We start from the raw sequence: 144,179 nt of genomic DNA on the forward strand, positions 1-144,179 counted from the left end.
GCACCTCATGTCCCAGTGCTATCTTCCCCTTTTCCTCTCCTTGTCTTCTTAACCTATGCATTTCACCTCCATGCTCAACCAAGCCCCCAGGAAGGCCAGCAACTGCGGTTTGAAAGCTAGCACCAAACCGAGGTGGGTTTTTTTGTGTGGTATATTTAGGAATATTTGAACGCTTGTTTCCTTAGATTCCATTTTTTTCTTTTTCAGTAGATAATATATTCCAGCGGTTCAGAATTCGAAAGGTGCAAAATGGTATTCAGTGAAATGTCTCTCCTTCCCACAGGTCAGTTCTCTTTCCTGAACATTCCCAATGTTATTAATTTCTTCTTTATCCTTCCAGAGGATATATTTTATGCATATACAAATATATGCACATATATCTTAGATTTGATTTTAATGACTAAAATTTGTCTACCTTTTTTTTTTTTTTTTTTTTTTTTTTTTTGCGGTACGCGGACCTCTCACTGTTGTGGCCTCTCCCGTTGTGGAGCACAGGCTCCAGACACGCAGGCTCAGCAGCCATGGCTCACGGGCCCAGCCGCTCCGCGGCATGTGGGATCCTCCCGGACTGGGGCACGAACCCGTGTCCCCTGCATCGGCAGGCGGACTCTCAACCACTGCGCCACCAGGGAGGCCCTAAAATTTCTCTACTTTTGATTTATCTGTAAATGATCCTGAGGCCCCAGAAATATGGAAATTCCTTTCTTGAACTCTAGCATGTGATGGGGCTAAAAACAGTTGTAGGCTTATCTTGAAGCATGTTGTGGATTTGTTGCCTGTTGGAAGACATTATCAACCCTTGACTTTAATTGTATTTTTCCGTGTCTCAGTGTTTTGTTATAAAGCTCGACTTGCAGTGACAGGAACCCCCTTGGCTCTGAGGGGGGCTTATGAATTTCAGTGAGATGGACTTTAGAAAAGTTTTCATCAAAGAAAGAATGTCAAAGGAGTCAAACGTTCATATTGGATTCCTTTTATTTGCAATGTACAAAGCTGACATCATGCTTATTACTGAGGAGGTGAAGTTAACAATAGTTCAGATTATACTGATTATGCTTTGTCTGTGTTGGCACAGTTTACATAATATTTAAGGAAACAGAATCACCTGGAAGGAATTGCCTCATGTCAACATAGCTAAGTGTTCTGGGAAACTGATAATTAAAGGAAATGGTTAAAACAAATCCCCCTAAACAGAATATACTTTACAGTCTACTCAGGCTTGCTTTGGGTCTGCTAACTGCTAAAGAGAGGACTGTGCTAGATTTTTATGAGGCTTTAAAAACATATCAAAATGGTTTAACAGGCTACCTGCGAAAGAACAATTGGATGGACTTTTTAATGGAAAGTCTCTCACAGCCTCAAAATGCAAAGGAACCAACACTGCAGTGTCGAGTTGCCACACTGCACACATCTGAATGGCATTTGGAATAAACAGGGGCTTCTGAGAAATTGGGACAAGGGATTTTCCTTTTTGTTCCTGGAGTCAAAAGCAAAATTCACACCTCCTTACCCATCCTCCCCTCTCCCCCCGGCCCGGGAGAAAGGGCTGCGGTTCTTATTTCCCTTTATGGGTCTGACCGCATTTGGTGCATCCTCTGCTCTACTCTGAACCAGGCCAAGTCTGCTGCCTGTGGCTGGGGAGGGAGTCGGCAAGGAGGAAGTGATTTGTCTAGGACCATGTGAAGTTCCTGAGCACCTCTCGCCTGCTGGTCTTCCAGCGTCCCTAAGTAGTCTGGGGCCCAGTCGTGCTCACTCTCGAAGGGGTCAGAGCTCACCCCGGGACACTGGCTGGCACCTCATTCCAGCTCTGCTGCCTGCCTAGACACAGTGGGTCTCTGGGAAGAGGTGAGAGCTTGCCCTGTGCAGGCTTGAGCCATCCATAATGTTGAGCCAGAGAAATTTTTTCATGTGAAAACACTGGGTTCTAGTTTAAGCCAAATGATGTGCGGTGACCTCTGGACATAATGAAATGACTCCTTTCGCTATCACGAAGAGCTTTCTGATCAAGAGAGTGAGGAAAGCTAGCATTCTAAGGAAGTGGTGGCCCAGCAGGTCTTTCTGAGGTAGCCACGAAGAGTCACACAAACCGTAGCACCGAAATGGGACAGCAGATCTCAGCAGGGTGGGCTCACCCATGGGGCCTGAGGGTGGAGGTGACCAGTGTCCAGTAGTCCAGCCCAAACGAGACTCCAATGTACAACTTGACAGATGGGCAAAAGGGCTTGGCCTTCCTTCTTCAGACCGTTCAGGTTTGTGAGGTGACCGTTGTGCGGGGCAGGGGAGGGCAAGGGGCAGAGTGGCAGGTGCCACCCTACACGCTTTTCATACACACCTGGCAGCGGCTGACCCGGGTGTGGAGCTGCCCGGCTTTCAGCGTCTCAGATACAGGCTCCTCCCCAAACTGCTCCCTCTCTTCCACCGTCGTCAGCCAGAAACTGTACTTGTTGGCAAAGTAGTGGCAGGTGCCCCGGGCACCACTGCACTCGATGAAAGGAGTGGCTCGGAAATCCTCTAGGCAGGAGCCAGGGGAGACCAGGGACTGGCCCCCGCCCTCAGCGCCGGCGGCCGTGTGCTGAAACAGATGGGCGGTGGCTGTGAACTGGTCACCTTGGGAGGTGATGGACTCCGCTGCTCCGTCTCTCAGCTCTGGTCTCTTGGCTCAGCCCCCCTGTCTGGCCAGCGGACCAATAGCTATGTTTTAGGACCGGGGGCGCTCATCCTCCCTTGCCTCAGCCTCAGCGCCAGGAGCGCCTCCTCCAAGCTCTCTAGGGCCCTCCTAACCCATGGCTCCTGGGCTGCGGCTGCATCCCAGCCAGTATTTCCCAAGCTGCTGCCGTCCCGCCGAGTCCAAGACGTGTTAGGTGCCCCCCGAACATTTCCACTGACAAATCTGAGAAAGGCTGAATTAAGGAAACCGCCAACAGGGCTCAGGATGCAGTTCTTCTCAGAGCCCTCCGTCTGCCCCAAGCCCTTGGCGGTGGGCTCCAGAGAAGGGAGAGAGCACGGAATAGTCCACAGGTCGTTAGACCATGGGCCCTTCCCCACAGCGGACCTATGAATAGCTCTGGCTCTGAAGTCACCTTCATTGGAACTTTTACTGCAACCTGTACCATACCCTTTAGGGTGCCATTTAGTGTTTGTTACCTGCCGAGAACAAGCAGGCCTCGTATTTGGCCTAACGTCCCGGCCCTCGAGTCACAGGGCTCCCTCAGCACTCGATTTCAGAAGTTCCCTCCCAGCGCTCCCTGCCCTCGGCCTTCATCCTGGTGGAGAGGGCGGTGCGGGACCTTACCATGAGGAAGGAGTACCCAATCCAGAGGCTGCGCCAGCCCATGGGGCACTGCGGGATGGTGATGTCCTGGCTGTGCACAGCGATGGCTTGTGAGGGCGCCTCACACACAGAGCAGCGGCTGATGTACGGGGGAATCTGCGTCTGGCCGACGGGCATCATGGGGATGGGCGCGGTGGTGGAGAGCCAGTAGGATTTATCGTTGCGCCGGGCATAGTGGCACACTTCGTTGATGTTGCAGTAGATGAAGGGCATGGTGCTGAAGCGGGGCAGGCAGGAGCCAGCAAACCCTGCAAGGAGAGAAGGTGGGCAGGGGCAGGTAAGTTCTGGCTGAGGGGCAGGGCTGCGATTGTCCCTGGAGCCACTACAGCTGGACTAGATGGTGGTTTGGGTTCATATCCAACTGCTTGTAGCAGAGCAGGGACGCCTTTCCTTCCTATCCCGGACCACTGTACACACACTGAAGTCTATTTTCTATGCACCAGGGAAGTTTGATAATGAAAAGAATCTTTTTAGAAACTGAATGATGACTCCCTAATTAGTCTGCTTTGTCAAATCAGCATTTAACAGAGTGAGCCTGCGTTTCTCTGAAACACACACCTAAGCATTTTACATGGGTGATTCCTGTAATCCTTAGCCTACCCTATGGGACAAGTACTAGAATTACGCTTGTTCCACTGAGAAGGAGGCGGAAGCTTAGACAGGCTGAATAACGTGTCCAGAGTGAGCGGCAGAGCTGGGGTTTGAACCCAGATCTGCCTGACTCCAGAGCTGGTGCTTGTACCCCACTACCCAACATGGGCCCACCAAGGGTTGGGAGGAGCGAGGAGTGTGGCTCCTGGTCCTTGTGGGGACAGAGGGCCAGGGCTGGATGTGCGAGCCGGTACCTACCCAGGTCCTGGTTGTGGGCTTTCTCCTGCCCCTCCACGAACAGCAGGCTATAACCGACCCACAGCTGGCTCATCCCGACGGGGCACAGGGGCACCTGTTCTGACTGGCTGTGCTTCACCAAGGTGTAGCCCACCCTCACGCTCTGCCCAGGCATTCCAGCCCTCCCGAAGGGCCCCGGCTTCCCTGGAGCTCCTGAGATGGAGAGAGCAGAGATAACCAAGGACCCGCTGAATCAGAGGCAGTGAAAAAGCAGAGCTGGGGTTAGCGAGGCAAAAATCACACCCTCCTCTCCTGCCCGTGACAGACGTGGCTAACAATCGCGGCACTTTCCCAGCGAGCTTCAGGACTGTTCTCTACTCAGGACAACTGATTTGCCATCTCTGATATAAAATGGAAGGTAAGTAGCAGAGCAGCCGTATCTTATCTCAGATTCTCTTCTCCCTTGAACCACCCCCCTTCCATCCACGTCAGAATCCCTGGGTAGAAGAGGGGGTGTGCAGGGCAGGGGACCACGCTATAGTATAGAGTTATAGCTCTTAAGAGCTGGAAGAGAACCCAGAGAGCTACGTGGAACAGTCCTTTGCCTTCTGGAATGTAGGGCTCTAATCCTTCACAGGCTCAGAATGGAGTGAACAGATTCGAGCCCAGTTTTCCAGCCTGCTAGTAGTATCAGGCTTTACTGCCCAGTTTCCTAATTATACGATTCGAGATTTTGACTCACTCTCAAGTCTCAAACCCTTACAGAAGCCCTCTGCCCCCTAGTGCCGACATTGCCAGACCTTCAAATCCTGGAGGGCCTTGCAGTCCAGGGAGACCAGGATCACCAAGAGCCCCAGGTGGGCCAGGGAGTCCATTGGGGCCGTCTTTGCCGGGGATGCCAGGTAAACCTTTGAAGCCTGCCAGGAGAGAAGGCCCACAGCGGGGTACTCAATGTGCAGTGTCTGGAGGAGCCTTCCTTGGAGAAAGGGGACTCGTGTGTCATGCCCAGGACTCACCAGGAGAGGGCGAACTGGCCATCACCCTGGAGTGCACGCTGAGCTCGGGACTGAGCCTCCTGGGCTAGTCCTTAGTTCACGTCCAGGCAGCTCAGCCCTGGGACCTCACTCTGAACTTAGCCCTTCTGAGCTCCTTCACACCCATGTCCCCGTCCCTTCCTCTCATCTTCCCAGCAATGCTAGGGAGGATGCAGGGCAACTGCTGGGGTCCCATGTCAGAAATGAGGACACCGAGGTCCAGAGAGACTGCTAGCTTACTCCGGCTGGGGCAAAACGGGGATTGGAAGCGGGGTTTTCCGTCCCCCAGCCCTGGGCTTTCTCCGTTGCTCTCTGTCCCCCCACCACGCTCCCTCCTTCCCGCAGCAGCACATTAGCGAGGGACGAGCTGTCTGGATTAGCTGCTGTGCTCTGCCCACAGAGAGCACTTCGTTCCGTGTGCTTCATTCTCTGAAGCCAAGTACAACTGCTGGTCCTGCTGGTCCCCTCCTTCCTGGTGAGAAGCTTGGAAGCTTTGTGAAGGAGCCGAGGAAACGCTCCATGAAGGTGCCCCCTTGGAGCCGGGGTTCCCAGCCAGTTGCTTCAGCCTCCCAGCCAAAGCCGTCTCAGCTCCCCGCGAAGTCCCCTTTCTCTGGCGCCCTCCTCACCTTGTAGGCCTCCAGGGCCTTGGGCCCCAGGGTCCCCCATGAGGCCAGGGATGCCATCGATGCCTGTTAGACCCATGGGTCCAGGAGGAGCCTCGATGGCTTCTGCAATTGGTGTTTGTCCAGGAGCGCCTCGGGGGCCGGATAAGCCTGTGGGCACGTGAGAGAAACGGAAATGTCAAGCGGAGGCAGAGGAGGTGGCCAGGGTGGGCTCCCGGAGGTTCAGCTGGCATCACAGCTGAGACCCCAAACCCAGCCAGCTGGCCTACTAATAGAAGCCAAACAAGCCAATTTGCTTATGAATTCATTGAAAAAGTGTTTGAGTGCCTACTACGTGCCAGAGCCTGGTAGATCAGGGGATAGAGCAGTGAGTAAGACCTTTATGAGACGATGGTCTGGTGATAAAGATGAAAAATGCATAACCTGACAAAAACCATTAATCTTACTGCAAATTGTAAGAAGTGCTATAAAGGAAATGGACAGTGCACGGACAGTGGGAGGGAGCGGAGAGGGCTATGGGGTGGAGAACCTCCTTTAGAGAGAGTTATAAGTGGCCTCTTACAAGCAGTGACACTTAAGCTGAGACCATTAAAGCATTAGAACAAGCTGGGGGGTGGGGGAGAGTGTTCCAGAAGTAGAACTAGCATGTGCAAAGGCCCTGTGGCCAGCCAAGGTGTGGTGTTTTTTGGATAACTGAAAGAGGCTAGTGTGACAAAAGCACAGTGAACAGCAAAGGGGAAGGGCTGGTAATGAGGATGGAGAGGGAGGCATCACAGAGGGCTTCATGGCCATAGTTAATTCTTATGCCATGGGACGCCCATGAATGATTTCTGTTTTTACAAGACCTCTCTGACCACTGTATAGAGAAATGATTGTTGGGGGAGGTGAATAATGGAAGCAGGGAGACCAGTTAGCAGTCACCGCAGTGATCCACGTGAGAAATGTTGGTGCCTTGGACCTCAGTGGTAGAGATGGAGGTGATGAGAGGGGGGCAGATGCAAGGCACGTTTATAGGAGACACAGCCCTCAGGGCTTGCTAATGGATTGGATGTGTGTGTGAGGGGAGTGGTGATAAAGGACAGAAAGGATGGTTCTTCATTTCTAGATTCAGCAAATGGGTGAGTGGTGATCTGAGTGCAAACGCAGTGACGGCAAATGCAGAAACAACGCAGAGAGGGGAGGTCAGTGGCAAGATCCGTGGTGGCAAAGCGGCAATGGCCTTCAGTCCTGGGAGCTGATGGAGGCAGAGGTTATCTCCAAGGTGGAGAAACTCCCTCCCTGGAGGAGCTTGATCCAGCTGCTTCAGCCATTCAGGCTTTCTTGGCGTGCTTAGCAGTGACTCCTGAAGGAATGATACGCCCCAACCCCTCCCCTGAGCTCAGGATCAGCCTGGTACATGCTCTCAACTCACCTCTTGGCCCTGCCTTCCCCTTCATCCCCGGAAGTCCTGGGTCTCCAGGTGGCCCAACTTTGCCTGGAGTCCCCATGAAGCCAGGCTCACCTCTCATGCCTGGCAAAGTCCAAAGGAAAGCAAGTCAGGGCCTGGCACGGTGGTGCTGGTGGTGGTGGGGTTGAGACGAAGCAGAGGCGAGGGCAGGAAAAGCATCATCAGCTGGTCTGTCTTCACAGGGCTGCAGGAAGGGGCCATATCTGACAGTGGAGTGGGAAAGGACCCAGTAGGCAGCCACGCAGTCATACCTTTCAGTCCTAGCTCTCCAGGGAGGCCAGAGAAACCTGGAATTCCTTGGTCTCCCTTGGGCCCTTGAGGGCCAGGAATTCCAGGGAAGCCAGGGTCTCCCGGGTCGCCTTGATCCGAGGATGGCCCAGGGGGTCCTGGGAGCCCCGGGGGGCCTGGGCGGCCTAGGGATAAGATCGGAAGAGGGATGAGGGCAGAGGGAAGAGGAAGCGGCCATTGCTGAAAGCCTTGGGACTGATAGGAAGCCAAAGGCTATTCCCAGGGCAGATAATGTTCCCTTGCCTTCTGTGGGGCCCCAGTGCCCAGACCTTCCCAAACCCTTTTAGCAAAATGCAGCCCATTCCAACCCCCTGTGCCCCTGCGGGAGGAGGGACGTGGGGCCTCACAGGCCCGTGCACGTCCAGCAGTGGGGATGGGGCTGGACTGTAGACAGGCCCTCCCCAAACTCCAGACAAAAGGTGATGGCCAGCCCTCTTTGGGCTTCCTGACTTTACCTTGTTCTCCATCTAGGCCTGGTCGCCCGGGGTCACCAGGTTGTCCTGCTATGACTGAGGGCAAGGAGAGACCTGGGGCACCAGGGAGACCAGCGGGGCCCTGGAGACCTGGGAAACCTGCAAAGAATAAATAAAAGGGGCTGCAGGGGCTTTGTGTGGCTAAGAGAGGGCCAGGCTCTCTCAGAGAAAATTCAAGCTCACACAAGAAAATGGAAGCCCTTAGGGTAGGAGCCAGACCAGCTGAGGCCAGCAGAGGGCCCTTCTCCCTTTCTCCTCCGTTGGCAGCCATCGGCCCAGTGCAGCTGGCAGGGGCTCAGAGACTCCTCGCTCACAGCAGGCGCTGCATTGAATTGGGACGGACAGAGCTTTGGAAAGTTCTAGCTCCCCAACCTCGCTGGTAATGGAAATACTTTAGATTTTCCCTCAATCAGGAAGAAAAGAAAGTATGACTGCAGCACCTGGAATCGAAGTTTCCTACAGTGTTTTTAAACCTACTGTCCCTGTTGCACAACATTTCATCAAGTTAGCCAGTCCTGTCTGCTGCTACTCTGAGGAGGTCACAGATCGAGCTAGGGCACAGGCCCCAGCCAGTCAGAACAAACACCCACTCGCCCGCTCGAGCAGAATGGAGGTGGCAAGGGCGCTATGACCCCCGGTGTCTTCTACAGCTAACTACTGGGTCTTCCAGGCAACCTGGAAAACAGTTTTATAGGTAATTCATGATATTAGCTGAATGCTTGCTGAACTGCCTGAATCCCTTCTCCCTGTTTGGCCAAAGAGAATAGCCATTTACTGGAGTACATACATAATACTCGTTTGCTCAAAGTTTAATACTGCTTTACATGTTTTCTGTTTGTGGAATGATTTCTATTATAATATGTTCAAAACCAAAGATTTCAACCGATTATAGTAGATTTATACAATATGCATACATTGAAAACATAGATGGTAGTCTTGCTGGGGAAACACATCAAAGCCACGTATACAAATGTAGAAATCTATTTTATTCTTGTAACATGGAAGAAATGTATTTATTACTTTGGTATATTCTAAAAGATAGTCAAATGAAGGGGAATAGATTTGGTTGACAAACTTTTGGTGGTTGAGATTCTTGTTTGTGACAAGAAAATCCCAAAATATGATGTTGAATTTTATTTTTCTGACAAGAGAAGCTGAAAACATTAATGTTGAATTTCTCATATTTCGCTAAGAAATAGTATATCCATGATAATTTGTAAAGAAAGATGGCAGATTGGTTAACTTGGGTGTCTTTAGCAGCTCATTGATTAATTGAATACTGAGGAAATATAAAGGAGGAAAAAATAAATTTAAAGAAAAGTTTCCACTTATTAGAAGTCTGGAAAAGAAACAAAGGAAAAACAAAAAGCAAAACTAGTTACAAAACCACTTGGTGCTACTTTTAGCATTGTCAGTTAGGTCTTGATGAACCGTTGAAGTATTTTTCTTTTTCACAAAGGTAAAAATCTGAAATGAAAGACATTGTATTTTTGTCCTGAAAATATAACTTCATATATCTATACATATACATGTGCTGAAATTATGCAAAACCAATAAACAAGACACCAAATATAGTAGAGTAAGTGTGGACAGCACATGGATTGTAAAAATGTCTGTTTCCATGGCAATATTTGGAGCCTCCTTCTCTTTTCACCTGTTTCTTGATTTTATAATTACACCAATATATCATTAAACCTGCAATAAAGGTACTACCGACCCCAAGTAGTAAAAAAAAAAAAACAAAAGCTCAAGTATTTCTTCAAGAATGAGACATTCTTTTAAATTCTGGAATTTTATTTTATTTTTTTATACAGCAGATTCTTATTAGTCATCAATTTTATACACATCAGTGTATACATGTCAATCTCAACCTCCCAATTCATCACACACCCCCCACCCCCCTGCCGCTTTCCCCCCTTGGTGTCCATACGTTTCTTCTCTGCATCTCTGTCTCAATTTCTGCCCTGCAAACCGGTTCATCTGTACCATTTTTCTAGATTCCACATGTATGCGTTAATATACGATATGTGTTTTTCTCTTTCTGACTTACTTCACTCTGTATGACAGTCTCTAGATCCATCCATGTCTCAACAAATGACCCAATATCGTTTCTTTTTATGGCTGAGTAATATTCCATTGTATGTAGGTACCACATCTTCTTTATCCATTCGTCTGTTGATGGGCATTTAGGTTGCTTCCATGACCTGGCTATCATAAATAGTACTGCAATGAACGTTGGCGTGCATGTGTCTTTTTGAATTATGGTTTTCTCTGGGTATATGCCCAGTAGTGGGACTGCTGGATCATATGCTAATTCTATTTGTAGTTTCTGAAGGAACCTCCATACTGTTCTCCACAGTGGCTGTATCAATTTACATTCCCACCAACAGTGCAAGAGGGTGCCCTTTTCTCCACACCCTCTCCAGCATTTGTTAGTGGTAGATTTTCTGATGATGCCCATTCTAACTGGTGTGAGGGGATACCTCATTGTAGTTTTGATTTGCATTTCTCTAATAATTAGTGATGTTGAGTAGCTTTTCATGTGCTTCATGGCCATCTGTATGTCTTCTTTGGAGAAGTGTCTATTTAGGTGATCTGCCCATTTTTGGATTGGCTTGCTTGCTTTTTTAATATTGAGCTGCATGAGCTGTTTATAATTTTGCTGCATGAGCTGTTATAATTTTGGAGATTAATCCTTTGTCCATTGATTCGTTTGCAAATATTTTCTCCCATTCTGAGGACTGTCTTTTCGTCTTGTTTATGGTTTCCTTCGCAGTGCAAAAGCTTTGAAGTTTCATTAGGTCCCATTTGTTTATTTTTGTTTTTATTTCCATTACTCTAGGAGTTGGATCAAAAAAGATCTTGCTGTGACTTATGTCAAAGAGTGTTCTTCCTATGTTTTCCTCTAAGAGTTTTATAGTGTCTGGTCTTAAATTTAGGTCTCAAATCCATTTTGAGTTTATTTTTGTGTGTGGTGTTAGGGAGTGTTCCAATTTCAGTCTTTTATATGTAGCTGTCCAGTTTTCCCAGCACCACTTATTGAAGAGACTGTCTTTTCTCCATTGTATATCCTTGCCTCCTTTATCATAGATCAGCTGACCAGAGGTGCGTGGGTTTATCTCTGGGCTTTCTATCTTGTTCCACTGATCTATGTTTCTGTTTTAGTGCCAGTACCATATTGTCTTGATTACTGTAGCTCTGTAGTATAGACTGAAGTCAGGGAGTCTGATTCCTCCAGCTCTGTTTTTTTCCCTCAAGACTGCTTTGGCTATTCGGGGTCTTTTGTGTCTCCATACAAATTTTAAGTTTTGTTCTAGTTCCATAAAAAATGCCATTGATAATTTGATAGGGATTGCATTGAATCTGTAGATTGCTTCGGGTAGTATAGTCATTTTCACAATCTTGATTCTTCCAATCCAAGAACATGGTATATCTCTCCATCTGTTGGTATCATCTTTAATTTCTTTCATCAGTGTCTTATAATTCTCTGAATACAGGTCTTTTGTCTCCCTAGGTAGGTTTATTCCCAGGTATTTTATTCTTTTTGTTGCAATGGTAGATGGGAGTGTTTCCTCAATTTCTCTTTCAGATTTTTCATCATTAGTGTATAGGAATGCAAGAGATTTCTGTGCATTAATTTTGTATCCTGAAACTTTACCAAATTCATTGATTAGCTCTAGTAGTTTTCTGGTGGCATCTTTAGGATTCTCTATGTATAGTATCATGTCATCTGCAAACAGTGACAGTTTTACTTCTTCTTTTCCAATTTGTATTCCTTTTATTTCTTTTTCTTCTCTGATTGCGGTTGTTAGGACTTCCAAAACTATGTCGAATAATAGTGGTGAGAGTGGACATCCTTGTCTTGTTGCTGATCTTAAAGGAAATGCTTTCAGTTTTTCACCATTGAGAATGATGTTTGCTCTGGGTTTGTCATATATGGCCTTTATTATGCTGAGGTAGGTTCCCTCTATGCACACTTTCTGGAGAGTTTTTATCGTAAGTGGGTGTTGAATTTTTTTTTTTTTTTCTGTACGCGGGCCTCTCACTGTTGTGGCCTCTCCCATTGCAGAGCACAGGCTCCGGATGCGCAGGCTCAGTGGCCATGGCTCACGAGCCTAGCCACTCCACAGCATGTGGGATCTTCCTGGACCGGGGCATGAACCCGTGTCCCCTGCATCAGCAAGCGGACTCTCAACCACTGCGCCACCAGGGAAGCCTGGGTGTTGAATTTTGTCAAAAGCCTTTTCTGCATCTATTGAGATGATCATACGGTTTTTATTCTTCAATTTGTTAATATGGTGTATCACATGGATTGATTTGCATATATTGAAGTATCCTTGCATCCCTGGGATAAATCCCACTTGATCATGGTGTATGATCCTTTTAATGTGTTGTTGGATTCTGTTTGCTTGTATTTTATTGAGGATTTTTGCATTTATATTCATCAATGATATTGGTCTGTAATTTTCTTTTTGTGTAGTATCTTTGTCTGATTTTGGTATCAGGGTGATGGTGGCCTCATAGAATGAGTTTGGGAGTGTTCCTTCCTCTGCAATTTTTTGAAAGAGTTTGAGAAGGATGGGTGTTAGCTCTTCTCTAAATGTTTGATAGAATTCACCTGTGAAGCCATCTTGTCCTGGACTTTTGTTTGTTGGAAGATTTTTAGTCACAGTTTCAATTTCATTACTTGTGATTGGTCTGCTCATAGATTCTCTTTCTTCCTGGTTCAGTCTTGGAAGGTTATACCTTTCTAAGAATTTGTCCATTTCTTCCAGGTTGTCCATTTTATTGGCATACAGTTGCTGGTAGTAGTCTCTCAGGACGCTTTGCATTTCTGCGGTGTCTGTTGTAACTTCTCCTTTTCCCTTTCTAATTTTATTGATTTGAGTCTTCTCCCTCTTTTTCTTGATGAGTCTAGCTAATGGTTTATCAATTTTGTTTATCTTCTCAAAGAACCAGCTTTTAGTTTTATTGATCTTTGCTATTGTTTTCTTTGTTTCTATTTCATTTATTTCTGCTCTGATCTTTATGATTTCTTTCCTTCTGCTAACTTTGGGTTTTGTTTGTTCTTCTTTCTCTAGCTCTTTCAGGTGTAAGGTTAGATTGTTTATTTGAGATTTTTCTTGTTTCTTGAGGTAGGATTGTATTGCTATAAACTTCCCTCTTAGAACTGCTTTTGTGTCATCCCGTAGGTTTTGGATCATCATGTTTTCATTGTGATTTGTCTCTAGGTATTTCTTTTTTTTTTTTCTCTAGGTATTTCTTGATTTCCTCTTCGATTTCTTCAGTGATCTCTTGGTTATTTAGTAACGTATTGTTTAGCCTCCATGTGTTTGTGTTTTTTACGTTTTTTTCCCTGTAATTGATTTCTAATCTCATAGCGTTGTGGTCAGAAAAGATGCTTGATATGATTTCAATTTTCTTAAATTTACTGAGGCTTGCTTTGTGACCCAAGATGTGACCTATCCTGGAGAATGTTCCATGCGCACTTGAGAAGAAAGTGTAATGTGCTGTTTTTGGATGGAATGTCCTATAAATATCAATTAAATCTATCTGGTCTATTGTGTCATTTAAAGCTTTTGTTTCCTTATTTATTTTCATTTTGGACGATCTGTCCATTGGTGTAAATGAGGTGTTAAAGTCCCCCACTATTATTGTGTTACAGTCGATTTCCTGTTTTATAGCTGTTAGTAGTTGCCTTATGTATTGAGGTGCTCCTATGTTGGGTGCATCTATATTTATAATTGTTATATCTTCTTCTTGGATTGATCCCTTGATCATTATGTAGTGTCCTTCCTTGTCTCTTGTAACATTCTCTATTTTAAAGTCTATTTTATCTGATATGAGTGTTGCTACTCCAGCTTTCTTTTGATTTCCATTTGCATGGAATATCTTTTTCCATCCCCTCACTTTCAGTGTGTATGTGTCCCTAGGTCTGAAGTGGGTCTCTTGTAGACAGCATATATATGGGTCTTGTTTTTGTATCCATTCAGCAAGGCTGTGTCTTTTGGTTGGTGCATTTAATCCATTCACATTTAAGGCTATTATCGATATGTAAGTTCCTATGACCATTTTCTTCATTGTTTTGGGTTTGTTTTTGTAGGTCCTTTTCTTCTCTTGTGTTTCCCACTTAGAGAAGTTCCTTTAGCATTTGTTGTAGAGCTGGTTTGGTGGTGCCGAATTCTCTTAGCTTTTGCTTGTCTGTAAAGCTTTTGATTTCTCCATCAAATCTGAATGAGATTCTTGCTGGGTAGAGTTATTTTAGTTGTAGGTTCTTCCCTTCCATCAGTTTAAGTATATCATGCCACTCCCTTCTGGCTTGTAGAGTTTCTGCTGAGAAATCAGCTGTTAACCTCATGGGAGTTCCCTTGTATGTTATTTGTCGCTTTTCCCTCGCTGCTTTCAATAGTTTTTCTTTGTCTTTAATTTTTCCCAATTTGATTACTCTGTGTCTCGGCATGTTTCTCCTTGGGTTTATCCTGTATGGGACTCTCTGCGCTTCCTGGACTTGGGTGGCTATTTCCTTTCCCATGTTAGGGAAGTTTTCGATTATAATCTCTTCAAGTATTTTCTCTGGTCCTTTCTCTCTCTCTTCTCCTTCTGGGACCCCTATAATGTGAATGTTGTTGCATTTAATGTTGTCCCAGAGGTCCCTTAGGCTGTCGTCATTTCTTTTCATTCTTTTCTCTTTATTCTGTTCTGCAGCAGTGAATTCCACCATTCTGTGTTCCAGGTCACTTATCCGTTCTTCTGCCTCAGTTATTCTGCTTTTGATTCCTTCTAGTGTAGTTTTCATTTCAGTTATTGTATTGTTCATCTCTGTTTGTTTGTTCTTTAATTCTTCTAAGTCTTTGTTAAACATTTCTTGCATCTTCTCAATCTTTGCCTCCATTCTTTTTCTGAGGAACCTGGATCATCTTCGCTATCATTATTCTGAATTCTTTTTCTGGAAGGTTGCCTATCTCCACTTCGTTTAGTTGTTTTTCTGGGGTTTTATCTTGTTTCTTCAGCTGGTGCATAGCCCTCTGCATTTTCATCTTGTCTATCTTTCTGTGAATGTGGTTTTTGTTCCACAGGCTGCAGGATTGTAGTTCTTCTTGCTTCTGCAGTCTGCCCTCTGGTGGATGAGGCTATCTAAGAGGTTTGTGCAAGTTTCCTGATGGGAGGGACTGGTGGTGGGTAGAAGGAATGAGACATTGTAAATGATCACATGAAAATGCAAGATGGCATGTTTTCCCAACTCATTCTATTGTCGGAGACCTAAACAAAAAAAACCTCCAATATATGAATGCAGCCTCTCAATATTTAGTGCAAATACGAAAATGTTTGGCCTAATTTAATGTTATTTAGATGAAGGTATTGTAGGGACGGGGATTGCTCCTAGGAAATTTTCTTGGGGGTAAATCTTCGTTGCACACTGATTTCTTTAATCAAATCAGAGATTCGGTTCCTGTTGGGGATTTCCTATATTCTTTTAAAACAATTTTTTTAAATTAGATATTGAGAAGAACAGAAGAATATTTATAAATCATATGTTAAAAAATCATCCAGATACGATGAACATCTGTGTTCCAACCACCCAATTTAAGGAAAAGAAGATAGCGATACCTTTGAATTTCCTTGCATGCCCTTCACAGATTCCACCACCTTCCCTCCCTCCCAGAGGCAACCACTCCTGAAGTTTGTGTTCATCGCTCCCTTTTCATCACAGTTTGACCATGCATATTTGTATCCCTAAACAACATATTGGTTGGAGTCATACCAAATATATTCCTGTGCAACTTCCTTTTCTTCCCCCTCTCCATTATGTGCCTGAAATGTATCCACCTTGACATGTGCTGTTTACTGCATTTGTAATTGTGATTTTATTACCTCAGATAGCCAAAGGCAATGAATAATTTAATGACCAGGAATTCATAGTCAAGGTTTAAAAACAGAACAGGCATCATGCCTCTGCTTCCACCCAGGACCCTTCTTCTCTATCTCCTGCCAAAGAAGCCGCACAACCTCCCTACAGGCTCAGATCCTGTTGTAGGCCTCACTCTGAAGAAGCTGCTGGCTTTCAGAAAAGTACAGGTTGGTCCAGACAAAGGAAAGAGTAAACACAGAGATAGCAGATGCCCCAATATAAAATGCAGCTGGAAATGAATTAATGCATGAATATAGTTCCTGGAAAACCTACACACACATGCACATAAACACATAAAATAATGTGGTGGGACATCAGGCCCCAGAACTATAAGGAACAGAACATTTTGAAAACATGATTTCCCCAGGTGACATGTGATGGTAGAATGGCCAGTGTTTCTTGACCAACTACTATGTGCCATGCACTGTGCTAAGTGATTCCACATACATTACCTCACTCCTCATTGATTCCTCACCAAACCTATGGGGTAGATTCTCTTATTCACCTTTTATGGAAAAGGAAACCCACGTTCCTTTGGGATGGAGGGGCACGTAACTTCCTTGTTCAAGGTCATGTAGCTAGGGAGAGGGAGAGCTGGAATTTGAATCCAGCAGTCTGACTTCAGAGCCCATACTCTTAGCTGTGATACTACACTAAATTCATTTCTTGTTCTACATTGAGTGGGAGGTATATGCGTCTCCAGAACATTTCTAAGGAGAGTTAACGAATCAGAATTCATTCACACTATTTGAGAAGTGGGGAAATGGGGGCTCAGAAAGGGACTTCAGACTATGTGATGAGTCAGGGGCCGAGATTAAGACGAAACCGGATTTCTAGTAAACCTAGTAAATCCTAATCAAGTGCTTGCTGTGTGCCTGTCCTAGGGAGACATTTATCCTCATAGACTTGGGCTCCTTCCAGCAGCCACACTGTCGTTCCAGGGCCCTGGGACTGCCAACCGCACTGGACACCAAGGAACTTCTGGTAAACCACTCGCTAAGTGGACAAGCACAGTCCCTCAGGACCAATAAACCCAGGCTGTGGCCAAGTGAGAAAGAGAGGCCCTGAGGTTAATAAGGGAGAGTGGGAGGGAACCTGGAGGCTGGGGGGGGGGGGGTGGGACTCACTGAACTGCTCTCTGACACTCCTTCCCAGGAAAGCCCTAAGTGTAGCCTACCCTCTTTTTGTCGGTAGTCAGTTCCACTGGGTTCTGAGATTCCCAGAGATGCAAAGATGTGCACTGCTCATCTCTGTAAGCCACACGGCCCTAAAGAAACCCCAACCCTGGCTGCCCAGCCAAGCCTGACTTGGGCTCACTTACCCCTGCTACCTTTTGGTCCTCTCACGCCTGGCTTTCCTGGGACTCCAATGCCAATTCCTAGAGAACCTTTTTCTCCTTTGGGACCAGGCAGGCCAGCTGGCCCAGGCACACCGGTTATACTAGGTCCTAGGAGGAGATGCAGAGAGATGTGGGGACAGAAGTCAGTGGGGTGAGACCTTTGTGCCTATAGCTCACTTGCAGGGGGCCTGCTTGACAGACACCGGAGGCTGAGGATTGAAATGACAGGAAGGAGAGCTCATTCGGGTAGAAGGACGAACCCCATCCTCCTTCTTCCCCACATCAAGGCATCCCAAATTGGGGGCTGGCAAGGAGACCTAGGAGTCTGAGGATATGGGATACACCACAGTCAAGAACTCAAGGCCAGCCTCTGTCAGGCTTCCGGAAGAGCGAGTGCTCTCCTCTATGCCTTTGAGGGTCTTGCTCACCTGGAGTTCCATGGGTTCCCTTGGTTCCTGGCAGCCCATTCAGTCCATGTAAACCAGAAAGTCCAGGGAAACCTGAGGGGAGAAAATATCAGAAATGGCTCCAGCAGCTCTGAATCATGAAGGGTCAGCAAAAGGTCCTGCCCCCAGGAACACTGCAAAGTCCTCATTTCAAAGGTCATGGTCTCTCTTGAGGCATTATTTAATGCCCTAAGGGAGACTGGACCACACCTAGTCTCCACCCTCCACCCTAAGTCTTCCTGCCTTTTATTAGAGACCAATATAGCTTAAGAGCAGGGTGGTAGATAATGAGGTATCTTCAAGAAGAAATCAGAGTGGCAATGCCAAGACCTTGAGTTGCCAGCTCCCAGAGACTTGCTGCCCAATCTCTAAGTCAGGAAAAGGCTACATATGCCAGGGCAACAACCTTCCTTCCCAACTCTGCTCTCCATGGATCCCATGTTCTCCTCTTCCCATTCACATTTGCACTCCTTTCTTCTTCTTCTTCCTCCTTTCCTGTTATCCCTCATGAAACCCAGTCAATGACTCCCCTGGATACGGCTTAATCCCAGCTAGGGTCTCCTAAGAAAAAGTAGTTGCCATCCTTTTTTTGAGGAAAGGACCCTTTTCCCCACTGCCTACTCCCAACTCTCATACCTTTGGTTCCTATTAGGCCAGGGGGTCCCAGGGGCCCAGCTGCCCCTGGGTGGCCTGAAGAACCTGGAAGCCCTGGATTTCCTCTCATGCCTGCAACCCCGGGGAGTCCTAAAAGTGAAAACAAGGCAGAAGTTCAGAAGGGGTTGTGACCTGAAGCTGATCTGAACTTTTTCAGAGTAAAGTTGTCATGTGGCATGGTACCTGGGGAGGCAGGAAGGCCAACATCTCCAGAAATACCAACTTTCCCATCTTCACCTTTGTTTCCTGGGAAACCCACATCACCAACTGGTCCATCTTTTCCTTTCACACCTACAAAATCAAGAAAAATGCTGAGTGATCAGGCCACAGTTCAGGCAGTATGTTCCTCCACGGGAGAGGGGGAGCAGGAAGGTGAAGCCATTTTGAGTTGCCACGGGAGCTGGATCCAACAAAGATACTCTGAAAGGGATTGTGACAGCTGTCTTCATATTTGAAAGATGCTTCCCAATTGAAAAGTAAGTAAACTTGTTCTGAGTGTTCCCAGCAGTAGGAGCAATGGGTGGAAATGTTCACCAAGTATTTAGTTTAACTAAAAACTAAGGGGGTGGACACCATTGTCTTAAAGGTCTTCGAGACTTATCCCGTAAGTCTGTGAGTCTTGAAGGAAAAGTAGGTTGGTTTGCTTGGGAAAACTGTTGACTGCCTCTAAGTGGATACATGTCAGGTAGGAATTTTTCTGCACTGCATAGAAGTTGCAGAACTTGGTGTTGGCCTCCAAAATTCCTTCCGATCCTCAGTTTTGAGGAGTTTGTGAGACAAAAGTGCAGCAGCCTTACCTTTGAAACCAGGCTCCCCAGGTTGTCCCTTGGGTCCTGGGCTACCAGAAATTCCAAGTGTCTGGCCTTGATCTCCTGGGGATATCAAGACATTGTTCAAGTGGTCAGGAGAAGCTACAGCTCAATTTGCAGCACACACATCTTCTGAGGGAAAAAAATCATAGCCAGAGAGGCTCCTTGACACAGTTATCCACCCGGTAAAAGGTTATGCTTTTATGCCCCAATGAAGGGCTCGGATGCTACCAGACTATTGGCATGAAATGCTGCTACATGCAGCATCTCTCCATTGGGAAACACATCACTGGGCTCAGTATGGGCAGAGAAGATGAGAGGAGGGGCCCTGAAACATCACCAGAAGAGGAGACTGTCTAGAGCTGAGGTTCTCCTCTGCTGCTGAGTCTGGAAGGCAGCTGGGTCAAACCACTGTTCCTCGCATATCTCTGAGGAACAAAGACTGCAAAGGGGGTTCAGCGGAAGGGGAAATGTAAATTGATTCCTTTTTCTCGAACCACAATGTCTCCCCCAGGGAGAGCCCTGGGCCTGTTAGGAATCCACCTTGCTCTGGAAAAACGCATTAAAAGGGAAAATGCTCCTTACCTTTTAAACCTGGGAGACCAGATGCTCCTGGGAGCCCAGGAGCTCCACTGAGACCCTGTGAACCCTTCAAAGCAAGACGGGAGTCAGTATTTCTGCCCAGTGCTCAGGGCCTCCCACCCTCTCTTCCCCCTCCCTTCCCTGAGCCACTGCTGGAGAGATGTCCATCGAGTGGTCTGTGGCAGGGGCAAACAGGTGGGGGGCATCCTGCAGAGGGGAAGGTGATGAGCAAGGGGGCGGAAATGCGTATTTACGGGTTATAGGGGAGGGATTCGATCTGCAGATTAATCCTGGTCTTGTCATTCATAACTTCCCAATGCCTATCAAAATTGGTACCTTGGGAAATCAAGGTGTGAATGTTCTAGCAAGTCTCTTAGAAAATACGAAACTTAACAGTCAGGCCAGGCATTTGATCTGCTCTACATACAGTTGGCTATCACCGCCCATGCCAAAGCTCTGGAGCCATTATGCACGAGAACAAGTGTGACCTCACCAACGTGGGGCTAGCTCTCTGCCGCAGGTCTCACAAGGAACAGAGTCTTTCTGCCACCAGGTAGTGGGCTGTATGCATACAGGTACTGGAGTCTGAATTTGGTCTCATATTTCCATGATTTTCACAAGAAAAACTGCCTTCACTGGCTAATGTCCAACACACTATCTGAGTCTGGGAAATGGGCGTGTCAGCTGCCATTGGTACAATTCTTTCCCTGGCATCTGGTATGGTTTTGATTCATTTGAGATGATTCTATCCTTCCTAGTGTGTAAGTAGCAGGTTGAGAATTGTTTATTTTGCAATTGCTTCAGGTGTGTGTGTGTGTGTGTGTGTGTGTGTGTGTGTGTGTGTGTGTGGTGTTTTCTCTCCACAAGCCGGATTGACGCTTTTAAAGGACAGGGACTTTGTCTGCAAGGAACACAGGTGTCCTGTGATACAGTTTATTTAGTCCCTTCAATACTACTACTATTATTGCCACTATTTACTCAGAGCCTACCATGTGCCAAATACAACATAACTGCTTTACACACATCAGCTCACTTAACCCTCACTATGGTCTGAAGAAGGTTTGGAAATTATTCCCATTTTTAACAGATGAGAAAAGCGAGGCTCCGGCAAGTTAAGCGATACGCACAAAATCACAGAGCTAATGAGGGATGGAGCTGAGATTCAAGCCTACGTCTTCTCATTGCTAAGCCTACTCTACCACCCAAACTTTTAAGAACCCAGAGAAACTGGTTTTGAGTCTTTGTTGTCTCCACAAGAGGCAACAACTGGCAAAGACCTTTCTGAAATCAAAACATCAAATAGTCTGTACCGAATTCTTCTGCTGTCCCAAACTAAACGTGGGATGCTGGCGGTGGGATGCAGACCAAAAAGCATGCAAGGCGGTTCTTGTTCTCAAGTCCTAACAGTCTCATTGAGGAAATCAGACCCACACAGAACCAACTAGGATAAGTGTAAGCAGTGAGAAGTGTAGGGTGCCAGCAGGGTGGGAGCTCAGGGACTCCTGGAGGGGCGGGTGCCTGGGCTGGGGCCTGAAGGATAGGCAGGTAGTCAGCAATTTTGAGGAGGATGCTCTGCCACGTGGGGGAAGATAGGTGAACAAGGGCCCCGGAAGGAAGAGGGGATGTTTGGGAAAGGGTGAGAAGACCTGGCAGACTCAAGGATGGGCCTTGTCTGGGGTGAGCTGGGGGAGGGAGCTGGGCAAGAGGGCCGAGAAGTGGGCTGGGATCAGAAAGGTGGGCAATAGGAACACATCCCCCTGCTATGGAGGCGGTTCCCTGGTGGGGAGATAAAGAGGTGGGCAGACTCACACTTTCTCCTGGTATTCCTGGGAAACCTGTGATTCCAGGGGACCCCTTCGGGCCGGGTAAGCCCCGTAGTCCTGTGGAGCCAGGGGAGCCTGGTCTCCCACTAAGTCCCTTGATGAGGCTGGGGAAGCCAGGAGCTCCAGGCAAGCCTGGTGGCCCAGGGCTGCCAGCCTCTCCTTTGTCACCTGGGAAAGAAGCAAAAGTCTTGGGGAAAGACTCTAGGCAAGAGAAAATCTTCTCCCCAAGGCGCACGTGCCCTGGGTCACAGGCGGCCAAAGCGCAAGCTTGGGGACAGTTAGCTTAGGGGGAGGAGTGGGGATAGAGGGAGGTGCCTCACTGGGAAAGCCACTCAGTGCCCATCCCCACTGTCTGCCAGGCCCTTCCAGGGATACAGCCGCCCGTGGTTCAAAAACGGAGTTCCACAGTGGCAATGAAAATTGGCAGGCTCACAGTACAGGCCCCCCTCAGGCCCGGGGAAGGCAGCCTACGTGGATCCCCAGCTGCCACCCATACCGCTGCTCTGGGGGTTCTTGTTCTGTGGGGCCTTTTCTCAGGAAAGAACTTGAATTTGGTCATAAAAACCGTCTTGGGCATTTCTCCTGCCCATTCCCTGCCCCAGCACCTCTGGGCCCAGGAAATCCGATGGATCCAGGTGAGCCCTGAGAGCCTTTGTCTCCTGTGAAGTGCAGGTTCAGCACTGGAAGTCTGGGGCTGGGTACTCCGACTGGCCCCGGGTCGCCTCTGTCTCCTGCAGGGATGGAGACCATGAGAGCCGTGTGAGCGGGAGCTTAGACACGAGGTCAGGCACGGGCTGACCGCTCATATCAGCTCTTCCCGCCCCACCCCAGGCCCCCTTTCTGGGCTCTTCCACCTTCTTCCCCGCCCCTGTTTCCCAAACTTTGCATTAATGTGCACGCCCTCTCCCTCCTTTGACAAGCTCAAGGTCCACCTGCAACTTTAGACCCTACTCAAAACCCTTCTCCGTTGAGCATCGGGAATGTGTGTCCAGGCCTCTAACGCGCAGTAGTAACTCAGAGTGATTAGGTCTTTTGGTTTAAAAGGACTTCATTCAGAAACCTCAAATATTATTATCTAACACAGGGTTGGTATAAGCCACAGGAATGACAAAGTTGATAAACAAGATGTACCTTGGGAAGCATGGGTGGCAATTCCAGAATTCGATTCCCCAGCTCACCTTTTTCACCAGGGCTACCAGCCTGTCCAGATGGTCCAACTCTTCCCATCGACCCAGGAATTCCCTTTAATCCACTTGCACCAGGAATACCAGGGAGACCTGGAATCCCTGGAAAACCTATCAGTCCAACAGACCCCTTCTCACCTGTTGAGAAACAAGAACTTCTATTATTATCCCTGTTTGACATATAAGAAAATGGAAGCTCAGAGACGTTAATTAACTCACCCAAAGTCACACAGCTAGGAAGTTGCAGAGAAGGGATTCAAACCCAAGTTTCTCTAACCCCAAAGCCCAAGCTCTTAGTCAATACATGGTATGCTACTTCCCTGAAGAGGGACATTGTACTAAGCACCAGAAAGGAAAGAAGAGGCGGGAACCTCTCTTATGATTTGCCAAGTTAGAGCTCATGTTTGGCACAGGAGGAATAAAAAAAGCCTATGGCCAGGAGGCAGGGAGATGAGCTCTAGCCTGGTGCTGTTGCTAACCAGTTGTGTGACCTTGGACCAGTCACTTTCCCCCCCTGCCCAACCTCTGATGTCTAGCAGGACAGTCACAGGAATTGAGAGCTATCAGGCTCTATGGTAGAAGTTGTGCAAATGAGTAACCTTGGTGTGGCTGTTCCTGTCTTGGGCTCCCTGCCCATGCTATTCAGCCCAGTGATCCACCCAGCAGGCAGGGAAGGCGAATCACCTTGGGTGGGGTTCCTCCTTTAGCACTAGCCTCGTCCAACTATCTTGCCAAAAAAGCCCTGCCCACCTCCCTCCCCATTCCCCTTTCCCAGGCAGAGAGGAGGGAGGGGGCGAGCTGGGCAGCATGGCAGCTCCTTTTTGGCCCCCATTGGTGCCTTCCTGATACCTTCACTTACCCTTCAGACCTGGCAGGCCTGGCAGTCCAGTGGCCCCTGGCAAGCCGGAGTTCCCCAGGAAGCCAATTAGCCCTGGAGATCCCGGAAGGCCTTTCAGCCCAGGCAGGCCTCTCTTTCCAGCTGATGCAGGGGGACCTATATCGCCTCTTGGACCTTTCTTTCCAGGATGTCCTGAATCAGTACAGGAGAGAACACAGGACAGCCGTCAAGTGAGACTGTCTAGATCTGGGCCGCTGCCCATTCCCATGGCTTCTGGTTGGTTGGCTTGTTGGCGTTTATAAACTGCCCTTTAACAATGGCTTAGGCAGGCTGCTAACAGGCAGAGTTCTTAGTTGGCTGAAGCATTAGCACCTACCACCCAGGGTGCCCTGCCAATGGCGACTTCTTTCAACATGGCACTGTAGATGGTGGGGGCGGGGGGGGGGGAGCAAACCCCTTCTGATGATAACTCTCCCCCCTTCATGAATGTGGTTCACACTTTAGCCTCTGAATGGAGCTCTGGGAAGCCAGGGTGGCAACTGGACTCTAGTTTCCTGGTACTTCCAGTTTGAATCACTCCACAATGGCTGTTTCCTGAGCCAATTGGTGAAGTAGAGGTTAAAGCCAAGCCATTGTTTCAGCCTCCCAGGGAGCCATGGATACAGGGCTGCCCTTTTAATCCCTCATGCAAGCAGTTAAGTCAGCCAGTTCCTTGGCATTAGGGTTGAAAGACCCCCTAGTGCCAAGTACTGTAGAAATCCCCAAGGCCCATCTGGTATCCTAGGTATTCTGAAACTTCTTTCACCAGGCTTTAAGTTGCTCAATGGGATTAACCTCCTGAGCTGCTGCCAAAGTGGAATGTTCAGGTACAAAGCAAGGAAATTAAAAAACCAAAGGATTAAATCAGTGACGACAGAGGTATTTGGGCCCCCAAGGACCTAAATGAATGGCTGACTTGGCCTTCTATGGATTGAAAAGCATCAAGTAGCTGCGAGCCCCAGGATTCTAATGGGAGGCTGTGAAGGGGATTCCACAACAAGGGAAGGAAATTCAATGGGGGCCAACCCCACAGCATGAGTTCAGGGACCCCTGGCCTTGCCAGGTTATAGTGTGTAGTAAGATAATTCCCCAAGAGGCCAAGCTAGTGGGAGTGTTAGTCTGTGAGCTTGTGTGCTGTTTTCTCACCTGGACAGCCTATGTGAAGACCCCAGAAACACAGAAGGACAAAGTAAAAAAGATATTAGTGGCTCTGCAAAAACTCAACTTCAGTCACGTGGCTGGGAGTCGGGGCAGACAGCAGGGTGAAGAGGGGGGTGTGAGAAAAAGGCAAGCTGCAGACAGTAGGTTGGAACCAGGGGGTGTCAGGCCCCGCTGTGGAGTGAAAGACACTCTGGCCCTGGGTCCTCAGAGGCCTGCTGGCCCGAGAGGCAGGCTGCCAGCACGGTGGTCACCCTCTCCGTCTGAGCTCCTCACCCGGCCCCAGTGAGGGCGGTGGAGAGGGGCGAGGCCCACCTGCACAAGGAGGGCAGGAAGGCAGGAGGGAGGCTGAAGCCTGAAAAGGGGGACGGAGGCCACGGGGGAGGGGCGGGGAATGAGCATATTGTGGGGTCACATTTTGGAGGCTAAACTGCAGCGATCGGTTTGGCTTGGCACTGCGAGGGCGACTTGAGAGGTTAGGAAAGTCAGTCTCCTTGTCAACTCTGACCCTGTCACACTGCTGCTACTGACCCTCAGGGCACTGGGTTGCGGTGGGGGTGGTGGGGGGCGGAGGGGAGGGCTTAGCTTAAGTCTGTCAAGATGGGGCTCCTCCTCTGAAGGACCTACCTGAAGTGCCTGGAAAGCCTGGTGCTCCTGGGAGCCCGGGTTTGCCCTTGATGCCGAATAGACCATCAGATCCCCGGGGGCCTGGCTGTCCTGCGCGGCCTGGTATTCCAGGGCTGCCCCGATCACCTTTGGGACCCAGCAAGCCTGACTTCCCAAGCAAACCTAAGGAAAGGAAGGGCCAGACAATTACAGCCTGGACTGATAGCAGGGACCGATTACCAAACCAACTTCCAGCGGAAGAGCCTGCCCAGGATGCACCCCACGGGCCACTGTCTTGTCAGCTCAAGCCTTGTTGCTAATCACAGGCTCTGCAAGAAATCTGACTACGGATTATAGATACTTCTGGAATTACTAAGACAGGAGAATGGACACAGGTGATTTAAGAAAAAGTTCCACAAAGGGAAGGACAGAACAGAGTAACTTTTCATTTCAAGCCCCTAATTAATCCATCACCCCAGAGTCACGCAGGTATTCATGCAAGTATAGCAGTTACTGAAAGGTTTTCTGTAGACTGTCAGATAAGTGGGGCAAAGGGAGTCACCCTTGGGTCCTGTAAGGCCAGAGTCTCCAGGAAATCCTCTGTCTCCTGGCAGTCCCTGTAGGCCTTGCTTCCCAGGAGCACCATTTTCAGCACCAATGATGTCACCAGGGGCTCCCTTGGGACCTGGTAAGCCGGGACTGCCAACTTTCCCAGGCAAGCCATCTTTTCCAGGGAGCCCAGGAAACCCAGGCAAGCCCTTCTCTCCACGAGGTCCAGGAAATCCTAAATGTAAAGAGGCAAAAATAAAAGGCCATGGAGGTTTAGAAGTGATAGGTCTGGGGAGAGGACTCTGACACAGGTTTTTTCCCTACTACAAAAGCTAACATATTAGTAATGTGTGTCGCTTCCCTTAAAGGTCAGGAGTCTCTGGTCCTGGGAAGACTTGCCCAGTGGCAGGGACTGGCCCGTGTGCCCTGGAGGAGGTTCTAGCTCAGCGGGCAGAGCTCAGCAACCCGCTCCTGGGGAGCCTACAGTGGCCAAAGAGCACAGGTTACGCCCGGGACCTCCTGTCAAAGGCCTGGTCTCTTCTGGAGTCTAACTCCTGCCAAGTCATGCCTCCCTCTTTCTGGGTGGCAGACGGATCTGTAGCACTGATAAGTCCGAGGGAACGTGGCCTCAGATGAGCCCCAGGCTGCAGAGCAGGCGTGGTTCTCAAACTGAGTGTGCATCAGAGTCTCCTGGGGCAGGGGTGCTTGGGAAAAGCCAGATTGCGGGGCCCACCCGCAGAGCTTCTGATCAGTAACTCTGCCAAGGGGCCAAGGCACTGCGTTACTACCGAGTTTCCAGGTGATGCTGACGCTTCTGGCCGAGGGAACAGTTTGAGAACCACTGGTGCAGTGCAGAACAATGAAGCTCAGGTTGGAATGACAGGGTGTGAGCGAAGTCTTTGAAATATGACAACTTCCCTCTCACTCATCTGAATCTCCTTCTCGGACCTTTAAGGAGTTGATCCAGGAAACTGCCATAGAACTTGCAGTCAGACCATGTGGCAGAGTCCTGGCTCTATCACTAGTGACCTTGTGATCTCAGGTGAGTCACCTTCCATATGAGCCTCAGTTTCCTCCTCAAATGGCCGTTACTGCTCTGAGATGCTGGCATTCTATAGCTCTAAGCTCTCTTGCCTGAGTATGAAATCAAAACCGTCCCACTTACACCAGAGCACAAACCTAACTTCCTATAGTGGGTGGATGGCTACCACAATCTGAACACACACTCACACAAAAGGAGAAGCAGGTGAGGAGAAGCTCCTTTTCTTACCTGGCATTTCAGGGAGGTGAACCAATCCTGGACTTCCGGGCTCCCCTTTATTTCCATGCAATCCAGGCTGGCCTGGAGTCCCAGGGAGGCCACGGGCCCCGTTAGGGCCTGAAAACCCAAATATGAGTGGTAAGGGGAAAGGAAAGTCGGTGTGGCTAGCTATGATTTGTGATGTCCAGTCAAGAATCCTAGTCTCGGGAATTCCCTGGTGGTCCAGTGGTTAGGACTCCGTGCTTTCACTGCCGAGGGCATGGGTTCGATCCCTGGTTGGGGAACTAAGATCCCACAAGCTGCACGGTGCGGCCGAAAAACAAAAAAAATTTCTAAGCTCTTGGAGAGCCTCTCTTATTCTCACCTCCCCACACGGCCCTCTCTAGCAGCCATTCTAGTTCCTCAATCCTCAAGGCTGCCCTCTCAGAAGGAATGTGAATCCCCAAATGCTACCAGGCTATCCTCAGCTTCCTTTGGTGCATGGCCCTTACAAGGATTATTGCTCAGTGGCTTTTTCTGGCCTCATTCCATACCTGGGAATCCGGGAGCTCCTGGGAATCCTGATGGACCGTATGGCCCAGGAATAATACAAGGCAAGGTGATACCTGTAAATGGTAACATGTGAGCAGGTGGTGAACCCCCTGAGTCAGGGACGATTTCCCCCTAGCATGCGCCTTTACTCCCATTCCATCGAATGGAACAGCTAAGTTATTCTTCCCACCCAGAAGCTGGGAGCCCATGCAGAAAAATCGTAGCATCAGAAGCTCTTGGGAGTTACTCCTAGTGCAATTTCTCACAGATAAGAATGCCCCTAGTGTCCGAGTCAGGACATCTCATTCTAACAAAGTTTCCTGTTGTGTAGGAAGAGCAGCAAACGGCAGTTGCCTATTCACCCTGCCTTCAGATGGAGCCCCTCCCTAGGATGCGTGCTTGGTGTTAGTTATTATTATGCCCACATCACTAGATTGGAGTGTTTGAAACCAACACCTCTCAAGTTCAGATGACTGCTCTTTTCTTGGAATGAGGCTTTTCCCAAACCACTGGGTTCTTCTGACACGCGTTATTTGAGATCTACTGATTGTCCTTGGTCAGATGGACCCATATGTCTGTACCAGGTAAACACTGAAGGCCACTCTCTTGGCCATGGCAGACAGTGACCCTTCCCTCAGCTCCTCATTTGAAACTGTCAACTCTGCTACTCAGGGAGAAAGGGTAGTCAATTTCACTATTCAAGACATTGAAATTGACCTGCGGAGCCCCTCCCCTGGCAAATTCTTCCTTGCTCACTCTGAGCGCAAATACAGCGTCTGTAAGATCACAGGGGGGAGGTTTAATAAGATACCAGTGAACAAATAGTTAGTTGGCTCCTTCAAATGCCATTTATAAACAATTGCTAATTAAAATCAGTCTTGCCTATTCATTAAAACAATCCCCTGAGATCTACTTTAAGCCAGAGTCCACAGTTCTAATAAACTGCTATAGCTTTTGCCTGTACGTAAAATAAATCACAAATTGCATCTCTTAAAGATATGTATACAACCTATGATTCCGACTGCTTACTGGACTGGCTAGCATTCCTCCTCCAGTCCTGCTTCCATTTTCCAACTTCAAGGCTTGATGGCATTTTAGCCCACCTGTTCTAGTCCTAAATCAAAATTGGGAATTGAACAGTATAACGTATTGGTTAAGAGGTTGGGCTCTGAAGCCAGACACAGCTGAGCTTGTATCGTAGTTCTGCTACTAACTAGTTGTATGAGCAAGATACTCAACCTCTCTGAGCCTCATGTGTAAAATTGGAGCTACTTACGTCATATGGTGCTTGTGAGGATTATATGGAATAGTGTTAACAGCACTTAGCACAGCGCCTGGCACCCTGGGATGTGCTCAGTGAATACTAGTGTTTTAGTATCTTACTTAAGGAGGAGTATTCAGAAGAGCTCCCGCAAGGCCATCCCCTGGATTCTACCTCAGTCAGGTTTGTGACACTACTTTGTAGCCTGGGCAGCAACTCTCTACCTTCTAGACCTCAGGCTCCTATAGTTATATTTTCACAGGTGGAAAGATGGCCACAAGCCTGATCTTCCTCCATAGGTAGTCATACCCATCTCCATCCTGCCAGATGTTGAAATGATGGAGCTATTTTGGAGGGCTATTTCCTTACTGCGGAAATGCTTTATGATGGATGAGATGCTTCGTGGGGAGAGGGCTGCCAGTCCTGTGCTCGGTTTTGGACTAGGCTAAAGAACTGCCTCGCTAGATGGTATCATGAGAGGGACCCTGCAGAAAACCCTCCTGCCCCAACTATTTCAGTAGCTGATTGACTCTAATGTGTCAAACATTGTAGTTCCATTGCTTTATGTCTTAAAAAACAAACTGGATAAAATACAAATATCTCTGGGCCAGGTCCAAACATGAAGCCATCCATCTTCAATTTATCATATGTGTTTCATAGATTCTTTTCACCTGTGATAGCCAGAGCAAAACAAAATCTTTAGAAGACGGGGCCAAGGACAGGCATCTGGAAAGGTTCCAGGGCAGGAAAAATACTTAGAAAAGGGAAGATGAGTAGAACCCAGAGGAAATCAAGGACATACTTCCCTTTGCCTCGGACCAGCCCTGTACAACACACCGCGTTTGTGTATTGCAAGCAGAGGGTCAAAATGGTGAGAAGGTAAGGACTTCAAGTCATACTGCTACCTGACTCTTTTACTTTACGTTCCTGTCTTTTACTTTACATCCCTGAATTCCGAGCCTTCTCCCCAACAAAGCAGAAACCAGCTCTACCCTTGTTCTGTTTTATAAGTGCAACAAATGACCTAGTTATTCAGAATTTTCCCCATTAATGACAAAATTCATCTTCAGAATAAAAAAGCACCTCTGGTTATCAAGTTTCTAATATCTCAGTTGATTCTGGTTCCAATGAATAAATATCAGACATGTGTGGCTCCTTCCAGGTACCTCCCAAGGCAAGTCATGGCCTCAGTTAAGTTCATAAATGAAGATGCTCAAGGAAGAGATCAGCCAAGCCATCAACATGCACAGTGAAGGAGCCAGCCCCTCGCAGAGACTGCATGCCCACTTCCTCTGTCCTCCCTCCCAGGAGAGGTGTGCTAAGGAGACTTTGCAGCGGTGTCAGCGTGAGTCTTTGCACCCCAGCCTTAGGATCACCCCTCCCCAGCCCGGGCCTCCAGTGTGGTACTCAGACCACTGTGAGTGTCTAAGATTAAGTGAACAAAAAGGAAGGGGGGGTGGGTTGCCATCATTTGGTGTTTGAGAACCTCTAGACCTAACTACCTCTCACCTCCCTCTGTGTCTAAGTCTCCTTGCCCAACCTTCTCCCTGCAGCAGCAGTCACCTAGACCAAACAAGTAAAGAAGAAAATTAAGCCGGGACAGAAGTTCCTTGAGGCCCAAGGGAAGTCTTGTCTGTAGCCCACCGATCAAATTCCCTGTCTTGACCGAGTCGAGAAAGCTGGCATCCACACGGGATCAAGGACACAGTAGCTGCTGCAGTGATAACCAGGGTGACTGATTACTATGAGCATCTGGATCAGAGCCTCTTTGGAAACAGCCAGTTGTCTCCTTGCCCAGGATTTGTAATAATTCACACTATTAGGTTGAAAGGCTTCTGATTACTTCATTCCCTTTCCTGGCAATGTAGATGTCCTAGCCTGAGCCACCACCAGTTGGAGTGAGTACATTTAGGAACAGCATCTTCATCTTTCATGGCAACAGTAATGGCCATAATGCAAATGTTTAGGGCCCACAGGTTAAGTGTTTTTACAATTGTGTGGAAAGAAAGCTAGGTTTGAGGAGTTATATTTGGTGGCTGTAGAGAGAAAAAGAAAGCTAATGCTCTTAATTGAAGTAATTTTTTGGAAAGTCATGGTATGGCAACAAGAACATTTTCTGCATAAGGCATCTCCCAGGCTATAGCTTTCTAGATCACTAGTTTCCTGAGAACTTTCTGGGTCCAGGGATAGTGAAGTTTAGGACAGAAATGTTCCTGTGGGCTTCCTGTTTCCAAGCAGTTGGAATGTTGATAATATCCAGATTTGAGCATATCTAAGTTTACAGGCACCATGTTAATATAACTCAGTTTAAAACCTAGTTGCCTGCAAAATGGGTTGAACTAGAACGAAGACCCAATTAGCGGAGGGGCGGTGGAATGACCATGAATAATGTCTCTGGGAACAGAGCTGGAAGCAAAGCTATAGCTGACACCAGGACTTCCAAAAGGCCGAATGGTTTTGTTTGACACAATTCCTCACAGCCTTAATGGGGATACTGACTTGGACTGGAATACTGACTTGGGTTTAAGAATCCTGAATCATCCATTTTTAACTTGTACTGTAATCCTTCTTAGACCAATTCACAAAAGTACATTTTAAAAGAAATCAATTTTTACAAGACCTGGTATCTGTCTTCTTTTTTTGGTAATTCTTCAAGGTGACGAGGTGGAAAGAGGAGAAATAGGTCTAAGAAAAAGCTCCTTGGTTATGGAAAAGGCCCTTTCCTCTGTAAATGTATATTAGTTGAGAAACACTAAAAGGGATTACTCACCTTCCTTAGTATCCAGAGGCTTACAATGCATTTGGAAAAAGTAAAAGCATTAATGGAAGGAAATATACAATCTAACCGGCAAAGACATACTATAGGGGTCATGAGAAAGCTTAGTGGAAGAATTAGGGCCTATATCGAACCCTGAAAGTTGGATGGGATGTGAGTACATAGAGAAAAGAGGAGGAGTATTCAAGAAAAAGGCAACATGGGCAAAATCTTGGAGTTAGAAATGAATATATTGTTTATGGGGACAGTGAAAGATACTGTTGTCTTAGTGTTTTGTTTTGTTTTAATCATGAAGAGTATGAGATAAAGTCAGGTTAGAAACGTTGGTTGTGTCCATGTTTGGAGACTTCTGAATTCTAGGCTCAGGAGTTTGAACATTATCCTCTATTTAGTAGAGAACATTTGTGGCTTTGGACTAGGGGAGTAACATGACGGAACCAGCTCTTTACAGATTATTAAACTGGCAGCAGTGTTCATAGTGGAATTGAGTGGAAAGTCTAGAGGTAGGAAATGAACAACTACTTAGGAAGTTGTCATTCTTCCATCCATCCATCCATCTATTCATCCATCCATCCATCCATCTATTCCAACAAGCATATAGGTGTTAGCTAGGCATGAGATAATGAGCTAAATACCAAGAAGAAGAAGGGAAGAAGATAGGAGGCATTGCAAATGAAGAATATGAGATGAATTTCAAGTTTTCAAACTTCAGATGACTACAAGAAGTGTGGTACCACTAATGGGAACATAGAAGTTGTGGAAACATAGAAGTTAGGATGAAGAACTGTTCTAGCTGTACGCAGGAAGGCAAGTTAATAGCATAGTACCTTGATCTATAAGCAGGGCTGTCACTCATTATAATTACTAAAATTCAAGTAGAAAGAGAAGTTATATAAATGGGAGGAATTTAAGGTATGAAATGGAGATCAGACTAGATAGAACTAGGGTCTCTTCTCAATCTGAGATCTCATGAATTAAGGAAAGGCTCTTCCCTACTGATGATATTACCATACAACTTAGAGGATACCTTTCTTGTCCAATTTCCACTCATTACTTCCATGGCACTTGTAATAAATGGTCATCCAGCTTCTGCTTGAAATCTTCCAGGGATTATGAGCTCATAACCTCCCAAGGCCATTCTGTTATACTTTCAGACTGCTCTGTTAGGAAGTTTTTCACTTAGTAGGGCTGAAATCTATATTGTTCTGTGTAACTGTACCACAGTATGATCCTTTTTCCACATGAAAACCCTCAAGAGGATTGAAAGTAGTGAATCCAGTTGGCCTTCTTATGACGCATTTCACGCATCTGGGTCATATCTACCCTCAAGGAGTCAGTTTTCCAAGCCCAAAGCCATCTGATTCCCTGACTCACCTGGAATCCCAGGGGGGCCTGGTTGCCCTGGGAATCCATCTACTCCTTTATCTCCAGGAAGCCCACGAGGTCCAGAAGATCCTGGTAGCCCAATTCCTGGGGGGCCAGTTGGACCAGCGCGGCCTTTTTCACCAGGAAGTCCTGGTAACCCCTTTTCACCTGGGAAGCCCTGTCCACCATCACCCTAGACAACACATAGGAAAGGATGAATCATTACTTAAGAGACTTATCTGGAGAGCCCTCTGACCATAGGAAAGAAATACCTAACCAGTATGAGCAGGGCTTTATTTTTTGGTTAAAATTCTCTGTCACTCTAGTTTTTCAATCAATTCTTCTGAGTTGAGTTAATGGGAATGAAGCTTGTCAACCCTGAGTGATCTGATAATGCAAAAGGTTCTAGATTGGTGGGGGTGAGGGGGAAGGACAACTCTGGTGGGGGGGGGTCATAGAAAGCAGCTGGATTACTTGCAATGGAAAGCTCCTCAGAAACTGAAACATTTTAAGTGACGTGGTCAGTTGTCACTAGCGTTTATCAAGTGAGCCAATGACCCATTCTGAGAAAAAGATTCCTATTTTACAGAAAGGAAAAGCACAGAGACAAAAGTGTCAGTGGCAGAGGCAGGAAGTAGCCATCAGATACTCCCCACCCGCCCACCTGCCAAGTCAGGTGTGAGGATTTACAGCACTATTTACCCAGGAACAATCGACTTACCTGAAAGCCTGGCAGGCCTGGTAAACCTGGTACTCCGTCCTTGCCTGGGGCTCCTGTCTCACCAGGGAGCCCCTGGAGACCAGGATCACCCTGATCTCCTGGCATCCCTGATACTGTACTGAGAGTCGCTTCCCCTTTCTTTCCTTTGGGGCCTTCCAGACCTCGAGGCCCAAATACACCCTGACAAAAAGACAGAAGGGAATGATGAGGAGATGCAGACTTCATAGGATTCTGGCACCTCGCATAGGTCTGACCTAAAACAGGTCCGTGGGTACATTTTGGCACAGTTCTGGACACTGGATTATGTCGTCATCTTGGATTATAATTGCCCATTTATTTCCTTACCCTTTCTAAATTTTGAAATCTTTGAGGATGGGAACCTTGTCTTCAGGGCCTGGCACAGTTCTAGGCAAATGCAAATAATTTTGTGGAAGGAAGGGAGGGAGGAAGGAAGGGAACATAGGTAGGTTAAAGCAGAAAGGGACTTTCAAGATACCTAGATAGACTTCTTCATATTATGGATCAAAACCTTGAAGGTCTGCTTTATCCCCATCTTTCTTTTATGTGTTTTAGGAAAGTGATTGGTGAGGAGTGAGGGGCATTTAAAAGCTCCCATTTGCTCCCTCAGGGCCAAAGTTTGGTAAGACTTACTGGATCTCCTGATGGGCCCTGTGCACCCCCAAAGCCTGGATCTCCTCTCGCTCCTTTCAGGCCCGGAAGGCCCAGGAGACCTGGTGGCCCAGGTAGGCCTGGCTCCCCAGGTGGTCCAATGTTTGGGACACCACCATCACAAGCACAAAAACCAGAGTCCCCTGGAGGAAAAAAAAAGACAACATTAATCTAAGTGGGCCATCTTTCCAAGAAGAAGGAAGACCTGCCAGCGGTAATTCGTGACCTGAACAACTCCATGGAGGGAATCAGAAGGCCTGCAGAGAACAGACTCGAATGAACTAGGTTCTTTCCATCAAAGTACATCTGTGCTAGTGATTTGGATTTCAGTCTTCTGGGGTGGAGCCCAGCCATCAGTGAGTCTAATGTGCAGCCAGAGTTGAGAACCACTGACCTATACTAACCAACTGAGAGTCTGGAATCCAAGCCACTTGAACATACTATTCACCAAAATGTCTTTCCCCTGTCTTTTGTACACAGGGACAAATGCCAAATAAATTGATGACAGAGATTTCAGCAAAGCATCTTTGAAGAGACAGCAAGGAGTCACTAGCACTATAGCCCAGCCACTTATACCTTCCATGCTTATGGTCTAGGAAATGAGACTTTGGATCAACAGAGGTGACTCTGAGTTTCCCTAAGATCCTGAAGGGCCTCTTCCTACCTTTAGAAAATCGATAATCCCTGAAACTCTGAAACAACAGCCTGTTCTCCAAATAATCATTTCTTGAGTGTGATCCATGAACCTCCTGCCTGAGTCACCTGGGATGCTTGTTTATAAGGCAGCTTGCTGGGCCTCACCCCAGGTCCAATCAATCAGACTCTCAGGCGGCCAGGTCCAAGAATCTAATTTGTAGTAATTTCCCCTAGGTGATCCTCATGCCCAGTGAATCACCTGAGAATCACTATCACTATTCCAGACTTGAGAGAGAGAGAGAGAGAGAAAAAAAAAAAACCTTCTGGTCCCATGGGAATATAGGAGGGGAGGCATTAGAGTTGGCCCTGTTTTTAAGTATGAGAATGGTATCAAGAAGCACACTAGCTCTGCAGTGAGTCAGGGAAGGGCCAAAGTTGACATCGTAGGTCAAGACTTGAAATTTAATATCCTTTGCCCTCAACCACCTTCCCTGGATCTAAAAATTAGAGATGGGGCTTTCAAAAATTTCTGAACTAGCTCCTATACTTAGGTAGTGCCATTTTATGATAGGGCAATGAGAAAGGAGAGGAGTGAGTTAAACCCTCTCTGTTTGAGGTCGAGGAGAGCTGTAAATTCCTTGAGAGAACAGGAGAGATCTCAGGTACATGAAACCCCCAGGTATACCCAAACCTCTCTTCAGCCAGTACTTTCACCTCTTCCTCCACCCTGCCCTGGGCTGGAGCTATAATGAAGTGATTTATTTGCACTTTAGCATCTGCCTCTCAGAGTATGAAATGGAGGAATGACCCAAAGACAACAGAAAGATGGAAAGCGCAAGGCAGCCGAAGGCTGGGGCAATCAATCAATCCTTCAGTCAATCTGTGGGGACCGGAGTTGTTTTCCTGGAGCCAGTTGGCTTTTCCAGAGTTTCAGGTCTTGACCTCTCCTTCAGGCTGAAGGTAATCATAAGTGACTTCCTGCCTTGGCCTTGCAAACTGAGAGGGGCTGCAGAATGTGCAGAGTGGCTTCTGCAGGTGGAGGGGGCAGGTAGAGTAGCCTGGGGGCCACTTTGTCCTGTGTGACTTCAACCGCCAGCCTCAGTCTTAGAGCTCCAAATATAGCACTTCCAACAGTCGCATAATCACATTCCCACTCAAGATCCAGGATTCGTCCTGTTCAGGTTCCCAAGGCTGTTAGTTTGCTTCTTCCCAGAGGGCCTTCTCCAGGGAGTTTGGGGAACAAAGAAACCTAAGAGGACAAAGTCACCTTTGATTCCTTTGAGGCCTGGGTTTCCTTTTGGACCTCGTTCTCCTCGGAGACCAGGCAACCCTGGCTCTGTGCTCTGTAGAGTTCCCGTCTCAAATGCTGGACCTTTAGGGAAAAAAACATAAAAGATTGGCAACTTACAGGAGCAAAGTCTGTAGCAAGTCCAAACTCTGTTGGCTCAATTCTCTCTACTACTACTACTTATAGGATGTCTACTACGTTCCAGGCACTGGACTAGACACTGGGGATATGGGAATAACCAAGGCAGCTTCAGCAACTCAGCAGTCCCCATGTCTATCCCAGGAAGTCCTCTTAGGACAAAAGAGGAGATGGGCACAAGCTGCAGTGGTCAGGGGTTGCAGGTTACAAAGAAACATGCGGGGCATATTTCTAGCCTTTTTCTTAGAATCTAGAATCTCATACTCAGGTAGCTGACTTAAGGAGAATAAGCCCTCTAAATGAGCTTTTAGCAGCCACTTTGAGGATCCAGGCTTGGTTTCCCATTTCTTGGACTCTCAGCCCGCCCCGCTGGAGCCCTGAGGACCAGGGAAAGCTTGAAAGAGCCAATGCTGCTCCTTCAGGAGCTGCAAGACCACAGGCCTAGGGGCTGAGAACAGTGAAGGGGGAAACGGAATGACTACGAAGTCAGAAGGCATTAGGTAGTGTCTGATCATCGAGATGGCCCTCACTTGCCTATTCCTTGGTGAACACTCTGATTGCTGTGGTCCCTAACCTGTGACATGCTCCCTCCCTCAAAAATCAGGACTGTTCTGCAATCTGGATCACACCTGGATCTCAAGACCAAAGAGAGAAACAAACAACTTACCAGGTAGGCCTGGTAGGCCTGGTAGGCCTGGCAAACCATCTCTGCCAGGGAGGCCAGCTGCCCCAATTGTGGTGTGGCCGGGGTTTCCTTGGTCCCCCTTCAGGCCTGGAACTCCCTGGAGCCCTAGAGTACCGGGGCCACCTGGAAGGATAAGCCCACACAAAAATGCTCATCACATCACCCTCCTCTTCAGGGGATTCCAATCAGTGCCGATGTTAGACACTAGCTCCAAGGGAGAATTTGGGAAAGCATCTGCCCTTCTCCTGCAGCTGAGTTAGAAGGGTCCCTAGGAATCAGCTAGCCTAACCTCTTGGGAAATGGAGGCCCAAAGACGTACAGAAACATGGTCAGGGGTGCAGAACTTCTAAGTGGCACCTGAGAGGGAAACCTGGGTGTCCAGCCTCCCATTTCTAGATTTTTTCCACCTTGGTGCTGAGATCAGCTGTATCTCCTCCAAGTGGCCGTTTTAAAAGCACGGGTATCCTTACAGAGGCCCATCTCCAGAGAATTTAGAAACTGCTGTCTTTAAAAGTAATGTCTGAGGCTTTGTATCTGGAACATCCCTGCCTCCCAGACGCTGGCATGCCCTTTCTCTGTTTACTACTATAGAGTGACATATGGGTGTGTTCCTCCAATGACTGTGTCAAGGATGTCATCCACAGGATCCTGGGTTAAGTACAGAGTGAAGGTCTGGGTACAGACTTTCGTCTGGGCTTTTGTCAGCTCCTTCTGGCAAGCATCAACTGGGATGGCACATAAACAGAAGGGTGACAGGGCTCTGGCAGGCCAACCCAGGCCCCCTCATTGACGGTCTGGGATTGCCTATATAGCTATGGTACATTACCGAGGTCAAAGGAAAGCTGCTTACCCAGGCCCTATTCTCATATACATTGGCCTTGGGCTTGCAGCAGGGAGCCTACTGACTATAGTCTACCTTTCTTTTGACTTTGGCTGGGTACGTACCCAGACCAGAGTATAGAAGGGGATGCTGAGCACCAGAGTGGAGATCTGTGCATGGGGTGGGTTAGTTTGTTTTACCTGGTAAAGCTGGTAATCCAGGGGCACCAGGAGGGCCAGGCAGGCCCTGGATGCCTTCATCTCCTTTAAGGCCTGGGAGGCCTGGCATACCGGTGTCTCCAGGATAACCTGGCATTGCAACAACAACAAAAAAAGCAGTAAGCAAACCGAAGGGAGGCCCACAAATGCCACAAAATGCCTCAAAAGAGTTGCAAGGAGATGTCCTCAGGTTAGAAGCACCTTTCTTGCCCTTCACAGGTCTCCCAGATGCTAATGGTCTCATGTGATAATGGGCCTATTTGAGCTAAGGCTCTCCTACTGTTCAGTACTGGTCTGGCCAGGGCTTACCTTCCATGGTAAGATCTGATAAGTACTAGGAAGGTTCTTCTACTACTAGTAATCTTTTGTCACGCCTCAAATCTCTGCCATTTGGGTTAAGGTGTTGAAGCCTACTCTTCATGTTATACACAGGTTTCTTGAGCGTGGAACACAGGAAGCCACCATCAACCATTAACACCTCAGCTTTAATGAGTTTACCGGACAGGGCACAGGCCTGAGAGGATGTGAGGAGAAGGAAGTTAGGAGACCCAGATTGAAGAGGCACTACAGGAGAAGCCTTTGGTCAAGCGAGAAGTAGCTGGAGACACTGACATCTAGATCTCTAGAGAAGGCGAAGGGAAGAGTTGGGCACACACAGTAACTAGAACAAGGAGAGGTGAAGGCAAACTTCCAAAGTGTCACACTATTGAGGGCTGTCCTAACCAAAAGATACTTGCTCCCCTAACCAAAGATACTTTTCCACTTCCTGTGAAATTGTCAAGCTCAAGCATGCATGGGATCACGTACATGAGAACCTGCGTGTCCCAGAGTATCAGGCTGAAGTTAGCCTAGCTGGGAGGGTATGAATCCTTCCCTAAGCATCACTAGGAGAACCATTTTTAGCAAATCCAGACCCAGGCCAATGCAAATCCTAGTCTTGGTGGACCCAACACAAACATGGAGTATGGGGCTTGGCTTCTTTGCCTAAGACATTGGAGTTAGATTCATTTCCCAAGTTTAGGATCCATGAGTGGCCCTTGTGGGGATCGGGTTTAGCAGCAATCCACTGGCTGACAAAGTATCCTCTTAACAATTACAGGGGATATAGAAGTCAACTTCCTATCTTTTTTTTTTTCCCACTCCAATCAATGAAAAGTTGCACCTGAGATCACAGCACCATCTGTATCGATGAAAACATCTGGGCCTGGCAGGCCAATGTCACCCTTTTCACCCTGCAAAGATTAAATACATTAAACACAAATATTTCTGTGACCTCATCACATAAGATTTATGTTCCCTCAAAACCATTCCCTGGGACAATGGAAGGTTCCTCCTTCTGTAACCCCTGATTTCCAGGGCCAAACAATCCATAGGTTAATTTCAAAGTCCAATAAATTTAAGATGAAGGTGACACAAGGCAGCCCAGAGGCCTGACACTCAACTGAGAACCTGTCAAGGACAAGGGATCCCAATTTTATCTTGCAACCTGACTCCAAGACAATCTGCTTCTGGGCCTGGGAAACATATCGCAGGAATAGAAAATATGCCTACACCCAAGAGGTGCTAAGGAGGGAACAGAGTTTTAACTTTTTTCGTTGCGGAGCACAGGCTCCGGACGCGCAGGCTCAGCGGCCATGGCTCACGGGCCCAGCCACTCCGCGGCATGTGGGATCTTCCCGGACCAGGGCACGAACCCGTGTCCCCTGCATCGGCAGGCGGACTCTCAACCACTGCGCCACCAGGGAAGCCCGAGTTTTAACTTTTATTTCCCACTTTCAGCAGGCTTGGGACTCTGCTACTGTCACGGCCCTTGTTAGTGGGTGATGTCAGGCAGAGGAAGTCAAAAGAGTCCTAATTCTCTCAAAAGGGAGACTCAGGTACCAGAATCAGACAGAGTGGCATATCCAGGCTTGGGAGGTAGGAGCTGTCTGTCCCAGGTGCAGGCAATAAGGGGATGCATTGCTCGAGAGAATTTAAAAACGATAACAAAACCCAAAAGTCGGCAATTCTAAACAATGTCAATAATAAAATATTTCTCCTTGTAGGGATGGATTTGCTTGTACGCATTTCGTGTGAAAAGGGTGACATCTAAAATGTCAAAATACTAAAAAATACTCCATTTCATCATATAGGCATTTGCTATGATCTGAATGTTTGTGTCTCCCAAAAATTCACGTTGAAAACCTAATGCCCAAGGTGATGACGATATTAGGAGGTGAGGTCTCTGGGAGGTGATTAGGTCATGAGGGCAGAGCTCCCACCATTGTTAGTGCCCTTATAAAAGAGGCCCAAGAGAGCTAGCCCGCCCCTTCCACCATGTGAGGACACAGCAAGAAGTAGGCAGTTTGCAAGCCGGAGGAGGATCTTCACCAGAACCTAACCATACTGGCCCCCTGATCTCAGACTTCCAGCCTCCAGAACTATGAGAAATAAATTGCTCTTTTTTATAAGCCACCCAGTCTGTGATATTTTGTTATAGCAGCCCAAATGGACTAAATAGCATTTATACTAATTCTTCACCCTTCCATCTCCTCAATCCTGGATTTTCACTTCCTAAAAACATTACCTTAATTCCTGGGAATCCATTAAGCCCGGGGAAACCTGAAGACCCCTTCTTGCCCTGTGACAGAAACATAGTTACAACTGAATTGAATGTCTAAGAGCACAAGAGGGGCTGGTTTTTGGATTAGGCCAGGGCAAATGGCACAGGGATTTTGGCCGGCATTCCAGGATATATATGGATCATACCTGACTCTGGAAGCCGTAAAATGTTCCAGAAGGCAATATGGCGCTTAGGTAGCCAACTTGCATGTTAGGAGGTACAAGGGCCACAAGGCTAGAGACGAATACAAGCAGCCTGGCTTTGCTAGGCCCTGATAACATGTTAAAGGAGTACTACTGCATCATAGGACTGAACACTGGCCACTCATCTTCTTGGGTAAAAACGAAAGAAGTGAGTGGCTGAGATTCTATCAAACAAAGAGAGGTGGACAATTTGAATTGTAAGCAGTGTTTCCCTTTGCATTGATGGTCATGTTAAGTAAAGCAAGAGGGCCTTCTGATTTGGATTTTATACACTGAGGCTTTAATGATATTAACCAAAATACCTGACTCCCTGGAGGGCCTTGGACTCCTTCTAAACCCGTGGGACCCTGTAAAGAGAATAGAGGTACCTTAGAAAGATTAATAGCCAATGCTAGACAAAGCAACTAGACGTACATAACAAAGCTCTCCAGCTGAGATCAGGATTTAGCAGCTCCTAAAACCAGGTAAGAGAATGTTCCTAGACGTGCCTTAATGACTTCTTTCTAAGCACTAATCCATCAGGCTGAATAGGCACACAGGGAATTTTTAAAGAGCTAAATAAATGGAAACATTTTAAGTACTATGTGGAATTGGGTAGAAGGGCTGGGTGGTATTATACTTAGTCTGCATTAGTTCCAAGTCATGAGATTTTTAAATAGATTGTGGGAGGGTCTCTTGTCTCTCTCCCCCAATGCATTTCTTGTTGGTGATTTTGTGTTTTCAAGACAGGGGAGTAGAGGAAAGTGGAGAAAGAAATGGCAGGGTAATGGATGAACATTGCAGAATACTCAAAAGACTCTTGACAAACTTCATGACCAAGCTAAAAAGACAATTAATTCTCTGAAGTGTTGCTTCTTTGAGGCTAAGGTTGGCCAATTACTAACAACGTAAGACCTAAGTGCCTGAAGCTAGGAATCAGAGAGGCTAACAGTTATTTCTCCACTTGAAGTGAGATTATTATTGGAAACTGTTGACTCCAAACATTACTCACTATGTTCTAGAACTTCCCAGGTTTGTTTCTGTCCTATAAAAATTGCACTTGGTCCTCTTTCTTCCATTCCTGCAAACTGCCCCTACCCCACCTTCCCTCAGGATAGAATGGAATGAAAGTAAGACATGTCATTCTTTAGCCCAGAAGATAATTATAGTTGAGGACAAGGAGAGTAAACGGGCTGAGGAACCACCTGGTGTAGGGAGTACAGCAAGTCCCCTACATGCGAACGAGTTCCATTCCAAGAGTGCATTTGTAAGTCCAGTTTGTTCGTAAGTCCAACAAAGTTAGCCTAGGTACCCAACTAACACAGTTGGCTATATGGTACTGTACTGTAATAGGTTTATAATACGTTTGCATCTTTGAAAGGTTCACAACCTGAAGGTTCGTATGTAGGGGACTTACTGTACCTCATTCCTTATTCAAAGGAGCCACTAAGTCAAGGGAATGTGGCAGAAGGGAGAGGAAGAGGTCTTAGGGACCTGCCCGAGGGTTGAGAAAGAGAAACAAGAGAAGCTTAGGAGGCCATCAAGTTACATAACAGAGATGCAAACGGGAAACAAAAGGGACCGGGTGACTTGACAGATCCAGGCAAGCAAAATTCCAGGTTCGTACCCTAGGTCCCGGCAAACCAGGGATTCCCTTTTCTCCTTTTTCTCCAGCAATTCCAAAACCCTAAAGGAAAAAGAGACCACAGATTATAACATTCATTTCCTCACAGGTCTCCTGGCTCCATCCAAAGCAAGGTGGTAATTTCCAATCAGCTCCACTGTCCCACTGGGGAAGCTCAACCATGCTGAGAAACACACAGGCCTTGAAGATAATTTGAACCGTTCATTAAAGGCTTCTTTTTGGTTCTAGAAGTAATGTCTTCTCCCCAAAAACCTATTACAAGTATTTATGGAAACACGAACTAACAGCATAGAAATAATGACAGATCTAACCTCATTGATTTTACAGATGCGGAAACTAACACTCAGAAGGGCCAAGCATCTTGCATGGGTTAGAGAGTCAATGAGACAGTCAGGGCGTTAGCTTCCATTCCAGGGCCCTTTCTAAGAGAACAGGCTGCTTCCCACCATCTAGGAGCTTGGGTCAAAGATGACCCACAAATGGAGAATTGTGTTAATCCTTGGGGATCGACGCTAGAGAGAAGAGCTTATGCCCTTTGGAGACATGATGACTGCAACATCTGCTTCAGTGGGAAGGAGTGTTTCTATCTAGAAGTGATCTAGAACTGTGCGGGCTTTAGGAACACTCTCAAAGGGACTGCAAGATGGTCACCAACCCCTCTTGTCCTGCTCACAGAAGGTGAGGGCTTGCAGCCACGGACATGGCTTGGGGATTCTCTAGGAATAAGCAGAAATCCAAAAAGCAGAGTGAATGAGAGAGCTTCCTCCCCTCTGGGTCCAGGACAAGCATATTCTGGGCCCCCGAGATACAGAAAGAATTCATTACCAGAGTGGATAAAGTCTTTCATGGCAAATGTAATCGAGGTCACTTTGTTGTTACTGTTTAAAATGGGACTTCCTGGAGCACGGATGTTGGCAGATAGCATTTAGGCCTATTATGAGAGTAAAGGAGGCAGTGAAGTTCTCTCAAATGTAAGCTTGTGAAAGACACTAAATGTTATGGCACATCTCCTGTTGTCCTCTTGATGTGACCTGGCTCAGCTAATTGTAAAAGCACTGCTCCAATCCCATTTGTAGTTTTTTTTTCTTCCTCTTTCATACTCAGAGCATTCCCGTGGGTACAGTTGGCCGAATAGCCCTTAGTTTTCTAGGCCCAAGTTTTTACTTTCTTTTGTTTTTAAAACGTGAGTTGTTTTTACTGTTGTTGTTGTTGAAGAGGGGAGTGTACGTCTGTGAAGGGTCCCACTCAAAGCAGCCTTTGGCTCCTACTTGCCATGCTGAATAGGGTTTCTATTTGAAAGGCCTGTGTGTCAAACTGAATGCAAACTTAGTTCTGCAGTTCAAATTGGAAACCAAGGCATGCTGCCCCCTGGTGGCATGTATCTATTGGCGGCTGAAGTCAAAGGCTTCACGGAGCCTTCCCTGGCCTGTGCACAGAAGCTACGGCAGCCCACGCTGCCCCAAACTCTTCGAGCACTAAGCCGGGTTCCGGATGAAAGTCTGTGAGAGAAGGTCTGTATCACATTCACTTCTGTCTCCTCCAAGGCATGTTACTGTAGCCTGACACATACAAGGTGGTCCAATACATACTTGTTGAATTAAATGGAACAGCGACCAAGGGAAAAAACTGTTCAAAAGTGTGAGGAAAAGAATGTCCAGGTACCATCTCACAGCCTCCACCTATCTTTACCACAGTTGTAAAGACAAGGGGCCCTTGCCCTTCTTCTCCGGAAAGCAGAAAGAGCCTCTGGACTCTTGCTTTCTCAGAGAGAGGGTGTGAGAGATTGAGCTACAAGGTGAGCAAAAAGACATATACAAAGTTTAAAAAGGAAAAAAAATGTTAAAAAGCAATTTGTGTGTCGGGGTTAGAGCCAATAAAACATAAATGACTTGGCAAGGTATTGGGCTGTAGGCTCAGCTTGTCTCCCAGCACAGGGAGGCCCTGTACGAGGCCCTGCTGAACAAACTGTTCTAGCAAGATGTCTTGGGCCCCGGCCCCGGCCCAGTCAGTCGCCATCATGAGCTGATCAGCACCCACTGCTCCCTTACCCCTTCTCACCCACGGTCAGGAACACCTCATTAGAGCACTAGCTTAGCTGTTTGCAGGCCTGCTCTCTAGGGCCCTGGTCTCCTGGTATTTTGGGTTCATGGATATTAGTGGCTCTGCAAAAACTCAACTTCAGTCACGTGGCTGGGAGTCGGGGCAGACAGCAGGGTGAAGAGGGGGTTGTGAGAGAAAGGCAAGCTGCGGACAGTAGGCTGGAACCAGGGGGCGTCAGGGCTCGCTGTGGAGTGAAAGACACTCTGGCCCTGGGTCCTCAGAGGCCTGCTGGCCCGAGAGGCAGGCTGCCAGCACGATGGTCACCCTCTCCGCCTGAGCTCCTCGCCCGGCCCCAGTGAGGGCGGTGGAGAGGGGCGAGCCCCACCTGCACAAGGAGGGCAGGAAGGCAGGAGGGAGGCTGAAACCTGAAAAGGGGGACGGAGGCCACGGGGGAGGGGCGGGGAATGAGCATATAGTGGGGTCACATTTTGGAGGCTAAACTGCAGCGATCGGTTTGGCTTGGCACTGCGAGGGCGACTTGAGAGGTTAGGAAAGTCAGTCTCCTTGTCAACTCTGACCCTGTCACACTGCTGCTACTGACCCTCAGGGCACTGGGTTGCGGTGGGGGTGGGGGGGGCGGAGGGGAGGGCTTAGCTTAAGTCTGTCAAGATGGGGCTCCTCCTCTGAAGGACCTACCTGAAGTGTCTGGAAAGACCAGTGCTCAGCAGAAAGAGAACTCCCACCTGTCCAGTAGTTGCCTCAGATCCACTCAATAGGTACCTCAGGATTCACCACTTTCTTCCCTTCTCTCTCCCATCATCTGCCATGTTGCCTTACCCTGCGTTTGCTGGTGCCTTGGAGGGCACAGAGGTATATGACTCTCTCTGACAGTCTCCACGGGAGCATCTGTGGCCTACACGTGAGTGCGCTGCTGGGACAATGTCATGAAATGTGTGAAGCTGGGGCTGAGCCAGAAAAGCAAGGATGCTGGGTCACTGCAGAAGGGGCAAGGGAAAGAAAGTGAGGTCTAAATCACTCAGGTTGGCCACTTGTCAGCAGCTCCTGCAAAGATCTGGGCTAGGATGGAAAGAAAACAAATGGTTGAAGGGAACATTTCAGATTCCCCAGAGATTTCCACCCTCAGCGCTGCCTTGTTTCTCAGTGAGTGTGGATAATTGAAAGCCGACGTGAGGGCTTTGGATTTGAGAAGTGTGTTTCCTCTGAAAAGCCCAGAGCATCTCAAACACGTCACCACCTTTCTTCTTACAACTATTCTGGCAGAAGTCACAGAAGTTACCTATAAATGTTCCCATTAAGCAGATAGAGATATTGGCAGCAAAGGAGTTATAGGATTTGGCCAGGGTTGCATGTGGAATCCCCACCAAAGTGGCCTGAGAACTCTGGTTTCTTGATTCCCACTCTCTGAAAATATGCTGTACCATATAAAGGAAGCTTTTTTTTCCACCTTGGATGTCTTTACAATCAACTGGGGTTTCTATTTGTCAGGGCACACTGTGAAACTCTGGAAATGCTGAGCGTGAAACGGTATTGCAGTTTATCACTGTGCATTGCTGTCAGTCAGTGTGTCTTTCTTTCACAGGGCAAAAGGGAACGGGTGAAATTGCAGAAGGGGAAATCCTCTGACGTAGAACAGGGAAGGGAATGGTAAGGAGGGAGGGAGCGTGAGCCAGTGAACTGCAAAGCACCAGAGATCACGCAATCCACAACCACCATGACAAGAATGAACTGAACAGTAGGGGGCAGTATGGTATGAGGAAAAAGCCTGGAGTTGGCTAGTATTCAAGAAAACTGAATTTCAGTCTCAGCTCTGCTAATAACTTGCTGAGTGACTCTGGACAAGCCTCTTTACCCGTTCAGGCCATGGTTTCCTCATCAGTCAGGGATATAAACCCAGCCCACCTTGCTTACATCATAGGGATGATAAGAGGTGACTAGAATTTATGTGAAATGCTCACAAAGAAAGGTGCAGACTTTATTCCCCAGCCCACTTGCAAAGTACTCTATGTCTGTGCTGTCCAATCGAAAGATAACGTGAGCTACTATGTTATTTTAAATTTTCTAGTAGCTTCATTAAAAAAGTAAAACAAATAGGTGAGGTTAATCTAACAACATTTTATTTAACCAAACACATCATAAATATTGTCATTTCAACACTGACATAAAAATTGTTAATGAGATAATTTAGATTATTTTCCTCACACCTAGGTTTGGAAATCTGGTGTGTATTTTACACTTACAGCACATCTCATCTCAGACTAGCCACATTTCAAAGGATTGGTAGCTGTTATGTGGCTAGTGGTTATCATATTGGACAGCACAGATTTATACTTTGTAAAGAAACCTGATGAACATTGTGAGTTGGGCCTCAAAACAGTAGATATGACCATTGCCACATGACATATGTACAGAGAGGTTCAGATACTTGAAGGCCCAGAGCTGGGGCTGAGGCTGAAGTCCAGGTGTCCTGTCTCCAACATGAGTATTCTTTCCCTTTATGATTCATTAGATACTGAGCCGATTAAAATCAAGGCCATTGAATAGATGGTTCTCTGTTGCCCCTGTGTCTCTATGGAGTAGTAGGGATCACTGTGGAAGTAATCTGTGCCAGTGGCTCTACTGGCTGTGTTTTCCGGCCACCTGGAGAGACCCAAAGTGTTTCAAAGAACTGCAGGGAAGCACCGGAGTCATCTCTCCCCACTTTGCCAGCAAGCCGGGGGGCAGGCCTAGTCGTCTTTGATTCATCCATTTCCCTCCTGACCCCTACACCCAATCCATGGAACTCTCATCAGCTCCTTCAAAACATATCTTGTAGTTTAAGAGATATGTCAACCAAATGTAATCTGTGAGCGTCATTTGGATTCTGATTCAAAACCAGGTAATTATAAAAAAAATATTTATGACACAATCATAAACCTGAATTCTGACTTAACAGATATTGTCATTTCTGATAATTCATTAGTGGTGATGAAATCATCATTATGTTTTTAAAAAGTCCTTATCTCTTAGAAACACTGAGGTATTTGTAATGAAATGCTACATCTGTTGTTGGCTTCAGATTGGCCGTGAGTTGCTAATTATTGACGCTAGGTGATGGGTACACAGGGGGACCATTATGCCACTCTCCCTACTTTGCATGTGTTTGAAATGTTCTGTAACAAAAATTTTAAACTTTTTACATTTTGAATCCATGTACTTCTCTCCATTTCCACTGCCATCATCCTAGTCCAAGCCACCACCATTCCTCACCAGGATTGTTGCAGTAGCCTCTGTTTGCTGTCTTCCCCTCCCCCCATCCTCCATAACCCAGCCCCCCAACTCCCACTACCACCAGAGAGATCTTAAAAATACAAGTCAGGGCCTTCCAATGGCTTCCCATTACATTTAACGTAAAAGCCACATCTGACCTACAAAGGTCTCCATGATATGGCTCCTGCCTCTCTGCCTGGTTCTTGGCCTCGCTCACTCTTCTCCACCCGCTCACCTTCTTGCTGTTCCTCTAAAGCACTGAGCTTGTTCCAACCTCAGGGTGTTGACACTTACGGTTCCCTTGGCCAGAAACACTCTTCCCGACCTTTCACGTGACTCGCTCCCTCATAATAAGCGATCCCTCAGAGAGGCCCTTCTTGACCACTCTGTCCAAAGGTGCCCATCCCATTACCCATCCACACTCCAACACTTTTACCCTTTTTTTATCTTCTATGTATCACTTACCAATATATGAACTTGTTCTCCTTCATTTGTTTACTTGTTGATTCTCTCCCCTCCCTCATCCCCCCAAATTGGAATGTACTTTCCTCAAGGACAGGGACTTTTACTTATCTGACTGTTAGCTGCTGTTGCAGCCTTAGAGTCCAGCAGAAGGCCTGGCAAATAGGGGCCCTCAAAAAGTATTTGTTGGGTGAAAGAATCTAAGATACAAGGGCACATAGGAAAGTGAAAATAGGATCACTAACACTAACTACCATTTACTCAACAATTGATACGTGCCAGGCATTTATTAAGCCCTTTTCATGCATATTATCTCATTTAATTCTCATAAGCACCCCATTATTATCCCTTTTTTGGTAGGTTAGGAAACCGAGGCTCAGAAAAGTTAAGAAACCTGTCCAAGGTTACATAGCTAGAAACTGCTGAAATCAGAAGTCAAGCCTAGGTCTGTTTTAACTCTAGAGCTTGAGATTATAACCTCTAAGCTATATAGTCTCATAAAGAACCTAATGTCCCCATGGGTTTGAGAAACAAGACATTTCCTTAAATGCCTTCTAACAATGAAGATGGTGAAATTCTCTACAATAACCATAGGAAGGAGGTCCTCCTGTTAGCTTTCTATTGGTATAGCTTTTGTCCAATCAGATCCTTGAATACATGTTGACCAAACAGGGAGACTTACCGGGAGACCTGGAGGACCACTTATTCCTGGGAAGCCCTGAAGCCCTGGTTCACCCTGGAAAATCAACCAAAGCTTAGTGAGTAGCAGCAGGAAGCAGTGAACATAAAGGAGATAGCTCCCTTGAGTTACTTGGGCTGGGCAGTGGGAGACCATAGGGTATCCCAATTGGGACACCAGAGGCTGGTGCAGATTGCCTAGTCTCCACAGCTAGTAACTACACCAGGATGTCTTAGTTTACGGAGCCCTTAGTAGTGTGGAAAGGACCAAAGTCCATGACAGGCAAAGAAAACTATCCAGAACAGAGTCTCAAATGCTCAGGCTAATTGGGAGATAGAAAAGATGATCATCTGCTTTCTCTCTAGCGGAAGAAGCTGTTCAGTGCAATTTCCTCCAGCAAATTACTGGCTGTAAAGACACCAATGGTTTTGGGAAAACAGTAACAATTACAGTTTGCAAAGGGAAACATAATACTCTAATCTCTTTCCTTGATATGCTAATTTATCTATAAGTGCCATGAAAGGGCTCCCTAAGGTTTGGGAATGATTAGGGAGGCAGGCAATTTTTCATATGCTCCCAAACTGTTCCCAACTCAATAATTACTTCCTGTAAACCTGGAGAAGGCCTGGAGCTGTTGCTTCCACAAAGACAGAATTAAAGAAATGGGACTAAACACCTTCCCCTGCCTGGGTCCCTTGACCACAGGTGCAGGATCACAAAACTTAAGGAATCCCCAGGAAGGAAGGGAAGTCAGGTTATTGAAAGATATCTGCACACCTTAACAGCAAACAGTCATTCAAATACAACCATGTGTACACTCATATCAAAATAGATTATAAAATATCTCGGTTAAACAGGTCTACAGCTTCAGCCTTGGTAGTTCAGATCAGGCAAATTAGGGCATCTACTGCCACTTGGTGACAGTATACACTATTTGCAGGGTCATCTTCTGAGGGCAAATAGTTTCTTTAAACAGATAACTTGAAAGCAACCATTATACCCTATTGCTCTGTCACAGTGCTTTGGGGACAACATAAGTATTGACAGGGTTGGTAGTTAGGAGGAAAAAAACCCAACTATTCAATGTTTGTTTTAAGTTATTCAGCATTTTGATAACTGAATCTGCAAAACAAACACAGAAAATAGCACTTGAACGAATATTCAGAAACCCAGTTAAGCTCATATCCATATTACCCAGAACCCTCTATCCTTCCAGTATACTCTGGTTATTAGAGTTGAACTCTGGTATTAATAGGAAAAGGCTTATTAACTTCTTGTTCTCAAATGTTCACTACCTTGGATCCTTTCTTCCCTTTGGGGAATCCCATGAATTCCAGTTCCCCAGTAGATGGTGGGGGTCCTGCAGGGCCAGGCAGGCCAACATCCCCCTGTAAGATCAAAGGAAACATTAAGCAAAGCAGACACCACACAGATATTTCTCCGGAGGGTAGGTTTGTCCTCAGGATGTAATTCACAAATCAACTGTCCATGACTTTAGCCTCTTCACCCTCACCCTTGCATCAATGAGGAAACAAAGCTACCAGTCTCAAGGGGTGAAAAGAATTATAAGCCTGACCAGATGCATTTTGTACCAGCACTGCAGAGGGAGGAAACAAGATGGATGAAAGTAAATGGCAGGTTCACGGTTGCCATGGTCATGCATGAAAGGGTGTTTAGAAGAAAGCAAAAAAGGATTTGAGCAAGGTAAATGGCTACCTCTTGGCAATAGTGATCAGACTCTAATTGGTCCAATCATTGCCAAGAGCACAAGCAGAGGCAGTGAAGTCCGTGTTGGAACACTGAAGACTGGATTTGCTCCTTGAAGACAGTGCAATGTACAAGAGGCAGCCGCCAAGGATGGGGAGGGCAAGCTCCCAGTCTCCCTTGAGGCTCCTAAATCACTATACAGTTTGTATAGAGGGAAATATGAGAATGAGGGAAGGGAAATAAAAGGGAATGATGAGAGGGGGTTAAGAAGGAGAGATAGAGGAGATAGAGGAGGAGGAGGAGGAGGAAGGATGGAGAGAAGAGAAGCAGAGAAAAGGAAAGAGAAGGCGACACAATATAATACAAATCAGCAGGGAAATACCCAGGTGGAAGGAAGAGAAAATATATCTCAAGAGCGTATGTTTGTAAGACATGTACATTTCACAGGTAGGAAGCAGGAAGACTACAATATTTTGAAGGAAAAAGACTACAGTAGCCTATGCGTGCACATGCAGCCCTATCACAAGCAGGCATATGTGTGCAGCTAGACACATTTCTAGGAGCATATGGACTGCAGAGCGTATGTTCCAAAATTTATTTACCTTGACTCCTTTCTCTCCTTGGAAACCTAACCCCATATTCCCCTGAGGCACAGGGGTGTAGGGAGGAAAAACAAAATCAATTACTAAACAACCTCCAGGAACTTAAATTGGAATGCAGTCTTTTTTACCAGAAAGTATGTTTAACCAGACCAGAATATCTCTGGGGGAACTAGAGTACTTAGCGGTAGGAGGTCAAATGCCCCAAGACAAAGTATACTTACATCAGGACCAGGGAAACCAGGGGGGCCTGGAGGACCCTAGATTTAAAATGAAAGGAAAGAGCGCTTTTTAGTTTCAGCCCCGAAGAATCTAGGCATGTTGAGAGTCACTGAAGATAAGTCCCCCACCCCCTTGGTGTGGTCTGGCTTTGGTGTAGCAGATTCTAGCTCCTTCTCCCTGGGTTCCTTTTCTTAAAATCTCCTTTGAAATTTCCCCAGTTGACCTGATAACCACATTCATGCTAAGGTAGTGAAGACTTCATGTGTCATTCTCCCCATTAGGCCAGCACTTTTTAAATGATGACTTTTGGTGAAAGTAGACCAAAGTAATCAGTGGTGGTGGGATTTCACACATTGGAGAGAGAACAATCTGGGGATGTGGATTTCCCAGAACCACACAGATGACTGGCTATGCTCTTCCTATAGCCAGTGATGGGAAATAGGTAGGTGGGAAGAGCTCTCCAAGGTGAAGTACTGAGAAAGATTTTGAAGCTGCCTCTGTGTTCAGGGTGGGTGATAATGGTGTGATTAATTAGCAATGTCTGTCGTGGGTAAGGGGAGTGGAAGGTCACAATAAATGTACCGGGTATTAGCCATCCTTGGGCTATACTTTAGGTTGAGCTAGACTAGGAGGCTTTGGAGGCACAGAGTGGATGGTCAGAGAGACTCTGATAAAAGAAGATAACAAATAGCTCCTGACAAGAGCATGCTTCACTTTAACCTCCTAGAATGGAAGTTGCCTTTCTCTGCTAGGAGGGCCTACATTTACATCGGCTTACATTTACTTCACGGCCTGGTAGGGAAAGCATTCATGTGAATGCTGTGAACACGTGGTAGATTTAGCTGGTTCTTACTTGCAATCCTGGTGGTCCTATGGGTCCCACAGCTCCTGGAGATCCGGGTGCTCCTTGTGGGCCCTAGAGAGGCATGTTTTTATCAAGGTCAAAAAAGTATGGCAGTTTCTCAAAAAAAATATATCCACAAGAATTGCACAAGAATGTTCATAGCAACTTTATTCATGATAGTTAAAAACTGAGAAAACACGATGGCCCAAAACCTATGGGATGCAGCAAAAGCAGTTCTAAGAGGGAAGTTTATAGCAATACAATCCTACCTCAAGAAACAAGAAAAATCTCAAATAAACAATCTAACCTTACACCTAAAGGAACCAGAGAAAGAAGAACAAACAAAACCCAAAGTTAGCAGAAGGAAAGAAATCATAAAGATCAGAGCAGAAATAAATGAAATAGAAACAAAGAAAACCATAACAAAGATCAATAGAACTAAAAGCTGGCTCTTTGAGAAGATAAACAAAGTTGATAAACCATTAGCCAGACTCATCAAGAAAAAGAGGGAGAGGACTCAAATCAACCAAATTAGAAATGAAAAAGGAGAAGTAAAAACTGACACTGCAGAAATACAAAGGATCACGAGGGATTACTACAAGCAACTATACGCCAATAAAATGGACAACCTGGAAGAAATGCACAACCTGCCAAGACTGAATCAGGAAGAAATAGAAAATGTATATATCTATATCTATCTTAGATGTGTATGCACCTATTAGCAGAGCTTCAAAATACATGAAGCAAAGACTGATGGAACTGTGAGGAGAAATAGATTAAAAAAACCAGTGAGGACAAAGAAGATCCATTAGGTCTGTTTATATTTTGTTTAGTTGTTCTATTAATTACTGAGGGAGGGATGAAATAGATAAATTCATGATTCTAGATGGAGATTTTAACATCTATACTCGCCCCAACCAGCTGAATACATAGTCTCTTCAAGTACATATGGAACATTCACCAAGATAGTTCCATAGGTTGGGCCATAAAATAAAACTGAACAAATATAAAAGCATTGAAATCATCCAGAATATGCTAACTACAATAAAATCAAACTAGAAATCAATAATATAAAGATATCTGGAAAGTCACAAATTTGGGGAAATTAAACGCCACAAGTCTCCATGGGTCAAAGAAAAAATCCGAAGGGAAACTAGAAAATATTTTGAAATGAATGATGACAATATTGAAAGCAAGAGAACGAAATCTGAAGAGCAAGATGGTGTGGGGAAATGCGTGGCCCTGTTAAAGCTGGGGAGCAGGAATAAGGTGATATGTGCTTAGGTAAGGGATGGAGAGGCTAAGTGAAGTTGAGACTTAGGAGGGAGAGAAAGTCTCATGATGTAGCCTTAGGTGGACAGCATCTCTTTCTTGATGACGTCAGTGGAATCCTTAGGCCACATTCCTACTAGTTTTTCACATCCTGGGGTGGGAGGTGGCTGTGTGTGTGTGCAGAGACCGTGTCTGAATTGTCTCAGGGATCATTCCTAGCCCTTTGCTCAGTATCTGTTCTGCTCAGTATCTGTTCTGGAATGGAAGAAGAAAGGAAGGAACCGTGATACAGGAAAAGAGGAGGAGAGAAGGGGCCTTTATGAAGCCACTTCAAAGGAAAATGATGACAATGTGGAAAGTCAAGGAAAAACAAAGCTCTTATTAGTACAACTCATGGCCTTTCATGGACTCACTCTTATTGAGTCCCTAAAAAAAATTTCTACGTGGAATACCTTTTAAAGAAGAGTGTTTTGCTTCTTTTATTTTACCCACAGTACTCTGAACACACAGAAAACACTTAATAAATGCTTGCCAAATGACAGGCAAAATTCTTTCCTAATACATCCCAGGGAGGATGCAGGTCCCTGGCCGAGAGGTCTGAAAGCCAGCCTGCCATGTCACTGGAGGTAGACAGTCCATCCTCTCAGTACTTTCTTATTTGGCAAATGTCGATAGAGTGATCTATTCTACTTTACCTCTCTGGATTGTCCTTGAGAAGCTCTACAAAGACCTTCGAACACCGGAGAGAGGAATGAAAAGGGGTCATTGGGAGCTCAACACATAGGTAACAACTTACAGTGATTCCATCCAGTCCGGGCAGCCCAGGCTCCCCCTGAGAAACAGACAAAGGCAGAACATTGAAGAGATGAATACATTAAGCTTGTGGTATTTCACAGATAACTGACCTAAGATGCAATAGGCATAAAAACGCATCACTGAAGCTTGGGCCTCCTCTGTCAAGGTCTTGTGTTTTAAATAATGCATGAATTGGAGAGATTCAGCCATCTATTTTTTTTTTCCTAAGAAAAATCTAGACTCTAGAAGAAAAATATTATAGCCTTGGTTGAACAGGAATTCATATTTTACTTGGATTAATTAATTTTCGCCTTTGCTAGGAACTTATCAATTAGAAACTGCTTCTGCGGGCTGGTGATTTTCCTGCTCTTTCTGGAGGAAAGCAAAGCTACCTTCCAGTGTACCTTCATCCCCAGAGAATCTGTGCCCGTATGTATACAACGCAAATCAGACATTTCAAGGGAGAATCAATAGAGCATGTAGTCTCTGATTACGTTTTAATTACTTTGCAGCATCTTAAGTCACCGTATGAATCTGTAATATAACCATCTTGTGGAAATTGCTGTGTTCCGCTGGGTCCAGGGTCTCTCTGGTTTTTGGCAAAACCATTTAATCAATGTTTGCTACAACAATGGTCACATTCTGACACCTGCTAGTCTTACCCCGCTTGGCTTACAGTGAAAAATCAGCTCTCTGCAACCTGGGAAGAGCACTGCCTGGGTTTTAGCTCTTGGGGAAGCTGGCTTGTGCCTGTGAGCGAGTCACATAGCCTCAGGCTACCTCAGTTTTTCTATCTGTAAAATGAGCAACAGCTCTCAGCTACCCACACCCATCACTGCCTTCCAAAGTGGTTTCCAATATTTCTGGCTCTGTGCATGGGTGGAAGACAGAAAGGTGCCATCTTCAGCTGAGTGAGCTTGGGTGCATCTTCCCCTCAGATGTTGCACACATAGATTCCTGTCTGCTCCCAGGGAAATGATGGGCTCCCTTCCCACTCTGCAAGGGATTAGGGTCAGTCATTTGGCACCAGAGTTTACTGAAGGCCCACAGGATACCAAGCAGCATACATCAAAAATACAGCCACAAGAATACAAAAGGTTCTTGTCAATTCCAGAAAGAGATGAAAGTTTCCAGCCAGCTGCAGGGTTGATGGGCAACTTTTGTAGATAGCCAGGGGCCCAGCGAGGGTGATGGCTGGTATGCAGGTACAGAAAAGGGCGGAGCCATGATCCTGGGCTGGTGGCCATGTTAAGATGGGCAGAGACATACATGGCTTCAAACCAAGGTATGCAGACATCAAAGATTCTGTAGTAGACAAAAGGTATCTGCCTCCAGGAAGTGTCTCGGCTTGTCAAGGAAAATGACACCCATGCAAACTGTTTGCTGATCTGTCCCCTATTTTTGGCCTAGATCTTACAAAGCAAATCTTTTTGACAGTATGGTTGCAAACATTTCTGTCAATGTTTCCACCACAAAAAGCTCTGGATTCTTTTAAAATCCAGCTTGGTCTGCTCCTTAAATAGAGACACAGATGCTAGTTCTGGAAATGTTTTCATTGGATGTGGGGCTCCACTCCGGGGAACTCCGCTTATAGCCTACTCAGCTGTCTGCCTTAGAGGCTCTTACCTTCATTCCTTTGAAACTACCTTGGGCAAGGATAGGTTCACCTTTAGAGCCTTTCTGACCAGGAAGCCCCTGAGCAAAATAAGAAAATTTTGTGAAGAAATGCACGCATGCACGCACGCACGCACACACACACACACACACACAGTATTGTTAATAGTGTGATCTGATCAGACAGAGGATGGAAAAGCAAGAGCCTGAAACCATGTGGCTTATTCTATGGCACAGCTGGCCATGCTAAAGGGGCAAAGTACATCCCCTGAACTGTGCTGTGTCTCAGAGCTGCATGCCTGCTCCCCCAGCAAGTCAGAAGTCTGTAAAGGGATTAGAAAGTAGACTTTGAATCCATTCAGAGTACCAATCTGAACATCCACATATAATACACATGCCGTTTATAAGCCTATAGCTCACCTGCTCCATATCTCACAGGTACAAGTCACTGACAGGGACTAGGTCTAGGACAGAGGTTAGTGGACTTTTTCTGTAAAGAGCGAGATAGTAAGTAATATAGGCTGTGTGGGCCATATCTGTGCTCTGTTTCATATTCTTCTGTTTTTCTTCATAATCTTTTAAAAATGGAAAAACAAGCCATGGGACAAGGGTCCCATGGGCCAGTTTGCAGACGCCTGGTCTAAGATATAGCTACAAAACCATCTCCATCCTGTGCTTCTACCATATAACTTCAGTTTCTACACCTGTCTAAGAGGCTGGTGTGCCTCACTGTTAACATGGAAAACAGTTCAAAGTATGCCCAACCCATCCAGTCAGCCAGACTTTTTAATGTCTCAGTGGCAGATGCCACCTAATGTCTGCTAGATGTTGGCCTCCTGGGGAAAATCAATATCCCTATACCTAAGGGGAAGTTGGGATTAGTGTTGGGGGTAGGGCTAAGCTTTGGGGACTGAAGCGTTGATTGAATGATGGATTCCTGAGTTCAAGGTCCATAGGTATAATAAAAGTACAATGTGGTTCCAGAAGCGCAAACCAGCTTCTTTCCTAACACTTCCAATTTCCCCTTATTCTCATGGCCACTACTTTCATCAAAGAAGATTCAAAGGATATCCATTCAGTATTCGGCAGGGTTAGTAAGGTTCAGCTTAGTAAAATACACACCCAAGTTCCTATTTAGGCTTAAGGGGAGGTTTAGGGACAGGATTAGGTTTTACCCTGGTCCTTTGGCTGTCAGGGGCTGTTTATTACCTCAAAATTTCTTTTCTCCCTCTTGGGGGCAGTAATTCTTTACTTTGCTGGATTTCCATTGTCTTAACACAGATGTGATTTGTTTTCCTCCCCTGTTGCCATGGCAGTGTTTGGAGGCCTCTGTGACTCAACCAGCTCATACTATGTTGGTAATACATCTTTCTCCCCCACTCCCTGCTGTATATTGGTTTGGTCCTTAGTTGTGAAGGTCCTTATGCCAATCTGGTGCTTGTGCTTTGTCCGTCTCACCTTCTCACGTATGCACTCACACCCACAACTTGGTCACTGAAGGCAATTCTCTTCCAGTGAAACGCCAATTAATTCACGTAGCTACGGAGTCTAACAGATCGTGTAATTTCTAGCTAAATGTATCACATCAGCACCCTTATTCTCTTAGATTATTTCAAATGAGGTTGAGAATGGGCTTGAAATGTGTTATTTTTCTCTTTCCAGCCACTCATAAAAGTAGCCTTGCAAGGGCATGGTATCTTTTAGAGATCTTTTAGATCCCAATATTTGAGCTCTATCTGGATGAATGGAATGAAATAAAAGTGATGACACCAAGATCCAATAAACGTCTTAACAATCCCAGAACTGAGGGTTGTGATGTGGGGAGCGGGCGGGAAGAGGGAAAACTACGTCAGTGTAGAGCAGGATTTCTCAACCATTTCTCACTATTGATACTTTGGGACAGATGATTCCTTGATGTTGTGATGGGGGGCTATCCTGTGCCAGTAGCACACCCCCAGTTATGAAGACCAAAAGTGTCAATAATAACTGTCAAATGTCCCCGGGGGTGGGGCCAGGGCAAAATCACCGCTGGTTAAGAATCGCTGGTAGAGACCAAGCTTGCCAAGCCCTTTGGGTCACTGTTAGTGCTCCCATGATCCCATGTAAGCCTTCCAAGTACTGCATCTCCCCATATCGTCTAATGTGGGAAAACGTCAAATAGCCCAAGTGTGTACTTTGCTCTGAAATTTACTACAGTCTTTTCATAATCCTGCCAACTCTAAAAGCATCATTAAAAAAAACCAAACCCTAAAAGTAGTGTAGCATGTGTACACTTCCCTGCAGTGGTTGCCCCTCAGCTACTTAACGAGCTCTCCAGAGAAGCAGAAAATAGGGCACACTTGGAGGCAAGCAAAGACATTTGAAATAATGTACAAAGATCTGGCAGCATACGGGTGGTCCGAGAAGCCCGGGATAGCCATCAGGGCCTGGAAATCCAACAGCTCCTTGAGTTCCATTACAGCCATCCAGGCCAGGTGGGCCTCTGGGTCCTGGCTGTCCAGGGTGGCCCTGTTCAAAGAGAAAGAAGGGATCAAGTCAGCCACAGGACTCTCGGCTACTCCGACAAGCTCCACAGTGAGAGAAGTCAAGGATGCTGTCAAACTCTGGCTCCTTGCCCACTCCCTTTGCCCCATCGCCTCTGCTGCCATTGCTGTTCATTATACTCAGGTGTAGGTGGCTGATGACAGCTCAGTGTTACCCCTCCCCAAAAGATCGATGTTTTAATAGGATCCAAGCTGAAACCAAAGGGATCAAACGTGAAGAGATGGGTTACACAGGGTGCTGCAACTTCACCTTCCTTCAGTACAAAGATGTACTAAGATGTACTAAGATGGGGCTTAGCTGCCAGGCAGCTGGACTGCTACCAACAGGGAATCACGCCAGGCCTTGGGAATTCCTCAGAACAGACTGGAACCTGGGCAGCCTGGCACGGCTTTCTGTATTGGAAGCTCTGCATGGGAAATGAGGCTGGATTTTGGTCAAGAGCAGAAGGAGTTTCCATAGCACCACCTCTCCTGAATGCTGCTTGGTCAAAAATAAACAAGTCAAGGAAGAACCACACTTGACAAAATAATGACCTTATTTTGTCATTATCTCGCGTCATGCTATTGCTTCAGTCAAGGAACTGTATCTTCTCTTCTTCATACTCATTACTGAGGCAGTTGTTTTGCTGGGGGATCAGTAATCATTCACATACAGTTGGTGTCTGAATTCAATAATTCTGTGCTTCCTTGGTGCATAGAATCTACCTCTTAGGAAATATATCTTTTTCAATCTATCAAAAGCAGGCTGTGTGTCGGGTATGGAACAAAGAGATGACCTGAAAGACCAAAAATCTAGATGGGTCAATAAAAGGTAGACTCCCACCCTCCCATACACACTTTTAAAAGCCATATATATATATATATATATATATATATATATATATATATATATGTAATATATATATAGACACACACACACACATACATACACATATATATACATGTATATACATATATTTTATTTGGCTTTAAAAAATATATACATATATGTATAATATATATGTGTATATATTTAATGATTTGAGGGAAACATGCCATGTGTTCAAAAATCAACTTTTCAAATTATTAGAGGAAACAACCTTTTGTCAAATGCTTATTGTGAGAACGCTCCACAGAATTCTGTTTCATTTTCATTGCTGTTATAGTTGTAGGAGATAGATGATAATGTTAATGCAAGAGTATGAGTCTAGACTGCTGGACTTACGGAATGCAGAGTCCAGAGGAGTGGTCAATAAACATATCTTTGCAATAAACCTGTTATAAGCTGTGCCTCTCCAGACTCAGGTGAGGAGTTTTATTTGCACTGGGGAAACTGAGACAGCTTACTAGAGTCATCAACATTTTGTTACCAAATGAGATGGCTATTCCTGTTTGCCCTGAAGATCTACACTCTACCTTCCCTAGATCTGTGCCTTGGGAGGCTGACCTTCATGGATGGTACTGTCTAGGCTCCCTTTCCCTCTGTCTTCCAATTATATTTGGTCACTGGGAGGCACAAGCAGGAGATGGGAGAGCACGAGAAGGACGAGCACAGATTGTTTATTTCTCCCATGCCCTCCCTCCTTGGCTATATTTCTGGCAATGGCCACATTTCTCTATAATCTTAGCTCCCACTGGGCAACTGTTATTCCATGGCTCCAGGTCTTACAGGGTTCCAGTATTACCACTCCTCCTTTCCCCTTTGGGACTAGGGGTGGTAACAGCTTTGTGCTGGTTGCTTCACCCTGCACTGTTGTTTCCCTTAACCCTGCTTGCATCCTTTAAATAAGCCCTTCACTTAACTCTATTTAGTCGACCCCTTCAGGTGGAGTGTCTCTTTCTTCCTGGGATCCTAATCACCATTTTTAAATGTCCCGGCCAAGTTTGCTAGGGGTTATCTCTCAACTGGGTAACAGAGATGAGTTAAGACAGGACAACAGGCTGGCTCAGTACTAGGGATCTTCCTTAGTCCTGGGACCTTGGTTTTGCCCTTTCTGGGTAGAGATAATGACTTTACATATGTGTGTGCCAGCTCTCCAAGGGAATGCAGCTCTTTGAGAGAGAAAACCACGGTTCTATATAATCACAGGGGATTGAACACACAGAATAGGTGGATCTGCTGTATTCCAGAAAAGCAATGTTCCTCAGAACCCAGAATGCAAAGGAAAAGTTTCCATTTGGTGAGTGGTACACGGTCACTTTGAAGATACAAACCTCGTGTATTCATTTATGAGTCTCTAGGCGGGGAAATGTTTGAGATTGACTCCATGGGAAAAGCTAAACATAAATTGCAAAGGACAACTTGAAAACTTCTGCTTCCAACTTGTTTGAACTGAAAACATCGGCTCACCCTCCATTTCTTGTGGGTGCCAACAGCCCAACTCACAGCTGTGATATCGTTAAAAGCCACAGCCCTACCGCCCCTCGTCCACGTTGTTTTAATGTTGAATACCTTGATGACTGCTTGTTTGTTCACTCTCAACTGGGACCAAAACCAGTGACACAGATGTGAGCGGTCCGCCAGTATCAAGAGGGGAAACCAGATTTGTGCAGTGATCCAGTTTAGTAAGATGTGTTTTGGGGAAGCTGTTGGTTTTAGCCAAATGGCTTAATAAAGTGCTCCTGAGAGTTGGGCAAAATCATTAGTCTGACTGGGCTGAGGGTATCTGTGTTTTCCTCAGTCTGAGGGAGTCTTGCCAGTCTGAGAACTGCTGCTTCTATAGGCACTAGAGGTTGGACTCAGTCCCCCCAATGTTTCTGGAGTTCCTGCTCTATGCTGAATTTAGCCCTGGGGTCTCTGAGGCCTCTGAGAGGAGCAGAAGACAGACTCTGTGCTTTCAAGGAGCTAGATAAGGCTATCGTACAAGACAGTCAATAAATACCATGCACCATATGTAATAAGGAGCTAGAGTGTGTGGGACAGATACCAAAGACTCCTGGAAGAATAGAGATGGAAAGGAGAGGTAAGCTGTCAACAGGAGGTGCTCATTAATACATCATGAATAGCTGGAAGAGAGGGAGGGAACAGGGGATAATAATTTCTTAGAGTAAGTGAGGCTTGGAGCCTGAAGCTAAAGCGATTGAAAGTCAAAAGAAAAAATGTGCAACCTTAGGTCAAGGGAAGGGCCAAGCGAAGGGCCAAGGGAGTGGGGACTTCTACTGGGAGCAGCGCACTCATTTGGAGCAATCTGGACAGCTGCGACTCATTCTCCCAAGCAACGAAGCCCTCAAAGAGAAGTGGTCAATTTCTAGACGCCCTCTGGCCCTGTTGGCCACAAGTTGGAGGCAGAAGTGTCCAGCTGGACTCTGGGGTGGGTTCCAGCTCAGAACTGGAATCAGCCTCTGCTTCACAGGATTTCCTTCCAGCCCCCATTAAAAAGAGACTACAGGAGGAAGGGTAAGGTACTGTTGCGAGCTTCAAATGCTCCACTCATCTCTGGTGAAGCCAGCTCTGCAGGATGAATGGAAGAGGTGGCCTCCAGTTTGCTAGTTTCCCTCACCCATTGGTTCCCACAAGATACACATTCTGAGTGGAGACTCTGGACGACGCGGTCATCGAACACAGACATGAGAAAACGCCAGCGGATGGCGTAAAAGGGTGGCCAACCCCATCCACTTATTTCCCCACTGGCCCCTTCCTGGGCATTTTTCAGACTCTGCAGTTGAATAACAGGCAGAAATATGATGGCCGATTTGTTGATACGTATAACAAATACAAGCTAAGTGAGCCTTCTATTCTCCAAATCCACAAATGTATACGAGATCTGGGGAAAAAGTGAATCAGACGATAATATCTTTGAGGGCAGAGCCATATGCCTTTTTTGTATTCCCATAGTAGAGTGCTAGCACATAGCGGGTACTCAAGAAATACCTACAGATTGGCACAAAGAAATTCGAACCCCCTTAGCTGATACTAGATGATTATGTAGCGTAACACAAGAAGTTGTTAAGTCAAGAGTTTACCAAACTGCTTTGATATGATTCAAAAGAACCCCATAGAGGTTGTTTGAAAGATAAAGGTATGATGTAGGACTTCCCTCAAATGGAGGAGCTCCATTTTTTCCTGTTCTATATATGCTGAGCTTCTACACAAGATTTGGTTCTTCTCTTAAGGTTGAAAACCACTGCTAGAGGCAAACACAGTCCAGGCTAAAGATTAAATATATAGAGAAGTGCTGAAGGATATAACTAAAAAGTGATAGCAGTAAGTTCCAAATACGGTATCTTAAAGGCTGGAGAAATGTTACCATGCAACCTCCAGTGGCAGGATAAGTAGGGATATTGGGTGAAAATGGAGAAACTAAGGGATTGAGCTGGATGGAATGGGAAAAGGAGATGTCTGCAAGCTCCAGACTCCCCACTTATCTCCAGCAAAGCCAGTTCCTCAGGATGAATGGAAGAGGCTGTCTCCAAGTGATCTTAGGAGTAGCCACTTTGTAAAAACCATCAACAAAGCAAAAAAACAACCTAATGAATGGGAGAAGATATTTGAAAATGATATGACTGATAAGGGGGTAATATCCAACATATATAAACAGCTCATACAACTCAATATCAAAAGAACAAACAACCCAATTAAAAAATGGGCAGAAGAACCGAATAGACATTTTTCCAAAGAAGAAATGCAGATGGCCAACAGGCACGTGAAAAAATGCTCAACGTCACTAATCATCAGGAAATGCAAATCAAAACCACAGTGAGGTATGACCTCACATCTATCAGAATGGCTATCCTCAAAAAGAACACAAATAACAAATGTTGACAAGGATGTAGAGAAAAGGGAACCCACCTACACTGTTGGTGGGAATGTAAACTGGTGCAGCCACTGTGGAAAATGGTACGGAGGTTTTTCAAAAAAATAAAAATAGAACTATCATATGACCCAGCAATTCCACTCCTGGGTATATATCCGAAAAAAACAAAAACACTAATTCAAAAAGATACATGCACCCCAATGTTCATAGCAGCATTATTTACAATTGCCAAGATATGGAAGCAACCTAAGTGTCCATCAACAGATGAATGGATAAAGAAGATGTGGTATATATATACCACAATGGAATACCACTCAGCCATAAAAAAGACTGAAATTTTGCCATTTAAAGCAACATGGATGGACTTGCAGGGTGTTATGCTAAGTGAAATAAGGCAGACAGAGAAAGACAAATACCGTACGATGTCAATTATATGTGGAATCTAAAAAATACAACAGACTAGTGAATATAACAAAAAGGAAGCAGACTCACAGATACAGAGAACAAACTAGTGGTTACTGGTGGGGGAAGGGAGGGGCACTATAGGGGATGGGGGAGTGGGAGGTACAAACTATTGGGTGTAAGACAGGCTCAAGGATGTATTGTACAACACAGGCAATATAGCCAATGTGCTGTAATAACTGTAAATAAAAAGCAACCTTTAAAAATTGTATTTAAGAGTCAAAAAGAAAAAAAACAACTAAAGGGAAATTCACTCTGAAATAAGGCTGAAGAAAGAAATTATTAAAATTAAATGTATTAAGGTATCACTAAGTATTTTTCTATCTAATTTCATGAACCCCCTTAATTTTCTTATAATGAGGATGTATGTGCTCTAATGTGGCACTATCTTCACACCAGTCCCTCATCCCCAATGAAAGCTCCTCAAGCCATAAGACCTAACTCATTTTGGCTAAGATACTGATGGTCTTCTATGTCTGCACATGTCTCTGCATCCCCCAACCATATGGCTTAGCTCTGCCCGTAACTGAATCCCAAGGAAACTGTGGATGAGCCCTGCCCTTTAAGCCTTACCACGCACATCTCAACACTTGACCCTGGGCATGTGTGCCTGAGACAGGATGTTGTTAAGGCCAAAGTGCTTGAGCTATGAGGCAGAACCTAGAGGTTGTATTAAAAATGCCTCTGTGCAATGGATACACAACCAGGTCCTACTGTAGAGCACGGGGAACTATATTCAGTATCCTGCGATACACCATCATGGAAAAGAATACGAAAAAAATGTATATATATATATGTATAACTGAATCATTTTGCTGTACACCAGAAACTAACACAACACTGTAAATCAACTATACTCCAATAAAATAAATTTCAAAAATGCTTCTATGAACACACTCACCGGAATCCCATTGATGCCAAGAAAGCCAGGAACTCCCATGGGACCCTAAGAAAAGGAGTAGGGAGAGGAATGTAAGAGATGATATAACTGATCTCCATTAGATGAAGTGGGTTTGTTCATGTGATTCATGACCTAAGTCGTTAAGAAGTATTTTGTACCTCCCTCCCCACATTGCACCACCTTGCTCCCTATTCCACTTCCAAGCAATCACTAGCCTCTACCTAAGGTCTCGGACAGTTCTTGTCTTAGACGACGTGGTGTAAGACCTAAAAATAAGGCTCAATATTACATGCTGCCTTGACATCTGGGAAAACTGGGAGGGCCTCAAATGGCCTAAGCAAAAGTTCACTTCTCCACTCTGCTTCTGAAGATAAGGTCTCTTGGGCAAACGACCCTTCTTATTAAAAAGACCAGGTGCAGTTCTCGCTTATTCCTGAGTAGTGGGTTTCCGTCCCCTGCTGGCCCACTGAATTATTCAAACAAGCCAGTCATACTCTCCCTCGAGAATCAAGGGGCACTCACCCTGTTGACATGACAAAAGTCTGCTTCTCACAGCCCCCTGTGGCTCATTCTGTTCCAGAGCGCAAGCCCTGTGTGGCCCTGCATGGGGTGTGATGTCCTCCTCCCCTGTGCTGTGAGTTTATGTGACTAATAAACCTGTTGTTGATCTCTTCTGTCCAGTGTCAGGTGTCATATCTTTGGCCATCCCCAGGACCCTAGAGTAGGAATCCCTCCCTCGCCAATGGGGTGAATAGGAGGTGATTAAAATCGGCAGATAACATAAACTGAACTGCTAACCTCAGTCAGCCAGCCGCCATGACATGACCAATCTTTCTTGCATCTCTTTCCCTATATTTGTGGCCCAGCTGGTTTCCAAGCATCCTGACCCCTTGCATCCCGTTCCCCTCGCTTGGATTCCTTTGCTGCCCTGTTGATTGGCCTCCTGACCCATGCCCAGTTCAAACCCACATGACTTCCCACCACGGTCAGCCCACTTGTCTAGCAAATAGCTTATACATGCACTTTCTGACTTGCTGGCTATGGGAATCTCTCCAAAAATGGGCTGTAGCAGCACAACACCCAGCCTGTCTCTTATTAAAGTATGTAGCCTGGCACCAAGGTATCTGGGATTAGTATCCTTTCCATAAATAAACAGAACTGAGATTTAGAACCTTTTACCTTCACACTCACAGCCCATGAGTCAAAGGAAAAATCAAGCTTTGGTGTTCTTACCTTATCTCCTTTTGGTCCATACGGTCCCAGAGGTCCTGGGGAGCCCCTCTCTCCTTTCAACCCTGATAAACCACTAGGGCCAGGAAATCCTTGAGGACCCACTGGACCTTGAATTCCAATTGGTCCTGGTCGCCCCTAAGATGGACAGAAGGAGTACGATTAGTCAACAGAGGACTTACCATCCCCGCTTCCCATTTTCCCATGCACAAAGAACACTGTCATCACTTCGCTAACTAATTTTGGCTTAGAGACCTATGAAGCATGTCAGAGTTCCAGACACGGCTCAGAACAGGCTATTTTAGGGGCTGCTAAGCTTATTTGGATAGAACATATTTTATAAGCACATTTAATAAGATTCATGTGTGCCAAGATCCTTCAACTTTGTACTTCTTAGGAGATTAGTTATTCAGGCTGGATAATATTGTCCTCTTCCTAGTTAATGCTAGGCCATCAGAAGAGTGAAAGAACAGAACTCTGGAGAGCATCGGGACGTTTTCGAACCCATGTCCAAATGGCCAACCGCATGCTTGCAGTGAAGCCCGGAAATGGCTGTGCCCGGAGAACACTGCCTCGGTGGGCCAGAGGGAGGAGAACCCAGAAACCTACGGTTGACCAACCTGTCAGCTTATCTTTGACGGCGGTTCCCAGAACCCCAGCACTGCAACTAGAAACAGACACAGCGAACACACACACATTGTTTATTTGCTCCCTCTCTAGGCCCCTGTGCCCCCGCCATCTGTACAGTGTTGAATGTGTAAAATCCAAGAAGCCTGAGAATATCCATTTAGTATCAATTATGATAGCAAGAGGGAGAAGCCTGAGGATTTTGAATGCCCTGGTGATAAAGTGTCTGTAACAATTAAGTCTGAGAGTTCATGCTGACATTTTCTAGCTGACCGAGATAGAGAATTAACCCCAGTGGGTGCAACAGAGGCCGGCTAGTCTGTTTAGAACAAATCCCAGAAGGGACTGAATTTTCTTGGCAGAAAAATGAAAACCATTAGTAATGTGCATTAACTCTCAGAGAACACAACACCATATCAGGTAGAAAGCCTGTTTTCATAAACACTTCCATCTCTGCCCCTTAGCCCCTTTTACCGACTGTCCGCAATTTCCTACAAACCTGTGCAAAACTCTGAGAAAAGTCCATTAAACATGCCCTTTAATATTCACCTTCAAGATTTACTTTTGATAGGGCTGAGAAGAGGACAGATGCTTTATGCAGTGGTTAGAGTCACGTACTGGAGACGCAAATGTCAATCAGGCCCACGAAGACCTGGGACTCTTGCAAAGAAGTAAAAGATGCTCTTCCCAAGGAGATGCAATTCTCTGCGGCTGCCACCCACCAATCAAACTTTCCCGACCCGTAACACGCAACCTACAGAGGGTGCTAGGCTGCAGAATGCTTAACAGGCTTATTTCTGAGAATGATGGGGTGGGAGGTTAACTTTTACTTTTTATGCTCTTACCTCCTGTTGGTTGGTCTTCTGTTTACAATGATTCTCTTATTTATTACTCTTATAAATTTTCGCTGTATATACACACACACAACTAAAAAGTAAAAGAACAACACTTAAAAAAATAGTGCTGGGTTGTGGTTGAGGATTAACAAAGAAGTCTAAAATGTGGGCCTAGCTTTCAAGACTAATGTACACAAAACCATTGCAAACAGTTCAAGTCCGGAATGGAGCAGAAGTGCTGCGGGAACACAAAGGCAGGGTTGGCCATGGAGGGTTTGTGGAATGCTTACATTCTGTCCACGGCTCAGGGGAGTCACGGGCCACACTGGAAGGGCTGAGTGGGCCCCAGCTGAAGTAGGCCTGGAAAGCAAGGCAGGGAAGTTGAAGACTTGATGTGGCAGGAAATAGGGAACCCTTAGAGGTTTGGGGACACAGGAGGGATGGGAGGAAGGCAGTGTTTCAGGGCTGAAACTCATCAACAAGTGTTCGGGAGAACCCGTGCGCGCGCGCGCGCGCACGTGTGTGTATGTGTGTGTGAGAGCATGAGGCCAGGGCAGCCTGCCTGAGGCTGGAACAAGGGAGACAGATAAGAACCAGCTGTTGGGGGAGGAAAGGACTGGTCGGTGGGAGGATGAGAGGCACGATAGTTTTGGCGAGACCATGTTATTACTAGCAAAGGAGATGCAGTCAGGGCACTGAATGCTTGACCCAAATCTGAGCCCTGCCCAAAGCTTTCGCGCATCAAGGGAGGGGAGGGGAGAGCATGATAAACCGTTGAACAGCTACTGAGAGGGCAGACTGTGGCGTGGCCCAATTCCCATCTCGCTCACATCACTAGAGCCCGAGCAGTGCCTGATGTGGGCATAGGGGCTGGCACACTCCAGCCCCGGTCTCTTGCCTTTGTGAGTGCACACTCAGCGAGAATAAGCAAAGAGACATAGGAGTGAGGCAATTCTCTGGCTGGATTTAACAGGAAATCTGATTCCATCCAGAAAAGGCAGGCTTCCACGGCCCGCTCCCTTTCTCTTGGCTGGGAGGGCAGGCTGAATTTACCATAGCCACACAGATGACTCCTCCGTTCCAGTCAGAGAGCTTAAAGTGAGTCTCTGAAAGAGCTCATGGATTCTTTGAATTCGAATTCTTTTTCCAAAGGGGCAATTGAAATGGTACCCCTTGGAGGAAGGTGTACTTCTGGGCTGGTCCCGGCTAGAAACCTCTCAGACAGAAGCAGGGCCTGCGGGATGTCTTAAGGCCTCTGAGGCGCCGTTGGCCCAGAACTTCCTCTTTAGTGTGGTGCCAGGCCCTTCTGGAGCCTGCAGTCCTAGGATACGAGACAAGGAGGCTTCCTATCCACTGAGGTCCTTTCTTTCATACAGTGGCACAGAGCACCATGAACAGACGAAGATGGCAAAGAAAAAAATTGAGAGAGACATTTCTTTCTTGGGCTGTTCTGTCAGCCATCTCTAGCTATGCTTACTCTGTGCCTATAGCTGTATGATCTTTTCCCTCGTCTCCAATGCACAGGCTTTCTGTCACCATGCCCAGTGGACTGCTGACGCTTAATACTAAATCAATGATGAAGTGCTTTTTTTGGTTTGTTCGCTTGTTTTCCTCCAAAGAAGCTATCGGTGGCACTTTTCATAACGGCCAGCAGAGGGCAGTGTGAGAACATAGAGGCTACAGATAAGCAGGTGGGTGGGTGGGCCTCTCCCTCTCCCACTACAGAGAAAAAGAAATCAAACCAGTGTCAGAGAAGTCACGGAATGTTGGAGCAAGAAGGGCCCTTAGAGACCGTTCCATCCAGGCTCTATTTTATACACACGGGGAAAAAAGGAGGCCGAGAGAACGGGAAGGACTTGTTTAGGTCACGTAGCTAGTGAGGAACAGCATGGGACTCAAACTAGACCACCCGTTGCCAGCGTGTGGCTCTCTTCCTGTTTGCCAGTGGCAGATGTCCTGGGGGGTCCTTGAGGCTGCCCCCCCTCACCCCAGGCCCGCCCCTGGGACTGTCCCCATCAGTAGGCTGCAGTAGCCAGATGCTCACACATCATTTCTCTCTTCCTAACTGATCATTTCACAGAACCAATCTGAAACATCATCACTGTTTGGACTGCTAGCAGAATTTCAATGGGCTTGGACCAATGCCCTGCCCTGATACATGTCATTTATTTTGGCAAATAGACCCAGACCGGGCAGAAGGGACTCCTCCAAGTCTTTCCAACAAGCTCTCCTGCCTCCATCTGCTCAGTATTTTAAATATGCACATCAGGGTCTAATTCTCAAGAGAGTGAGCTGGGACTTGAGCCTAAGGCCCAGGCTGGCTGCCTCCTGCTGACCACAGTGGGTTGGGATCAGCGTGTAGTGGTTCTTTTTTAGATAATGCTTGGGACAACGCTGGCTTTTTTAAAATATATATACATTTATTTATTTTGGCTGTGTTGGGTCCTCGTTGCTGTGCGCGGGCTTTCTCTAGTTGCGGCAAGCGGGAGCTAATCTTCGTTGAGGTACACGGGCTTCTCACCGCGGTGGCTTCTCTTGTTGTGGGGCACGGGCTCTAGGTGCGCGGGCTTCAGTAGTTGCCGCACGCGGGCTCAGTAGTTGTGGCTCGCGGGCTCAGTAGTTGTGGCTCGCGGGCTCAGTAGTTGTGGCTCGCGGGCTCTAGAGCACAGGCTCAGTAGTTGTGGTGCACGGGCTTAGTTGCTCCGCAGCATGTGGGATCTTCCTGGACCAGGGCTCGAACCTGTGTCCCCTGCACTGGCAGGCGGATTCTTAACCACTGCATCACCAGGGAAGTCCCCAGTGTGTAGTTTAATTTCACCTTCGATCAGACCACACCCGAGCCCCAGCCCCAGATTACTGGGTTAGCTGACCCAGAAATGGGCCTGCATATAAAGTAGTACACATATGCAGAAATAGCATCTAAGAACCTTAACAGCACATGCCTCCAACCAAGTAGAGCTATGAAACTAAGAGGGGAATGACTTTTCATTACGAAGCCCATTTCTGCCTTTTTATCCCTCCCTCAAGGTTCCAGTGTCCTTCTCCCATAAAATTAAAATTTGTTCTTAAGGAAGAATCTGAAATTCATTCCCACTGAGGCATAAATGACTGACAACAACTTAGAGCTTTACTTCTCCCCAGGGGATTTGTATTTTAATGGAGAGCAAAGTGTTAAGCTAGGGGATGCAAATGATATTTATGAAGCACAGAAGGGAAAAGCGGTGTGCACAGGCTTTCTTAAGGACCTGGCTATACTGCAGGATGTGGTGGAGTGCTGTTAGGTGGTATCATGGTGCAGGCTCTAGAGTAGGACAGACCTGGAGTCAGATCTTAGTGCCATTTAATAGCTATGTGACCTTGGGCAAGTGACTTAACTACTCTGAGTTTCTAAGGGCTCCAAGAAATAATAGCTCTAGTGTAGGGTTATCGGGAGCATTTGAGTCAGTGAATGTAACACACCTGGTAGATAGCATGAACGTATCTGTTTCCTCTCTTCTTTAAGGCACGTTTATGGTAAAATGGAGAAGTTATAATTGGGTACTTAATGCTCCTTCTCTTAAGTATAAGTGGGCAATGCACAGACAACATTGTGAAACTCTCTTTGGGGCAGAGATGTGTGCCCAGGAATGAATGGGCACACCACATCTGGGAGGGCATTTCCCCTCTTAGCACTGATGTCCTGGATCTCTTGGGCACTCAGCTCTTCAGGGTCTGCTCAATCTCCTCAAAGGGACCTCATCTACAAGCTAATGACTCCCCAGTCTGAACCTCCAGACCAGATTCCTCTTCTCAATGTGTCAGATCCTTATAGCCAATGGCTTACCAGACCTCTTCACCTGGATATTCCAACTCAAACTCAACAAGACTAAAGCTGAACCAATCATCTTTTCCCCAGCCTCATTCCCCAAACCAGATCCTTCCTCCTGAGTTAATGGAACTAACTCTGTAAATAGCAGTCCATCTACAAAGCTGATAAAGCCAAAAACCCAAGGGTCCTCCATGACCTCTCTCTTTCCCTCATCTTCTACATCCAATTCACCAGCAAGGACTGTCAATTCCACCTTGAAAATATAACTGAAACCTGTCCGTTTTCCTCTGCCTCCATGGTCTTAGTTTAGGACTTCCTTGTCTCTCCCCTAGAGTGTTGCCACAGCCTCCCAATTGGTCTGCCATTCTCCGGTCTAGCTTTAGTCTCTCCCAGCATCCTGCCTCAGGGCCTTTGTACATGCCTTTGTTCTCCTGGCTAGCTCCTATTTATCATTCAGGCTCCAACCAAGATATCAGCTCTTCCAGGGAAACTTTCATGATTACCCCCCTCCACAGAATGGGCTAGATTGTCTATTTGTGTCCATACCCCCCCTCCAAGAGATTGAACTCCTTTAAGACAGGGCCTGTGTCTTACTTCCCACTGAATCACTTGTGCTAACTACAGTGCCTCATACACAGTGGGTGCTCAGTAAATGTTTGCTGAATGGAGAAATGAATGAATGAATACACACACCAAGAAGCCAGAGGGCCAGGTGTATCAATATCTTCTCTGGAAGTCTGGATGGCTGCACTAGAGTACGAGCAAGAAACATCTGATCACGGAACAACAGAAAAGAGAGCTGCCCCAGACTTAGGCAATCATCCAGTTCAGGATGGAGAAGTTGAAGCCCAGAAAGGGAAAGGGACTAACTCAAGTTCATACAGTATCACCTCTGGACACATCACAAGTGGAAGGGAGTGGATGGGGCAGCAAGACCAGAGACAGGGAACCCAGTGAGGAGGTTGTGATCTCTGGGAGAGAAATAATGGTGACCTGAACTAGGTTCATGGCAGTGAAGACAGGGACAAGATGGGTTTAAGAGATATTTCAGAGGCTAAAAATGATAGGACTTGATGCTAGATTGGAATTGGTGGGTAAGACAGGGAGGTGTGAAGGAGGACTCCCGAGTCTCTTGATTGGGCGACCGAGTGGATCTCTTCACTGACATGAGGAAGCTTAGGGGAGGAAGTTTTGGGTGGAAGATGAGAGTCCACCTCTGGAGAGGTGGGGATTAAGATACCTTCGGACCATCTTGGGAGATGTTCAACACCTGTTTCTGTCACTAGACTGGAAAGTCTGAGAGGGTAGGGAGCTCAACTGACTTTGTTTGCCCTGGTATCTCTGAGAGATGCAGTGTCTGGTGTGCAGTAGACCCTCAAAACATAGTTGTGTGGAAGAAGCACAATTGTGGAATGAATGAAAATACAGAATTAAATATGCACATGGGAATCCTTGAGAAGGCCACTTCCAAGTCTCATTAGGGGCAAAATGAGATTAAAAGACTTTGCTGCCATCCCGAAACATCCCTTGTGGCCTTTGGGAAAAGGGGAGCAGAAATTCCTGACCTCCAGCCTAGGGACCAGGTGGCTTGAATTCTACAATTTGTCCCTACTTTTCAGCTGGGGTTCCCATCTCAGCTACGAGGCCAGGGCGGAGTGGGTGTAAGAACTTAACAGATTCTGGCCTAAGTAGCTGGGATCTCTCCCTAGCCATGAAATATGTGGTAAGCAGGAAACTAACAACGATACCCCCCAAGGGCAGATTACTTAAGAAACTTCAGAACACTATTCCTTTCACCATTCTTTTGGAGCATCACAATACACCTGTGAAGTAGGTGGAGGGCACCAAGCTACAAAGTGGTTAGTCAATGAGGCTTGCTACTTTCACACAGCTGGTCAGTGGCAGAGTGAGTATCAGGGCCTCCGCATCAACTCTGTGCTCCTTCTATTGCGACAAACGGAAACAGCCATCCGTACAGCCCTACAATCCACTCTCCTGGTAACAGCACTAATGGTCTAGCGCTGTCTGCAGAAGTAAATAACGGAGAAAGGACACCGGCAGGTGAAGAATAGGTCTAAAGTCGGCAGATAAAGACTCATATTATACAGATACACAGATCCATTTGGTGGCCCAGGAAGCCCTGGTTCAGCTTGATAATGTTAGCATCACCTACAATTCGCCAGCACAGCCAGTGACCCTTCCCATCTTCCAAAAAAAAAATAATAATAATAATAGGTGATTGGTGTCTACCAAAGAAAGAACCCCCAAAATTCTCGGTGTCTGCCATAGCTGAGAAGCAGTATCAGAGTGTCGCCCTCAACACCCAAATGAAAACACATTTATTTTCTAGTTCTTAAGCTATAATCAGTGTTTGAAGCAGCCAGCCCAGGCATGAAGACACGCATCTACATGTTTTGTTTGCAAAGACACACACACCCATCCCATTGGCTGTTGTCAGCATGTTTAAATTTTTGGAAAGACACCTCCCAGAGTGCTAACGTTTAACTCTTGCTAGGCAAGGCTTTGCAGCCCTCCATTCTACCTGTTTATTCACAGTTCTCTTCTAAAACATAATAATAACCTTCTTTTCACCAAACACATACTAAGTGCCGTCTCATTTAACCTGTCTCCTTTAATCCTCTAAACAGCCCTGACAGGTGGGTATTAGCTGCATCTTACAGATGAGGAAACTGAAATATAGACAGGGTAAGGAATTTGCTTGAATTCACACAGTAAGCAGCTGGTGAAGCCAATTTAGGTGATACCAAATCCTCTGCTTCTTCTACCAAGCTTATATTGCCTCTCTGCATTGAATAATGCCCTGAAAGTATCAACAGAAGCACAAACCCACTTGAAGAGGGGCAGTGAGAGCTACTCTGGGCAGAAAATATTTTCATTTTCATTGATACTGGAACAATTCATCTCAATTTTCCCAATCTTTTCACTGGAACAGGTACTATTTAATAGAAACTCGCTTAACAGAATTAATTAATTAAGTCACAAAAGGCACTTCAAGGGGTAGCACATCCTAGACCTTAAAAAGATGGAAGATTCCTTCTTGTTCCACAATTAAAGTGGCCTTATTGATTGGTCTGTGGGCAATGGACAGTTTACTAGGTTCTCGTAGACACATTCTGATGTGCTACGAGTCCCTAATGCTAGCATATTCAATTAGGGGTGGAAGGGGGAGTACAGGCACAGGGTACTAATTTGATGATCGTGGTGAGCAGAAATTGGTAATTTTGTCTTTAAACGTGTCGTATTTTCCCTTGCCCTTGGGGAATGCTAATAATTATTCAAATAGGATGAAGCAGAGACGGCTGCTAGATAGAGGCAAATAAGTTGATGAAGAATTTTCAGGTCTCCCTTTTCTCTATAACATGTTCCTAAAACTACATCAGAAACCAGAAAAATGTTTTCTTTTGTGATAATAGTATTATAATTGGGGTGGTCAAGAACCCCAAATCAAATGAAACTGGAAATATGACCAATAGTTGGCCACAAAAATAAAAACAGAACAACCAAACACCTCTGTAACCATTACAAATGGTTGAATGAGTCCCCATAACCCTTCAAATATACACGCAGACTATACAAAGAGCTCCACTGTACTATAAAGTGTGTGCTGAGTTTCCAGACTGCATGAGAAAATAAATACAGCTCTATCTACTTAGGATGAATTTAACCTAAAACTAATACACACGCTGGAAAAATTTGAAATACTTAACTTACCATAATTTTGTTTTCCTTAGAATTTGAAGGGCAACTTGTGTATGATTTGATGGCACAAGTCTCTTAAGAAAGCCTTCTAGTAAACAGAAAATTCGCCTGTTTAAAGCAGAATCATAGGATTAAGTTTCTATTTCCTGCCCTCACTTTCTAACTGTGTGATCTTGAGAAAGCCAATTCATCTCTCGGCCTTAGTTTTCTCATCAGCAAAATGGGGATATTACTTGCCCTACCTATTTCCTGAATTGCTTTGAGCATCAGTTGAGACAATGTACGTGAAAAGGGGCTGAGGGTTCATTCCACGGACTAAGCTTTGCTTCGGGGGAAAAAAAACCCCTAGTAACCAAACTCCCAGTTTTCAAAAACCCCTGTTTGCTGGGCTCACAGGGCAGTAAGCTCTTAAGTAAATACAGGTTCACGAGGAGGAGATTTCAGTAGATAAAAAATTGAATGAAACAAGGGGCAGAGTGTAAAGCTGTGAAAGGTAGGAGCAAATTGACGGTCCAGCACAGGGTTGTCATTATAGTTTAGAAAGGATGTGGACCTACCCTCTTATCCTATTATTGTCGTTTAAAAATATGTGGTTTACAATGTTCATCGCGGCTCTATTTACAATAGCCAGGACACGGAAGCAACCTAAGTGTCCATCGACAGATGAAAGGATAAAGAAGATGTGGCACATATACACAATGGAATATTACTCAGCCATAAAAAGAAACGAAATTGAGTTATTTGTAGTGAGGTGGATGGACCTAGAGTCTGTCATACAGAGTGAAGTAAGTCAGAAAGAGAAAAACAAATACCGTATGCTAACAAATATATGTGGAATCTAAAAAAAAAAATGGTCATGAAGAATCTAGGGGCAGGACGGGAATAAAGACTCTGACCTACTAGGGAATGGACTTGAGGATATGGGGAGGGGTAAGGGTAAGCTGGGACAAAGTGAGAGAGTGGCATGGACATATATACACTCCCAAATGTAAAACTGATAGCTAGTGGGAAGCAGCCGCGTAGCACGGGGAGATCAGCTCGGTGCTTTGTGACCACCTAGAGGGGTGGGATAGGGAGGGTGGGAGGGAGGGAGATGCAAGAGGGAAGAGATATGTGGATATATGTATATGTATAGCTGATTCACTTTGTTACAAAGCAGAAACTAACACACCATTGTAAAGCAATTATACTCCAACAAAAATAAATAAATAAATAAAAATGTGGTTTATTTTAAAACACATGGTTTAATTACAACCTGGGGCCAATCTTTTTCTTTTTTCTAGCAAAACATAGCCATGGTTTTATAAGTAAAAACTCAAAGTGAAACAGGTCTTGCCAGAAATTCACTTTACAGCAATTTTTGCTGTAGTGTACCTACTCCATTAGAAAAGGGATACTTGTGGCATTTTTCTCTGACATAATAAATTACCCATCATTGATATACCACACAACCTTTGGTCCAATATTGAGCTTGTGTGAGCTGATTGCTTCTGGATCAGTGTTGGCTTCCCCAAATCTCTGGTGAGAAGCCCTCAAGTTTTGGGGGTGGAAGGTAACAGGGAGTAACCAATTACTGCTCCTTAAACAGAAGGAGAAAAAGGAGGATAGGATCAAAGAAATCTGCTAGGACCCCATTGCCAAAGAACTCAGGGAGCTCTGAAAGGGGAGGGCAGGGCAGGGGAGGGAGAGGAACAACTTAGTCTCCCTGCTGTTCTCCTGCAGGCCCACACCCCTGCATTCGTTTAGAACCAGAGGAACATTCATTTCCACACCCACGCAGATAAAGAGATAGGCATTCCAACCCCAATACACATGCCCGCAGGCACAGGAGTCTGCTAAAATGGTAGGGCTTGCTGGTACTCTGGCTTAGCCTACCCTACACCTCCCAGCCAGCCATGGATTTGAATTCAAGAAGATGGGATGACTTACAGCGCCCCCTGCTGGCTGTATGCAGTAGTCCCTATGGACAAGTCCAGTCATCCGCACAGCCGTGCACAGGCCAAAAAGGAGAGGGGAAGGGGGTCTAGAGGGCGAGAAGCTCCACATTTCTGATATATTTTCCTTTTACGTGGTGGACAATGGGAAGCTGAGATGAAATCAAGCTCTGTGTGCAACAGGAAAGACGGGCTGTGCTGGCGGAGGCTGCTGCAGTATAGGTGACGAGTAGAAGCTCCAGAGCTATTAGTGGCATCAGAAACAAGCTGCAAGCTTGCTTTGGAGAGGCGCTTCAGATTTCAATTGTGTTTGTACATCCACGACTCCACTGAATGTTCAGAATAACCCCATCTCAAAGTACTAGAGAAGTAATTGAGCCCAGAAGTGAATTAACTTGTCCGTTGCCACACAGCTTCTGAGCAGCTGAGCCAGACCTTCTTAGTCCCAGTCTGGTGCTCTTTCTGCTACTCCCTTTATAAAGAGACAGGTCAATTCTGGGTCCAAAATTCCCACAAAAATGTCATGTAACTCCACCCAAAGCCCTGGATCTGGAGCTTATTGAATCCTTTTGACTCTTCCCTTCATCCGTCTTGCTGCCCAGTGGCACACTTATTAACCAATTAAGTAGATGCACAAAGGACAGAGAACTCAAGTCAATCTACATCGTCCCTTCATAACTCATCAACTGAGAAAAGAGTTGTGGAGCGCCTACTGTGTGCCAGCCATGGTGCCACATGTTGGGAGCACACAGATGAAAGTAACAGTCCCTGCCCTTGAGGTGCACTCAGTCCAGGTCAGAGAGACTAGTTATGTACACACATGAATATACCATAAGGCAGAGGAAGGCAGAAGGGATAGGATTCTGAACCCAAGGGCTGTCGATAGGTCTGTCTTGAAGATAGAGGAGCACATTTTATCCCTCCAAACTAGAGAGTGGAGAAGGATGCATAAAGAAAAGGAGCCGGGATGAGTTTTGGTAAGAAAGAGGGAAGTGGAGAAAGTCCATTTCAACTTGACCTCAGTTTTCTCAATAAATGTAGGAAGCGAGGTTGCAGGTGGAGAGTGAGGGTATTTGAGGTTGAGGATGACTGGCAAAGGGCGGGAAGGAGATGCTGTGGAGGCCATGGCAGGAAGTCAATTGTTAGAAAAGTGTGAAGGGCTGCCAAGCAGCTCTGAGGGCTCTGCCGACACTAGAGAACGTACTTTTGTTGGGGAAGCTTCCTCAAACAGTACTTGGCAGCCCTGGCAAAGCAGGTAGTAGGGTTTTCCAGGGTTGGATGCTGGCACATACATCAGAAGTACTGGGGGTGAGGGAGAAGGGTGGGTCCAACAGGAGGATGTGAAAGCACTGTTGACACAACTGATCTTGGGGGCCAGGCTGGAGAGTGAGCCGGAGGGGAGCTAGCCATTTCTGATAAACAGATGACTTCCTAGATCATTTGGGCCTGGCTCAAAGGGAGAAGGCTGGACTAACTATAGCTAGGAACTATGCACAGCATTTAGTACTTGAGTCAAGGCTGTCAAGACAAATCTGGAGCCAGAGAGAGCAACCTGGTGATCCAAATGTGGAGAAATCCACCAGACCATTAGCGATGTCACGCCACATCTACACGACCTTGGTGTAGTATCCAATTCAAAGGGAGATGGTTTGGGCTGATGCAAAGATAATGGTGCCAACGCCCAGGACAGAGTCAGTGGCATGTGTGGGTAGGGAAGCAGGTAGCTCCCATGTTCAAAGTTCACTGAAGACATGTTTTGTCCGAGTTCTTGGTCCTCTGTACCTTCCCCACTGCCACAGTGTCATTTACAATTTTGTTATACTTCACTCTGCCCAACTATTCCCTTAGAGATAGGAGAAATGAAAGCACTTTAAACAGCTTAAAACAATAATCTGGTTCCCAGAGAAAGCAGAGTTAGGGATAAATCAGGAGAGGATTCTGAGAGGAATCCAGGTGGAAAATTGGGGAGGAAGGAAGCAGCAGCTGGAAAAGAAAGCAAAAGGAGCCAAACCCTAGGACCTGGGGGACAAAAGATATGAAAATGGAGCTGGCCTGTCCAGGGGCCTGGCCCGGGGAGGTTATCTGGGCGAGAGGCCCCATGGCCCCCCCATACCTCTCCATCCATCACCACTTTTTTCATTCTCTGGTTTTATGAGGATTTTAAAAGCTTTTAGATCTGGTGCTGGCAATCTTTCAGAAAAAGTTAACAGAGAATTCTGCAGAGATAAAGTCCCCAGTGAAGCCTGTAGCCAAGAGTAGCAACAATTGTCCCCTAAAGCTGAGTGGTAAACAGACCTTCAAGTGCTTTCCCCTTCAAGGCTTTGAGTGCTGCAGGTCCTTTGGCCTAAGAACCTAGCAGCTAATCACTTCTCTCAACTTGCTGACTGACAAAGAGAGGTTTCTTTGTTAGTCTAGTTTCAACCAGTCTCTGGAACCCAGCGGAAGGAAAAATAAGTGAGGAGGTGTAAAAGGGGGGCAGGGGAAAGCTCTAGTAAGTCATCTGGGAGAGGGATGCTCTCCCAAAGGCAAAACAAAGGAGCATGATTAGGGGAAAGGTGGAAATCAAGGTACAGCAAGGCTAGCTTTCAATGAGCATGGCCAGGTAGGCTGCTCCAGGGCTCAGAGGAACCCTCCCATCCCTTGAGACCCTACTCCTGTAACTACCCTCTCTTCCCCTTCTATCTTCTGGACTGGTTGTTTTCTGTTGGTCTTCAAGATGTACCCTCATCTGCTTGATGCTAAAAAAATAAAGAAAAATCTTTCCTCCGCTGCTCTGACCACTCCATCTCTCCATCACCCTTCCAGAACAGACCTCTTGATAGACATCACTCATTGCCGCCACTCTCCACTCTTCCTCTCCTACCACTCTCCCCACCCCCAGGCCATCTGGGCCGGCCAACTCTTCTGTCTCGAAAGTCCTCTCTGGAAAGTAACCAGTGATCCCTGCTACATTCGAATCCCATAGGCCTTCTGCAGCTTTTGTCATTGCTAAGTACTCGTTTCCCTTCTGAAACCCTCTCCTTGGCTTTCATTGCTCTATACTCTGGACTCTCTAGTCTTTTATCATGTCGCCATCTTCTTTACTGGTCCCTTCCATTCTGCCCAGAGCCTCTTGCCTGTCTCTTGGTGATTTCATCCACCACCTACAGCTTCTACCACCTCCTCTATAAAGATGAGGCATCGCTCTAATTTATTTCTCAGGTCCTGTCAATTTCCCAAGTCCATGTCCACAGCACTATTATTGGTCCCCTTAGGGACCAATACCAAAGCTTATCTCCGTCCCTCATCAGCTCTCCCCTGGATAATGACAACAGCCTCTGGAGTCCTCTCTGTGTCCAGTCAAACATGGCCACAATCTAACACTCTGGACAGTAATCTTCCTAAGTCTGATCCTATTGTTTCTCCGCTCAAAACTGTAAATCACTCCCCATTACTTTCGCAACTAACCCCCCTGTACTCCTTAACTGGGCATTGATGGCCCTTCATTCAGTTCCCACCTTTTTTTGCAGGCTTATTTTTCCCCTAAACACCCTTACCTGCCCTAGACTCCAAGTATAACAGTCTCCTCGCTGATTCTTAAATCCACACTGTACTCTCTCACCCTGGGCTTCCAACCAAGTGGTTTCCTTGCCAAAAATACCCTTCTCTTCCAGAACTCTCTACCAAGGTTCTAGCCATCCTTCAAAGCTCAACGCAAATCTGACCTCTTCCAAAAACACTTCTCGTATTTCCCTGCTTGGAGTTAACGTCTCCTTTTTCCTAACACTTGAAACAACTTTTTTTGGTTTGGAATTCAGCTATAGAGAGCTGGATTAGTCACACCCCTCAGTTCATGGCAAAACAGAATCATTAGTCCATATAAGGCCCATCCTTCTATTTTTAAATTTTCCTTCATCCAAATCTCCACTCTCATTCTTGTCCCCTCACAGGAAATTTCTCGAATGTATTTGATGTCAGTTCAAGATATCCATCTAGATCTACACCTACACCTACGTGTACATCACCTACATCCACATCTTTATCTGTCTCCTACCTTTGGTGTGTATGTGTTTTTTTTGTTTGGTTTTTTTTTTGCGGTACGCGGGCCTCTCACTGTTGTGGCCTCTCCCGTTGCAGGGCACAGGCTCCGGACACGCAGGCTCAGCGGCCGTGGCTCACGGGCCCAGCCACTCCGCGGCATGTGGGATCTTCCCGGACCGGGGCACGAACCCACGTCCCCTGCATCGGCAGGCGGACTCTCAACCACTGCGCCACCAGGGAAGCCCTGTATGTGTGTATTTAAATTCAAGCAAATGTCACTGGGCTATGTAGAGATCATTCTATTTCTCCTTTCATGAGAATGTTTTTAAGATCTATGTTGGTATTTGCTCCTAATCCTTGTTAGTATGCATAGTATACATTCAGCTTGCTTTCTATGTATATTCCCTCACTGATGGACAACCTAGTTTGCCGTCAATCCCTTAACACAAATGATTCTGTGATAAGCAAATGATTCTATGATAAATATCTTCATAAAGGTTCCATTTTAGAACTATGGAGAAGTTGGCCAGGATATATACTCAGGAGTGAGGTTGCTGGGTTGTAGGAATATATACATAGTTACCATCAAAAAGTGCCACCATATTGCTCTCCAAAAAGCTATTCCAGGGCTTCCCTGGTGGTGCAGTGGTTGAGAGTCCGCCTGCCGATGCAGGGGACGCGGGCTCGTGCCCCGGCCTGGGAGGACCCCACATGCCGCGGAGCGGCTGGGCCCGGGAGCCATGGCTGCTGAGCCTTTGCGTCCGGAGCCTGTGCTCCGCAACGGGAGAGACCACAACAGTGAGAGGCCCGCGTACCGCAAAAAAAAAAAAAAAAAAAAAAAAAGCCATTCCAGTTTACAGTCCCACCAGCAATACACGAGAATTCCTTTTCCCCCACACACGCTCACAAACGCTTGGTGTTATCTGACTTTTTAATTTTTGTCAATTGGATGAGTACAACTTGTTCTCTGCTATTTTAATTTGCATTTCTCTGAATACTAGAGAGATCGATCATCTCTTCATGTGCCTGTTAGCCAATATAGTTTTCCCTTCTGTGAGCTGTCCATACTGTAAATATGCTTTGCCCGTTTGTCTATTGTGTTTTCTGCCTTTTTCTTGATAAGTTACCAGAGTCCCCCGGACATTCTAGGTATCAATGCCTTGTCAGTTTTAGGCATTGCAAATACCTTCAAGTCTATCATCTGTCTGTTAATTTTGTCTATGGTGTCCTTTCATTGAATTGAAAGTCTTAGGTTTGTTGTAGTAAAATTCATGACGTTTTTGACCTTACGTTTTGGAGTTTGGGGTCTTACTTATGAAGTCCTACACCATTTCAAACTCTAAAGAAATTGTACATTTACAGTTTTACCTTTCACATCTAGGCTTCTAATCCACTTGGAAGTCACCTTGGTAGGTGATGTGAAGTAGTGATGCAACTTCATTTTTCTCCATATAGCAGCGCTTCTCAATCTTTTCGATGTCACGGCATAGAGAGTATATGGTAGTGTGCACCAAGCATAATGTGGTAAACGAATGGGGCTGCTCATAGCCAGAGATGGAGGCCACCGGAGCTCTGGCCACTTTAGGTCCTGCCTGGCCATCCTAAGGGTCAAGGGGATCAATAGCTCTACACCCCTATAACCCATTTGTGGCTTTCAGTATGACACACTGATTGGGAAGTTTTGCCACATGGTGACCCACTCCTTCCAATACCAAGCAATCCATCCTTCCCTTGCTGTGAAATTGTACTGTACTTATTATCATCTGTTTCTGTGCTCTGTGTTCTATTCCTATGGCTTATTTGCCTTTTACTGTGACAGTCCTACAGTTTATGATGATGATGACGTCTCAAACTGTAGAAGAGCAAGTCTCTCATCTGTTCTTTTTCAAAATTGACTTAGATATTCATAGACATTTATTCTTCTATATACATTTTAGAATAAGTTTTTCAAGTTACTTAAAACATCCTGCTGGTATTTTTATGGGAATGGCATTGAGTTGATAGATTGGGGGAAAATTGACATCTTTACGATGATAAGCCATCCCATCTGCCAACATGGTATATCCCACGATTTATTCAGGTCATTTATGTTTCATTAATGGAATTCAAAAATTTTATCTGGAAAATGTCTGATATACTTTTTGTTAGGTGAACTACTAACAAAAAAATATGTTACAGGTTCTCCCTTTTGTTGTTATCGTGAATGGTAATTTTCCACACAGAACTTTGCACCTCTATTGTATATTCAGAGTGCGCATTGAACAACTAGAATTCTATGTCTAAGGGTCTGTTTCCCTAACCGGACTTGGAGCATCTAAAGATGGGACTTTGCTTCACCTTTCTTTCCACTACTGTGCTTTGCCAGAGTAGGTGCTCACTTAATATTGGTTGAACTGAATGGTCTGTGAAGTACTGCAGAATGTTTTAGAAACTACCATCCATGTAATTTTCTGACAAAAATGCCATGTGATTCTCATTTAAAAATAAATAGCTATGTTACTTCAAATTAGATATTGGAGGAAAGAGAGGGAAGGAGAAAAAGAGATTAAAATAGCTATGTTACTTCAAATTAGATATTGGAGGAAAGAGAGGGAAGGAGAAAAAGAGATTAACTAATGTAGAGATTTTTTAAAATTAATTTTTGTTGGAGTATAGTTGCTTTACAATGTTGTGTTAGTTTCTACTGTACAGCAAAGTGAATCAGCTATATGTATACATATATCCCCTCTTTTTTGGATTTCCTTCCCATTTAGGTCACCACAGAGCACTGAGTAGAGTTCCCTGAGCTATACAGTACGTTCTCATTAGTCATCTATTTTATACACAGTATCAATAGTGTATATATGTTAATCCCAATCTCCCAATTCATCCCACCCCCACCACCTTTCCCCCCTTGGTGTCCATACATTTGTTCTCTACATCTGTGTCTCTATTTCTGCTTTGCAAATAAGATCGTCTATACCATTTTTCTAGATTCCACACATATGCGTTCATATACGATATTTGCTTTTCTTAATGTGGAGTTTTGACTTTTGAACCGTGTTATCGTTTTGCCCATCCCCAAATTATATTAAATTATGAAATATGGAGGAGGAAGGATCTCTGAAATTGAATAGAAACAAAAACGAATGAGTAATTGTGGTGGGTAATAAACGGGAGGGGACATATGGGGGACTTCTGGGGTGAGGATGGTGTTTTATATTTTGATCTGTTAACATGGGTGTTAACTTTGTAAAAATTCTTTGTGCTGTACACTTATGATTTGACTACACTGTATATTAAATGTAATTTAAAACTTGTTGTAGTATATATAACATATAATTTAAAAGCTGTGAAAAATAAAAGTGAGACATGATAGGAGGTTCACATGTAATATAAATGCATATAAAACACAACATAGTATCTGCACATAAATAATAACACCCAGCATTCACTGTATGTCAGGCCCGTGCTAAGTACCTCATAAGGATGCTCTCATTTAATGCTCAGAAAGTCTTATGAAGGAGGTACCATTATCATCCACACTTTGTATATAAGGAAAATGAGACAAAGAGAGGTTAAATAACTAGCCACAGTCATACAGTTGGAAAGTGGGAGAAGCCCTATTCAAATTCAGGCTTCCACACTCTTAACTATTATGCTGAACTGACATTCAGCAAATAGTACTATGAAGAGCCTCTGTGAGATACGCAGAAGTAATGAATTAACTTTTTACAGCTTGGAGCCCTGAAGGAAAAGTGCCCTCCGATCAAGTTATTTGCAGAGGACCATATCATGGTGAGGGGTGCTCTGTTGATCCTCAGCTGCCATCATTTCTAAGGGGCTTGACCTGAAAGCTCTGGAGAAGAAAAGGATTCTAGCTCTTGTTGTCTTCCGTCAGATTGCTCTACTGGTCTTTCCTACATCCTTTCCAAAATGATGCGTCAGACTAGAAACAATTTTTAATATTTTAGTAACCTGTTTTGGGGAATAATCTTAGATTTATAGAGAAGTTGCCAGGGTAGCAAAGAGTTCTCATATACTCCACACCTCCATCACCTGATTTCCCCTAATGTTCACATCTTACATAACTATTGTACATTTATCACAACCAAGAAATTAACATTGGTGTGAGACTAACAACAAAACTCCATTCTTCATTCAGATTTCATCAGTTTTTATCCTAATGCCCTTTTTCTGTTCCAGGATCCAAACCAAGACACATCACTGCATTTAGTAAAATGCATTATTTTTAAAAATTGTGGTCAAATGCATGACATAAAAGATTTACCATTTCAACCAATTTTGTGTACGGTTCTGCGGCATTAAGTACATTCACGTTGCTGTGCAAACATCGCGACACCATCCATCTCTAGAACTTCTTCACCTTCCTCAACTGAAACTAGTAAAATGCATTTTTACAACAACAAAGAAAACCTTATTGCCCAGAGTAGCTGGCACCAAAGAAAAACAATCACCGTGCAATTAATGATGAGGTTGTAACAAGACCAGACAAAGAGGGTGATTTACGTGGAAACCATGGAAACTGCTAAGTATGAGCAGTACATATAGGAAACATCTAGATTGGGTTAGTGTATGCCCTCTTAATAATCAAAACCTTTGGTGATAATAGGCTGAGCAAGCCAACGGGGTGAAATTCATAGCCTGAAAAAGAGGCTGCAAATGGTTTTGAGAGAAGATAATTCTGTGAAAACGATCCAGTAGCAAAAACATCACCAGGAAGAAAGAGGGGACTGCACTCCTGTTTTCAGAAGAGAACCTCAAACTGGTCACTTCACTCACATTGTTGGCAGTTACCCAGCAATGCGCATGGCACCTGAGTGAGTGATCAGACCCCAGCAGACCACCTCGTACTCTGTACCATCCAGCAATTGTCCGAAGACCGCCCAGCCAAGCATCTGGTATCTGAGATAATCCTATAGTTTGTGAAGGGCTCACATAGCTATTGTTGCAAATATTTGACTGCATAAGGAAGGAGGAAGATGCTCTAGAGTACAAACGTGTTAGATGTTCTCAATCAGCGCTTTTCAAAATGTACCGTGCATATGGATTACCTGGGCACCCTGTTAAAATTCAGGTTCTGGTTCCGGAGGTCAGGGGTAAGACCCAAGATGCTGCTTTTCTAACAAGCTCCCAGGTGATGTTGATGCTGCTGGTTGTGGGCTGCTATAAATAAGTAGTTCTCAGCTTGGCTGCATATTGGAATCACCTGGAGGGCTTTACGAACTACTGATGTCTGGGTCTCATTCTCAGAGAGTCTGATCTAATTAAATGGTTTAGGGTATCCAGTGGGCTGAATTGTATTCTCCTAAAATTCATAATGAAGGCTACACACCCACCCCTCATAATTATACTGGAGAAACAGGCTTAAGGAGGTGATTGAAGTTAAACAAGGTCATAAGGGTGGAGCCCTGATCAGAAAGACCTGGTGCCCTTATAAGAAGAGACACCAGAGTTCTCTCTCCACCGTGTGAGGACGCAGTGAGAAGGTGGCCATCTGCAAGCCAGGATGAGAGCTCTCACCAAAACCCAACCATGCTGGCTCCCCGATCTTGGACTTCCAGCCTCCAGAAGTGTAATCAAATTTCTGTTGTTGAAGCCACAGCAATGATATTTTGTTATGATAGCCCAAGCTAAGACAGGGTATGGCATGGCCACTGGGAGTTGAAAAAGCTCCCCACGTGATTCTGATGTGCAACCAAAGCTGGGAGCCTCTGCTTTACATAGTAGTTGAAGTGAATGCAGTGTCAAAGTTGCATCACCCTTGCACCTGCGTGAACACAAAAGCTACCGCATGTGTTTGGAGAAACATCAACCTATATCACCGATCGCAGGATAGACACGAGCCCCCTTCCTGCTCAAACAACTTAGTCCTATCCATCAAACACATGAATGTCCTCCCCCAAAGTTGGGGCAGCTTATGTGACATTTAATGAAATGACAGCTGTCATATTTTCTCTTTTAGTTCTCTTCAGAAGAACGGCAATGTTATGATCTGTATTTTCTGTTTGTGGACTTAACTAAGACATATGATCCCCTTGTCTGAGTGGGCATACGGGAAGCCCTGTGAAAACTGGGCTCTTCAGATGTGTTCATCAACGTTTTTTGCTCCCTTCATGGGGGAATGAGAAGTGAGCTATCAAACGCTCTTCTCTGATTACACCAAACAGGGCTCCATTGCCACAATGTGTCATTCAGGGTTCACTTTTAAGCAACATTCTCAGAGTTATAGTGCTTAGAATCAACATTGAGTTTGATCAGAGAAGATTTAATTTGAAAGAATTTTACAGCAAAATCGAAGGGTTGAGAGAATCAAAGTCTCTTGTTGGTCATCGTGGTATCGTTGGTCACTGATCATAAAAACACGCAACTGTGAGTTCAGTTTGCTTAGGCTCTGCTTCTCTTTGAGCTGCCCAGTAATGCCACAGTTCCCCAAGTCCCAGGCCCAGGGCACCTTGAAACACACACCTGAGCACCTGACCTGCCAAATGGCATAGCTGTCGACCTACTGATCTACAGGGTAGCCCCTAATCATGGAACTTGCACTGGATTGTCCCGAGGGTTTAACGAGAATCTTCAATGGGAAAGTGCTTTGAAAAAGGATTCAGTACTAGGTGAATACGATCAGAGCTTGGTGATTAGACCTTGCGAATGACTGTGCTGAAGGCTGGTTAGACTGTCCTGACCTGCAGGTTGGTTCAACTGTCCTGACCAACACTCCTTTTCCACATACAGATGATCAAGAACTAATAATGAAAGTTCCTAACGGCTTCCCTGGGTTCACTCCTTTGCTAGTTAGCTCCAGGCACTCATCCAAAAATGAGCCAGCTCGGACAGCCATGGAGCTGGGTTTTGACCCACAGCAAAAAGACGTCTGTCTTTAGACACCATTTCGGGTGTCCCCTTGGCCCATTAGCAGACGGTTAAAAAAAAAAGGCATTCCTGGGGGCCCATCACGTGCTACAAAATACAGGACGCTCACAAATTTTCTCCCAACCTACTTGGCAGAAGTAGGGTTTTTTTTCTTTAAATTATCAGAGAGAGAAGTTTGCTGAGGGTAAAATCACTCCATCAGTACACGTGACAATAATGAAACTCACAAATTCTCCCAACGAGCTTAAAAGAAGATTCTTTTAACAGAAAGGTGTGTGTGTGTGTGTGTGTGTGTGTGTGTCCGTCAGTCCCCACGTGCATACACAAACAGGTCAGTCCGATAACACTCCAAAAGCCTTGGTCCAAGAAGCCTCCTTCACCAGTCTGCATTTTGCTCCTTGCTACCTTCAGACTCTCCCAACAGAAGGCTCGCTGCTGTGACATGTTTACTTGTCATTAATTAGCTTAATTAAATGGTATACTGAGCAGAGGGAACACCGTGTTATTTTAAGGATTCACAAGAGTCCCATGGAAGGAACTCCAGGCCCAGTGGGTAAGACTGAAAAGCTGTATGTGCCTGAACCTTCTCCCACCCACCCCTGACAAAGCTGTGGCTTATTGGCCATTGTCGTCTTTGCATTTAGCAAAGCAAAAGCTCCAGACCGCTGAGCTCAGGGTGAAAGTGACCATCTGCCCTAGTCACACAGAGAGGACAGAGGGTTGCCTGTGAAATTAGCTTTTGTGGTCATCTCCACATGAGCCACTTCGAAAGACGGCACTGACTACATATTTCAATATGTAGGTGGTATTAACGAGCAAGCCTTGCACCCTATACAGTCAGGCCACTCAAGATGGCTGTTCTCTTGCTCTTTGTACATCCGCTGCTCGACCAGTTCCTGCCTCACCCACACCCTACTCACAGGAACCTGCTTGCCCCATGCCCTAGCTAGTGATTGTTCGAATCCTTAGGCTCGAATGGCTCCACCTGCTATTTTATTAAAGAGAAACATCGGCCCTCGTGATGGTCATTAACCTGAGGCTGTGCCCAAGCTGCCGGTTTCCCTGGTAACTGATGAGCCAACCTGACATAGTTCCCCCTATTAATGGTAGCTGCCTTCTCCTCCAGGAGTGAGGATGACTGCCACGTCTTGCCTGCCGTCCACAGTGGGGGGTGTCACTCCAGGCCCTTTTACTGAGGACGTGTAATGTCCCCTACCCAATAAACCGTTGACGTCCCTGTTGCTGTCTCTGGGCTCTCTCTTTGGCCTCGAGGCTGGGCAGCTACAAGCCTTACAGGCCTGTGGGATGCAGCCCAACACACTCTGTCCTCAAAAGGCACAGATTTTAGCAGAGGAGACAATATGGTACTTCAGCTCCTGTCACCTGGATCCAGCATAGGTCCAAGTGACCTGAAGAGAGAATTCAAACTCCGCAGTCTAGTATACCTCTGGGCTGCAACTCAAATGTACTCGAGATTTCTCAGCAAGTAAAAGGCTGGCAGAGAATGTGAGAATTGAGAGGTCGGTGTAACCTCTTGACAGAGGCTCAAGCCAACATTTTAATAGACTGCACAGAAGCAGCCAAGAGGGAGATGAACATGTCAAACCCAAGCTGCTACTATCTCTATTCCTTTCTCCTCTCTGTTTCCATGGCGCTGATCACTTTGGTGCTTCTACACAACATGGGGAAATAATTTTCCTTCATTTGCTATTTCAAAACAGGTCTGGGACTGCTAACTGCTCCATCTCCATTTTCTTCATTTCTTTCATGTATGATAGAGTCAGATAGAACTGGGCTGGAATTTCAGCTGTGTCACTTCCTTGCACTTATTATCTGTGTGATCCTGAGCAGATAACCTCCTTGTGTCTTAGTTTTCTTCTCTTCAAATTGAGGTTAATGACAGCACCTACTTGTCTGGGTTGTTGTGAGGATTAGATGAGATAATACATTTGTATCAGTTAAAGTTCTTGGCTGTAAGCAATAGAAATCAAGTCTGCATATATTAAGCAAAAAAGGGATGTACTGGAAGGATGTAGAGCAGGAGAGGGCAAACTTTCTGGAAAGGGCCAGGTAGTAAATATTTTAGGCTTGTGGGCTGTATGTATGGTGCTGCAACTATTCAACTGTATGTATGTTGCAAACATTCAACTCTGCCACTGTAGGCCCCAAACAGCCAAAGACAATACGTATTGTATAGATGCATGGGCGTGGCTGTGTGCTAATAAAACTTTATTTGGAATAAAAGGTAATGGGCCAGATTTGTAGTTTGATAATCTGTGATATGGAGACTTCCAGAATAGATGGAAGGGTGGAGGAGACTTTGGAACCTCAGTAGCAGGAACAGTCTGGTCGAGGTACCAAAACCACAGCCATGGACTACCATTGTAGTTGAATTCTGTCTTGTCATCTTAGCTTCAGTTGCTCCAGATTGAAAGTTGCGGGGAAAGTGCCCTACTGGCCTGGCATAGGTCCTGTGCCCACCCCCTAGCTACCCAGGAACGGGGAAAGAAAGTATCTGGTCTCCTTCAGCTTCCACCGTAAGGGGTGAAGCCCTGCCCTACAACAAGACTCATGCAATGCGGAATTCTTTCCAACTAGAAATGGCATTTGGGTGCTGACTGATTTTAAAATGACGTATATTCACTATGCCCCAGAAAGCGCTTGGTGGTTTTAACTATGCCCCTGCTACTGCCTTTATTATTATTAGAGCACTGGCACAATGCCTGATCCATTGGGGTGCTCCATAGGTGCTAGTCCTTTCCTCTTCTCCTCTCCCCTGTGAACTTTCCCATCACTCACTCTCCACCCCTCACTCTTGAGACGCCACATGGAATAGTGCTCCGGGGTAGAGATTCTGGAGACCGCTTGGGTTGGAAACCTTACTGATACTTCCTAGCTCTGTGACTTTGAGGCAAGCTGCTTTATTTCAGTTTCCCACTTATAAAATGGAATGATGATTGTAATAGCACTTGCCTCACAGAGGTTGTCACAAGGATTAACTGAATCGATGTATGTAAAGTGCTTAGAACAGTGCCTGGTACATAAATGTTTACCATTGTTATTCTGTCTGTTCTCATAGCTGCTCTACTCCCATTCTTTCAACTCCCCAATCTGTGACTCCTGTCTGATTGTTTTCCCAAGCTTCATCCCCCATTTCTCACTGTCCTCAGATGATTTCTACTGGGATGCTGGGCTGTCATCTGAACCAGTTTACAGTTTCCAAGAATCATTGCCCTTCCTCCACTACCCCAAACTTGAGGCCTCAGAGTTGCCATTGATTCCCCTCCCTCCCCTTCATCTGCTACCGATCACTGAGACCCGCTCACGCTTCCTTTGAAATGTTATTTGCATCTGTTCTCTTTTCCATCGTCATTACATTTGTACTTCAGGCCTGAGGTTTTGAAATAGCCTATTAATTTGTCTCCCTGCTTCTACCACCTGCCCTTCCCCACACCACCCTGGCCACAGCCAATTCATCTTATGCACGATGACCAAATTCAATGAAAAGATTAAAGTCTATAGGCTGTTATACTACTCAGAAGTCTTCAGTGCCTTTCTCCACCCAGGGAAGGGGTTCTTAAACTGGGGTCTAAGAATGGGCTTCAGAGGGTTCATCCCCTGTTCCACCCTTTTTGAAATTGTACAAAAAACTTAAGCATCTGTGCATGGGTTTCTGGGGAGAGAAGAGGACATGTAGCTTTCATCAGATTTTTAAAGGACTCTGTGGTCCCAAAATGTTTAACTGATGCTCTAAGGCAGTGGTATCCAGAGCGGGGGCACAGGCACCCCAGGGGGAACACAAGATGATTTTGGGGGGTATAAGAAGGAAATATTAGAACTTTTAAAATTTTATTACATCATCCTTTATAATTTTTGCTTATGCTTTATAATGTACTAGTGCATCAGTATAAGTATACACTTTACAAATAAATATACGTACGTTGGGGGTATGCTAATGTATTTTTCTGACAGGAGTGTATGATCAAAAAGGTTTTGAAGATACTGCCGTAAAGGATCAAATCAAGATTCCTCTGCTCTTTACTCTGGTCTGAAGCTTTTTTTTCCTACCCTTATCTCTTTTACATAACCCCTCCACATACATTTATAGGCTCATTCCCACCTCTGGACCTTGGTTCGTGTAATTCTCTTTGCACAAATGGCCCTCTTCCTTCTTCTCTTCATATTAAAATTATATTCATTTTTCAAGGCCCCAGGAAAAGTCTCATCTCCATCAAGAACCCTATCATGACTAATCCATCTGCTACGTCACTGCAAAACTCTATCTGGAGCACTAATTATGTCACTTAGCACGTGGTCCTTAAAGGTATATGCTGCAGATTTTGTCGACTTATCTCCAATAACCAGAAAACAAGCTCATTAAAGGAAGGCTATGGAAATATTTTCCATATCCTCTACAGGACCTAGCACAGTGCTAGAATTAGCGCTTAACAAAGATTTGCTGAAAAAAGCAACAAACTGCTTGGGATGCACTGGGATATAGAGTCCTCTGATGGTTTTACCAGTGATAAGGCTGTTGGCTGGCAGATAAGTGAACTCATATGAAGCAGGGAATCTTTAGTGCTTGCTGATTATCTAGGAACTATCTGATTATCTATGCAACTATCTATGCACCTATTATTAGGTGTCAAAGGGTAAAAAGACTAAGCAAACAAAATCCTCTTCAGTCACCATAGAGAGCTTTATACTTTCAGCCCGTTTCCCCAGGGGTCCCAATTTTCTCTTGGGACTATTTGATAAATGCATTTGAGGGGAAAAGTATTAATGACTGATAATGTATTTGATGCCTGATCGCATTCCAGATAATGATTGCACTCAGAGACCCTTCAATGGAGTGATGAATGATTGTCAGTGTAGATACTAACAGGATTGGTTAGGGAGATCTGGGCCTGGCATTTCATCATGTCCTTCACATCACATCCCAAAAATGAATAGGGAGAAAAGTAAAAAATGATGCATCCGGATATTTCACCACACAAAGAGGTGAAGTATACAAGGTCAGAGTAGGCACTAGAGCTCTGTTCTTTGCCTTCCTCTGCAGTGCTTTCTGCCTTCCATGACACTCCGCCTCCTCCCTTTCTAGAGCCTGCAGTGTATATATAACACACAATTCATGATTAAAATGCCCTCCATTGCACAGTTCAACGTAGGCTGCAGTGACATGAAAGATATGGAGCTGGAAACACTTGAAAATCCAAATAACTCTAAATTTGAGGCTACATTTATTGCAGCAGGTCAACTTCCCTCAGGCTGTGGAACCATGCAAATGAAACTCCAGGAACACAGAATGGCATCCCCTTCCCATCTCTCTTCAGCAGGAAGTCCAGAGGATCAGAGAGACAGCGCCAGCTGGCCAAGCCAGGAAACTGTAAATTTCCAAACAATTTCCAATTAGCTTTAAAGTATCTGCTCTCTATACAGCACTCCCTTCTATTTTAAGTCTTTTGGGTGGTGGTAAAGGAGCTCTGACAGCTGGAGGCAAAAATTAAGACCATTAAGACCCCCAACAACTCCCCGAGAAGGGGACAAGTGAAAAAAGTAGCCCTTGGTGTTTAAAACTTCTCTCCACTGCAAAGTGGCGGATGTGCAGTGGGCAAACATCCTGAGATGAACTCTTTACCTATCTCAATTCCTCTCTGCTAAAGTCTATGAAATAATTAATTCCAGCCCCCTTGTCATCACTCACATGATCTAGAGAAGTTCATGGGCATTGATGACAAGGCTGTCAACCTCTCCCTACAGCACCATTTGTTTGTGCGCATAGGCTCCCCTTCCAGTCTGCTCAATCTCTGGAGGACAGAGGCCTTTGTCTCCGAAATCCCTCCCTCCACAATACAATCAGGGCTTAAGTGACTCCCTGGGCCTGTAGAACCAGTCACAATGCCCCACGCTTCCTGCCCTGAGAGCCCAGAATTCATGACCGTGCAGATAAATGAATTATACACTTGGCCAGAGATTAAGCCTGGTCCTTTGTACAGCAACCTCTGAGGTCTGGGGGAAGATCTGACCTGTCAGGATCTGTGTTCATTCTGCCTTGATGAGAGGCAGAGCAAAGCAGTCCTGGCTGTACAATCCCACACCCTGGGGTGTGATAATCAGCAAATTGCAGACAAGGAATTGGCTATTGCCCGATGCTCATTGTCCAGGGCCCAGGCTGAACTGTTCAGTGGTTGGCAGGCTGTTTTTCTGACTCCAGATGGCAGACCTGTCTCTTGCCAACGAAGAAGAGTATCCTGAGTGGTGGTGCCAGCTCCAGAGAGGTCACAGAGGAGTTTCAAGAGACTGAATGCACGGAGCTAAGTCTATCCAGAATCCCACATGGGGACAGAAGCAGGAGGGAAACATGGGTCTGAACTCCACTGCCTTGGCTTTAAACCCAATGATTTAGGTAGAACTCGGAGACTGAGATAATCAACAAGAACCCCCGCTTACAAATTGCCACTTCGAACCCATTTCTTAACATGTCAACTGAGTAGCCTGCAAATGGGAGTCACTTAAAAGCCAGACATCTGCAGATTTCCAGGAGTTTTTGTATGCCAAATGGGAGCTGTTTGTTGTCTAAAGGGTAACACCCTTGTCTTGGCTGACTCTTCATGTCTCTGCTCAAATGTCTCTGGCTCAGAGAGACCCATCGAGATGCCCTGATCTACAGCAGATCCCCTCGTTATAATCTCGAATCACACACGTTAATATTCTTTCATGGCACTTCTCATAATTTTTAATCATCTATATTTAATTTACTCATCTGTTCAACAAATATTTATTACACATTCACTGGCTCAGTTCTAGGCGCTGCAGCTACAACAGTGAACGAAACAGGCAAAAATCCCTGCCCTCGTGTAGCTGATATTATAGAAGGGAGCTAGATACACAAAAGTTATGTTGTATAGTAAATAAAGGCCCAAATGTGAATTCTCCTGTGAAAATATTTTTGCAAGAAGTTATATGCTGGTCAACATATATCCCTATAACGTACAGTAATGAACTAATTATGTTTTTTTCTTTTTGTTTTCGAGTTCAAATAAATCTGATCTTAACCCATAAAAACAAAGTGGTCACATCAGCAAAGGAAATAATCATCCTTATAGCTATTTCTACTATCTGTCAAATAACAAAAAATGCTCACTTTGCATTGTGTTTATACCTCTATAATAACATTTACCTCTGTAAATTGTGATTGTTAATCTCTTGGTCTCCTTCTGTCACCAGGTAGTGAGGTGCTTGAGGGTGGGGTCTCTGTCTTGTTCATCTTTGTTTCCCTAGAACCTAGCCACATGGCCATGAAATATTTGTTGAAATGAGAATCCTGGATCCTGTCATAGGTACTGAGACCACTGAATGATTTGCACATAAAAGCCCAGAAACCAAGTAAAAATAGAGAATGCATATATTTCCGTGGAGCCCACGCCAGGCTGGGGCAGAACTAGAACCCCAACTTCTTTCCCAAGCTGGAGAAGGTCCTGTCTGATTCACAAGCAACTTCCTCAGCCCTTGGGAATTATATCCTAGGATTTGTGGGTTCCTGTGGGCCCTATCTTTTAGAAAACTCATTAATTTATTAAGGTATTTATTAGAGTTTACAGCAAATCTTTTATGTAATGGGGACTCTTGGAGTATGGACTGTGCAAATTTACAGAATTGTATGGTTCATTGAGGCCTAATAGGAAAACCCTTATTGATGCAAATCTCTCTAAATTGTCAGAGGCAAACTTCCTGTCTCATAAGGTAGAGTCATGTGGAGATGATAGAAAATCTTTCTTTGCTATTTGAGAGCTCAGTGGCTTCTGAGTTATTCTCCAGTAGATCATTTCCCATTGTCTGAGTCTGTATTTGTCAGAGCTGCAGGACATGGACTAAATGGGAAGGGGTCCCAGGATGCTACATGGAGGCTCCTTTTTTTTTTTTTTTCTGGTCTATATCCCTGCCCTCTCAGGTCATTTCCTTCTCATATGTGATTCTTCCTAAAAGAGGAGTACCACAGATATCCCAGATAGCAAAGGTTCTGGCCTATCAAGATTTTACTGAACATTTCAGTGGGATATGTGTAATCCTATGGGTACACCTAATTTAAAGGGAATGATTTTTACTCCATAATATTCTTCCCTAAGATGCCTGGAATAGGGTTGCAACGAAAGTACTCCTAGACAGTTATAGTTGACATCCGGGGACTTTTGTAATTTGGTTTGAATTAACACACTCCAAGTCCCAAAGAACATGACATGTTGGTTTGCTAACATGCAAGGGGAATAATTAATTTCTGTCTGGGAAGAAAAAAAGGTGAAATCAATCAACTGTACATGTTAAACGCACAATGATTTGAGGCCAGAATGTCCATTTTATACAGCTCACACGCTTCTCTAAATCTTGTATCAATAGATGTGGTAACACTCATGGGCACTCTGCATATAGCTACCTCTATTAGTTTTGCTTATCTTGGGGAACTGTGCAGAATAGAAGAGGGGTCAGAGGTGTGTATATGCCAGGATCATGGAACTAGGATGGAAGGAGTACGCGGGGAGAGGGGAAGTTAAGCTTGGAGAAACCACCAGTGGGGTAAAACACTTTGTTTACTTTACCTTATCTGCGCAAATCCTGAACCTTTTTTTTTTCCAGTGAGGTAAGGTTTTTTTTTCAATTTATATTGGAGTATAATTGTTATATATAGTTTCTGCTGTACAACAAAGTAAATCAGCTATATGTATACATATATCCCCATATCCCCTCCTTCTTGGTAGTGTATATATGTCAATGCTACTCTCTCACCTTGTCCCAGCTTCCCCTCCCCTCGTCCCAGCTTCCCCTCCCCTCCCACCATGTCCTCAAGTCCGTTCTCTACGTCTGTGTCATTATTCCTGCCTTGCCACTAGGTTCATCTGTACCATTTTTTCAGATTCCATGTATATGAGTTAGCATACAGTATTTTTCTCTTTCTGACTTACTTCACTCTGTATGACAGACACTAGGCCCATTCACCTCACTACAAATAACTCAATTTCACTCCTTTTTATGGCTGAGTAATATTCCATTGTATATATGTGCCACATCTTCTTTATCCATTCATCTGTCGATGGACACTTAGGTTGCTTCCATGTCCTGGCTATTGTAAATAGAGCTGCAATGAACATTGGGGTACCTGACTCTTTTTGAATTATGGTTTTCTCCGGGTATAGGCCCAGTAGTGGGATTGCTGGGTCATATGGTTGTTCTATTTTTAGATTTTTAAGGAACCTCATACTGTTCTCCATAGTGGCTGTATCATTTACATTATCACCAACAGTACAGGAGAGTTTCCTTTTCTCCACACCGTCTCCAGCACTTATTGTTTCTAGATTTTTTGATGATGGCCATTCTGACCAGTGTGAGGTGATACCTCATTGTAGTTTTGATTTGCATTTCTCTAATGATTAGTGATGTTGAGCATCCTTTCATGTGTTTGTTGGCAACCTGTATATCTTCTTTGGAGAAATGTCTATTTAGGTCTTCTGCCCATTTTTGGACTGGGTTGTTTTTTTTTTGATATTGAGCTGCATGAACTGCTTGTATATTTTGGAGATTAATCCTTTGTCAGTTGCTTCATTTGCAAATATTTTCTCCCATTCTGAGGGTTGTCTTTTCATCATGTTTATGGTTTCCTTTTTTTTTTTTTTGCGGTACATGGGCTTCTCACTGTTGTGGCCTCTCTCATTGAGGAGCACAGGCTCCGGACGCGCAGGCTCAGCGGCCATGGCTCACGGGCCCAGCCGCTTCTGTGGCATGTGGGATCTTCCCGGACCGGGGCATCAACGCGTGTCCCCTGCATCGGCAGGCGGACTCTCAACCACTGCGCCACCAGGGAAGCCCTATGGTTTCCTTTGCTGTGCAAAAGCTTTTAAGTTTCATTAGGTCCCATTTGTTTATTTTTGTTTTTATTTCCATTACTCTAGGAGGTGGGTCAAAAAGGATCTCGCTGTGGTTTATGTCGTAGAATGTTCTCCTCTAAGAGTTTTATAGTGTTTGGCCTTAGATTTAGATCTTTAATCCAATTTGAGTCTATTTTTGTGTATGGTGTTAGGGAGTGTTCTAATTTCATTCTTTTACATGTAGCTGTCCAGTTTTCCCAGCACCACTTATCGAAGAGGCTGTCTTTTCTCCATTGTATATTCTTGCCTCCTTTATCAAAAATAAGGTGACCATATGTGCGTGGGTTTATCTCTGGGCTTTCTATCCTGTTCCATTGATCTACATTTCTGTTTTTGTGCCAGTACCATACTTTCTTGATGACTGTAGCTTTGTAGTACAGTCTGAAGTCAGGGAGCCCGATTCCTCCAGCTCCATTTTTCTTTTTCAAGATTGCTTTGGCTATTCAGCATCTTTTGTATAATCCTGAACTTCTTAACTCCAGTTATAAAAAAAAGCAACAATGGAAAATGGTGCCTCAGGGAAAAAGCAAACCCTGGCCACGTTTTGTATAAACCCTTCCCTAGATCTGCCAGGGAAGCTTTCCAAAAGTTGGATGGCTTAAGAAGGCTCTATCCCTCTTGAGAGCACACTTACAAAGAACCCCCATTGTTGGTTCTGCTAATTGCTCAAGCCACTCTGAGTTTCACAGGGAAGAAGAAAAATGGAAGGGCACCTCAGAATTGAGGGGACTTACTTCCTGAAGGGAGCTGTACGCAAAGTTCTGCTCTGATGGACTGCTATTTGAATTGGACTAAGGTGAGGGTCTATGCTATCTAGAAGAGTCTGTGTTAGTGCTCCACACTAAAATGTAAAGCAGCATTTCTCAAAGTGAGGGCCAGGATGCCCCTGGGTGTTGAAAGAACTTGAGAAAGGACTGATGGTTCTATAAAGAGACTCATCAGCTAAATAGACTTCTCTCATGCTTGCATATGGCCTACCAAACAACACAGCATTCGGAGCCTCTTTCCTCTTCCCTGCTCTTGTTTCCTCTTTCCTCTAACTTTGTTGAGATCCAAGTTGTGTATGTACCCTGAATCTGCTTTTCAGTTCACTCCTGTCACTGGTCTGCCAACCTCACCCTGTTAAAAACCTCTGACTGTTTTTCTTGCCCATGTTCATTTTTCACACTTCCTCCTAATTATCTGGCAGCCAGCATGTTCGGCTTCTCTTCCAACTCTAAGCTCTTAGGACTATAATCAACCATGGCCAAAACCCCTATGATATAAAAAACAGATGTTGTTACAGACCTATAAAATCAGGTTAACTGACAAAACCTTGATAGAAATTAGGTGTCTTCAGTATTAGAGAGACAGCTGCTATAATGTCATCCTAAGGCAGGAGGAAGGGGTAGTGGGGCTTTTCTTCAAAGAGGTAGTAAAGACAGTGTCCTTGTCAGGGATTTAGGAGACTTGGTCTCAGCTCTACCATTAACTTTCTGTGATCATAAGTGAGTACCTCCTTTCCTTTGGATTTCAGTTTCCTTATTTGAAAAGAAGGCTTATGAGTGACATCAATCCTCTTTCAAAGAGGGATACCCAAACCATAAGTGGTTTGAGGTGGTACACAGATAAATCTATTTTATTTTAATAGTTTTGTATATATTCTATCTTAAATTTGGAAAACACTGGTCTTCCATTTCTATTTTTATTTTAAAATAAATTTAGCCAGGTAAAACCATGAGCCAACCTAAAGAAAAGCATTTAGTAAAATAATGAATACTACATACAGCAAGAATAAAGGTATTATGCAAATTTAGACTTGGATTTGGTGAGGGATGGCCTAGATTATTCTTACTGGCTCTAGCATTTTGGGTCAATTGAACAATAATACCTAACAAGTTACAGCATTTATTATGTGCCAGGCATGTGCCAGTGTACTAAGAACTATATATATTAAATCATGTAATCTCCACAACAACTGTATGAGGTAGGCATTATTACCTCTATTTTACAAATGAGGAAACTGAGGGACTAAGAACTTGCCTAATGTTACACAACTTAAGAGTCAGAGCCAGGATTTGAACTCAGGCAGATTGGATCCAGAAGCCACACTCTTAACTGCTATACCAGTGCTTCTCAAAGTGTGGCTCCTGGACCAGCAGCATCCACATCACTTGGGAGCTCGTTAGAAGCACAAATGATCAGATCCTCACCCCAAACAGACTGAATCAGAACCTCTGGGAGGAGAGGTCCAATAATTTGTGTTTCAACAAGCCCTGCAGGTGACCTCTGACACACACTCACATTGGAACATGTATTACACTGTAACGCACTGTCCTGAACCAATGGCAGCAAGTGTGGAAAGATGGGAAAGTAATTTGGATTTCAAATTGAGGTATAGTGAAGGTTTATGCAAGAGTGGGGAAACCAGGACATGTCTGATAGCAGAAGGGAAGGAGCCAGATTATGGAAAGATTATGGAAACAAAGGAGAAGCAGAAGAAAGCAGTGTAGCTTGGGGTCACAAAGGACAACGAGGATGGCTATCTCTTGAGCACTGGAAAAGACAGAGATGGACCCAGGGAAGAAGCTGATGCTTTTGATTTTTGCTCATGTGACCAGAAAAACTGATTAATAGATTTTAGTGATGGTGCAGGGTATCTGACCAGATTTTTAGGAAAGAGATGGGCTGATTCAAACAACCTGCTGTGAGCCACTGACACGGGTGAAATAATGTTTACTCACAGTGCTTAGGTCAGAGTAGCAGCTGGAAATGAGGATTTTCCAATGAACCAAGCCCAGCGATTATTAGGTTTTGTGGAAGCCCTGAAAATGTGCCACACAGTTCTCTTGCTTTGGGGAGCATAATTGACAGATGGCCCTAGCTGCTGACCCTCTGAATCCATCGCTGCATTTGAGCCGAGGTCATGCTTCCAGCAGGCAGTTCCTAGCCAATGGCTGAGCATGGCAAGAATACTAATGTGGGCCCCTTCCGTGAGACAGAGGACTCCTCTCTCATGGGCAACTTTGGCTTGAGGACTCCTTATTGGCTTGGCTGAAACATTCTCAAAACTGTCCTGCAATCTGAGATTCTACTTGTCCAATCCGCTTTCCTTCCCTTTCTCTTTCACAGGGGTTGGCCCCGCACTATGATCTAACAGCCCCTACTTCCTTTGGCTTCCTTCCCATTTTTCCTCATGGGAACTCAGCTCAATAAACCTCGTGCATATCTAATGCCATATTACAGTCTGCTTTATAGAGGTCCCAAGCTAATAAAGGATTCTTCCCCAACCATGATTTGCTATATGGGCAAAGATATGGACTCCGCAAGTATCCCAGGGTTGGATGGTTTGAGGATAAGGGTAACACACATTCTACGGAGGTAAAGGGGAGTAGAAGTAGAGATTCATTAACCCTAGACCTTTACAACAGAGGACCTGCAAATTCAAATTCATTCAAATTCCCTCACAGAGAAAAATGTCAGAAACTTATAAATTAGCAATTGGAAAGCTCACCATTATACTGGTTTTGGTCTCTATGTGAATTCCACAGGAAAAGCTCTGATACAAGGCCTTGAGCTTAACAGTGTGGAAGGAGTCAATGATCTGAGTAGAATGGGTGGATCCTAGTGTGGGATGAGATACCTTCCTTCATTATTGATAGGAAGGTATCTGATTTCATGCGAAAATGAGGCTGGTGGTGACAGCAATATGAGAAAGAAGAATGATCTGGCAGAAGTTGAAGGAGCTAATGTTGGCAGTCAGACTTTCCTTTATTAAGAGTATACACGTAAACTACATATACTCTGTGGGAGGGGCCTCTTTGAGGCTAAATAGCGCCAGGAGAAGTAACATTTTAGAAGCCAACATTTCAGAGGGCATAGTCTGTGATACAGTTGGAATAGAGCTCATTAGAGATGAGTTATGGGGTCTCACTGAAAGAGGAGCTGAGATAATATGAAAAAAACACAAATTTTTACAACTTTCCCTTTTCTACTTTTACCCTGTAAGGGAAGACACTCACATCCTCTTCTCTGTCAAGAAACTTGAGTGTCCCATCTACCATTGCAACAAAAACCCACAGGCAACATCGTTTGCATGGTGAAAAACTGAAACCATCTCCACTAAGATCAGGAACAAGAAAAGGTTGCCCACTCTCACCACTGTTATTCAAGAGTTTTGGAAGTTTTAGACACAGTAGTCAGAGACGAAAAAGAAATAAAAGTAATCCAAATCGGAAAAAGTAAAACTGTCACTGTTTGCAGATGACATGATATTATACATAGAGTATCCTAAAGATGCTACCAGAAAACTACTAGAGCTAATCAATGAATTTGGTAAAGTAGCAGGATAAAAATTAATGCACAGAAATCTCTTGCTTTCCTATACACGAATGATGAAAAATCTGAAAGAGAAATTAAGGAAACACTTCCATTTACCACTGCAACCAAAAGAATAAAATACCCAGGAATAAACCTACCTAAGGAGACAAAAGACCTGTATGCAGAAAACTATAAGACACTGATGAAAGAAATTAAAGATGATACAGACAGATGGAGAGATATACCATGTTCTTGGATTGGAAGAATCAACATTGTGAAAATGACTCTACTACCCAAAGCAATCTACAGATTCAATGCAATCCCTATCAAACTACCAATGGCATTTTTCACAGAACTAGAACAAAAAATTTCACAATTTGCATGGAAACACAAAAGACTCCGAATGGCCAAAGCAATCTTGAGAAAGAAAAACAGAGCTGGAGGAATCAGGCTCCCTGACTTCAGACTATACTACAAAGCTACAGTAATCAAGACAGTATAGTACTGGCACAAAAACAGAAATATAGATCAATGGAACAGGATAGAAAGCCCAGAGATAAACCCATGTACATATGGTCACCTTATTTTTGATAAAGGAGGCAAGAATATACAATGGAGAAAAGACAGCCTCTTCAATAAGTGGTGCTGGGAAAACTGGACAGCTACATGTAAAAGACTGAAATTAGAACACATTCCTAACACCATACACAAAAATAAACTCAAAATGGATTAAAGACCTAAATGTAAGGCCAGACACTATAAAACTCATAGAGGAAAACGAAGGCAGAACACTTTATGACATAAATCACAGCAAGATCCTTTTTGACCCACCTCCTAGAGAAATGGAAATAAAAATAAACAAATGGGACCTAATGAAACTTAAAAGCTTTTGCACAGCAAAGGAAACCATAAACAAGACCAAAAGACAACCCTCAGAATGGGAGAAAATATTTGCAAATTAAGCAAGTGACAAAAGATTAACCTCCAAAATTTACAAGCAGCTCATGCAACTAAATATCAAAAAACAAACAACCCAATCCAAAAATGGGCAGAAGACCTAAATAGACATTTCACCAAGGAAGACATAGAGATGGCCAAGAGGCACATGAAAAGATGCTCAACATCACTAATCATTAGAGAAATCCAAATCAAAACTACAATGAGGTATCACCTCACACCAGTCAGAATGGCCATTATCAAAGAATCTAGAAACAATAAATGGTGGAAAGGCTGTGGTGAAAAGGGAACCCTCTTGCAGTCTTGGTGGGAATGTAAATTGATACAGCCACTATGGAAAACAGTATGGGGGTTCCTTAAAAAACTAAAAATAGAACTACCATATGACCCAGCAATCCCACTACTGGGCATATACCCTGAGAAAACCATAATTCAAAAAGAGTCATGTACCACAATGTTCATTGCAGCTCTATTTACAATAACCAGGACATTGAAGCAACCTAAGTGTCCATCGACAGATGAATGGATAAAGAAGATGTGGCACATATATACAATGGAGTATTAGCCATAAAAAGAAACGAGATTGAGTTATTTGTAGTGAGGTGGATGGACCTAGAGTCTGTCATACAGAGTGAAGTAAGTCAGAAAGAGAAAAACAAATACCGTACGCTAACACATATATATGGCATGTAAAAAAAAATGGTTCTGAGGAACTTAGGGGCAGGGCAGGAATAAAGACGCAGATGTAGAGAATGGACTTGAGGACATGGGGAGGGGGAAGGGTAAGCTGGGACGAAGTGAGAGAGTGGCATGGACATATATACACTACCAAACGTAAAATAGATAGCTAGTGGGAAGCAGCTTCATGGCACAGGGAGATCAGCTCGGTGCTTTGTGTCCACCTAGAGGGGCGGGATAGGGAGGGTGGGAGGGAGATGCAAGAGGGAGGGGATATGGGGATATAGGTATATGTATAGTTGATTCACTTTGTTATAAAGCAGAAACTAACACACCATTGTAAAGCAATTATACTCCAATAAAGATGTTAAAACCAAAAAAAAATAAAGAAACCCTGAGTGTCTGGTCTGCTTCTTTGTAGACCCAAGGTATGGCAGGAACCAAGCCAATCTTGTAAAGGAAATTACAAGTCACTAGCTAAAGGGTGTGTCTTCCTATGGAAACTGGGGGATCAGGCCTCTCCTGCTCATGCCTTCGGAAGAGCTGAGAAGCTTCAGACACACTGAAATTTAGTTTACTGAAAGGATTATAAGGATCTAATTGGAAAAACAAGAAGGGGATCTTTGAGACACAACCAAAGTGTTAAAAGGAAAAAAAGGAAGGAGAGTAAACTACTCTAATAAAACTTGCTGCTTAATGGGAATGTTCAACAGCAGGGGAAACTAGGATATAAACATACCTCTAAGCAGAGGCACTGAATGTTTGTTCAGAAACAGATGCACCTGGCAGTTAAATGATAATGCCATTAACCACAATTATACCCTTCTCCTGATTGTTCATTTATAGTCATTATACTACTTAATAAATAATAAATGTGATTCTCACTTTGCAAATCATTTAACATTGCCAACCTAAAGAATCATTTAGATTGTAAACACAATCTAAAGAACGGGTAACTCCAAAGGCGGAAGGGGGGAGGCATAAGTTAGGAGTATGGGATTAACAGATACACAGCACTATATATAAAATAGCTAAACAAGAAGGATTTACTGTATAGCGCAGGGAACTATATTCAATATCTTGTAATAACCTGTAATGGAAAAGAATCTGGAAAAGAATATATATATATATATATATATATATATATATATGTATGTATACACATATATGAGTATATATATGAATATGTATATATATATGTATGTATACACATATATGCGTATATATATGAATATATATATATGTGAACCACTTTGCTGTACATCTGAAACTAACACAATATTGTATATCAACTATAAATCAAAAAATTAATAATACAGATGGAATAACCCAGCGTCCCAGGTTCCTGCTACTGCATGATTAGAATAGCAGGTTTCACTCCTCTCTATTTAAAATGTGAGGGCTCAACCCTTAGAAACTGCCTGACAATGGTATCAATGTTATTAAACTTAATAAACAGCTTAGTAAGGCATAGGAGCAACCCCTCTTGAGGACACAGGCTGTATTAAGAGGAGCAAATTATTAGGTGGAGAGCAACACATTAACAAAGGCAAACATCCAGGAATTTGCTAATGATAAAAATAAAGATTGTATTTGTTAATCAAAACTAAACATTCCAGTGGGTCCTGCTAAGCTAGGGTTGGTCGTTTCAATTAATGGGCTGCTATTTCTTTCTTCCAATCAGGTGGCACTGGACACAGATGTCTGGAAAACATGTAAATCCGACTCATGGGAAAATATACCAGATAATCTGTTTGGATGTGGCCACGCCACAAACCAATAGATGGGCCCAGTTTAATAGGCCTATCCAGCTCATTTGTCCAGGAAAGTAGACATCGTTTCCAGTAAACTCAAGAGCAATGATATTCCTGCACCAAACATGCAAAGTACAATTACCACGTGGTAGGCTGGAGACGGTGTCTGTCTTGCTGAGTCTGTCTGAGTCAGGAGGCTGGGATCTAGTCCTGTTTTTGCCACCAACTGACTTTCTAACTTTATTTAACTCGCCTCACTTCTTTCAGCCTCAGTCTTCTCATGTATAAAATAAGGGGATTGCATTGCACGCTCTTTAGGGATCCTTTCAGCTCTAGAGCTGTGTGTATTTTACCGTGTTTTTGTTTCTTACAAATCGATCATGTCCACACGGCAAAAACCAGAGAGGGAAAATCAGCTTCATCTTAAATGTCGTCAATTAATTGTCTTACTTGTTTGATACTGGCTGCCTAGAACACCGTGTTGAGAAGAATTCTGAGGCTAGGTCCAAGCTCAGTGGGAAAGAAAGACAAAGACAAAGGAATGGGTGGGAAATGACAGCTTTCATGCCATGGATTTACCAACCCTGACATACATAATACCACTTGGGCAAGTGGATCATATTCTTTAGAGGCCTCCATTCTCACCACTTCATGAACTGGGGTTTAATAATTTTTCAAATATTCCCAAGATTTATCATGAATGCTATTTGTACTATAAGAGCTATGATAGAAAGTCTTGACTAATAAATGCTTATTATTACTTAGCTATTACTGGTACTAGTTTTAGTAATAACTAATAATCATATATTATTTACTATATCAAGAAAAATATTGTAAATTTGGAAGCAAGAAAGGCAAGTCCAGGAACAGCCATAGCTGATTTTCAACTCAATGAGTTGTATAATGAAGAGCTGCCACTATTTCTAATTCAGACAGATGAATAACTCTGCAGTCAATGCTATGAAATATAGATCAGTCAACTATTAAATGGCAAAGAAACACTCTGCAAATTAAGTAAACAAGCTCTTTTTTTGGTATAAAAAATGTTTAATGTGAAATGATGAAGGCTGATTCTGTGCAATCTGTGTGATGTCTTAGAATGCCCTACACTGATACTGTTTTCCCGGCTTACCATAGTGCAGCTAAAAGCATATTAACATTTCAGACAGAAAAAAAGAGGAAACCAGTTCAATGGCTTGACACTTTTTACTGGCATTAATAGGAACTCAGGAGTTGTACATTTTGAAAACCTCAACCCATCTGAGGATATTTGATTGTATCCCACCTTCTACATCAGAGAAAGAGCATTCCAACTGAGCAGTGTTTACCAACCACTTCTTTAATCTTCTCCAAATTAGAAACCGTCGTTAGCGCAGATAATGGCCTTCTGTAAAGAGCGAGGCAATACCATCGTTCATCGTCTAGCATTATGCTACCCTACATGGTAGCTCCTAATCACAGATGGCTATAACATTTAAATTAATAAAATAAGATTTAAAATGCAGTCCCTCAGCCACATTAGCTACATTTGAAATGCTCCGTAGCTAAATGTGGCTAGAGGCTACCTTATGGGACACCACATTTCCATCATTGCAGAAGGTTCGATTGGAGGGCACTGCTCCAGAGAGCCGCAGTATTACACCTGGAGTGGATAGGGATTTCAAATGGCTTAGAGAACGTTTCCATGAGGATTCAGAGCTGGAAAAAATTTTAAAAATTCAAATTCATCTCTTTTATTTTATAGATGAGGAAACTGAGGCCCAGCAAAGGTCACACACCTAATTGGTAGCAGATTGGGGGCTACAATCCAGGTTTCCTGATTCTGAGGCCCCTCCTCATTCCATGATCCTGGTAATATACCTAGAGTATTTTCCTGGTTACTCTACTAGCTCGGGGTCAGCTCCCACCAACATCAGAAGCTCTGTTCCAGTAGCCAGATGTGCCCATCATCTCCCTGCTACTCCTTATAGAGAGAAAACATCAGGAGAACACTGAATAGGGTTGGAGGTGGGGGAAGAGTATGCAATTATGCAAGTAAATACCTAGTTCCAGAATGAAGAGTAAACATTCCAAATGATCTATAAATATTTAACCAAAGTCATACATCTGGGCGCCAAAGAAGGGGTTTTTTTCTTGGCATTTGCAATTAAAATGGATTAATCCCCTGACACAATGTTAATACTAACCTTTCTTGAGTACAAACATGTCCTAGGATACTCCACACTGAGTGTAAATGTATAGGAACACATTATTCACTGGATAGCCAGCTCTTGCCGAAAACACAATGGTCCATTCTCTGAGCACATGGATGGGGATATTGCATCAGCAAGGGGTTTGTTGGGTCCTGTTTTCCATGGGCAGGGGGGAAAGGAAATGGTCTTGTTTACAAGGATGATTAGGCTGTCCTCCAGACGTTTGGCTACTGGGACTCATTTGGCTGGGTCCAAGGCTGGATCCAAAACCTCCCATGGCAGTCCTGCAATGATACATTTTCACTGGCTGCCATTCATTAACTATCCCGAACCAGGTGCAGGGGCTACAGAGATGGCAGCGCCCCAGCACACTATTTCTCAGACGACTCATATTGGTTTATTTAGTTTAGGTTTTTTTTTTTTTTTTTAAAAAAAAACATCTCTATTGGAGTATAATTGATTTACAAAGGTGTGTTAGTTTCTGCTTTATAACAAAGTGAATCAGCTATACATATACCTGTATCCCCATATCTCCTCCCTCTTGCATCTCCCTTCCACCCTCCCTATCCCACCCCTCTAAGTGGACACAAAGCACCGAGCTGATCTCCCCGTGCCATGTGGCTGTTTTCCACCAGCTATTTTACATTTGGTAGTGTATATATGTCCATGCCACTCTCTCACTTCATCTCAGTTTACCCTTCCCCCTCCCCGTGTCCTCAAGTCCATTCTCTACGTCTGCATCTTTATTCCTGTCCTGCACCTGGATTCTTCAGCTTTTTTTACTTTTAGATTCCATATATATGTGTTAGCGTACGGTATTTGTTTTTCTCTTTCTGACTTACTTCACTCGGTATGACAGACTCTCATTCCATCCACCTCACTACAAATAATTCAATTTCATTTTTTCTTATGGCTGAGTAATATTCCATTGTATATATGTGCCACATCTTCTTTATCCATTCATCCAATGATGGACACTTAGGTTGCTTCCATGTCCTGGCTATTGTATATAGAGCTGCCGTGAACATTGCGGTACATGACTCTTTTTGAATTATGGTTTTCTCAGGGTATATGCCCAGGTAGTGGGATTGCTGGGTCATCATACGGTAGTTCTATTTTTAGTGTTTTAAGGAACCTCCATATTGTTCTCCATAGTGGCTGTATCAATTTACATTCCCACCAAGGGTGCAAGAGGGTTCCCTTTTCTCCACACCCTTTCCAGCATTTATTGTTTGTAGATTTTTTGATGGTGGCCATTCTGACCGGTGTGAGGTGATACCTCATTGTAGTTTTGATTTGGATTTCTCTAATGATTAGTGATGTTGAGCATCTTTTCATGCGCCTCTTGGCCATCTCTATGTCTTCCTTGGTGAAATGTCTATTTAGGTCTTCGGCCCTTTTTGGATTGGGTTGTTTGTTCTTTTGATAATTGAGCTGCATGAGCTGCTTGTATATTTTGGAGATTAATCCCTTGTCAGTTGCTTAATTTGCAAATATTTTCTCCCATTCTGAGGGTTGTCTTTTGGTCTTGTTTATGGTTTCCTTTGCTGTGCAAAAGCTTTGAAGTTTCATTAGGTCCCACTTGTTTATTTTGTTTTCACTTCCATTTCTCTAGGAGGTGGGTCAAAAAGGATCTTGCTGTGATTTACGTTATAGAGTGTTCTGCCTACGTTTTCCTCTAAGAGTTTTATGGTGTCTTGCCTTACATTTAGGTCTTTAATCCATTTTGAGTTTCTTTTTGTGTATGGTGTGAGGAAGTGTTCTAATTTCATTCTTTTCCACGTAGCTGTCCAGTTTTCCCAGCACCACTTATTGAAGAGTCTGTTTTCTCCACTGTATACTCTTGCCTCCTTTATCGAAGATAAGATTACCATATGTGCGTGGGTTTATCTCTGGGCTTTCTCTCCTGTTCCATTGATCTATATTTCTGTTTTTGTGCCAGTACCATACTGTCCTGATGAATGTAGCTTTCTAGTATAGTCTGAACTCAGGGAGCCTGATTCTTCCAGCTCCATTTTTCGTTCTCAGGACTGCTTTGGCTCTTTGGCATCTTTTGTGTTTCCATATAAATTGTGAAATTTTTTTGTTCTAGTCCTGTGAAAAAATGCCATTGATAGTTTGATAGGGATTGCATTGAATCTGTAGATTGCTTTGGGTAGTAGAGTCATTTTCACAATGTTGATTTTTCCAATCCAGGAACATGGTATATCTCTTCATCTGTTTGTATCATCTTTATTTCTTTCATCAGTGTCTTATAGTTTTCTTCATACAGGTCTTTTGTCTCCTTAGGTAGGTTTATTCCTAGGTATTTTATTCTTTTTGTTGCAATGGTCAATGGGAGTGTTTCCTTAATTTCTCTTTCAGATGTTTCATCATTAGTGTATAGGAATGTAAGAGATTTCTGTGCATTAATTTTTATCCTGCTACTTTACCAAATTCATTGATTAGCTCTAGTACTTTCTTGGTAGCACCTTTAGGATTCTCTATGTATAATATCATGTCATCTGCAAACAGTGACGGTTTTACTTCTTCTTTTCCGATTTGGATTCCTTTATTTCTTTTTCTTCTCTGATTGTTGTGGGTAACACTTCCAAAACAATGTTGAGTAGTAGTGGTGAGAGTATGCCACCTTGTCCTGTTCCCGATCTTAGAGGAAATGGCTTCAGTTTTTCACCACTGAGAACAACATTGTCTGTGGGTTTGTCATATATGGCCTTTATTATGTTGAGGTAGGTTCCCTCTATGCCTACTATCTGGAGGGTTTTTTATCACAAATGGATGTTGAATTTTGTCAAAAGCTTTTTCTGCATCTCTGTAGATTATCATATGGTTTTTATCCTTCAGTTTGTTAATATGGTATATCACACTGATTGATTTGCATTTATTGACGAATCCTTGCATTCCTAGGTTAAACCTCTCTTGATCAGGTGTATGATCCTTTTAATGTGCTGGTGGATTCTGTTTGCTAGTATTTTGTTGAGGATTTTTGCATCTATGCTCATCAGAGATATTGGCCTGTAGTTTTCTTTTTGTGTGACATCTTTGTGTGGTTCTGGTATCAGGTTAATGGTGGCCTCGTAGAATGAGTTTGGGAGTGTTACTCCCTCTGCTATATTTTGGAAGAGTTTTGAGAAAGAAAGTGTTAGCTCTTCTCTAAACGTCTGATAGAATTCGCCTGTGAAGCCATCTGGTCCTGGGCTTTTGTTTGTCAGAAGATTTTTAATCACAGTTTCAATTTCAGTGCTTGTGATTGGTCTGTTTATATTTTCTATTTCTTCCTGGTTCAGTCTCAGAAGGTTGTGCTTTTCTAAGAATGTGTCCATTTTCTCCAGGTTGTCCATTATATTGGCATAGAGTTGCGTATAGTAATCTCTCATGATCCTTTGTATTTCTGCAGTGTCCGTTGTTATTTCTCCTTTTCATTTCTAATTCTGTTGATTTGAGTCTTCTCCCTTTTGTACTTGATGAGTCTGGCTAATGGTTTATCAATTTTGTTTATCTTCTTAAAGAACCAGCTTTTATTTTATTGATCTTTGCTATCGTTTCCTTCATCTCTTTTTCATTTATTTCTGATCTGATCTTTATGATTTCTTTCCTTCTGCTAACTTTGGGGTTCTTTGGTTCTTTGTTCTCTAATTGCTATAGGTATAAAGTTAGGTTGCTTATTTGAGATATTTCTTGTTTCTTGAGGTAGGATTGTATTGCTATAAACTTCCCTCTCAGAACTGCTTTTGCTGCAACCCATAGGTTTTGGGTCGTCATGCTTTCATTGTCGTTTGTTTCTAGGTATTTTTTGATTTCCTATTTGATTTCTTCCGTGATCTCTTGGTTATTAAATAGTGTACTGTTTAGCCTTCATGAATTTGTATTTTTTACAGATTTTTCCCTGTAATTGATATTTAGTCTCATAGCATTGTGGTTGGAAAAGATACTTGATACGATTTCAATTTTCTTAAATTTACCGAGGTTTGATTTGTGACCCAAGATATGATCTATCCTGGAGAATGTTCCATGAGCACTTGAGAAAAATGTGTATTCTGTTGCTTTTGGATGGAATGTCCTATAAATATCAATTAAGTCCATCTTGTTTAATATATCATTTAAAGCTTGTGTTTCCTTATTTACTTTCATCTTGGATGATCTCTCCATTGGTGAAAGTGGGGTGTTAAAGTCCCCTACTATTATTGTGTTACTGTCAATTTCCCCTTTTATGGCTGTTAGCGTTTGCCTTATGTATTGAGGTGCTCCTATGTTGGGTGCATAAATATTTACAACTGTTATATCTTCTTCTTAGATTGATCCCTTGATCATTACGTAGTGTCCTTCTTTGTCTTTTGTAATAGTCTTTATTTTAAAGTCTATTTTGTCTGATATGAGAATTGCTACTCCAGCTTTCTTTTGGTTTCCATTTGCATGGAATATCTTTTTCCATTCCCTCACTTTCAGTCTGTATGTGTCCCTTGGTCTGAAGTGGATCTCCTGTAGACAGCATATATATGGGTCTTGTTTTTGTATCCATTCAGCCAGTCTATGTCTTTTGGTGGGAGCATTTAATCCATTTACATTTAAGGTAATTATCGATATGTATGTTCCGATTATCAGTTTCTTAATTGTTTTGGATTTGTTTTTGTAGGTCTTTTCCTTCTCTTGTGTTTCCTGCCTAGAGAAGTTCCTTTATCATTTGTTGTAAAGCTGGTTTGTTGGTGCTGAATTCTCTTAACTTTTGCTTAACTGTAAAGGTTTTAATTTCTCCATCGAATCTGAATGAGATCCTTGCTGGGTAGAGTAATCTTGGTGGTTGGTTTTTCCCTTTCATCACTTTAAATATGTCCTGCCACTCTCTTGTGCCTTGCAGAGTTTCTGCTGAAAAATCTGCTGTTAACCTTATGGGGATTCCCTTGTATGTTATTAGTTGCTTTTCCCTTGCTGCTTTTAATATTTTTTCTTTGTACTTACTTTTCGATAGTTTGATTAACATGTGTCTCGGCATGTTTCTCTTTGGGTTTACCCTGTATGCTACTCTCTGTGTTTCCTGGACTTGATTGACAATTTCCTTTTCCATGTTAGGGTAGTTTTCGACTGTAATCTCTTCAAATATTTTCTCTGACCTTTTCTTTTTCTCTTCTTCTTCTGGGACCCCTATAATTTGAATGTTGGTGCATTTAATGTTGCCCAGAGGTCTTTGAGACTGTCCTCAATTCTTTTCATTCTTTTTTCTTTATTCTGCTTCCTGGCAGTTACTTCCACCATTTTATCTTCCAGCTCACTTATCTGTTCTTCTGCCTCAGTTATTCTGTTATTGATTCCTTCTAGAGTATTTTTAATTTCAGTAATTGTGTTGTTCATCACTGTTTGCTCTTTACTTCTTCTAGATCCTTGTTAAATGTTTCTTGTATTTTCTCCACTCAGTTTCCTAGATTTTGGATCATGTTTACTATCATTATTCTGAATTCTTTTTTAGGTAGGTTGCCTATTTTGTCTTCATTTATTTGGTCTTGTAGGTTTTTACCTTGCTCCTTCGTCTGTAATGTATTTTCTTGTCATTTCATTTATTTTTTGATGGGTGGTGTTATATTCCTGTCTTACCGGTTGTTTGGCCTGAGACGTCCAGCACTGGAGTTTACAGGCAGTTAGATAGAGCTGGGTCTTGGTGCTGAGATGAGGACCTCCTGGAGGCCTCACTCCAATTGATATTCCCTGGAGTCTGAGGTTCTCTGTTAGTCCGGCGGTTTGGACTCAGAGCTCCCACCACAGGAGCTCAGGTCTGACCTCCAGCCTGGGAACCAAGATCCCACAAGCCAGTCTCTGGGGGTTCCTCCTGTCCCCTTAGGTGTCCATGGTCCCCCACCGGTGCCTGGTAGGTGCCCTAGTTGTGAGGAGACGCGAATTCCACGTCCTCCTAGTACTGCTTTGCATAGTTTTAAGGATAACTCTCAGAAGGTAAGGGTTGAGTATGGAGCTGAAAACAGGAATGGTAGCAAGTCTGTGTATCAGTCTCCCATGTGTCCTCCTTCACCCTAAGCAGCCTGGAAACGATTGTTCCTTTATCTGCTGGTCTTGGAGAGTCTCCTGGAGAGGCAGAAGGTGGCTGCAGCACATACTGGGGAGCTCCTTCTACTGCATGAAGCCCATGCTGGCAGGTGCCACTGTGGAGGCTCCTCCCTCTTGCCTCAAATTGGTTTTTAAAACAGCTTACCTCTGCAAGTAAATCCTGAAATGGGAAGTGCAAGGAAAAACCAACTTGCAGTCAGGAGAGAAGTTAGTCTTCGAAGCCTTGGGCTCTCTTTGTGAGGTTCTTTTAACTTCTCTTCTATGGTGTCATTTCTCCACCAAGATTGTCATGGCTCTTCCTTCCTGAGAGTATTGGAGGTATTGGGGACTTAATGTGTTAGTTCTGTTTATATTTAAAAACACGGATCTGACGAGGGAATGTTTAAATGAAATACATTCATCATTAGTGATGGAAATTCAAGCCTAAGTGAGGAAATAGAGGGAATTTTTAAAAAAATGCATTTTGAGGAATAAGGGGGTGTTCCTACTGTATTCGGCAAATCTCACCACGTTTGGTGTGGTCATCCCTGCAAGGCTGACTCTGTCTGTGGTTGTCTAGCTGTCTTACACAACTAATGTGAGGCGGACAAACATAAAGACAAAGCTTCCAAAAAATGGAGTGATATTTCTTCCATTTGCTTCAAAAAGGACCAGCCAGGTGATGGGGTTCAGGGCATGCTACCCCCAAACGTGGCACCTCGATATATTGAATATTTTAAGCTGAAGGAGTTTGAGAAAACTGCAGAAGTAGGAAGGTCACTCTGACCTTCCCCCCACCCTTCTCCCCTGAAACAGGTCATAAAACCCTTATGTGAGATGCCTTCCCCATACCCAGAGGAAAGGAGCATCCTTGTCTCCGAAGACAAAGAGACGCGAAGAATAATCTGGACAAACAGGCCTTGCTAAGTGTCCCTCAGTTTACTACACTTACCTCATACTCCTTAACCTATCATATTTCTACACAACTGCCCACTCTTCATCAAGCCTAGCGTAAAAATATACAAGTATAACTCCTTCCGGTCTCCAGTTCCTTATGAAGGTTCTCGTATCATGTAAAACTTAAAAGTTAATTTATATGCTTTTTCCCTGCTACTCTGTCTCTGTCAGTTTAATTTCCAGACCCAGCAAAGGACCCTAAGAGGGTCAAGGAAAAGTTTTTTCTCCCTTACAATAGCTAATCATGGATTGGCAGTTAAGCTGTCTTTTTGCTCCTACTAATTCACAGTGAGGGGCCTTAAAGGCCTCTCACTTTAAATACAACTTTGTCTTTACAAAGACTGTCTCTTAAAAGCATCAAGTGCCCTTGTTTTCATTTGATTATCTAAATAAAATTTTAAAAAACATCTTCAAAAACCTTTCTTTATAGAGGTAAAAGATATTGGAATCTACATTTTATAAACACTCAAGTACACTCAGTAGCTCTTCGTTTAAAAAAATGAGTAAGCAACTGCAGCCAATGTTTACTTAGTCCAGGAAGACCCATAAGACAACCATAACCATAATAAATGATAGATTCTAGTGGGTAAACAAGGCTAGGGAAACCGAAGGGGTTCTACCACCTAACATCAAGCCAAAGCACTAGACTAAGTCAGGGACGGAATCCATAGCAAAAGAGAAATGAGATCTACCTGATGAAGTTCTCAAATGAGGTTCCTGCATCCTACTTCTTAGAGCATTGATTCTTAGAGTTTTAGCTACACATTAGAATCATCCAGGTTCTACCCTAGAGAGTGTGATTTAATTGATCTGGAGTTAGGCCCAGGCACTGGTGTTCTTAAGAAGTTTCCCAGGAAATGCTGATGTGCAGTCTGGGTTGAAAATCACTGTCCTAGAGTACAAGGTTCTGCTTAGAGTTGTCATTCATCTGAGGCATTATGAAGAGCTCAGGGCAGTGGTTTCCAAACCTGGGTGCACATCAGCTTCCTCCTGTGAGGTTTTTAAAAATACAAATGCTTGGGACATATCCCCATACTTCCAAATTCAAAATTTTAGGAGCTGGTCCCAGGAATCCCCGATTTTACAAGCTACTTAGACAATTCTTATGCAGCCAGCCTGGCAGGTCCTTGTTGGAGGAAGTGCATTTGAGAAGTACTGAGTTAGGTCTTCTGTATATCTGTGATGGTACAGAGCAGTGGCTCTCAACCGTGGATGCTCGGATGCCTGGATCTCACCTCCAGAGAGTCTAATTTAATTGGTCTGGGGTGGACTCCAGGTACCAGTATTTTTAAAAAAGCTTCCTGTGATTTGTGTGCAATCATGTTAAGGAACTACTAGCTCTGAGCAAGAGTGGAAAAAAAAAGTAGATCATTTGTTGGCAAATTTTCATGTCCATGGCAGACATCACTAATCAATTCTGGCACTCTTTCCTGCAGAGCTCATATGTGGCCTCATAATTCTTCTCACTGTATTGTTCTAGGCAGCCACTCATGCATGGAGTGGGCATGAAACTACTGTTTTCCATCTTTACCTTAAATCCTGCCTGGCAGAGATCTAATAACCTCTGGCGAACCCTTCCTGGCTTTTGCTTCTAGTATCATACTTAAGTATCCAGATTGTTGTCCACTAGGACACTCTTTTGAAGCAGGAGAAGGTGGTAGCCAGAAGTGGATGCAATAGGGAGATCCCTCACCTAGCTACCTCTACTACCCAGTGAAGCACTTTCAACCCCAGCTTCTGCTACAAGTTGAAAGCCTTATGCAGAGGAATTTATCATACTGGGTTCATGGAGGGTCTCTGTATGACCTCCTAGTATCAAGTGTACAGGAAAGGCCAAGCATAAAGGGAGTTTCACTCAATATTTACCCTGAATTCAAACTAGAGTTCTTGTTTGTACATCCCAATCTATTTTCCATAAACATTCCACCTATTGATGGTTGTCTTATCACAGGACTCATACCCAGCCCTCTGAACCTTTGTCCCAGGCTATGGTATGTGGGAGAGCACTTGAGCTTCAGAATGAAGCTCTTCTCTTGCTGTGCTGCTTCCTGGTTTGGAGGAGAAGAAAGGCCAAGTGGGCCAGAAGTTTCAGCAGTTTCTTCCGTAGCTGATAATTAATGTGGTATGTGAGGAGGGCAGAAAGAACATTTTTTTTCTTCTAAGAAAGGGCCTCTTCCCCTGGGGTCTGTTGTTTCTACAAATGCAGAACAAAGAATTGTAGGAAGACAGACCTTTTTCCCTCGGTAACATGCAATAAAGCACCTTTAAAGGCAACAGATCATAATTCTGATTAGGACTGTAGAGGTAAGTGCACATTGAGCTTGCCAAGGATCCAGAAGTCTGCAAATGAGGAGAGCTTTGTGGGAGGCAAGTAGCCTGGAATTAAAGGAAAAAGGCGGGCTTTGGAGTCAGAATATGTTGAGTGGCACTACTGTGACTTATTATCTGTGTGACTCTGGGCAAATTACTTAACCTCTCCTGGCCTCAGCTCTCTAACTTACAGAATGAGGGATTAAATTAATACCTTCCTCATAGACTAGTGGAAAAGATTAAATTAGGTAATGATAGCTTTCTATAAGGCCTCCTGGAACAGACCAGTATCTGGCAAACAGTAACTATCAATGGATGGTATCTAATATTATTATCCGAAAAGGTCATTACACTGCTCAAACACTCAATTCAAAATCCATATTAGGCATTCTCAAGGTATGATTCCTGGACGATCAGCTTCAGAATGACCTGCGGGGAGCTTCAAAAACACAGATTCCTGGGCTACATGCTAGATCTAAAGAATCAGAATTGAGCTTGGCTTTAGGAATAAGCAATTTTAAGAAACACTCTGGGTGATTCTGCTTCAAATTTAAGTTTAAGAGTCACTGATCTATCTAATAGGGCCAATTATATCTGGCTTGTTCATCTTACAAAAAATACAATTAATTCATAGGGGGAAAATTATGTAGACGTACTTGAGGAAAACAACATTGTAAACTTTCTAAGTAGTATTAACTAATATCATTTAGATGACAGGAAAGAAATGGAGTTAATTTCAGGATTCCAGGTTCAGGGGGAATCCCAAAACACTGGGAACTTTCTCATTGCTTCCTTCTTTATGTATAAGTGGCCTAAGATTTAAGAAAGGTATGTTTTGACTGGACTCCACAAAGATGCCAACATTGTTTTTAACTAATATTTTTTTAATATATACTATAAGCTGGGCACTGGTGGTGACACAGCAGCAGTCGATAAGATAGACGAGGTTCCTGCCTCGCTAAGCTTACATTTTAGCTGGAGGAGACAGATAGTAAACAGCTGTAAAAGTTGAGACTAAAAGATCATTCATTCATTAGTTCATTCACCCACACTCTTTCTTTCAACAAACATGGAGCTTACATCTAGAGGAAGAAAAAAAAATCCAAGTAATTACAAGTTAATAAGTGCTACAAAGAAATGCATGGTGCTAAAGGATTATGTGTCCAAGGGAGGATACTATCAAGGGAGGTCTAATACAGGGGTGATTTTTAGTGAGGAGGGTGGGGGCAGGAGTGGGAAAAGAAATAGCTGATGATAAGCATTTCAGGAAGATGCAGCATGTTGAAGACCCAGAGGTTGAAGAGAAGATGGAAAATATCACAAATATTTGATATTTGAAAATATCAGAATGGCTGCTGAGGATAGTGCTATAGGCTGAATATTTGTGTCACTGCCAAATTAATATGTTGAAACCTACTCCCTCAATGTGATGGTATTTGGAGATGGGGCCTTTGGGAGGTGATTAGGTCATGAGGGTGGAGCCCTCATGAATGAGATTAGTGCCCTTATAAAAGACACCCCAGAGAGCAACCTCACCCCTTCCACCACGTGAGGACACAGTGAAAACATGGCCATCAATGGATTTTGAAGTGAGCTCTCGCCAGACACCAAATTTTCCAGTGCCTTGATCTTAGACTTCCCAGCTTCCAGAACTGTGAGTAAAACAATTTTGTTGCTTATAAGCCATCCAGCCTATGGTATTTTTGTTATAGCAGCTTGAAAAGACTAAGACAGACGAGGAAGGTGGAGAATGGCACTAGAATATGAAGAGGAAGACAGGGCTGCCAGATCGTGATGACTCAGCGCTATGATGAAGAGTTTGGACTTTATTCTGAAGGCAGTGGGAAACCATCGAAGGGGTTTCCAGTCAGGAAAGTAATAAAACGCAGATGCCACATGTAATAGAGGACAAAATGACAAATAATAAAGGACACAAAGGCGTGACTCAGAACTGTGCATACTACAGAGGCAAAGGTGAGCTGCTATGGCTGGGGAGGGGATTGTTGAAGGCAGACATAAGCTGGACCTGATAAATGGGAGAGACTTGGAGTTCATGAGGTCCTTCATTTTGGATGGAGGAAAACACCTGAGTGGAGTGGAAAGCTTACAACAAACATGGCCATGTGGGAAGATGGAGCATGAGGGAGCCATCCTTCTCTTTCCTTGGTGGCAATATCTGTTTTGTTGTTGGTATTTTTATGTTGGAAGACTTTAATGATAGAATTCTGCAAAGTCACTTTGTGGGATGGGTGAATGGGTGAAAGAGGAGGTACTGGAGTCACAAATCAAAAGCAATCTGAGGAAAAGGATCAGGGGAAGAATGGAGTTCGTAATGGCCTAAACTCTCTGTTTTACAAATGAGCAAAAAACAAGGTATTCCTCAGTCAAGACACATGAAGATGTTGAGAACCATCTTCCTGTAAAATATAGGTCTTGAAATGGGAAGAGGTAATGAAAATAGCCTGAGAGCTCCGTGAAGACAGATCCTTTATCTATGCTGTTCATCAGTGAGGCCTTAGCATTTAGTGTACTGCCTGGCAAATGGTAGGAACTTCGTAAATATAGTGCTTCTAAGGCCAGACACAGATATTAAGTGTAAATTCTGTGTCTAGGGTACCTGAAAGTATGAAGGGCCTAGGCTTCCTATAAGCACAGTTGCGGGACCAGGAGGTGGTAGTGGTGGTGATGGTTAGGGGATAGAATTTGTTGTTTGTCATCAACTTGGCTCAATGTCTGCAAGAGTTTCTTATTACTGCTATAACAAATTACCATAATCCTGGTAGCTTAACAACACAAGTTTACTGTTTCACTCTTCTGTAGGTCACAAGTCTGGAATGCATTTCACTGGGTTAAAATCAGTGTTGGCAGAATGGCATTCCTTTCTGGAGGCTCTAGGGGTTAATCAATTCCTTTGCCTTTCTAGCTTCTAGATGCTGCCCACATTCCTTTGTTCATGGCCCCTTCCTTCTATCTTTAAAGCCAGCAACATTGGTCAAGTCCTTCTTACCTCACATCACTCTGACACTCTCTCTTCAACCTCCCTCTTTCCACGCGTAAGGACCTTTTTGATTACATTGGGCCATGCCAGGTGATCCAGGATAATCTTCCCGTCTCAAGATCAACTGATTAGCAACATTACTACTATCTGCAACCTTTATTCCCCCCTGCCATATAACATAGCATGTTCACAGTGGGCCTTCTTTCAATACTCTCTTGTATAATAAGTAATTGACTGGTTAAAGTGAAGAATCATATAAAATGATACATATGGTCCTTAAGCATTTTATTTCAACCTAAAACACACAAATGTATATTCATTCAGCAATCTGGTGATGTGATGTAAGACCAAGCCCCTCTTTCTGAGTGTGGGTCCTTTGGCTGACATTTCTGACTCTTTCTTCCGTAAGTTACATCCCAAATGCATCCCATTTGATTTCCAGTTTCATGTTTCCCCCTGCCTCAACAATAGAGCAGTTTTTAAGACTTCTCTTTATCAAGTCTTTCCAAAGAATCGAACTTAGTTTACATGGAAACAGTAGCCTTCCTTTTATGCTCATATTTCATAAATTTACAATGTTACCTAATTACATTAGCAAGTACAACCGGCAAAAATGGGTTTGGTGATGAAACAACTAATTCTTTTTTTTTTTTTTCAGATCAAGCTAAATATATTTGTGACCTTATATGAGAGAAATGACATTTAATTCAGTGGCTATAGGGCAGTATGCTCCATAAACGGTGCCAGCTGGTAATGAAAACAACTAATTCTTGATAAGCATCAACTTGACACATGGGAGCAGAAGTATAAGGGTCAACTGAAGGGTAACTTACTGCCCGTGACCTTTCTTTGTGCCCTGAGCATTAGTCAGTATATATTTCAGTAGGAAGGGAAAGCATCAACTCAATCCACCACATCAGTTAAGTAGATGTCAGTGATGGGAGCTTTTACTACATTTAAGAGTTTACTAAAAAAGGAATGCCCAATAGATACCACGTAGTCTCAATGTACTCTGGTACTGATTTCCTTCTTGAAAGTCCCCCCACCCAAAATGTGCATCACCTGATGTTAACAATGGTTAATATTTATTTAGTGCTCCTTATGTGCCCAGATTTGTGCTAAGAACTTTATATTTTATTTAATCCTCATGACAACCATATGAGGTAGGATGCATCATGCCCATTTTTATAGATGTGATAACTAAAACTCAGAGTTAAGAAACTTGCGAAATGTCACACATCAAAAGACATTCAAGCCCAAGCAGTCTAGCTCTAGAGCCCACACTGACTACTACTGTACCATGTTGTCAACTATTAGACACACAAGTCAGGAATCATAGCATGTTGTGCCACCCTGTCAGCTGTCTCCTTGCTTCCTCTTCATATCCTAGTGGTGGACCATACCAAAGTGAGAGACAAAATATCTATGGCGATGCTCCTAACCAGACTTCTTTGCTTTCTTATCTCCCTAGCAATGAGCCAGCAAGATAATCAGGGACCACAACTGGACACTGTTTGAATTTACTGAGGTTCTTTATCAGTAGCAGAAATTTGTTTCTTCCAGCAGCTGCACCTATATTTTTTTTTTTTTTACCAAGCTGGTCCTCATTCACTTTTCCTCTGGATTTAGCTATATTCTCCAAAGGCTCAAGGACAACCACATTCCCTCTTAGTTTTACCACTATAGAGGCTACTCAATTACCTTCTGTCTCCAGAAATCACTGCAAGTAATCTGTCTTCCAGTATTCCATGGAAGTATGGAGAAAGAGATCAGAACTCAGCCTCCTTGCTATGGCTAAGGCACATTAGCCCTTAGACTCAAAAGAGATTAGACGGAGCCTCACTGAATGATATAGCCAGACAGCCATAGCAACCAGCTGCTGGAAGTTAGACTACAGGAAAAAAAAGATAAGGAGAGAACCGTGCTAAGGAAAAGGGAGGAGCTTTCAGAGACTGAGGTCATGGAGACCTCTGTCTAGAAGGTTCATATAAGGCAAACACACTGTCAGTGCATGCTGGCCAGAAACCCTGAGGAGGAGAATTTAAGGGCAGATGGTATCTTCTACCTTTAGGATTCCAAAAGCCAGACTTAGCAGTGCAAGTCTACCAAAAGCCAGAGACACAGGTTGCCATGGAGACTCACACCTGAAAAAATCTTGCAGGCTATATCAAAGCTACCAGCTCAAATCTCTTCAGGCTAGGTTTGAGCAGCTTGGACTAAAATTCTACCCAGACCAGACTGGGCAGGATGGGGCAGAGGCATGATTTGAGGGCAACTAAAAACTCTACAAAGGCAGTCAGGTAAGGGCTAAGACAACACTAGCCTGGACCTATTAACATCTAAGTAAAGCTCAGAGTCAGCAATAGGCAAGTTGACAGATTTCAGATGATTATAATATTCCCATTCTTCAAAGAACCGTAGTATATTGGGGTTTGAGGCCACTCTAGTTCAACTAATATGTGATGTTTAGATTTTTTTAAAGATCTATTTTTATTAAAAATGGAGAGATAGGTATGTCTGTTTCAGGGACGGGAGAATTTGTGTCTGCATGTTTCAGTAGGAGGAACTTCCATCCTCCCCCCCCAAACAGGTCCAAATGGAAGAGTAGATTGTGACAACTGTGAAGGAGGCAAACCCTAGGGGCATAAGAGAGAACAGAAAAGGACCAGGCCATGAGGGTTCATCCCTGAAGAGAAAAGAGCCGTGGACCTTTACCTAGCTGTGTATGTTATGGGATCGTGGAATTTAGTGTGGCAAAAAGCAGAGAGGACTAGAAGTCATAAGAGTTGGGTTTGCATTCTAGACCTGCCCAGATTTTCCATGTGACCTTGAGCAAATCATTTAAGTTCTCTGGGTCTCGGGTTTCTCATCTGTAAAACAGGAACAGTCATATCTGCCCTAGCTACCTGTGGAAAATTGCATTATTGACCCCAATTCTTTGCCCCTGCCATCTCCCATCCATTGACTCTGGGTTTGATCATGGAGCTTGCTTTGGCAAATTGGATGATGTGGAAACAACAGTGAGCCAATTATGAGCCCAGGCCTTAAGAGGCATTACTGGTTCTATTCACCCCTGCATCTCTCTCTGCCTTACCATGAAAATAACACGCTCAGGTTAGCCCATGGTTCTAGGAGGAGGATGAGGAGCACGTGAAGCACAGCCATTCCCAGCCTAGACCAGGTAACCCCTAGGCTTGCCACAGATTCATGACCACGCCCAACTTAGACTGGCCTACGCCCAAGAAACCTACAGCCTGGTGAGAAATAAGAAATCTTTTAAGCCACTGAGTTTCGGAATGGTTTGTTACATAGTGACAGTTATTGGATATAACTTGTAGAGGTGATATGAGTCTCAAACATGATAATATATGAGAGTACTTTTACAAAACATCCAAGGTTTATACAAATGCAATGGACTGTTTTAAGAGTGTAGCAGCTTGAAGGGCTAGAATGCTAGGGTAAAGTGGAATTTGGTCATGTTCTGTTACTGCAGGTTTTAATTGAAAGGGTCCCCTTTGCCACAAGTAAACTGCGGGGGGGGGGGGGGCTAAGTCTCAAGGTTCCACTCCAGTGACCTCATCCTGAAGTCATCGTTGCCCATGAGTCCCTGTTCAGGCACTTGAGGAAGAACAACAAAGCCTAGAGTAGAAGGAGATAGAAAAAGGAAGGCTTAACGAGAAGCCTCGCAGACTTCTTCCGACAGCAGAACAGGATGCCAACAGCTCTCCACTGTGTCTCTTCAAATACTTGCTGTGTTCACTGAATCAGCCATAAAATTCATCGATGTTGGTGGAGTCATGCGGGCTGTGGCCGGCAGGCTTGCTGAGCAATAATTCTGTCAGCTCTCTATTCCAAGCAACTGTCTCTGAGAGTTCCAAAAGCTAAACACAGGAACACCACACCAGCCACAGGCCTCATTAACCAATAAACCCTTGATGGAAAGCAGGATCTCACACGGTTGTTTCTGGTACAAAACTTCTCTAAGGGAGGGGGACAGTTGTACTTAAAAATCCCACTGCGCTGACTAAAGATGCTCCCATCCTTCACAATTTACTTCACAGAGTTTGGGTCAGGCCAGTATTTCTACCCAGAAAATAAATATTAGAAGGGATATTTAGGAGACCTTGGCAAGAAAAGTATAAGTAAATATAAGAGCACAGGCAGGAGTATTTTGAGAAGTAATATTAACTGGACTCAGTGGACTAGAGAGTAAATTATTTACACTCCTAAGGAATCAGGCCAGACTCAGCCATTTAAGGGAAGGAGGAACGGCCATCTGCTGCTTCAGCTACAAGTGACCAGCTTACAGGTCGCACGCCAAGGCCTGAACCACAGCCAAAAATATGAATCACAACCAGATACAGCCTCAGAAAATTCCACCTTGGGGGTCTATAAAGGGAAAAAAATTGTGTGCTCTCTTTATTGGCAGCTGGGATCGCTGTTTCTCACTGGATGCAGCTGTCCAAAGGGAGTTCTCTCCTTTATAGAGAATGCGAAAAAGCGAACGACTTTAAACCACTTTATTTCTACTACGTTTCCCTTGTGAAATCGATCAGTCACCCATTCACTCTGAGCAAGGGAAAGCCTATGGTGGATGAATTCCCTTAGTATCAGCTGCCTTCAGGGATACCCAAGAACATCTGAAATCTAATTAATCAGTTTACCCTTTAACCACAATGCCAAAATAGATACATTTTGATCAGATCCCTTATTACCACCTTACCATCATACCCAAAGCTTGGCAACCCACATCCAATAGGTCCTTCAAATTTGCCTTTTCTTTGGATGCATCTCTGGATTTGTCCTGCTCCTCTCCCCTCCCGCTGCTCTGCCCTATAACAGGCTCCATTCCCCATGCTTTGCTTACTGTAACAGCCGGTGAGATTCCTGGCTTTTAGGTTTTCTCTACTTTCCTTCATGTTGCACTCAGGTCGGCTTTCCCAGCTACCGTTGTGAAAAATCTATTCATTCCCTTTCTTTTCAAGAAATGAGAATGACCCATTTTCTTATAGCACTGAAGCCTCTGTGTGACAGCTCTGTCACTCTAACTTCACTCATTGTGTCAACCACTAACTCCAGGCTCATACCTGGAAAACTAATTCCCTCCTTTGAAACTACTCATAACATTTCCTTTGGCTGGAATGCTCCTTGAGACCTCCTCAACATTCCTGCCACTCCATGTATGCATAAGCAGCCTCACGTCTCTATCTTCTTATGAAAATTCTAATAATAATACTAATGAGATGAGTGGAAATCTAATTGGAAACAAACTAAACGACAATAAAAGCAAGATGAGCCGGAGGATTCTCAGTCTTCTTACTACTGGGTTATTGGTGGTTTCCTCAGCAATGCCTTATTCACCCCATCCCTCCTTTTCTATTTCCACAGGACCATTTTATTTCAAGATTGCACACTTTACCCTCTACCTGCCAGTGGTTCTCAACCTTGGCTGTGTATTAGAATCACCTGGGGAGGTTTTAAAACACTGAATACCCAGGTTGTACCCTAGACCATTAAATCAAAATCTCTGGGGGTAGTGAGTCCCAGGTATCAGTACTTTAAAAATTGTTCTAGGAGATTCCGAGGTTGAGAACCACCAATCCAGATAACCAGTATAATCTCCTGCCAGGTTTCCTCCACTTCTGGGTCTTCTTAACTGTACCACATTTTACTGCTGTTTAAATTCTCAGCTCTAAGTGGTTCATTCCCTTACTCAAGATCTTTTAATAGTGTATCCATATCTATATATCTATTTCTATTTATCTCTATATACATAAACATAAATATGCTACATTAAATGAAAAAAACATAGGTTAGAGAAGAATATAGTATGTTTAAATATCAATTTTATGTGTATGTTAGTTTTCTATCATTGCATAACAGATTTCCACAAACTTAGCAGTTTAAAACAACACAAATTTATTAAGTCACAGTCTCCATGAGCCAGGAGTCTGAGCATAGTTTGACTGCTGCTAAGGGTCTCTCACTGTTTTAAAATATCGGTTTTATTATCAGTCAAGTATGGTGAGGCCAACAGATCAGGGGATGACTGCCGTTGAAAAGATCATTTGTTACTACAGGTTCCAAGAAGAGGGGCACAGCACACCACACAGAGCCACATGGGAAGTACCAGGGTTGGCCAGGAGGCAGAAGGAGTGAGGGAAAAGCACGGGCAAGGGCCTTTATTGTAGTTTCTATGGGAAAGGCAAGGCAAGGCAGCGTAATCAGGCTCAAGACTGGTTAGTTTGAATAATTTCAGTGGGCTCTGGGCTATAGAAGCTGTCACCAGTTGTCTGGTACCTGGCCCTGGGATGATTAGGGCAGAGGAATATTGCCTTCTGGAGTGTAAGAGCCAAACAGAGGGGGTGGTTCAGATACTGGGTCTGGATTGGTTGGTTTGCATATGAAAGGCACCCCTCTGGGCCAGTCATTTGCTATCTTTAAGAACGGGCTACATAAAAGAAGAAGATGTAGTCAATACTTAGTAGGTTGAAATTATAGCATCAGCCAGGGCTGTGACCCAAGCTCACTACTTATTGTCAGAATTCAGTGCCTTGTGGTTTTAAGACTAAGGTCCCCGATTTCTCCAGTCAGTTGCTGGCTGACTGCTGGGGGTCAGTCTCAGCCCCCAGAGGCTGCTCTCAGGTCCTAGCCACATGGCTCTCTCACAACGTGAAGATTGGTCTTCAAAGCCAGCTGGAAATTCTTATATAATGTAATGTAATTACAGGCGTGACTAGCTCTCCCCCTTTGGCATATAACACGACTTATCAAGGGAGCCATAGCACATCATATTCACAGTGTGCCCACCTCAAGAGGAGGGGATTATATAGGGCATATAGCCACGGAGCAGGCATCTTAGAATTTTTCCTTCTACCAATATGGAATATCCAATAATATGGAATTATTTATATGTATATATTTGCATGGGATAAAAGTCTGGAAATATATATCTATATACATGGAGAGAGAGAGAGAGAGAGAGAGAGAGAGAGAGAGAGAGAGAGAGAGAGAGAGAGAGATGTTAACATGAATAATCTCTGTTGAGGGGCTCTCAGGTGGAATTCTTTTTGTTTTTTAGATATTAATTGCTAGCACATATCTTACTTGGGAGGCAAGGAAAGAAGGAAGGAAAAGGGGAAGAAGGAAAGAATCTTCAGTTGCTTACTGAACTAGGCATGAATTCATCCTGTCCAAACAGGCTCCCCATAATACAATCCCAACTCTGTTTAAGGAATCATCTTCCAATACAGCCTTCAAATGACCCCATATTCTAGCCAAATGATCTACCCTGGCCCACATTTTACCCTGTGCTTTGCTACCTGTATGGCACACTCATATTATTCCAATGCTTTGTTCTGTCAAAATCTATCCCTCAAGGCCCCTGGTTGTTTTCTCTGCGAACTCACCCTCGACTCCACCAGCCTTGAGGTGCTTCCTCTTGAGTTTTGAATCCCTGAGCAGCAGAGCATAGGGGTTAAGCTCCTAAACTCTAAGGTCGTATTGCCTAGGTTCCACTCCTGGCTCTTTGCTACTTTTCTAGCCAAGAAATCTGGGGTAAGTTGCTTAACCTTTAATAAATCAGGACCACAGCTCAGAAGAGATAAAGCAAGTAGGAGAAGAAGGGCTTTTATCCATAATCCAAGGAGAAATAGCAGAGTGGGAACACTGGCATTGAAATATCTAAGTCAGCAACCCAAAGGAAACCACATATGTCTTCAGAAAGAAATCAACTACGTGGGACTGATAGTAGAATGGTGGTTCAAATGAGTAGAGCTTTGATCTTCAAGTCCAAAATGTAACCTCTGCCTTGGAAAATTCCCCAGCCAAAGTCACAGAAACTAAACAGAAAGCAAATGCTCCATGAAACCAGGCAATGCCATCAATGACACTTCCCAGGCCATGTCTCCAAAACAGAGGGTTCTTCCTATTTAGGTCGCTATGCAGTGACGTATGAATGTGTTAATTGCAAGTGAGGAAATTTCATTTGTTTTTTGAGAATTGAATTCATCCAAGAAAAACAAACATGCTTTTTGACAATTTTCTTCTCCATGTATGCCAGCTCAATTATGAGAGGCAAAGCATGGTATTTTCAGACCTGTGCTTTAAAGAAACCTAGTACCACACCCTCTATTTAGCTCTCTGTCCTGGCACAGTTGGATACACTAGGATTGCCAAACCCTGCCAGGCTCCCTGGGAAATGAAGGATGTGCCTTGACTCCACCAAATAACATATGAAATTGGCATCCATCTGGTAAACCAGTTTAGCTCACCCTGGGCTTGGATTCTGATTCACGAATCCTCATTTTCTTTGCTTATATAATAATTGGGAGCCACATCACTGAAAGATACCACTTTATATTCCAAAGAAATAGCTATGTGATTAAGATTTACCATTTATTTAGCACCTATTATATGCCAGACTCTTTGGATGCATGATCTCAATTAATCCTCACAATTCTACCAGCTAGGGAGTCTTATTGCTTTGTGAAGGATGAGGACCCACTTGGGGGAAGCAAAATGGGAGGCTGAACAATACCTCTCACTGATCTCTCCTTTCTCTGATACTGTGGAATAACTCAGGCTAAGCACGTGGCTCAAGATACCCCAAAGCAACTTGCTCCTGCTCCTGAGACAAGTGACTCTTCTTAAGATGGCAGGCCACGCTGATACTTTAGAAGTGTCTGCTGCTAGGCTGCTAGGTGACATGGGGAAGTAGATCACAGGAATCAGAAAACTGAGGGTTGCAGCTTCTAACTGGCCATGGAGCCACAAGCAAATTCCCTTCACTTTCTGGGGCTCTGTTTCCTCACCTGTAACACGAGAGGGTTGGACTAGACTTATGGCTTGTAAATTTTCAAAATCTATGGAGCTTTAGTTACACAAACAACATCTTATAGAAGTTCAAAGCAGTGTCACTGGTTGAAAGGGACAGGGGCAAGAAGGGCAGAGAGGCAGCATTTGAGGTACTTTGCTGAATCTTAAGGCTTGAGGATCCACAGTTTGAAAACATGGTTGTACTAGGTGATAAGTAAAGGTTCTCTCCAGCCCTAACATCTGATGGTTCATAAGCTGGACACTCTATTCTTAGGTTTTATTATATATTTCCCTGCCCCAAGCTGAAAATAGAACATCATCCAAGATGGGGACCAGGCTATGCCCATCTTATTTCTACTCTGGTACATAGCTCAATGCTGTACACAGAATAGGTGTTCGGTAAACACTTGCTATGTACCTGTTGGTTCAAAGAGAATGTTTGCTCTGGGGTGTCTGTACCTTAAGGTGAACAACATCTTTCGTCCATATAGTGGCTCTCTGAAGTGTTGAGGGGGAAGTGAGCCTCAAAGTCTCTCATTCTTATTCTCTTCAGTAGCTAAAACTGACAATTGTGGGATCTGACATCCTCGATTACAGGTAAAGGCAGGACACAGTGCTTTATAACAGGAACACTTTAAAAAGTCTTTAAAATCTACCACGACAAGGGCATAAAAAGTGACAAGAATGTACTAGACATGGGTTCCCAAGAAAAAAGAGGTCTTGGGAGGAAGGTAGAGCCTCTTTAACAGAGGGTGCTGGGGGAGGAAGATTGTTGGATGCTAATTTGCTGTTTGAAAATATGTTCTGGTTATGTAAGACGACATCTGAAGAAGGGCCACACTTGAGAAATGTGAGCAAGATGGAGAAGCCCAAAATACGGAGGCAGAGAGAATTGTAACACGTTCAATAGGTTTAGTGTTATATTTATTGATTTGTTAATACTACTTTATTGCCCTGCCTGACTGGTGGAGGACAGATAGCTCTTGTGCTTTAGGTTTAATCCACAGAAAAGAAAGACACAAAGACCTAAAGCTGAATTGTCCTTTTGCATATTATTGGGTGAAACTCTCAACACTTTTTTTCTCAAAGACAGCAAAAAATCCTCTTTGATTTGCCTCGTTTGTGGCAATTCACTGGTTGGATCCAAAACACTTCACAGATCTGGAGCCAACCAGTTCAAAGAATGTTATGTTTTCCAAATCAATAAAAAAAAGAGGGGTCAGAAAGACAGGCGCTCAGATGGCAAACGTTTGCAATCTTTAGTGTTAATAGTCATTGACAGTTCAAGCATTCACCCCAATCTTTTGGTAGCATGGTCAGTGAGGGGTTTGTTAGAATAAATGGAACAAAGTTCCAGTTTTTGAGCTCATATAGCATCAAGCTTCAAATACACCTCCATGCCTTACAGAGGTTTCCTTCTCACCTTCACCTGGAAAACAACTTAAGTTGTTAATGTCCATTTCTTATTGGGTGAAAATAGACACCCAGTCTCATGAGTTATCTTCCCTTTACATTAACTCTCCATCCCTACCTTCATTTTATCCAAACTTCAAGGTCTTACTGAAAACAAAATTGCACCTGACAAACAGCATTTTGTTAAGTCAAAAAGCATCTCTTTCCATTTGGCCTAGATGGTATGTTCTGGGTCTACTGGATGTCCAATGGGAAACCACATTAGATAGGGCACAGCAGGTCAACGAGTGTGTTTACTGAATCTACTCCATCATGACTTCTGTGGACACGTTCACAGTGGGAGAGCCCAAGAGTAGCCAGAGTGGTGGTTGTCCCGTTCTCTCAAAGATTTGGGGAAGGTTGAAATAGGAGTAGGGATTGAAACCGAGTTTCCCTAAAGCCGAGTTCCTCTGCTGAGTTTATGATTAACCTCTCTGTCCAAAACTGTATTCTCTTTCTTGTTCTGAACTTGTTCCCCTCAAGATTGAGGAGCATCAAACAAAAGGAGGAATTGAAACCACATACAAGCCCCTGTGTCCCTGTCCTTTGAAGTAAAAGGGTTTTGCTTTAGTCTCCCAGGCCTCCCCTGAGTCTCGAAAGGCTGGCTCAAGAGTTAATGATTAGGAAATGTGAAGATGTATAAACAAAGAATACTTGTTGGGCCGGGAAACTGGTAACAATTTAGACTATAAATCCACCACATCGCAGAATCACTGAACTCCTAGTTCCCTGAAAGATGGAGATACAGGCCTGACACACATTCCTACATTGTTTATACAGGAAGCAGACCCCCACCAGATGAAAACTGCTGACCACAAGCATGTATACTCCAGACTGGTTGAAACCAGAAGGTTGGTGATGCTCAAAACTCAACCTTGATGCCAACCAATCTGAGAATTATGCATGAGCTGATCAAGCACCCTGAAGCTCCCTCCCTCACACTGCCTTTAAACACCCCTCCCTGAAAGGCATCAGGGGATTCGGGTCTTTTGAGCACGAGCTGCCCATTCTTCTTGCTTGGCACCCTGCAATAAACGCTGTACTTTCTGTCACCACAACGTGGTGTCAGTAGACTGGCTTTACTGCACGCAGGAGAGTGGACCCAAATTTGTTTCCATAACAAGGAAAGAGTCTTCCCCTGAGGTCACAGTCTGGAGTCCAAATCAGCACTGTAGGTTCTATCTCAACTCCTTCCACCAAAGCATTTCTTTAGGTTGTTAGTTTGCTATATGAAACTCCTATGTATGTTATACTTCAAAAATCACTATTATTTGGTGTAAAGAATAATGATGGTGGTGATGCTAATAATAGAGAAGCAGTGTGATTACAGGAGGAGAGAGCTTTTTGGGGAGAAAGTGGAAATATTCTACTGCAATGTCTGTGCAGAAGGTTATTAAAACATTACTAACTGGAGAGCACCCAGGCCTGACTTCTTGTAGATTTTTTGGTCTGAGTTGCTCAAGACAGCGCACAGAGCTAGTGCAAAATGCTCTATGGGAAGACTCAGTGAGCCAGTCATATACTTGGTTTGTACGGCACCTTGAAAGAACTGCCATTTTTCAGCAATAGTTTCTTGCCTGACAAAAACAGATCAATTGCATGTCCACCTACCATCTCTTGCAAATAATAGATTCTATCCATCATGTGCTAAAATTTCCTCCATCAGGAAGAAGGCCCTGATGTTCCAGGGCATGCAATATGGATGCCCCTGTGAAAGTTAGTTTCAGCTGCAGGTGTTAGTGACTTTATTAGGAAAGAAAGAAAGTGAGCTGTTTCAGGACTAGGGCATAAACACATTGAATGACCCCACTTTCTTGGCCAGGATAAACATAGGCATAAGTCAAACAAAATGTTAAACTCCACCTTTAGCTTGGTGTCACTGATCGGGGAAATGGAGCAACTCTGGCAGTTTGATATAAACTCAAAATTATATGGAGGTATGGAGGTTGGAAGTCAAACAACCTCAAACCAAATTAGCCAGATTTTAATTTTTTTTTTTTTTTTTTTTTTTTTTTGCGGTATGCGGGCTTCTCACTGTTGTGGCCTCTCCCGTTGCAGAGCACAGGCTCCAGACGCGCAGGCTCAGCGGCCATGGCTCATGGGCCCAGCTGCTCTGCGGCATGTGGGATCTTCCCGGACCGGGGCACGAACCCGCGTCCCCTGCATCGGCAGGTGGACTCTCAACCACTGCGCCACCAGGGAAGCCCTAGATTTTAAATTTTTGAGTATGAAAAACACTGAGGTGTGTCTTATTCAGATTGTTTTTAAGCCAGGAATCATAATGTTATTCAAACTGGATCAGGACCTCTCCTGCACTGATCGGAGCCTGAACTTGAAAAGTGGTGGCTAGTTGCCCCCCTATTTTGGTTCTCCCATTCTTCACTAAGTAGTAAAACTCTGACATTTTAACTGGGCACATAGCCACCCAGAATAAAGACTACAATTCTTGATCTCACTTTCAGATGAGTATGACCCTGAAACTATATTCTGACCAACTGGATGCAAGGGAAAGTGATGTCATGTGATTTCTAAGTGTCTTTAAATGGAGGGGCATACTATTTTCCCTTAGTCTTCAAACCTGCTGGTTGGAATGCAGATATGATGGCTGGAGCTAGAGAAGCCATTTTGGATCATAAATTGGAAACCGTATGTTGAGAATGGGAGAGCATCAAGACAGAAGGAGCCTGGGTCCCTAGGGATCATGGAGATGCCATACAAGCCCTCAACTACCTATATGGACTTTTACATCATCTCAGACATTGAATTTTTCATCTCTAGAAGTTCTATTTTGGTCTTTTTAATGTCTTCCATATCTTTATTTCACATGCTTAAACCTTCCTCTAGCTTCTAGAACATATGGAAAATAGTTATAATAACTGTTTAAAAGTCTTTGTATACCAGCCCCATTATCTGTGTTATTTCTGTGTCAGTTTTAATTTATTTCTCTCCTTTACTATGGGTTATATTTTCCTTCTTTTGGATGCCTGGAAGTTTTTGATTGGATGTCAGATGTGAATTTTACCTTGTTGGATAATCTTAGGCTTTGTTCTGGAACACAGTTAAGTTACTTGGAAACAGTTTGATCCTTTCAAGGCTCTTTTTTTAAACTTCATTAGGCAGGTCTAGAGCAGCCTTCAGTCTAGGGCTAATTTGGCACCACTACTGAGGCAAGACCCTTTTGAGAACTCTGATACTGTGAATTATGAGATTTTCCACTCTGGCTGGAAGGAACAGGAACTATTTCTAGTCCTGTGTGATGATATCTGTTCCTCTTGGGTGGTCCTTTTCCTAGTCTCATGTACATGTGTTGATCAGTATTCAGTTGAAGAGTCAAGGGGGACTCTGAAAATCTCCAGAGTTCTTTTTCTGTGCAGCTTTCTCTTCTCCGGTACCTTGTCCTGCAAATTCTAGCTGCCCTGGTTTTCCCAACTCCCGGTTCCATATCCTCATCCACCTGGCCCTGCCTGGATTCCCTCTCCCTGTATCACTGACTGGAAACTCTTTCCAGGCAGTAAGCTGGGGCAATCATAGGGCTCACCTTGTTTGTGCCCTGTCTCTCAGAGATCCCTGTTGTTTCTTGCCTGGTGTCCGATGTCTGAAGACTATTGTTTTCGTTTTGTCTGGTTTTTCACTTGTTTCAGGCAGGAGGGTAAATCCAGTCCCTGTTACTCCATCTTGGCCAGAACTAGGGACTTTTACATCAGAGAGAAATAAATGACTGTATTGTTTAACCCACTGTTATTTTGGGTTTTCTGTGATTTGCAGCCAAGTCTAATCCTAACAAATACAGGGCTGATCCTTGATTTATTTAGAGCAGTTTCTGACTTTAATATAGAGAAGCTAAGATTTTTAGAATAACCAGAGACTTGAATAGCGCCTGAGTAAGGTCAAATACCTGGATGAAAACTGAAATTTCTGTCATTTCCCATGAGAAGAGTAGTGCTTAAGCAGCCAAATCAATTCCAGCTGGTGCCAGTTGACAAAATAAAGTACATTTTTTTTACTTAGTATGATTAATTTCTCATTCATGGAGACAGTACAATTAGAGAGACATTTATTCCATAAACTTTCCCTGAACACCTATGGTAGCCTAGGCACTAGGCTATATTCTAGGGATACATATATATGTATAGACTGGGACATACGGTTCCAGCAGCAGGTCACGATTTAGATAAGGAACCCCTTATTTAGATAAGATCTCTTGTCATGTGAATAGCTCATGAATTTGTCTAAGAGGCTTACTGCCAGCTTTTTTTTTTAAAATAAATCTCATCTTCTTTTTTTTTTTTTAATTAGGGAAAATGCCTTTTCAACCCATGGTTCTGCAGCGAACCATGTAATTTATATTTTCAGTAATAAGGTAATTTATACTTGTGGCATAAAGAAGCTTCTCCTGGAACAGGATATTCACGTAAACTCAAAACTTTGCCAGTATCAGTGCAATGGAGAAATACGTTGGATACCACCCTAACCAAATGATCCAGTTTACCATTATCAATAATGGTAAAAATGACATGTTCTTCCTGTTGTGAGGCACTGAGAAGGATATAACATTATGGAAAACAAAAAAAGTTTAAGCTCAATGTATTCATGAGAAATAATCAGAGGAATCAAATTGAGAGACATTCTGCAAAACATCTGGCCTGGACTCTTAAAAAAATGTTGATGACATAAAAGACAAAAGAAAAAAAAGTGGGGTGTGCGGTTCTAGATTAAAGGAGACCAAAGATACTGACAATTAAATGCAATTCATAATATTTTATTGCATCCAAAAAAAAGCTGTAAGGACATTACTGAGACAATTGGGGAAGTGCAAATATAGACTTTATACCTGTCTGTGGTATCAGAGTTGTATTTCCTGAGTGTGATGACTATATTGTAGCTATAGAGGATAGTGCCCTTGTTCTCAGGAGACTCTTACTCAAGTATTTAGGGGTGAAGAGTCAAGATATCTGCAAATACCTCTCAAATAGTTCATAAAAATAGAGTAATAAAGTAGATGTGGGAAAATATTAAGAATTGGTAAATCTAGGTGAAGGCTATATGGGCGCTCATTGTTCTACTCTTGTAACGTTTCTGAAGGTTTGAAAATGTTCAAAATAGAAAGTTGGTGGGAAAATGAAAAGCTTGACAAGCAGGGGGAAAAAAAAGTTTCTCTCATTCCTATGACAGGTGTTAGCTTTGGCTTTACTGAGAGGTTTCATGAGTGGCCAGACCTGGACTTGCAGGCAGTAACCAGAAGCTCCTCTGTTCCCCTGGGCCTTCCCTTAAATTATCTCACCGGCTGGATCCTAACCCATTAACTTATACTCCCTTCCCCCTCCCTTTTTGACATACTAAAACCAAGCTCCTTGAATAATGCCCATACTTGAATTCTCACTGAGTTTATATATGCTCAGGAAAGCAACTGATTCAAAGTTGGTATTCTGCTTTTAGTGGTGCATTGGAACTGGTCTGCCTTGGCTTGTACTGGCTAGCATTGGTTCACAGAAGCCAATCACAATGGTAGTTTGAAATCAGCCCTGGTGGAAATATTTACGACATGACGTCTGCACATGCTACAAATCAGGGTCCCTCTACTCCCTCTCCCAGAGCCAGTGGCTAAACAGTCACCACAACACTACTGACTTTCAGCCTTACTGCATGAGAAGTGTCTTCCAGACCTTGTAATTGGTTTACAGCCTTACTAAAGAATCTTGAAGTTCTCTGAGGCTTGCTAACAAATATCCCATAGATTGTTCCCTGGTGTCCTCTATTTGGTCCAAGAGTAGGCTTTGACTAAACTGAAGATGTACGCAAGAAGAAGGTTGTCTACAGTAAAAAGAAAAAAACTGTTGCCAATGTTCTCAAAAAAAGCCAAAAGGCTTTTGACTGGGTGGCAATTTAATAAAGTGGAAAAAGAGTGCTGGACCAGGGGACAAATGGCGCTATCACTTACTGACTGTATACACTTAGGCAAGGCGGTTAACCTCTCTGAGCCACAATTTTCTCATCTGTAAAATGGGAGTATTAATCGAAGTACTATCTCATGGATAGTACTTTTAGGGGATTCTCATATCTGTCTTTTCAAGTTGAGACATATAATCAGTCACATATAATCACCAGAGCTAATGTTTAATGAGTGTTTACTAGAAGACAAGCATTGTATTAATTTATTTAGAAATATAATCTCACTAAGACTTCAAAATTCTACAAATTTGGAATTATTCATACTCCCCTAATCTTAGAATTGTGCCCCAAAGCGATGTAGTGTGTGCCTAGTACATGTTTATTATTACCGATAATCCCTTGTATTTGCGAATAATTGAATATAGTCTGCAGAACAAGCTGGTGAGCAAACAAGGTAAGTGTTTATAGCCATAACTAAGACTGAAATTAAGTATCTTGCTAAGAGGCAGCAAAATAGGGAGTAGGGCTTCCCTGGTGGCGCAGTGGTTGGGAGTCCGCCTGCCAATGCAGGGGACGCGGGTTTGTGCCCCGGTCCGGGAAGATCCCACATGCCGCGGAGCGGCTAGGCCCGTGAGCCATGGCCACGGAGCCTGCGCGTCTGGAGCCTGTACTCCACAACGGGAGGCCACAACGGTGGGAGGCCCGCAAAAATAAATAAATAAATAAATAAATAGGGAGTAGAATTAAGCCCTTTGAATTCCCAGCCCAGTGCTCTGCTTCCTGTGTGACTTTGGTCATGACACTACCCATCTACCGGCCTCAGTTTGCTGAGTCTGGGTGACTAATGCATCCCAGTGTGCACAGAAATTTCCCAGTTTTAACACTTCAACTCCCACATCTTGGGAAACCCCTTGGTCCTGGATAAACCAGGATGATTGGTCACCCTACTTGAGTCCACCCTCTCATTCACAGAATAGATCCAGGCCTCTTCCCAAGAAAACCCACCTGGCTCTGCTACCTAGCTATCTCCTCATTCCTTCAGATCTCATTAGCATCCTATTTAGGAATACTTTCTCAGTCTTTTTTGTGGGCTCTTCTTCCTCTGCCTGTCCAAAATTTCCCCCACAATTCTACCTCTTGGTGATAACCACTGCTAATTTTGTGGTGTATGTTCTTCCAGTATTTTTTTTACAGTTAGATATATATTATAATTATCATCATTACAAACTTGAGATCATACTGTACAAATACTTGTTGCCCATAATTCCCACTTAACATTATATCATAAGCATTTTTCCAAGTCATTAAAGATTCTTCAAAGAAATATCTTATCATCGACTACGTTATTCCACTGCAAGGGATATACCATATTTCTTTACTTAACCATTCCCCTACTGTACGACATTTAGGCTTTTTCCACTTTTCACCGTTATACATAGGGCTCTGACAAATATCTTCATTCATAAATCTTTCTGTACTTCTTTATTTCCTTCAATTACATTTGTAAGAGTGGAATTACTGTGTCAAAGGCTGTGAACATTTTTAAGGCTATTGATACACCTTGCCAAAATGCAGAGAGGATTAATTGGGAAGGGAAATTGGCAGCATTAATTTGGAAGACACATTTGGAAATTGTTTGAACAGTATCTGGGTGATTGTGGAACTTCATTTTATAAATGGCTCTGTGGAAAGAACTTAGATTACTTTGGAAAGCACTTTAAAGTTAACATCTAAGAAGGTGAAAAAATTGTGAATAAAAAGTTTAGTCAATGTATATTGTATTGTTTATTTTAGGTGGCATTTTATAATTAGATGAAAAAAGAATGATACAGCAGGGATCCCTTTTATAATCATTATGTAGACTGTACCTGTGTCCATTATAAGGCACAAGCCTTAATTTTATTATTTAGAATTATTATAGTCCTACTGTAAGTATCTTTGCTAATATGACAAATTGTTGGTCATATTTTAAATTTATTTGATATAGTATCCTTGGTTTGAAACATAGCTCCAATTATAACATTATTCTTTAAGGAAGTAATCTTTGGATGTTATTTCCAGGATTGCATTTACAGTAAAAAGTGGGCACCGCTTATACCACTGTTCTTTCCTCCTTCCACTGACCACTAGAGGGAAGAAAGCATTCAGAGGTAGTTCACAGTATTATCTCCACCCTCCAAAAAGAGCAAGGTGGTTTCCAACAGAGGCCACCCATCTACCACAGTCTATAGCGCTTTCCTTCTGAGCCTATTTCTGTAGCACCCAGACTCCATCCTTGCAAAATGGGGCCACCTTTTAGAAGAATTGTTGTCATTTAATTTACCAGAAGGCTACATAGCTCTTTAGGGGACAAAGAGCCACCTCCTCCTGCTTGTCATATTTTTTTTATAGATCAAGGGAAGCAGATAAGAAATTTAAAGGTAGAGTGATAGGAGCTATTATTCTATTTGTGACCACTGACAATTAGAATATATGAGGCAGTTAAGACAACGTCTCTGATACTGATATTCTCAGCCCCACCTCAGACTCTCAGCATATTCCTCCGACCACAAAGTAGAAAAAACCATGACCCCAAGTTCAATAATTCTCTGGCTAAGCAGCAAGTCAGCTTTATCACTAGGATCATTTTATCCTTGTGCCTAAGTCTCCAAGTGTGTGGCCTCTGGTTACCAGCAGTACTATAGTGTTTGAGGAGGCATTCATATGATGCAGTGGTTGAGGGCATGTATGTTGGACAGATCTGGGATTTAATCCCAGCTTCACCACTTTCCAGCACTATGATCCTTTGTTTCCTTAACTTTTAAAATGGGGAAGATAATGCTACTTACCCTTATAAGATAGTGGTAAGAATTAAATGAGATAATGAATACACAGTAAAGCCCTTAGCAAAGTGTCTGTTTATATGGTAAATAAACAATGGCAACTATGCTCATGGGTCAAGTTTGGGTCTCTGGTATTTGCTCCTGGATTGTGTTGGGGCACCCTGCTCTTTGGACCTTTGCTGACTGCTCCTGTTTGGATTGGCTGTTGAAATTGACTTAAAGCCTAACCTGATAACCCTGCTTGAAATCTCTATTCCAGATTCTCATCTTAACCTGCTAACTCTAAAATAGCCCATGGGTTATACTCTCAGCTATATTTGGGCCTTTGACCTCTATCCAGCCACATGGGTCTGCCAAGACTACTTGATCTCCTCAGGCAGGTCAGACCCAACTGGACACTGTGCCACTCCTGGCTGTGCTCAATATCTTCCAAGTCAAGTTTTGCTTTTTGATGACAACAGGGAAATGCTGTGACTGCTGTGAGGAAAGCAACCAGAGATTTAATGCCAGAAGGGATCTTTATGCTTTTAGTTGATTAACCTGGCAAGAGTTTGCAGGAACTATTTAACTTGATTGGTATACTACCTGGCAAACTATCATTCATTTCCTTGCATAATAAATGCTTTTTTTTAATCAACATTTGCCCTGTGGGCCTGCAGTCTAGAGAGATTCTAGGCCATATATCTTAATGTGTGCTCTATAATTCTGCATTCTACCCAGTCACTGAAGCCACCAACATAACTACTGCCATTTACTGAGCATGTACTCTGTTTCAAGGCATTGCATTATACATTTAGCATGTATATGCCATTTAGCCCTCATAGCAGGCCTGTGATGCGTGTGTACCATTATTACTTTTTGGCCACTCCACGTGGCGTGTGGGAACTTAGTTCCCCAACCAGGGATCGAACCCACGCCCCCTGCATTGGAAGTGTGGAGTCTTAATCACCTGACTGACAGGGAAGTCCCGCATGTATTATTATTATTATTATTATTATTTGCATTTTACAGCTGAGGAAACTGACGCTCACAGGGGTGAATTGCCCAGAGTAACACATTTAGCATGGGGAAACCAGACTGGAACTTAAAATCTAAGCTTGATGTCAAAAGTTTTCTTCAGGGCTTCCCTGGTGGCGCAGTGGTTAAGAGTCCGCCTGCCAATGAGGGGAACACGGGTTTGAGCCCTGGTCCGGGAAGATCCCACATACCGCAGAGCAACTAAGCCTGTGTGCCACGACTACTGAGCCTGAACTCTAGAGGCCGCGGGCCACAATTACTGAGCCCCCATGCCACGACTACTGCAGCCCGCACGCCTAGAGTCCGTGCTCCGCAATGAGAAGCTCCCGCACAGTGGAGAGTAGCCCCCGCTCGCCGCAACTAGAGAAAGCCTGCACGCAGCAATGAAGACCCGACGCAGCCAAAAGATAAAAAATAAGTTTTGTTCTTATCACTATGCTAAATGATGGCTTACTGTTAAACAAAAGTAGGCCTAAGAGAGTATAACAAATTAAAGTTTTATACGTCTTTTAGACCTTCAATGCAAAGTCAGGTCACTAGCTGAGAAGAGATTTTGACAGGGGAACTGTGTGCTGTATATTAGTATGTACATGAAGGCGGTGTGAGCAGGAGGAGGGTGGTTGCTAGGGATACCAAAGCCATTAATCCCACGAGGGATAAAGGAGAGGAGGGCAAGAAGTGGAAGAGAGAAATAGGAAAGTTACGACTTTTCCCTTTAGTGTCCCTGTTGGTGGAACCGATAATGGACCATGGTACAAATAAAGGACCATCAAGGGGAAAGAAAGAAAGAGATATATGGGTTTGGGGCCCAGAGGGATCTGCCTTTGACTCTCAGTTCCACATGAAAGAACTCTCAGTTCTTACACGCTGTGGGAACTTGGTAAATCACTTAACCTCACTAAATCTTTGTTTTCTCGTTTGTAACATGGGGTTTAAAATAAATACTTACTCTCCATGGCTACTGTGAAAATTAAATGAGACAGGGTGACGAAATGTAATGGAAGTAGATAGTTGTGATGGTTTTGGGCAGCCTTGTGAATGTACTAAAAACCATTGAATTGTACTCTTTCAAAGGGTTAGCTTTCTGGTATGGTATTTATATCTCATTAAAGTATTGAGACAACACACGTAAAATACCTAGTACAATGCCTGGCACATAGTAAATACTTCATAAATGGTGACAACTATTATTATCTCGTTGTTATGTGTTATCACTTTTATGACGGCGACCATGAAAAAGATGACAATCATTTCCTCGGACAGCTCTGAAAGCAATGTCTATATCTTAGTAGGAAAAATATGTCTCTGTGAGCATATTAGTCGACATGAGGAGATGAGTGGGTGGTTTCTGGACACATTTAGATCACAGATGGGACTACTAGGCTAGGAGCTCATTTGGCATCTATAGAGGGCTCAGGGGACTCGGGCAGCTGGGTCACCTTTCCAGAATGAATTACAACTTCCCCCCTTGGGCTCTATCAACACTTCTTTCAGGAGCCTTGGCTATCTGTGGGCCCAGATGGGTATTGGAGGATCTCTGACAAATAATAGTAGAGCTGCCAGAAGTCACCAACAGCACAGCCAGTTGGAAAATCATGGTGGCCTTTATGTCACTTGTGTATTTATTCAGCACCTACTGGAAGGCTTAAAAAACAAGACTGTTGAAAAGGTTTAGAAAATTTAGAAACTAAGTTAATTTTTAGAAGATCTCTGAGTTGATGGCAAGTTGAAACCCAAAGAAAATTAATGCTGATTTGAAAATAAAGTTGTATTACCATAATTCCTTTTGAAGTCAATGGTTAGAGTTTTATGGATTAAAAAAAAAAGTCTTTGGTTGTTAATGTAAACCAATGTTGCAATTTTTCTCTGCACTTGGCCAGGTCCCATTTGGCAAGTTACAGATAGGCTGAGCCATCTGTAAAGCAGGTTGGTTACTGCACATGGGCTATAATGCAATGCAAGTGAGCAGGAGTGTAGGTTTTAGACGGCCAGGGACTGAAAACATATGGGTTTTATTTAATAGCATTTCTTAGGGTCCAAGCTACGGACATTTTGTTTGGAGTAGGTGGTGAAGGAAAGAAAGGAAAGGCTAGTCATTACTTAATGCCACAGTTGGCAGTAGTTAATGGCATGAATATTATAAAAACCAGACATTCCATTTTTAATGGAAAAGAGAATCTTGGTTCAAATAGCCTATTTGGTTATTACCTCATTTTCACTAAAATGCTGACAAATTATGTTATTACAATGATCAGCAACACTTAATAGATGTTTTGAGTGTTCACAAGTTTTCTAATAAAATTTGGGTTATGTACTTTTTCTAATGGCTATCCCTAAGGAGCCAAATCCTCAGGCTAACATAAACGCCACTTGCAAATGTGTACAGATGCTAATAGGAGCTGATTAGCGTACAAAGTTGCTCAAAGTTCAAGATGACTGAAAATGAAGTTCAATCAGTACTGTGAGTCAAGTGAACTTATGTTGCTTTTCACTCTGTCAAGCCCAACAGATAAGCTCTGTTCATGCTAACATTTGGTCACAGTCCCGCTTCTCCCCCATACCTGGGAGAGGAGGAGTTGAGATGATTAATGGGTGAGAACTGCTACTCCCTACCTTTTATGGTCTCATCATTTATGAAGAGGGGAGTGGAAATGGCTAAGATGTGACTCCCTTCTGGATGCCTGTTCCCATGAGACTCTAGCCACCCACCCCCACCCCCGATCAAGCTCTTCCAAACCTATTTCTCCTCTAAGGTCCTGCTCTAGGCTCGTGCCCTCGTCAAGTACTCTCATCCATAGCAAACTGTTTTCTGGATACATACCCAGATTTGGATATATACCCTGCTGTTGAATAAAGCTAAACGTTAACCCATGCTCGAGGCTCATAGCCCAGTAGGGGAGAAGGATAATAATAGCAGTAACATCAGTGGTAAGAGTTGTAGTAGTACTGGTAACAGTGACCGGTTGTTAAGTGCTTGATGTGTGCTAATCACTTTACATACATGATCTCATTTAATCCTTACAATAAATATTATTCATTACTTTATTCATTCAACAAAACAAAACAAATCAGACCAAGTCCTTCTCCTCTTGGAGCAAAGCTTTCTACATTGAGGTAGGAGGAGAATCAAAGGAGTGGTGTCCTGGAAGCCAAGCAAAGAAAGTTTTTCAAGAAACAGGGAGTGAAAAGCCATTTCAAATGCTGATGGCAGGTCAAGTAAGATGAAGACTGAGACACGGTCGTTGCAATTAACAAAGTGGATGTCACGGGTGACATTTATAAGAAAGGAGTGGTGGCAAAGAAAGCCTGATTAGAGTAGGTTCGAGAGAGAATGTGAAAAGTGGAGATTTTGAGAATAAACAACTATTTCAATGAGTTATGCTGTAAGAGGAACAGAGATACAGGGCAGTAGCTATAAGAGAAGGTGGAGTTAATGGAGGGTTTGGGGAACTAATAGCTAATAATTAGTAGAGCACTTACTTTGTGCCAGACACTATGCTAATGGCTTTATATGTTTTAGTCTATATATTATAACAACCCTGTGAGATAGGTACTATTACTCCAGGTCACCGATGAAGAAACTAAAGCTTAGAATGGTTAAGTCATTTGCCTAACACAGGATTTCTCAACCTTGACACTCTTGACATGTTGGACCAGATAATTCCATGTTGTGAGGGACTGTCCTGTGCATTGTAGGATGTTTACCAGCATCCCCGTCCTCTACTGATTAGATGTCAGTAGCACCCCACCAATTATGGTGACCAAAAATGTTTCCGTACCTGGCCAAATGTTCCCTGGGGGTCAAGACTGCCCCTGGTTGTGAACCACTGGGTAAAGACCACACATCTGGTAATTGATAAAGCCAGGTCTTAAAAGATGGGCTTATCTGGCTCCAAAACCTGTGCTCTCAACCACTGTACTTTCTTGTACTACCAAAATGGGAAATTTCCCCTACCCTGTTCTGGGTACCTGTGAATCCCTGGGAAGTGGGAAGAATATCTGGTCACTGGGTTAAGGGCATTCCTGCTCACAAGTTCCATGGTTCAGTACACACACCCCTGGCCTTCATAATCAAGGAAAACTCCTTGGAGCTTAAGTCTCTTCCACACTATGGACCCCATACGTAAGATGAAACGGTTGGACG

General features: G+C 44.1%; 1 protein-coding gene across 1 annotated transcript; it reads right to left on the minus strand.

Annotated features, from left to right (window-relative positions):
• Positions 1–2,311: 2,311 nt before the first annotated feature.
• On the minus strand, positions 2,312–85,971 carry COL4A6 (collagen type IV alpha 6 chain). Its single transcript, XM_065900242.1, has 45 exons — positions 85,871–85,971; positions 66,738–66,795; positions 66,132–66,266; positions 64,899–64,943; positions 58,651–58,767; positions 56,272–56,340; positions 54,647–54,682; positions 52,588–52,650; positions 51,737–51,772; positions 51,516–51,557; positions 50,502–50,594; positions 49,210–49,263; positions 42,741–42,800; positions 41,437–41,481; positions 40,896–40,949; positions 39,492–39,561; positions 38,312–38,419; positions 37,274–37,414; positions 36,448–36,552; positions 34,527–34,687; positions 33,876–34,055; positions 33,164–33,347; positions 30,523–30,576; positions 27,755–27,826; positions 27,231–27,338; positions 25,974–26,195; positions 25,433–25,594; positions 23,630–23,800; positions 22,765–22,908; positions 22,192–22,317; positions 21,573–21,754; positions 19,767–19,830; positions 19,170–19,244; positions 18,556–18,663; positions 18,355–18,462; positions 17,701–17,772; positions 17,255–17,380; positions 8,007–8,123; positions 7,515–7,676; positions 7,228–7,326; positions 5,820–5,966; positions 4,960–5,076; positions 4,181–4,372; positions 3,293–3,579; positions 2,312–2,572 (listed from the first exon to the last, which is right to left on the minus strand). The coding sequence occupies exons 1-45, from the start codon at positions 85,969–85,971 to the stop codon at positions 2,312–2,314; spliced, it is 5,133 nt and encodes a 1,710-aa protein (XP_065756314.1).
• Between the last annotated feature and the right edge of the window lie 58,208 nt (positions 85,972–144,179).

The sequence above is a fragment of the Phocoena phocoena genome, chromosome X (assembly GCF_963924675.1).
Source record: "Phocoena phocoena chromosome X, mPhoPho1.1, whole genome shotgun sequence".
Classification (NCBI taxonomy): domain Eukaryota; kingdom Metazoa; phylum Chordata; class Mammalia; order Artiodactyla; family Phocoenidae; genus Phocoena; species Phocoena phocoena.

Excerpts from the sequence above, each read along its gene's own strand:
- COL4A6 (XM_065900242.1), bottom strand. The coding sequence starts at position 85,971 with ATGCTTGGCTGGGCGGTCTTCGGACAATTGCTGGATGGTACAGAGTAC. Across the intron at positions 40,950-41,436 it reads AAGGCCCTCCAGGGAGTCAG|GGCAAGAAGGGGTCTTCAGG; the intron begins GTATTTTGGTTA and ends TTTCTGTCACAG. Across the intron at positions 23,801-25,432 it reads AGGCTTTCCAGGCACTTCAG|GACATCCTGGAAAGAAAGGT; the intron begins GTAGGTCCTTCA and ends GTACTGATTCAG.